Raw genomic sequence first — 115,191 nt, forward strand, 5'->3', positions numbered from 1 at the left:
TGCGCTTTTGACAGTTTTTCTTGGGGGCTCTATCTGAAGCCAAGTTCATGAAGCACTCCCCCACTCAATCTCACTCCCAGTATCCCTGTGTTCTTGCTTTCATCCCAGCGCACTGGTCCACGATCCAGAAACCCAGCCTTCATCCCTAAACCCTCAATTTTCCATCCCTCATCCCTACATTCCTCACTCTTCATCCCGTGATCATCATGCTGTCATCCCTAACCTTTCATCCATTTGTTTTTTAACCCTCATCCCCTCATCCCTTCGACCCTCATCTCTTCACCCCTCATCCATTCGACCCTCGACCCTCATCCATTCATCCCTCACCCTCCACCCCCTCATCCCTCCATCTTCATCCTTTCATCCTGCACCCTTTATCCCTCAACCCTTATCCCTTTGTCCTTCATCTCAGACCCTCATCCATTTGTCTTTCTTCTCCAACCTTCATCCCTTACCCTCATCCCCTCCTCTCCTCATCGTACATTCTACCATCCCTCCATTCCTCCAACCCTCCATCCCTCCATCCTTATCTTTTCATTCTCTAATCCCTCGATCCTCACCCTTTCATGCTTTCCTCCAAACCCATAATCCATCATATGCAATAAACCATTAATTGAGATGCCACCAAACAAAGGCTGTAAGAAGAAGTTCTGCAGAGTGTCACCACTGCCATTACTGGAAAATCAAAAAAACAGCAATGACAAAACATTTGCTGTGTCACAGCAGTGGTGTACTGTCAGTACAATCAGGAAAATATATTTAAAAAAGTTTGAAAGTTAAAGTACTCATGCAGAAAAAAAAATTCAATAAATCAAAAACAATTACTTTACACCACTTGACAAACAATTTGTGAAAACAAGATGCTTTCATCTCATCTTGATAAGCACACTCTCAACATCTCTCCATAAAATTTTCTGTTAAAGAAACAGTAGCCGCTTTTACACTGCCAGATTTTCCGCGAATGTTGGGCCAATTTGCCGGCCAGCTGCGAGCATTTATACACAGAGGCGGAAAGGCGAGTTGATCCGAGGCACCCAATTTTCCGTCTTGTAGGGTAGTCATATTGGCGGAACCCTTTCAGTTTATACAGACCGAGGCAGCTTTCTGCAACAGGAGGGGCTGTGGTTGACTTGTGGGAGGAGCTGTTGATGATGCCACATGTGCGAGCCACTTGCAGTGGATAAACAGGAAACAGCTGATAGCAGGAATTAGTGAGCAGCTAGTAGCAACAGACACTGTAAAGATGAGCAACTGGGGAGACAAAGAATTGCGCGCTTTCCTTGCCCTCGCAAACGAAGAGGCCATTAACTGTCAGATGACAGGGACAGTGAAGAACGGGCCAATTTAAGAGAGAATCCCGGCCTGACTACCGCCGCCTGACTAGCTACGGCTTCCCTCCCATGTCACTATTCACATCACACGCTGAGCTACACATTTTGTTACTTGCTCATGCCCCCCATTGCCCAGAAAAAGGCGCATTCTGTATAAACAAAAGTAGGTAGGCAGCATTTTGCCGCCCTCCCCGATTTTGTTATTATACTGCCAATGCTGAAAAAAGACTGATTGGGCTTTCGCAAATTTGCACAATTCCTATCTAAAAAGGGCTAGTGTATATGTATTATTGGCATCTAGTGGTGAGGATTGCAGATTGCAACCAGCTTTAACTTTTCTCATGTGCCCAGCATGAATTCCAGGTTAGGATTTCCTCAATGTTCATTGTTCACGAGATTTTTACCAGGAGCCGAATTCTCTGCAGCGGACTCTGAGACAGATGCAAGGTCACAGTGACCTTGCATTTGTCTCATTCTCTAAATGTGATACGTCCAGAACACCTTGAGGGAATTTCTTCAAATATGACACAAATATTCACTTGGTCTGAGAAAGTAACTGATTAGAGTTAGGTCGTTGAAGGTCAAAGGTTAAGGTCCGTGTGACCTCACAAAACATGTTTTCGGCCATAACTTAAAAATTCTCAGTTTAATTATGACAAAATTTCCAACAAATGTCTAACAGGATAAAATGATGAAGTGATGACATTTTATATCCAAAAGGTCAGAGGTCAACTTCACTGTGACATCATCATGTTCTGCATAAAACACTTTTCTTTCAATTATTCAGTGTCATATCTCAGGAACAGAAGGGGAGATATTTGGTCAGATACTGAATTGGTGACTCTAATCTTGAAACTGTGCTGATTGTATAGATCTGTGTGTAAAGCATCCAGGTTTCAATCAATCAGTCAATCAATTTTATTTATAAAGCCCAATATCACAAATCACAATTTGCCTCACAGGGCTTTACAGCATACGACATCCCTCTGTCCTTAGGACCCTGACAGCAGATAAGGAAAAACTCCCCAAAAAAACGCCTTTAACAGGGAAAAAAAATGGTAGAAACCTCATGAAGAGCAACCGAGGAGGGATCCCTCCAGGAAGGACAGACGTGCAATAGATGTCGTACAGAACAGATCAACATAATACATTAACAGTAATCCGTATTACACAATGAGACAGAAAGAGATCTTGGCATTGGATCAATGCCAAGTTTTACCACTTTATCACTATTCCCTCTAACGTGTAGCTGTTTTTCCATTATCTTTTGAATATAATATGAATTATGGAACCGTTTTTGTCAACATTTGTTTCCCCCGTTTTGTACAATAAATTATTGTTTAAAGTTTCAACAAGTTTCTTTTGGATTGCGTGACACAAGTGTGTTTTGAAAACGGCCGCGGACTGTCACCTGCTCAACGCATCAGTACCTTCGGATGCCATGACAGTAATAGCCAATAATGTCAAAATATCATTTACAGACCGATTTAAGAGATGATCACTGCTGCACGACCCGCAGGTCCATTTGTGGGTCCCACGGTTTATGGGTCGACCCGCACATCACTACTCAACTCAGTCTATAAATGCTGTACACACAACAGTAAGGCTATAGACATTATATTCTATTCAGGCCGGCAGAACCAGCAGCGCATTGGCTCTACAGTGCACGGCGCTGCTGATGAACCATTTTGTTGCAGCACAGAGTGTCTGCCAGCAACCAATTACTTGCAGAGGCTTCCTACAACTTGTTTCAACAGTTCCAATTTAATCAGAAGACAAAGTAAACAGGATGACTAGCCAATGTGAAAATCAAAAGAAAGCATAGAATAATGTACTGAGGGAGACTGTTGTGCCATCACGTTTATTTGTGGTTTGAGAGCAAAGATCTGGTCGTCGCTGTGCAAAAGGAGGTCCCCCGACAGACTAGGCCTAAGTCAGCCTAACTAGGGGCTGGTACAAGGCAAGCCTGAGCCGGCCCTAACTATAAGCTTTATCAGAGAGGACAGTCTTGGGGCGTCGGTGGCTCAGTGGTAGAGCAGGCACCCCATGTACAAGGCTGTTGCCACAGTGGCCCGGTTTCGACTCCAGCCTGTGTCCCTTTGCTGCATGTCACTCCCTCTCTCTCTCTCCCCCTTTCACATCTGTCCTATCCATTAAAAAGAAAAGAAAATACCCCAAAAAATACCTTTTAAAAAAGAGGACAGTCTTAAGTCTAGTCTTAAATGTGGAGACGGTGTCTGCCTCCCGGGCCGCAACAGGAAGATGATTCCACAGGAATGTGCAAGTAATTCGCTTCACTCGCGCCCGGTGTGAACGCAGAGTACAGCTGCGTTCACACCGGGCACGAGTGAAGCGAATTACTGGCGTGTAACACGTGAGTTTGGATGCTGGACCATTTTGTTAATTCACATTATCGCGTCATTCGCGCAAGTAGCCAGGAAGCCGGCTGTTCTAACTGGAGCTAAGCTAGTGCTAACGTTCATAGTACAACCATTTTGTAAACTAATAAAAGACACATATTTACAGAACTTACCAAGTAGACCAGTCTCCTCGGTGACTTTCACCCAAGCCTGTTCCTTTTTGTTGCGGTCAGAGTAGACGTGTACTATCATATAGCTCCGGGTAGCCGCACATTGCAATAAGTTTCTCCTCCATCTCGGCATCAACAACTGGACGTCAGGGCGTCAAGACGTCACTGACGACCATGGCTGAGATAACCACCATCGCTGCTTTGTACCTGCTCTGGAAGTCACAGATGCGTCAGAGGGCCAAACGCCGTCGTTTTTGGGTTCACTCTATCCTGCAGAAGCGCATCCAGCTCGGCGAGTTTCACCACCTCCTCCAGGAACTCCGTCTGGATGATAACTGCTTTCAGCTGTACTTCAGGCTGAGTGGTGGCCCAGTTTGAGGACCTGTGGGCGAGGGTTGGGGTCAGGATCTCCCGGCAGGACACCAACTACATGCGCTCCATTTCAGCTGCGGAGCGTCTATCCATCTTTCTCCAGTGAGTAGCAGTTTATTGTTGTGTCAACAACTGGACGTTGTTGACACACGCCAGTGACGTCGGGAGAATCTCAACGCTGATTGGCTTTCGCGGCACAGGGTCACGCGAATTCGCCTCAAAAGCGATGGACAATATTGACGCGAATTCGCAAATTTGCGCATCAAGATTACATACAAAGTCAATGCAAAGACGCGATTAGACGCGAATTTGCGCCGGGCAGTGTGATGGACACGTCTAGCGCGACGCCATCGAGACGCGGAATTCACGTCCAACACCTCATCGCTCGAGTTGAAAATATTGAACTTCTGAGGTGAATTCGTGTGAGATTCTCCCAACGTCACTGCCGTGTGCCAACGACATTGTTGACACACGGCAGTGACGTCGGGAGAATCTCACAACAATAAACTGCTACTCAAAAGTAAAAGCACTAATTAAAGCAAAAAATCTGTATTTTTCTGTTGATGTTCATAGTGGAGGGGTTGCTAACTACAGTGGCCCACATGAAAATGCAAAAACACGGATGTCCCTCTCTAGAGACAGTGTTTTGTTTGTCCATTCTGAGCTACTGAAAAAACATGGCGGTGCAACATGACCATCTTGGTGGATGAGGGCCTGCTCCTTATGTAGATATAATCGGCTCAGCCTAAGATAACAAAAAGACATCAGTTTTTGTTTGGTTTTTTTAAAGGTGTTTATACACTAAGAAAACATACTTATTATGTTATATACCATTTCTGCCAGTATATCCTACTAAATCCTACACACTGGACATTTAAATATGAAAAGAGCAAAAATAATAAAAGAGGTGAATCCCAGAAATCAGTGGATGCTAACAAAATAAGAACAAATTGTGAATATGAGCAAAAATAAGAGAAAATGTGTTGTCACGTTTTTCAGGATGCTGATCATATTTCTATTCCTTTTCTCTAAATAAGGTGCTTTGCTGAATGAAGTTCAGCAGATTGAAGGGGCTGTGGCTCAGAGGTAGAGTGGGTCATCCACCAATTGGAAGCAAGATACTGAACCCCAAATTGCTCCTGATGGCTGTTCCATTGGTGTGTGAGTGTGTTAAAAAAACTGAGTAACAGGTGGCTTTGAGGATGACTAGAAAGGCGCCATACAAATACAGGTCCATTTACCATTTACCAAAGCAATTGGTGGCTGGGAAGGGATTTGGAAGGCTGGGCACATTTGGATAATTGGGCATATTCTGATGTTCAGTCAGCAGGCTCCATCCGTGTGTTCACCATTCATGTGTTCTGCACCAGATGTTGAGAACCAACAGTACAACAACCTCACAGCTGATAATAATAAAAGCTTGCCATACACTATTAAAATATAATAGTATCTCTGACCCTGTTTCCAATGAAGTAATATAAGTCTTCTGGCTAAAAGGGTGACATAAGCAATGCAATTTGCCTGTACCTTAGGAAGATGACTGTCTTCACACTGAATACCAAAAAATGCTGTAAGGGGATTTGGATCAATTGCCGACAAATCCTCTATTTTTAACCAGTAATCTATTAACTTTTGGATTTCAGATGTGCTTGTTAACTGATATAATTCAGCATGTTATTGTCTGAGAGTGACGATCCAGTCCACTTAGTCACTCCAGCTGAACCAGCTTAATTAATCACAGAGAGGAATTTTTTAACAACAGTCTGGACTGACCTGTGACCCTCACGTGAAACATGGAATGTAAGGGACACAATGTACAAACTACTACCAACCAATATTTTTTTTTTACAGTTTCTCTTAGCCGTGAGTTTATTGGCGTGTGGTGTTGAACTTTGCCCACAACAGTGGAGCTTTTAGCCAGTGGCAGTGCTTTGTTTGTGAGTCCAGCCTGTTCTCATTGTGTGGGGAGAGGAATCAGGAGTGGCTTGTTAATATCAAAATCAAGTATCAAATATCAAATCAAGCTGTCAGCTGGTTCCACTACAGACAATCTGCTGGTCAGTGTGAAAGTGAGACCAGAGGAAAGGGAACACATTTTAATTATCTTTTCTGTCCTCACGCTTTTGCCTTGGCCATCTGTTGCTTTGGCCATTTGACGCTTTCTGATTGACTTCCATAAACTCCAGTGTTTCCCCTTGGTTTACAGCTTTTGGGGAGGGGGGGTAACGTGACAACACCTGAATGCAACACAGGCTCCACTCCAACTGAGTGTGTGTACAGTGCCATGCTACGCTGCTGTGTAAGACTGTTTGACTGTGTGTAACAACAGTCTTTAGATGGTCATTTACACACTGTCCATAACAATAACTTCCCCTCAGGAAGGAATTTCCCCTCAGGGGGATTAATAAAGTAAATAAACTTAAACTTAACTATATCAGGTAACAAACTACGTCAAGCTCGGGTCAGTCAGGAAAATGCGCCCCCCCTAATATAATGGTAGGGGAAACACTGAACTCTGCATGTATTTATGTGTGTGTGTGTGTGTGTGTGTGATGGACAAACTGAGTGTGAGTGAGTGTGTTTAATAGGACTAGTGGTGCACAGTATGCCTGGGTGCTATTGTGTTTATAATGAAATATTCTGCCTCAGTGGATTCAAGATGTTTACCCTGGACTCCTCTGTGTATGTGTGTGTGTGCACGCACTTGTGTTTGTGTGACCCAACAGTCATACAGTCTGTTGACAGTGTGTGTGTGGGTGTGTGTATATGTAACACAGCTCCACGCTTCCTCTCCCCTCAGATAAAGAGGAACTCTTTCAGAATGTACTGACGCAAGTAGCAGAGCAGTTTTCAAGGTAAGCAGCTGGCTCAGTGTGTTCTTACAGCAGCAAATCTTCACTGTTAACTTGTTTTACTGCACTAATTACTGTGGAGCTGTTACATGTGGATATTTTCTCAGTTTTGTATATTCATTAATGAAAATAATTATTTTAGCTTCCATTACTGTCTTTGCATATCTTCCAGGTTGCTAATTCTTGTGAGTTTTTTCATGTACTGTTAATTTTTGGCGTTGGGAGAAGACCTAACAAAAAAAACCTTGTTTTGTAACTTAGTGATGATGTATCTTTCATGCAAGTGAAGAGGCGGGAGCTCTGCCTCGAATTATGCAGCAGCAATCCTTCATTGTAAGAGTAACAAGGTTTTCATCCTGCAGCTACAACATATGAACATTACTGGGTGTTGTGATGCTGCTCTCTCTCTTAATCAGTTCATTTATATCTGCCTCTCAGCTTTGTCTTTGCACTTTTTACTAATCTTCCCCACTGACTCCAAATATTATTTCACTGCTCCTTCTCTTCAGTTCTCGTATCATGTTTTTTATTCACTCCAATCACACATCATGTATATGGAGTTTTGTTGGGTGACACTGTTGCTTATAGTCTCAAATTCAGTGATACATACAGTAGGAGCAGACATGCACAGGAAAGGACACTGGTGCAAAGGAAACAATGCAGAATGAATAGGCAGATATGATATGAAGTTGTGTAATATGGTCTGATAATGATAAGGTCTGATAATTTCTCGGTAGTTACAGCAACAGTGGTGGCACTGTTAGAGTAATTACATAAACTAATGAGAATCAATTGTAGGGGTGTAGTAATTATTTCCTCGTACTCGTACTCGTACTCGTACTCATACTCGTCGTCCTCCGCTTATCCGGGGCAGCAGCCTCAGCAAAGAAGTCCAGACAGTCCTCTCCCCAGCCACTTCTGTCAGCTCTTCCGTGGGAACCCCGAGGCGTTCCCAGGCCAGCTGGGTGATATAATTCCCCCAGCGTGTCCTGGGGCAGCCCCGAGGTCTCCTCCCGGTTGGACATGCCCGAAACACCTCCCAAGGGAGGCGTCCGGAAGACATCCTTACCAGATGCCCGAACCACCTCAACTGGCTCCTCTCGATGTGGAGGAGCAGCGGCTCTACTCTGAGTCCCTCCCGGATGTCTGAGCTCCTCACCCTATCCCTAAGGCTGAGCCCAGCCACCCTGCGGAGGAAACTCATTTCGGCCGCTTGTACTTGCGATCTCGTTCTTTCAGTTACTACCCAGAGCTCGTGACCATAGGTGAGGGTTGGAACGTAGATCGACCGGTAAATCGAGAGCTTCGCTTTCCTGCTATGCTCCCTTTTCACCACAACGGACCAGTTAAGCACCTGCATCACTGCTGACGCCGCCCCAATCCGCCTGTCAATCTCCCGCTCCATCCTACCCTCAGTCTTGAACAAGATCCCGAGATACTTAAACTCCTCCACCTGAGGAAGGACCTCTCCCCCGACCTGGAGTGGGCAATCCACCCTTTTCCGGCTGAGGACCATGGCCTCAGACTTGTAGGTGCTGATTCTCATCCCAGCCACTTCACACTCAGCTGTGAACCGTCCCAGCAAGAGCTGGAGGTCACTGTTCGATGGAGCTAGGAGGACCACGTCATCCGCAAAAAGCAGGGACGAGATCCTCCCGTCACCGAACCCGACACCCTCCACCACTCGGCTGCGCCTAGAAATTCTGTCCATGAAGGTTATGAACAGAACCGGTGACAAAGGGCAGCCCTGGCGGAGTCCAACCCTCACCGGGAACAGGTACGACTTACTGCCGGCCACGCGAACCAGACTCACACTTCTTTGGTACAGGGACTGGATGGCCCTTAGCAACGGGCCACCAACCCCATACTCCCGGAGCACCCCCACAGGATGCCCCTGGGGACACGGTCGTAAGCCTTCTCCAAATCCACAAAACACATGTGGACTGGTTGGGCGAACTCCCATGTCCCCTCCAGCACCCTGGCGAGGGTAAAGAGCTGGTCCACGGTTCCGCGTCCAGGATTATTTGTAATTTCAATTTATTATTTTATTTGAATAACAATTTAAAAAATGAATTCAGTTTTGAGATGCAGATTATAAATCCTGGAAAATGATTTTCATATAATTTCATAAATAACCTAAAACAATGAGCTGATTATGGAAGCTGTTGATTTTATGCTGATAGACTATAATGAATTTATCTAAGAACCACTGCAGTTCTGTTGCATATTACGTTAAGTTTTGTTTTTGCAGATACACTTAATATACAAGTTTGAGCAGAAAAGTTAAGAGAAATTTTTTTGCTGTAGAAACAGAGTGTCAGATGCAGATTTCAACTATTTTTAAATCATTTCTTCATTTCATCATTGTCCAACATGTGGGATCTCTTCACAGGGTGTTCAAGATCAATGAGCTTAAGACTGAGGTCACCAACCGCCTTGCCATGTTGGAGAAGAGAGTAGAGCGTAAGTCTGTTCCCACCACCCCACCAACATATTTACACACCTCTGTCATTAACTGTAATACTCACAAAGAAACACCTTTGCCAGAAAAAGGAATACAGTATTAGTACAGGAATTTTTATGCCTCTGTGCCAAAGGCATTGCTTTCAGGTTGTCCATTCATCTGTATGTAGCATTCTCGTAAACACAATATCTCAAGAACACCTTGAGTGAATTTCTTCAAATCTTGCACATACACTCACTTGGACTGAAGAATTAACTGACTCGACGACAAACTGAGCAGATTTTGGTGGTCGTAGGTCAGAGGTCAAGGTTAGTGTGACCTTGTCTGTCTTATACTTGTGAATGCGATATCTCAAGAATGCCTTGAGGGAATTTTGTCAAATTTGGCACATACACTGGTAGGGATGGGAATTGATAGGATTTTACTGATATGACATTATCGATTCTGCTTATCGATCCGATTCTTTATCAATTCCTCCTGTGAATTTTCTGTGTAGAAACCTTACAGGTTTTCGGTGTCAACAACACAAATTTTATTGAGTTTCTATTCTAAACAAGAGATAAGTGCTTGTGTAAGTAAACAAATATGAAATTGGTCCACCGCTATCATCTAAAATGGAACAAATGAATGAATATTTGTACAGCATTTGTTTTCACCTATGTCAAATAACGTTACACGATGACAAATGCTTCAGCATGTTCGTGCTATATTGTGATTTAAATTTTTTTTAAGGATGCATTATTTTCCACCAGATGACTTCAGTAGCTCTACTTGGTGAGAATTAATCATTCTGGAATTATTAGGCTGATATTGCTTTGAATGTAACAGCATAAAATGCGCTGAAAATAGGCACTGTACACAAAGTCTATGGAGTGGAGCCTGTGTTGCGTTCAGGCGTTGTCACATAAATAACAAAAGGATGTGAAGCATTCATGTTTTCACAGATGTGGATGTAAACTGTAAGGGAAACTTGACTGGTATGTGGAGGCATACAACCATGGGGTGGTAATTCTAGTTGTAAACTGACAACCATTTCTCTTGGTAAAAACAAAGCATTTATTTACTTTTGATTCACAGATAAGAAACAATAAATTGTAAAAACAATAAACCCTCTATACGACGGCATTGTAAGATCTGTGTGTGATTTATCCTGGCTTCATGTAAGTTAAGGAAAAGTCTGTGAGACACTAGGCTAATTTATGCAATTGGAAATGTCACTGGTTTATGCTAATAACAGTAGATTTTTAGTGGGGGCGCTATCTTGAAAGGATGCACCGCTTTGGAGGGTCAAGCAACTGTATTTGGAGAATCAGTCACTAATTACGATACCACTTGTGGTACTGCAGCAAAAAGATCCCCTGCTCCCCGAAAAGCATTTTTCCCACACCACTGACAGGACACCTCAACCTGCACACAGGGTCACTGATGACTATTTCTATTCTTAACCTTTGATCTATGAAGGTTTTGTATTTGTGAACATCTGTAATGTAAAGTCTATTGCCTGAGTGGGAACTGATGTGCAGGACCAGTGAGAGAAACACTACTGCACATATTCAGTGGGCAGCATATTGCTGAGGTAATCCCAGAACTAAGAACCTTCATTGGGCATATGTGCCAGGCAGGTCAACTTGATGGGATACACCATCTTCTACCTTTTTACAGCACTGATTCACGTCAGCTGTTCTGAAAAGCATTTTATCACTTCATTGAATGACATTGCTGTTATGTGTGAACCCAGAAGTCTACGGCCATGCTAGCAACTATTTTACCATTGTATGGAGATGGATTTGTCAATCAATCACTCAATCAATCAATTTTATTTATAAAGCCCAATATCACAAATCACAGAGCTTTACAGCATATGACATCCCTCTGTCCTTAGGATCCTCACAGCGGATAAGGAAAAACTCCCCCAAAAAAACCCTTTAACATGGGAAAAAAACGGTAGAAACCTCAGTAAGAGCAACTGAGGAGGGATCCCTCTTCCAGGACGGACAGATGTGCAATAGATGTCGTACAGAACAGATCAACATGATAAATTAACAGTAATCCGTATGTCACAATGAGACAGAAAGAGAGACAGAGAGAGAGACAGAGACAGAGACAGAGACAGAGAGAGATGCAGGACAGACGGTAATGACAGTAGCTTACAACAACATTAATGAAAGTAATAATATTATAATTCTAGTTGTTGTGGTACAATATGTTGAAAGTATATATTAATATCTGATAGTATACATATGTGACAATAATCATATGTGTATAATAACAGTAGAAGTATGACTAATGATAACAGCAGCAGCAGGAGGCATCTGGTAGGACCACGGCAGCAGCACAACCACACACGTCACACTATCCAGGCACCGCTGCAATATAAGTTAACCTGAGAGACAGTGGAGCATAAAGGCTCCGTAGAAGAAGCCGAGTTAGTGACATGCAGTATGGCCGAGTTAGCAAGATGCAGTAACAGGACACGAGAGAGAGAGAGAGAGAGGAGAGAAGGAGAGAAGGTGCCCGGTGTATTATAGGGGGTCCCCCGGCAGACTAGGCGTAAGTCAGCCTAACTAGGGGCTGGTACATGGCAAGCCTGAGCCAGCCCTAACTATAAGCTTTATCAAAGAGGAAAGTCTTAAGTCTAGTCTTAAATGTGAAGACGGTGTCTGCCTCCCGGACCGCAACAGGAAGATGATTCCACAGGAGAGGAACCTGATAGCTGAAGGCTCTGGCTCCTGATCTACTTTTGGAGACTTTAGGGACCACGAGTAACCCTGCATTCTCAGAGCGCAGTGTTCTGGTGGGATAATATGACACTATGAGCTCTCTAAGATATGATGGAGCTTGACCATTTAGAGCTTTATAAGTTAACAGTAGGATTTTAAATTCACTTCTGGATTTTACAGGGAGCCAGTGCAGAGAAGCTAAAACAGGAGAAATATGATCTCGTTTCTTAGTTCCTGTTAGTACACGTGCTGCTGCATTCGGAATTAGCTGGAGAGTTTTTAAGGACTTACTAGAGCTACCTGATAATAGAGAGTTACAGTAATCCAGCCTTGAGGTAACAAAACCGTGGACCAATTTTTCTGCATCTTTTTGGGTCAGAATAGGATAGGAATTACGCAGATGAAAAAATGCAGTCCATGAGGTCTGTTTTAAATGAGAATTAAAAGACAAATCTTGATCAAATATTACTCCGAGGTTTCTTACGGTAGCGCTAGAAGCCAGAGCAATGCCATCTAGAGAAACTATGTCATCAGATAAAGAGTCTCTGAGTTGTTTGGGGCCAAGAACAATAACGAATAACAAAATAGTTTTGTTTGAATTTAACATAAGGAAATTGGTGCTCATCCAGGTTTTTATGTCTTTAAGACAATTATGAAGTTTAGTTAATTGATTACTTTCTTCTGGCTTCATCGATAAATACAACTGTGTATCATCCGCATAACAATGGAAATTTACAGAGTGATTTCTAATGATGTTACCTAAAGGAAGCATGTATAGAGTAAATAGGATTGGTCCGAGCACAGATCCTTTCGGAACTCCAAAACAAATTGTCTCAAAATTATTTGTAAGAGAAGATTTAAAATCTGTGTGTTAATGTGTAATCTGTAAATATAAAACAACCTTCACAAATGCAAACAGATAAAACAGACCTGCAAATACACAAACAATCCCCCCCCCCCCCCCCAGAAAAAAAAGATTCAGTGTGCATAAAATACTTGAAACTTAAATTGAGATTTACAAATAAAAAACAGATTCACAAATGTCGTTTCAAATACTGTAAATGTTAGGAAAATATTCACAAATGCCTGTATTCAGATATTTTTGTATTTGTGGAATTTGTTTGTGTGTTTGGAGATCCCTTTTGTAAAAAAGAATGTTTGCAAAATAGGTTTTTGAGTTCACAAAGTTTTTGCAAGGTTCTTATTATGAGATACTATTTGCTCACATTTCTTCAAAGCTTGCTAAAAATTCTCTGTGCTTCAATCAGTTTCAGAGATAGTGGAAGTTTATTCCACTCAATTGCAGCCGTATACAAAAAGGTAATTTGGCATAAACCAAAGTCAAGGGATCACAAAAGTTGTTAGGAGGTCATTAATGCTGCCATCATTAGTCATTAGTCATACTTCTACTGTTATTATACACATGTATACTGCCAGATATTAATACATACTTTCAACATATTGTACCACAGTAGCCAGAACTATAACTATAATATTATTACTTTCAATAATGTTGTTGTAAGTTACTGTCATTACCTGCATATCTCTCTCTCTCTCTCTCTCTCTCTCTCTCTCTCTCATTGTGTTATGCGGATTACTGTTAATTTATTATGCTGATCTGTTCTGTATGACATCTATTGCACGTCCGTCCGTCCTGGAAGAGGGATCCCTCCTCAGTTGCTCTTCCTGAGGTTTCTACCATTTTTTTCCCCGTTAAAGGGGTGACAGTCCGCGGCCGTTTTCAAAACACACTTGTGTCACGCACTCCAAAAGAAACTTGTTGAAACTTTAAACAATAATTTATTGTACAAAACGGGGGAAACAAATGTTGACAAAAACGGTTCCATAATTCATATTAAATTCAAAAGATAATGGAAAAACAGCTACAAGTTAGCCACACAGCCTCAGACGGATGCGCTCAAGCGTGCCATGCGCACAAGCTCAGTTGTTAAGATATACTATATTTTTAACAATGCAATTTAAAAGTTTTGTTTTTTATTGATGACCTACATTTATCAACAACAAAAAGACTACATTTAGCACCAAAAAAATATGTAAAAAAATAAATTAAAAAAAAGAAAGAAAGAAAAAAAAAGAAAAAGTATATCGAATACCAAATTTTCAAAACGAATACCAACCCATAGAAACGAATATTCAAATATCCGAATATTTGGGTACAGCCCTAATAATTATAATATTATTACTTTCATTAATGTTGTTGTAAGCTATTATCATTACTGTCTGTCCTGCATCTCTCTCTCTCTCTCTCTCTCTCTCTCTCTCTCTCTCTCTCTCTCTCTCTCTGTCTCATTGTGTCATGTGGATTACTGTTAATTTATTATGCTGATCTGTTCTGTACGACATCTATTGCACGTCTGTCCGTCCTGGAAGAGGGATCCCTCCTCAGTTGCTCTTCATGAGGTTTCTACTGTTTTTTTTCCCTGTTAAAGGGGGTTTTTTGGGGAGTTTTTCCTTATCCGCTGTGAGGGTCATAAGGACAGACGGATGTCATATGCTGTAAAGCCCTGTGAGGCAAATTGAGATTTGTGATATTGGGCTTTATAAATAAAGTTGATTGATTGACTGATTGACAAGACCCAATGGCAATCTGTCCAAAGTGGTTGACATATTTCAGCCTGATCTGGCCAACACTGTAGTTAATTGATCCAAGCTGCTAGTGTGGCTACAAACAGGCAAAAGATTGAAGAAGAAGAGAGAAGGGAGAAAGGAAAGATAAAGAGATCATATTATAGGCCTGTTAACTTCTGTCTGAGTAGATTCAGAAGACTGCTGTGTCAATTCATTATCTACAGACCTTCACGATTCCAAAAATATAGGTTTCATTTAGAAATCCACCGTGACCATGGGGACCCCCCTCTTCCTACTAGACTACAGCATTTCATTTGTGTTCATTTCTGCATTTTGATTTCATTGTGTTCACTTGATTCAGCTTTGAATGAGCTCTTTAGAACTACAGAGAAAGGGGTATTATTAAGCAGTGTACAGTAGTGCTTACTCTGATTAGTGGAGGCTACATTAGAGATACCGTAACTGCATGCCTCCAGTGCATGTCTGAACTTCTGTTCCTCCACAGTTTATGAGGCTATGATAAGATAAGGTGGAGCTGCACAGGTAATGTGGTCTGCTAACCCACCTCCATACTGTTATTAGCGTCTACTGAACATTGATCACATTTTAACCCATTTAGAGTGGAAAGGAATGTGTCGTCTTCACACTTACACAACATCCACATTTGGGTCATGCTCTGGTGCCCTTTCGTCCTCAGCTGACCATTATCAGTTTTATTAACTGTGAGGAGGAAGTTTGTTCTCTCTATGCTGCTGCAGTATACATAGTTTTTACCTGCGTGCCTGATGGCATCTTCACACTCAGTGATTTGTCAGTTCTCTTAAGATAAAAGCCAGCAATAAAATATGATCAATAAAGGTGTTGTGATTGCCAAGCCCGCTGCCCAGTCTTGCCATTGTGTTTTTTATAATATAGGTCTCAGTGTTCTCAGCAGGCCAACTGCCATAGTAATTACCCAAAGGAACATTTTATCAGTGATCGTTTTGCAATTATTACATCCTTCTTTGTAAGGCTGTGATTAAAGATAGAGGTCAAATTGAATATGTTAGTTGTACATCAAGCCAGTGTTTTTACAATCAACAAAATCAGACAGAAATCAGCAGCCAGTCTCAGATATATGTAAGTGATCCATGTTTGCACTGCAGAGCTGCTCCACCACTGCTCAACTGGAAACCTGCCAAATGGTTTCATGTCCACCTTTAGCGTTAAATTATCATTCCTCTGATGCTTTTGCTCTTTTGTGCCACTGGGCAGAATAACTTTGTAGACATATTTTTTTTTATCTAAGTTCACATTTTAGCATACATAAAATGCGGCACATTGCATTGTGGGATTGATGGCAGAAAGTAGTGCACATACCATGGACACTACTATTTTTGTTCCATTGTGGATTTTTTGAGGGTATTACATGGTCAAGGAAATAATAAAAGAAGGAAAGGACATGACATTAGTGATGTTCAAATTTTGCATTGGAGCCAGAGTTTGGTAGCCTGGTCAGACCACCCTGATGACGTGAGCTCAACATTCTGTTTCCCTCTCTGTATAAGTCTGCACTCACTTTAAGTGGGCAGGACTGCAGTTTTTGGCACCTCGTGATGGCTTCATTTTTCAGCCTGGAGGTTGCCACTTGACTAGAATACAGAAAACCCAAGCAAACTTCAAAAACACACAGCAACAGTAACTGAGTAACACACAATGGAAGTTTTTAGCGGACTAAAAACTCATGACCACAGCCAGATGAGTGATTTGCTGAAGTTGACCACTTATCAGCAATAAACTAATAATGCTTGTTTAACTTTTAACATTCTACTGCCTTGGCCCTTGGCATTCTTAAATCAGTTTAAAGCAATTCAAGCAGGGCTCTGAGACTTAGTAACAATGCTAACATGCTAATGATAAGCGGGTTTTCCCTTTTTACCACTAACATCTGCTTATTAGCATAAAGGAAAGCTGAGGCTGACAGGACTGTCATCAGTTTTGCTGGTATTTAGGCATAAACTAAAGTGGTGATTGAATTGAATTGTTGAGCTGTGATAGTTTCAGTTGAAAAGTCAAACTTCATACAATTCAGCCTGAGGGGAACATGAATGTCTGAACCACATTTCATGGCAATCCATCCAATAATTGTTAAGATATTATTAGTAGCTGCTAGAATATCTTGTAAAAACAGAAACGTATGTTGTTGCTGGGCTTCTGTATTTGCTTGTGTTTTATGTGTTTGCAGTGTGTTGTGTTATGTTGAGTATGTGTTGTCAAATTGGTGGATATTTGTCTGACTTTTCTACATCTTTTAAAGAATGCAACATTTGTCTGTAGGGGGAAAAGGACTAAATTGTCAGTCATCACACAATCTAAACCTTAACTACAGCATACTAGAACATTAAAAAATAGCAAATATATTATTATATTAGAAGATGTATTTCCAGCTAATTAAATTCAAACCAAATTCTTCTTCCAGGGGTTCAAATTCTCACTTTTGATTTAAATTAGGATCTTCTAAAGTTCGGACTTGCGAACAGCCCTGCAGGACAGACTTCCAGCCAACAGCATAAACTGTATTTCATGAACTTGTGGACAAACGATGTCCAGTCTTGAAAATGATTTCTGTCAGTATCCCCTCTTCCTGACTGGTTGTATTGTAGTAGTAGTTGCAGATCTGATGCATAGCCACTTCACACAAGCATGACAATTGCCTGGATACCTGGTTGCTATGGCAACTGTGTGGCGCCCACACAGATCTCCAGCCTCTCATGACATTGGTCGCCATGGCCACCTATTCTAATGGGAGCTGGAGTGTAGTCGGTGGCGACCTTTCCTGTTTCAGCAAGAAGAAGTGGATTAATGAAGGAGGCAGAGAGAGGAGTCAGATAAAGATATGTGAGAGTCCAAAGAGTTGTGATAGTAGCTGCAGTCTACTGAGGTGATTGGCACACATACAGTCAGATGACAGACAGCCGTTTATATTCATGCCGGTGGACGTCAGGCTGCTGCAGGCACAGTGAGTGGGCTTTGCTGATTACACAGCATACAACTGCAGGCTCTGTTTCCCTCACTCAGTATCCACCTCCATCACCAACTTGGCCTTTCTCCAGTTCTCAGATGTTCCCCAACCTCCTCCTGCTTTCTTTCAGTCTCTCAACTTATTTTAATGGGACACTCAGTATGGTTTCATACATACATGCATCATACATCTGCTAGGGAACTGATAGGCCACTGGGCATCCAGCCTGTCAAACTAGTGCTCCAGTAGGAGAGCAATAATAATCATTAGTATGTACTAATGTAATCATTAGTTTCATCAAGATACAATATTATACCAGTTCTTTGCACAATTGCGTGATATTTACTGATATCACAAAGTCTGCCATGATACAATTTTGATTTGATGAGATTCAGGGGCCTGTGATCGATATGCAATGATATCATGTAACCATTTAACACAGTCTGTACCAGCAGAGGCTCCCATCCCTTTCTTTTTGCTTTTGGTCATAATAGAAAAAATCAACACAGAAATAATGTAATGTAAGTTGTTTAATAATTAAATTAATTAATTAAAATTAGTCAAAATAAAATTAGTTTTCTTTAAATTGGCTCCACTAACATACATAAAACAGCACTTGGAGTAAGTTAACCTTTCTGTCAAAAATGTTTTCATTTTAACCCAAACCATCATCTTTTTCCTAAAACTACAATCAGTAGTAATAAGAATTACAATCAGTGCAGATGGAGCTGAAGCAAAAACTCAATGTGGCTAAAAATAGATACAAGGAATCCACAGAGAATGACTTTAGGGCTAATAACACAAAGAAAATGTTGGCCACTATGAAATTTATTACAAATATGACTCAGAAAAGGAACCCGTTGTATACTAATGATGAAAGAAAAATGGCAATGATTTGAATACTTTTTACTTAAGTTATGATTCACATGATTTTTCCCACGAATGTGAGGGAGTACCATAGAAATACATGACAAAGTGTAGTCCCACCCCTCTGGAAAGAGGCAGTCATAATTCCTGTGCCTAAAAAACCTGCCCACCAAGAAAATAATGATTACAGACCAGTGGCCCTGACTTCCAATGTTATGAAATATCTAGAGAAGTTGATGGTGGGGAAGCTGAGGGAAGATATACATGGCCAGTTAGATGCCCATCAGTTTGCTTACAAAAGCAACCGTAGCACTAATGATGCAATTCTAACCATATAGCATCTTATTCTGCAACATCTTGAAAATCCCAAGGCCTATGCTAGATTATTACTGGTAGACTTCAGCTCTGCTTTTATTGCCCTGCAGCCACACATCCTTCTAAAAAAAACTCAGGGAGATGTCTGTCAACCCACATACCATCAGGTGGTATCGCTCATTTTTGACCGACAGGTCCCAGCGGAACTAGACACTGTCTGAGGTAAAAGTAATAAACACAGGGGGTGCCCCAAGGGTGTGTTAGCTCGCCCCTTTTATTTACATGATATACAAACGATTACACAGGTACTCAAACTAGCGACTATATAGTTAAGTTCTCAGATGATACTGCTATACTGGGTTTGATAGATACAGACACTGACATCTTGGGTTGGTTTTGGGATGGTTTTCATCTCACTGTCAGTGCAAACAACAGAAGAAATGATTTTCGACCCAGGTCCTTTGGATGATAGCTCCCCATTAATGATTCATAACGTATGTATCGCTCAGGTTAACTCATACAAGGCAAGCAAGTCCAGTTACCTACAATATAGCACTTACGATTACCATGACCTGGATGACTGAGAATCTTCACCGACAAGTTAACTCGTACAAATACTTGGGTGTACATACTGATTGTAACCTGTCTTGGAATGTCCATGTGAACTCTGTGTGTAGCAGGATCCAGCAACAATTCCATTTCTTCAGAAGGCTGTTCAGGGTGTTCAGAGTAGGACAGAAGATCTTGATGCTATTCTATACAACTGTGATAGAGAGCATATTGCGATATGGAATTACAGCTTGGCTTGGAAACTTTAATGTCTCGCTGAAAGCAGAACTAAACAGGCTGGTTCGCACAGCAGTGAAAGTGATGGGAGTGAGAGAATACCCTGCCATCCAAAAGATTTTTGAGGATAGTGTAATTAGACAAGCAAAGAGGGTTACTGCTGACCCCTCCCACATCCTGTATGCAGAGTATGATCTGCTCCCGTCAGGGAGGCGTTATAGGGCCCCCATCAAAACTCGCCTCACAGCAAGAGGGTTGCCGGTTCGATCCCGGGCGTGGGAGCCCTTCTGTGCGGAGTTTGCATGTTCTCCCTGTGTCAGCGTGGGTTCTCTCTGGGCACTCCGGCTTCCTCCCACAGTCCAAAGACATGTAGATTGGGGACTAGGTTAATTGATAACTCTAAATTGTCCGTAGGTGTGAATGTGAGCGTGAATGGTTGTTTGTCTCTATGTGTCAGCCCTGCGACCTGTCCAGGGTGTACCCTGCCTCTCGCCCGATGTCAGCGGGGATAGGCTCCAGCCCCCCCGCGACCCTCAAGAGGATGAAGCGGTTAGAAGATGAATGAATGAATGAATAATTATGTTAAATAATATGACTTAATTAACATTAAATCACCTCGTGGGGCACCATTCCTGTAAAGGGAAAAATGATAGCCAGTTAAAGATATCAGTCTCATAAAATACGTTAAACTATTAATTTGGAGTTTTGATTAATAATTAAATTAATGACAATAACCAAAATTAACAGTAACACCTGAAGGATTTCAGAGTTCTTGACGCAACAGAGGTTGACTATTCATTCACTCTTGTGCAACATTAAACAGACAACAGGTATGATTCCAAAGAATTATATTTATTCACAAACTAGCAAAGTAAACCAAAACACACAAATTCTAACTATAACTATTCTCAAGGCAATTGAATCAAACACAACTGGACTTAGTTTTGTCTTAGAAGATGTTTCACCTCTTATCCAAGAGGCTTCAACAGTTCATGCTTGTCAGACTAGGCTAGGTCTGCGACACCACCTATCCCCCACCTATAATGCTGTCCTTTCATCCTTGCCCAGAAGATTTAACAGCTTAACCGTGAACAGTGGTCACAAATGGCCTCATGTGACTCCAACGACTCCAACGAGCACCATTGCAGCAGGAGTTTCAGTGACCATTGTTGACACACCATTGGAGCACTAACAAACCAGTGACATCATTGGCCTTGTGAAGACCTCCCCAGAGGTTGAATACCTGGGTTGTTTCCAAACCAGTTTGTCAGACTTGTTCCAGCCTAGTCTGACAAGCATGAACTGATGAAGCCTCTTGGATAAGAGGTGAAACGTCTTCTAAGACAAAACTAAGTCCAGTTGCGTTCGATTCAATTGCCTTGAGATAACTATGACCTGGATAAATGAGAATATCCACAGGCATCTAACTAACTATATACAAGCTTAGCTGGTGGCTCACGGCTGTAACGCTAATGGTAGCTAGAGGCAGAGTGTCATTCAGAGGCGTTGTCACTGTCTGAAAGATTTTGACTATCTTCTGAACTGTGGTCAGAAATGTCAGAGATGCTGTGCTAATCATCTGACTGGTCAATTGTCAGGTCACAGTTCTGGGCCAGAATCTCTGAGTATGACCTTTACTTCTACAGCTTCTGTTCTGTGAATTGCCATCTCGAGGTAGCTGGGGGACACAGCGGCTACACTTCTTGTCTCCCTGCTGTCTTTTCACACACCCCTTTGAGCTGTTGTGAGGGTGGTGTTTTGGGGCAGAAGATCTGTGTGACTGTTGTTTATTAAACAGCGATGATGTGAAGGTGATGAAGGAGACTCCGATGACACCGTCTTGCTTGCATAAAGAAAAGGTTTATTACAAGAAATACAGCATCTATCAAACATCTTGAATGCTTGGAGAGGTTCGAGGCCAATGTGAACTGCTCTGAAAAACAGCTCCAAATACCCTGCTTTATATAAACTCGGTTGTTTCTGTGAAATGTGAGACAAAGTCAAACAGACAACAGAGAGTCACCCTAGTTGGACTTCACCAAACCTTGACCCTGGGCCATAAATATCTTCTTGACCCTGACCATACATGCTTTTGACCCTGGGCCCCTTACTGGTCATCTGTTCCAAATAATACACTACATGACACTGCAGGATTTGAACTGGCAGGTTCAGTTGGTATCCCTGTGGCTTTGAAAGGGACAGTAGTTTCCCAAGCTACCTGTGTCAACTTCCTGAGCTCATGCATGGATGGGATACCTTTACACGTCATGAGTACAACTTGAGTATGCAGGTTACGCAAGAACAAAGACTTGAAGCTTGGGTTCTCTTCTAAGCCTGGTACATTCTGCCCCTGAAAGTATACGTGTCTCAAACGTTTGTAATAATCTCTAGGATCCTCAAGACATGCATGTTTGGAGAGCTGCAACCATAGCATCAATCTCATCAGCAGTAGAAGAAAATTCTTCTTTCAGTGCTTGACAGAGCTTGGTGTAACTATTTCTAACACTGGGACGCTGGCACTGAATAAACTTGTGGACTGCTTTGGAGATGGTTTTCCACAAAAGTTTAATCTTCTCCCTTTCAGTTGCCTGGGGCAGGTCAACTAGACAGTTGTCAAGCTCTCTCAAATAATCATCAGCATGTTGATCACAGTTGTTTGGATCAAACAGTTCAATGTCTTTAGCTAAAAACTCAAGCACTTCAAAGCGAGAGCAGTCAGATGTCCTCTCTGGTGAAGGCGAGACTAAATTAACATTCCTAAGGAGGTGTGAATCATATGCTGCAGGTCAGGAAATTGTCAAAAATCAGTGTCTGAGGAATACATGGAACAGAATATCCTGAAGATAAACTACATGTTTCCTCAACGTCTGTGTTTGAGACATGGGAAGTCAGGTCACTACTACCTCTGTCTGTTGGTGGAGGTTGGGGTGCTGACTTGATTCCCAAAGACTTAGATCCCGATACCGACAACGACATACAACAACGATTTCAACTGAAAACGGTAAACTTTAGTTGCATTTTGGCTGATCGTTTACGAAATCGAAAAATGATAGCCAGTTAAAGATAACCTTAATACGCTAAACTATTAATGTGGAGTTTTGATTAATAATTAAATTAATGACAACAACCAAAATTAACAGTAACGCCTGAAGGATTTCGGAGTTCTTGACGCAGCAGGGATTGACTATTCATTCACTCTTGTGCAACATTAAACAGACAGCAGGTATGATTCCAAAGAATTATATTTATTCACAAACTAGCAAAACAAACCAAAACACACAAATTCTAACTATCTATATGGGGCATTCTACTGATTTTGTGCAAAGTGCTGTCCCTTAACAAAAAAACAACAAAAATGATATAATTGAGTATTCAGACATAGATATTTACAAAGATTATGTTATGACCTATTTATACCCAGGACATTAAATGAAAAAGTGATAAGCTAAATATTTACAAAATCACCATTTATAGGGTACTTTCTATTGGGAAGTAGCTGCCCCCAACCCTGACCTCTAAAATTCAATTCATGTAAATAACACTTAAAACATTTTTCATATTTTTTTCAAAAGTGTAATTTAAAACATCTTTGTGATTAAGTTTAAACACAAGTTGAAAGATTTAGATGTATTGTAGGATTAATTTTTAAATTAAGAGACTATGCTAAAAAAAATAGTGTCCCATGTTTTCATGTCACTACCGAAACACAAGAGTTTTAATGCTCTGGTTGAGTTTGGATTTTAGCCACACCCCTGAATTTTTGAGAAGGGGGGTAGTACTGCACCCCCGTCCCACATGGCTGCATGGTAAGTCGCTGACTCCCATCATTTTTTAAATAAATGTCTTCCAAAGTCTGAAAATCAGTGTGTAACTTTTAAAACCATCACTACCGAACACGATCTCTTCAATTATGTAAAAATATTATGTTTTTCTGCGTGAACAACTCGTCAGACATGTGCTTGTTAGCCATGTGACTGCTAGCATTCTTGAGTTATCCTGAAAAATAGCTAGGCTAGGAATGTCACTACCAAAACAGTCACTACCGAAACGTATGGTAAAGTTTCTGCTTTACTCTATTCTGCTCTACTCTGCTCTGTTCTACTCTACCCTACTATACTCTGCTCAGTGGCGGTTCTAGGCCAGTTTCAATGGGGGGGCCAAGCTAGGGCCAGTCCTTTTGATACAGGGGCACATACAAGTACAGTCAAATATCTAAGTCTGAACAATAAGATATATATATGTGTAAGGGGGTCCGGGGGCATGCTCCCCCGGGAGAAAATTTTGTATTTGATTTAAAGGCATCAATCTGGTGAATTCTGAGAGCAAAGTTATGATGGCAGAATATGCCTAGATTTCAACATCTTTGTGCTTTTTATGTGTGAAAAATGTTCCATTTTTACTGATAAAAACACTAGTTGTATGTTATGGTGAAGGGTTACATTCAAAATACGGCTAAGTATTAGTGGTTAAACATTTCAGTAATCAAAAGAAAAATGACTGACGTACTGATCTGCCTCTGGAGGGCTATTTTAAAATTTAAAATCATGTGCAGACAAAACATTCTTTTAAAATTCTCACACTCACAAGTACAGTTCCAGATACGCAAAACGAAAGGAAAACAAAAGGTGAGATTCAAATAAATTACACACAAACAGGCACAAATTACTACTTTCCTCCCTCCCTCTCGATTTGCAAGTACAGCACCCTGAACCAGAGCATTTCAAAAGCCTGGTAGTTGAATATCTCTGGGACAGGCCCATTTATAGCAACCCACTGGATCCGTGGTGCGCGCGATCCGGCCGAGGCGTGGGTGCTGGAGCTAATAGCAGCCATTCAAGAAGCTGCTCCACCAGCCGCGGCCTAGAAGCGGCTCGGCGCTCTGCTCCACTAAAATTACGCGCCGGGTCTATTTCTGACGGCGCGTCAATTTGCACAGACCAAATGAGTCAAACAGGAAGTCAGGCGCAGAAAAGACGAGAGTATCCAGTCGATTTTCAAAATAAAAGACCCATGAAAACTCCGGATCGTATATCACATCACTGCATAAACATGATGTGACAGGCATGAGTCAAATGAAAAGGAAAAAGTTTTCAGAGCTTACCTCAATGGTGCTGTATGTTGCTGTGCAGGCTCAGAGTTGTCTTAAATACAGCCACACAATTCTCTACTGATGTGTTCTGGGTGTTTTCAAGAATGCTCACGAAGTGGATGTCAATATTCCTCAATATTCCGCTTAGAAATGCGGTCTGCTCTATCAACTTAGGCTCACATTAGCGCTAGGAGAGCGACGTCTGTGGTGAGGCCGGGGAGGGTGAGGGGGAGGGAGGGGGGAGCCAAAGAATTCCCAGTAGGAGCTCCAGCCGGTGCGCTACCGAGTGACGTTCATTTACCGGAGGCATTTTATATCTGGCCAGTTTTTGGAGAATGTGGCAGGGCAAATTAGTCAATGTATGGGAAAACACTAGAAAACTCAGGCCCTTTTCCTTCTTGTGTGGTGTATTCTGCATGATTCACTTGGTGCGCCTCTTTAAGTGGTCCGACCGGCAACCTGTTGAGACGATTTAGTTCCGCGTTCCCCCTCCGACTCCTCGGCGGGGGGGCCAAAGGGTGGGCTGGACTCGGAGTTACGGGGGCACTGGCCCCTGCTGGCCCCCGCCTAAAACCGCCATTGACTCTGCTCTACTATACTGTACTTTGCTCTACTCTGCTCTACTCTATTCTGCTTTACTTTGCTCTACTCTGCTCCACTCTACTATACTATGCTCTGTTCTACTCTGCTCTACTCTACTATACTCTGTTCTGCTCTGCTCTACTTTGCACTACTCTGCTCTACTCTATACAAGCTTTGTGTGTGTGTGTGTGTGTGTGTGTGTGTGTGCGAGAGAGAGAGAGAGAGAGAGAGAGAGAGAAAGGCGGGTGTGGTGATCAAAAAGCCATTTGGCCTACAAAACAAAATGGCTGACAACAAAGAACTACAAGATGGCCGAATCAAAGCTGGCTTCAGGTCTGGGGAGGTGTTTGTCTGACTGTGTGGTCAGGACAAAGACAAAGGAAAAGAAGCTGGAACTTTGAGATGCCTGGTTGGGTGGAGCTCTGTTGAAAGCCTATTTGTTAATGAGTCTAAGTGAATGTGATTTGTGTTGCAAACAGTGCAGAGATTGTTTAGTTGTGTGCAAGAATCTGTTTGTGAACAGTATTAGCAAACTAAACACTTAGCTGTGATGAAGCCAACTAATCAATGACCTAACTGCAATCAATCACAGCAATAACTCAATGACAGCATTAAATCACATACAACAAGTTACACAGTCTTGCTTAGCCTGTAAAGCTGTGATGAAGCTATGCCCAGTTGTTACTTTACCGATCCTTGAGTGGATGGGAGAAAGAGTCACTTGGTGGTGTACTTGTAGGTGAGACTAAGTGGTTCAGGTGTGATAGCCGTCGCCAAGGGGTGTTGATCAGACACAGAAGAGGCAGAACTTCCTTTTACCAGTTTATTAAGAGGCTGGGCGAGTGTGTGTGGTCTACAGGAAACAACATGCAAGATCCACAGAAACAATCAAGTTACACCTTAAATGTAATGTGCAGTATGTAATGTTACATACTGCAACTGACCATGGAAATAAGACAGCAAATTCAAGGTAAATAATGGTCTGCATATAATCTATTAAGGCAAAGACTAACAGAAACAATATTAATAAACAATATTAATAAACTGGCCTTCAACATTCAATGTCAGTCTCCTTCATTGCATATATTACATATTTTAACTGGAAAGAAATGCCTTCTTATGCACTACAGGTGGCACATTCTAAGGTTGGAAAGTTTCTCATTCAAAGTTACATGTTAATAACACGAAATAGCACTAAACTGAATGTATGAACTGTCACCAAAATAACGCTAAAGAATATGCATCAGTTATCTGCACTCAGTAAACATCACTCTGTCCTGCTTCCAGACATACAGTTACAGAATAATTATGCCAGAAATAGCTGATTTAACCAGAATTATAGTGTACAGGAATGAGGTAAATGCCAGAAACCTTTATATTTTAGCTTTTTAGGTTTCTACCGTTTTTTTTTTCCCGTTAAAGTTTATAAGTTTAAGTTTATTTACTTTATTAATCCCCCTGAGGGGAAATTCAATGTTTTCACTCTTGCTTGTCAATTACACACAGGTCCGAAAGACACACACATGCACAAACAGGACCTATACTTGCACAAAGTGGAGAGATGTCAGAGTGAGGGGGCTGCCCTTGGTGAGGCGCCCTGAGCGGTTGGGGGGTTCGGTGCCTTGCTCAAGGGCACCTCGGCAGTGCCCAGGAGGTGAACTGGCACCTCTCCAGCCACCAGTCCACGCTTCATATTTTGGTCTGGACGAGGACTCGAACAGGCGACACTCCGGTTCCCAACCCAAGTCCCTATGGACTGAGCTACTGCCAGGTTTTTTTGGGGGGGAGTTTTTCCTTATCCACTGTGAGGGTCCAAAGGACAGAGGGATGTCATATGCTGTAAAGCCCTGTGAGGCAAATTGTGATTTGTGATATACTGCTTTGTTAACCAGCAGAAGAAGGGTGGGAAGAGCTGTGGTTCCAGCTGCAGTCTTTGCTGTGTCCTTGTTCCAAAGGTTCTGATCTGAGGAAGCCAGTCGCTCGGGGTCCTTGCAGAGTTAGATGCTGGGTGCTAACTCACTTAGTTCCGTGTTGCTGGAAAGCTAGTTGCAAACCTTGTGCTTGTACCTCTAACTTTCTGGTTCAGGTTAGAGAGTCTGTGATCAATTGCCCCACCTCTGATGGTTCAGGGCAAGGAGCAAGGGTCTGAGCTTCTGGGCTGGTCCAGGCCCAGCTGGAAATAGGTGTGAGCTGCTAGGGATCAACAGCAAAATTATTTAACAAAAGTACAAAATTTGGCTTAGAGCAGCTAATTTTGTTGTGTTGTTACAAGAGGTTAGCAGAGTAAGATGCCCAACCAGGCAACTACTCAGGTTTTTCTCATATCACATTATATGACAAGATGTTTTGTTTAATCTCTGCTTTAATTAGGTACTGACTGTAATCATCTCTGCTCTGAAAGGCTGGAGGACAGTTTAGACCTCATAACCCTGACCATCAGGGAACCTTTATACACTGACTATACGGGACTCACCAAAAATACATCCTGCATTATAGGAGATTGTGTGCACCATCTCCACCTTGGCATTTTCTGAGGATCCAGCCTTTCATCTTAAATGACACCTACCTATATGGCAGTATGGCTGAATATGGCTTGCCATTACGTCACAGCCAAGAAGCTCATCAGCCTCAGTTAGATCTCAGAACTAACTGTCTAAAATACTGTCTCACTGTCTGCTGGAATTCATGAACTGAATCACCTGCTGGAATAAATGCAGCCACGTCCACCTCTTGTTTTGTGGACTGACTGCTTTAATGAGCAACAAAATGAATGAACAGTGAATACCAGAAAAATACAAATTCCATTATAGGCCAAGGTAGGCCACACTACAGACCTGTTGCTCCAACCTCTCAGTCACCATTAGAGGCCAGCTAAACAAATAAAATCATTTAAGGCCCTGTTACTTTGGTTCAATGACCCACAGATGCATTTGCCAACTTGCTACTAGAACTAGTGGGGTTTTAATAAATTACTCTGTCTGTCTGCAGTGGAGGGGATGAAGGTGGTGGAGATTGAGAAATGTTGCAACGACATTAAGAAGCTCCGTGAGGAGATGGGATCCAGAAACAACAGGTGACAGCCACAACAGAAGTAATTTGTCAGGAGATCTGCTTTAGTATTTTATTACTGTAAATAAGAATATATGCAGAGCAGTTAGTATTGCATAAGTATCATTATTAGTGCAGTTATAGCAAAAAAAATGTATTTATCACTGTAGTAATGGTTGTTATTATTTTAACACTGAAACAACAAGGCCTAGTTGATAAATTAATTCGTCACTCATCAGAAAATTAATCACACACTATTCTGATATTCAGTTGATTGTTAAAATCAGTTAAAAGCAACAGCCCAAACTGTGGGAGCCCAAAGTGTTCAATATAAAATAAATAAAAATATATAAAAATGAACAAAACATTTCTGAAATTATCTGAAGAAATTATTAAAATTGAGCTTAGTATTGTGAAATGTTATTTGCATTTTCAAAATAACTAAATTTCATTGGATAACATTTTTCTTTCAGTACAGATATTTAGGGCCCTCTTGTTTTCCTGCTCGTACTTTCTTCTTCTTCTTCTTCTTCTTCTTCTTCTTCTTCTTCTTCTTCTTCTTCTTCCAAGGAAATCCTACTTCCCATGCATGAAAAATCACCAAAGTTTGCACAAAGGTCCAGTCAGATGCCAGATTTGTTCAGCTGCAAACACAAGTCAATAGTCCTGATGGTGTGTAGCGCCACCATCTAAAGTTCAAAACTTTATTTAAAATGTAGCCCCAATACTGAAAAAACTTTTGTACATTTAAACCTATTGCAAATTATGAAGTCCATCACTGTTTTTTTTTTCCAGAAACTGTAAAACTTCTTAAACCTATCTCCTCTCACAATTTTTGCTCAACTGACACCAAACTTCCAAGCATCTTTAGACTGTCTTCCACAAATTGTCCTCACAGATTTTTGATTGATCAAAAGTTGAGCCTAGAGTACATCAAGATGTTTGACTGTAAACAGTACTGTAAACATACAGTACAGGCCAAAAGTTTGGACACACCTTCTCATTCAATGCGTTTTCTTTATTTTCATGACTATTTACATTGTAGATTCTCACTGAAGGCATCAAAACTATGAATGAACACATGTGGAGTTATGTACTTAACAAAAAAAGGTGAAATAACTGAAAACATGTTTTATATTCTAGTTTCTTCAAAATAGCCACCCTTTGCTCTGATTACTGCTTTGCACACTCTTGGCATTCTCTCCATGAGCTTCAAGAGGTAGTCACCTGAAATGGTTTCCATTTCACAGGTGTGCCTTATCAGGGTTAATTAGTGGAATTTCTTGCTTTATCAATGGGGTTGGGACCATCAGTTGTGTTGTGCAGAAGTCAGGTTAATACACAGCCGACAGCCCTATTGGACAACTGTTAAAATTCATATTATGGCAAGAACCAATCAGCTTACTAAAGAAAAACGAGTGGCCATCATTACTTTAAGAAATGAAGGTCAGTCAGTCTGGAAAATTGCAAAAACTTTAAATGTGTCCCCAAGTGGAGTCGCAAAAACCATTAAGCGCTACAACGAAACTGGCACACATGAGGACCGACCCAGGAAAGGAAGACCAAGAGTCACCTCTGCTTCTGAGGATAAGTTCATCTGAGTCACCAGCCTCAGAAATCGCAAGTTAACAGCAGCTCAGATTAGAGAGCAGATGAATGCCACACAGAGTTCTAGCAGCAGACCCATCTCTAGAACAACTGTTAAGAGGAGACTGCGCCAATCAGGCCTTCATGGTCAAATAGCTGCTAGGAAACCACTGCTAAGGAGAGGCAACAAGCAGAAGAGATTTGTTTGGGCCAAGAAACACAAGGAATGGACATTAGACCAGTGGAAATATGTGCTTTGGTCTGATGAGTCCAAATTTGAGATCTTTGGTTCCAACCGCCGTGTCTTTGTGAGATGCAGAAAAGGTGAACGGATGGATTCCACATGCCTGGTTCCCACTGTGAAGCATGGAGGAGGAGGTGTGATGGTGTGGGGGTGTTTTGCTGGTGACACTGTTGGGGATTTATTCAAAATTGAAGGCACACTGAACCAGCATGGCTACCACAGCATCCTGCAGCGACATGCCATCCCATCCGGTTTGCGTTTAGTTGGACGATCATTTATTTTTCAACAGGACAATGACCCCAAACACACCTCCAGGCTGTGTAAGGGCTATTTGACCAAGAAGGAGAGTGATGGAGTGCTGTGGCAGATGACCTGGCCTCCACAGTCACCGGACCTGAACCCAATCGAGATGGTTTGGGGTGAGCTGGACCGCAGAGTGAAGGCAAAGGGGCCAACAAGTGCTAAACACCTCTGGGAACTCCTTCAAGACTGTTGGAAAACCATTTCAGGTGACTACCTCTTGAAGCTCATGGAGAGAATGCCAAGAGTGTGCAAAGCAGTAATCAGAGCAAAGGGTGGCTATTTTGAAGAAACTAGAATATAAAACATGTTTTCAGTTATTTCACCTTTTTTTGTTAAGTACATAACTCCACATGTGTTCATTCATAGTTTTGATGCCTTCAGTGAGAATCTACAATGTAAATAGTCATGAAAATAAAGAAAACGCATTGAATGAGAAGGTGTGTCCAAACTTTTGGCCTGTACTGTATACTTGCAAATTCTTGCTAAAAAAAAATAAAAATAACAACATTTTGGAATCATGGTAGATGATGTTTGGCAAATATCAGAATTTTATATCAAAAACTGAATTTTTGACAGCATTTTGAATTCTGTCCTCATGTGAACCATTGCTGTCAAAGAGCACACACATCAGTTTTTCACTTGTTTCATTAAAAACAAATCAGCAACATCTCCATGCTGTCTATATGCAAGATGGGTCTTTTCAGATTTTTGTCTTGATAACTGAATTTATGACAGCAGTTTAAAATCTGCCTTCACAGCTGCTGTCATCCTGGTGGCTGGCTTAGTCAATTTGTGAAGCCACAGACAAGTTGTCACTTGCTAATTAGCTCAGTCAGATAGAAGATATTCCTTGGTGTCAGAGGTTGTGAGTTAAAGCCTCAACTGATGCAAAATGTACATTGTAATGGCAACTTTCTTATTGTGTTCCTAGTCTGTCTCTTGTTGCTCAGAATTGCCCAGATTTGTCTAAAATTGCCTAAAATTGCCCAGCCCTGACCATTGCTGCGCAGCAGCTATAATTGTATTTGTTGTCCCGGTGACACTTTTATTTCATGTCAAGTTTTATTTCATAATGTGACTTTTTATAGTGTAATATTTTATTTCATACCCTGACTGTCAATAGTGATCATCTCACTTTTCAGCCAATCACATGCCACTCTTTGGACACAAACTCTTTACAACACTCCCTTCCAACAGGACGCTCTGGCCCATCACATATTCTCTGTACTGTGAACTTTTGCAGGTCCTCTGATCAATATTGCTTAAGATCCTGCACACAACTGCTGAAAATCTTTAATTCTAAAACATTTTGTACAGTATTTTGTTGTAATTTTTCCACTCTATTTTAATGTTTTTTTGTTCTTCTGCAGTTACTTGCCATTATCTTAATTTCCTCTAAATATGTTTATTGAATATATCAAACACCAAAGAAAATTCTTTGTAAATAAAATCCTACTTGTCAGTCAACCTTATTCTGATCATGATTTGAACAGGAACTAACTGGTAAATCTGGTAGCAGTTGTTGAGCTTGCTTGCTTGAGAGAGGAAGGGCACATGATTGGCAGAAAAATGAGAAATGACAGCACCACTGTCATGAAAAGCAACATTATGAAACAAAAAGTGTCATGAAATAAAAGTGTCACTGGGAAAATGCCATTATAAAATACAAACTTTTGAAAAAGGGCCGTTTGAAATCAGATTTTCGATTGTAGGCCAGTGTAGGCACAATACACAATTCATATGATGATTTATATTTATTTTAAACATCTTTTGTATTCATGATTGAACACTTTGGGGTCCATACCAAAGTGTGTGTTGAAGATTCGATTAATTGAAACAAGAATCTAGAGATCATCTGGTAAGGAAAATTATCAATGGTTAAAGCCTTAATCAGTGTCACTGGTAGTTCTAGCATTAGATGCAAAGAGTAAAATAACTAGTCGTAGTAGTAGTAAGTAGCAGTATAAGTAATTGATAAAGTAAAACTGGTGAGGTTCGGTGATCAAAGTTTTACACTGGAGACTGAGATTGTTTCACTGACTGGTCAATGAATATTATTGATTTTCATATTTTGTATTATTATTCTTAGTAGAATTGGTACTTGTATTATTTCTTTGTAGCTTCAAACTGTTTTTTTTTTTTTTTTCAGTAATTTTGTGGAGGACAATAAGAAGCTGACTCCTCGTAGAGATGTGCCCTCCTACCCAAAGGTAGGTTTTCCTAGAAAGTCTCTGTCACAGGGATCACTACACTGTATGTTCTGTTAGCCCGGTGAGTCTACTGATGACAGGTGTGTCAGAAACACCATGCTGTTTAGGTGTGAGTGTTGTGAAAATGTAACTGGTCGTCAGGTTTAGTCCTTGTCTATTCCCAGAAATCACTGCAGTACAATAGGTCACTCAATCATCTCATCTCTACTCTCAGAGAACACAGCAGTGAATCCATAGAATGTTTGTACAAAGGCACAAGTTGTATTTTACAAAAACATTCACCTGCAGACAGCTAGTTGCTGCTAGTCATATTTGTTGCACATTTTGTAACTGAACAGAAAGAAACATTTTTAAACACTTCCTTTTTGTGGTGAGATACAGCAGTCCAGCAAGAATTTAGGAAAATAAAGTAAAGTAGTAGGGATGACATGAGGTTATATGCATGAGCATTACAGTAAGTGTGTGTAGTGGTGTGTAGATGTGTGTGCCAGGTGGAGGCAGACAGGGTTAACTGCAAGCTCTGTTGCCTCCAGTACATGCTGTCACAACAGACCATAGACGCCCTCAAAAAACCTGCCTTTGATGTCTGGCTGTGGGAGGCCAACGAGGTAAGACTGATCAGCTGGCTTAAACGCATCTCACCTGCAATTCTCCTCTCTCTTCTCCTTTCCATGTGCCCCTGTCTCCCTGTCCTGTGGCCCTTTGTGCGTGTTTACCCTCTGTGTGTGTGTGTGTGTGTGTGTGTGTGTGTGTGTGTGTGTGTGTGTGTGTGTGTGTGTGTGTGTGTGTGTTTGTGTAGTACCATCTGTCTAAGGAGACAGTAGAAGCTCTTAGATTGCCTACATTCGATGCTTGGCAGTGGGAGCCGAATGAGGTGAGACTCATGCCCTGATTATCCACTGATTCATTTTTCATCAAGCACAGGTTTAATTTCTGTTAATTATAACTGATTAAGTAACTGGTGAAGAAATTGCAAATTAACTGTGATTTAGTATGCTATTTATGATTTCCTAAGTGTTCAGTTTTATATTGTCATTAATGATCAAAAGTCTGTGTTCAAAGTAGAAGAGAAAACGATGTGTTTTGAAGTGCCAGCTGCCTGATGTTACCGACCATACAATGACACAACAAAAACTGGACATGCAGACCAATCTTTCTAATTGCAGAGATTTTGGCTTATCAAACACATGACAAGGATAATGTTAAAGTTGTGCCCACAATGCAGCACCACCTCCACTGACAGTTTGGTCGGAGACCTGGGTGTTTTATGCTAGTAATTGCCAATAGTGTTGAGCTGTTAGCCTCAAGCACAGGTATGGGCTGGGATACAGCAGGCTACAGAGGGCTAGTAAGATCACTTGTTTGTAATTCCACATTCCCATATTGTTTTCATTATGCCTCTGTGCCAGCCATAGCCACAACTGGAGGCATGTTGTGGGGTTGTCCATCCATCCCATTCTCGTGAACGTCTTGAGGAAATTTCTTCAAATTTAGCACAAAAGTCCACTTGGACTCAGCAATGAACTGATTAGATTTTGGTGGTGAAAGGTCACAGTAACCTCACATAGCATGTAGGGCTGTCAACGAATATTCTAAATTCGAACTTAAATTCGAATTTGAAAAAAAAAATGGACCTTCGAATGTGAAAATTGATATTCGATTGTGGAGGGGGAAAAAAAACACCACCGCAGCTCTTTGCGAGTGGGAGGTGAGAGCAGCCACAAAGCTGCGCGGCGCGGCGCAGCCGGTGTGGATGACACAATTGGTTAACATGGGTGCCGAAAGGAAACTGGCTTCTCTTCTCGGCGCTTTGAGGCTATTCACAGCGCTTCTGCAGGCAGTGTGGCCACGGGTCAGAAAGGGGGGGTGAGTGAGAGGTCCGCGGTCGTTTATAACGTAATGTTATAGATAATTGTTTTATATGTTTTAATGTGTAGGTATGTAAATGTTTTCAAAGACGTTTATGTTGAAATAAAAATACCTACAAGTAGTTATATTTCCTTGTATTAATACATACAGAAGTATGGTTCCTTGTATTAGTTTGCCCTCTTGTGGACATAATGCGAAAAAAAAAATTCAAATGGTTCGAACCTATGAGTTATTTTTAGAAGGAATATTCAAACGTCATTTTTGAGCAATTTTGACAGCCCTAATAGCATGTTTTGGTCCATAACTCATTGAATCACTCATGAATTCTTGCACTATTTATGACAAAACTTCACACAAATGTGTAACAGAATATAATAATGGAGTGCTGACATTTTTATCCAAAAGGTCAAAGGTCAACTTCACAGGGACATCATAATGTATTGCATAAAACACTTTTCTGGCCGTTACTCAGTGCATAAGTCAGGAACAGAAGGGGAGACATACTGAACTGGTGACATTGATCTTGGGTGTCCACCTTGAAACTGTGTTGATTGTATAGATCTCCTGTGCTGCTGGGGGAAGGATGTGTGTGAAGCATCCATGTTTTCACAGACATGGGTGTAGACTCTAAGTGCAACTTACCTCCTGCACGGAGGCATACAATGGCAAGGCGGTAATTCTAGTTTTCAAACTTGAAGTCTTCAGCCCTAATCGATGATGGACATTTATCAGATTTCACACAACTCTTCTCTAGAGAAACAAAAGGCTTTATACTGTTTTTTTCACATATGCAGTAAAACTCTTCAAGACCTGTAAAAACACTTTGATGTGTGAAATTGGTGGTGTTCCTTCTATCCATCCATCCATTTTCTGCCACTTATGTGTGGCCTGGCCACACTGTTGTGTAACCTTCTAGGTAGTCCAGATGTCCCTCTACCCAGCATCGTCTTCTGGAGGAGCTCCTCCAGGGGGATCCCAAGGTGTACCCAAGCCAGCATGTTCTGGATCTATCCTGGTGTCTCCCACCAGTTTTAATGAGCCCGCAGAACCTCCAAAATATGTTGTGCAGGAGACATCCTGATTAGCTGGCTCCTTTCAACATTAAACAGCTCTACTATGAGCCCCTGCACATGTCTGTGCTCCTTACATTATCTCTAAGACTGAACTGAACCAAAACAGAAAATGCACCAGACTTCATTTTTCCCTTTGGGTTCAGGTGGTTTAGGTTGGTGTTTAAGCTGTTCATCGAGACCACTTAAAAAGTTGGGTCTCAGTCTGCTTCCAACAAGACACTGATGTGAAAACAAAGAAAACCAGTCACATGATTTTATGAGAGTGGATCAAAAGCTAAACTACCATCTGCCGGTCGTGAGAGCTGTCAAGAAAGTGATCTCCTAAATACGATGTTCAGTTGCAGTCTTGATAGTCCTGACACCAAAGAATATAAAAAACACAGCAGATTCAGTGCTGCATGACCTCCTGTCAGTCAAAACAATTTTCCCATGTGGCTCCGTGTAGTACTGATGACATCACCAAAATCGCCAAATAAATTAGTTCTCTCAGTTCACATTACCTCATGTTTATAGCTTTTGGATAACATGTAATAAGGCAAAGAGAACATGAAATAGATCAGAACTGTAGGACGATGAAATGGTGATTCAGTAAAACATTAAGCTTACTTGCGGTACAGTATCTCTACATAATGTAAATGATTGATTTATAATCTGGATTATTAGAGGATAATTTACAAGTGAAAAATCAACAGATGCAAAATAAATGTAAAATTGTGATTTGTATCTCATCTGTACTATATAATGAATATAGGCTTGTATATGTGCAGATACTTAATTTAAGGAGCAGTTGTGTCATTGCGCTTAATGATTGTAGGATAGAACATCACATTAAATGTGCAAATATAAACTCAAGTGTGAAACATGCACAATGCAAATGCTCTGGAAGTGAAAGATCTAAATGAAATGCAGTCATTATAAATCCCATTTGTTGCACCTGTGTTTGACAAGTGGAAATGTCTGCTGTGAAAAAGGTCCATGAAGAGAGAGAAAACTGACTTACTACAAGAAAATGGGAGAGATGATGGATTTGCTGTATCTGGTATGGATTCACCAGGATTCTATGCTACTTAGGGACTGTTCTTTATTTATCAGAGAAGCAGTGTGGCTGCAGTGTGACTTCATTTTTGTTTATTTTGTCACTCCCTGAAGCTACAAATGTTTTTTCCTGTAGCCTCCCTGAGTAATTTGAGGAAAATGCATGACCCTCCCTCAACCATGAATTCTTGATGAGATTTTTAAAAAAAAAAAAAAAAAAAAACTTACCCTTTGATGTTTGAAAATTAAAAGTTGAAAATGAAATCCTGGAATTGAAAAAAGCCTCAGTTTCTCACTCTTGTTGTGCATGCTGGTAAATTCATGCAAAGGTTAGTATTTGGCCAAATTTTCAATGAGATAGAATAAAATGATTTTGATGATATATCACCATTCTAAGTTCAGATTTGGTTGTGTTCAAGAATTGTTGGATATTTGAAAATCCAATTATATTTTCTGTTTTTACAGTTTTTGACGATGATAAATGATACAATTTTGGTCATTTTTAAAGACAACATTTGTTTTTTTTTAAAAATTATTTTTTGGGCTTTTGCCTTTAATAGGAGACAGGAGAGAGTGAAATGGGGGAGTGAGAGAGAGTGGAGGGATGACATGCAGCAAATGGTTGCGAGCCAGAGTCGAACCCGTGACCGCTGCAGCGAGGCAACACCTCTGTATATGGGGCACCGGCACAACCACTACGCTACGGATGCCCCTAAAACAACATGTTTGAATGCATGTTGTTGTTGTTGTTGTTGTTGTTGTTGTTGTTGTTGTTGTTGTTTAAATAGCATCCAATAAATACAAAATACTACCATTTAGAGTTTTATATCCATTCCCCAAGCCATAATTAAACAAACAAACAAACAAACAAACAAAAAAACACGAGTCCGTCCTTAGTGCTTACAATATTATTATTATTCTTTTCAACTCACATATACAACAATTCACATGTTGAAAATAAAACAGGGTTTGGTCTTTATGATATAAGGTTCAGAGAGCAAATTCTGTTATTTTTATAAATAATATTTTATTTAGTTTACTTTAATAATTACAACAAAACAAGGTTTATTATGCTATTCACAAAATTAAAAAAATATATATTAAGAAAAGAAATAAGCCTCAAACATACTGCTATTTTAGATTAAGTATTTCATTCAATATTCCATTTCCATTTTTCCATTTTTCTTCAGCAAGTGTTTTCTTTTCTCTTTTCTCTGTGGAACTGGAAAAGCCGATGAAGCTGCTTTTAGACTGTGGAGCTACATCATTCATTGACAACAACATATTTACTGTTGGTTTTGCTTGTAGTTTTGTTCCTTAAGAAGGGGTGTAATAGCCCATAATCTAAACCAACATGCTCCCTTAGCTTATATGCATCTTTTGATGTGCTGCTCAGTATATGATTGAAGAGGTCTGTCCAAATTCAAAAGAAAGAATGTTTTTACAAATCAAAAACTGCAAGGTGGTTCATTTTATCATTGCATTAAAAAAAAGAGAGAAAAAAGTATTTTATCATCATATCATTGATTCGTTGCATTTGTTCTTCAGATGCTGAGCTGTCTTGAACATATGTACCATGACCTAGGCTTGGTCAAAGACTTCAACATCAACCCTATCACACTCAAGAGATGGCTGGTGAGACCTGGACCTAGTACTGTTTGCAAATTCAATTAGAAACCAACCAACACCACACCACACCACAACAATATCTCTAAATACTTTACTGGCCAAAAGCTCAAAGATCTCAAGCCTCCTCTCTGTCTCTCTTTCTCTGTCGGTCTGTCTGTCTGTCTTTCTCTCTCTCTCTGCCTGTCTGTCATTTTATCTTTCTGTCTGTCTGTCTGTCTGTGTCTGTCTGTCTGTCTGTCTGTCTGTCTCTATCTGTCTGTATGTCTCTCTTTCTGTCTGTTTGTCTATCTGTCTGTCTGTCTGTCTCTCTAAAAAATAAAAAGTAAAGAGAATAATGAAAAAACAAAAACAAAATCTATCTCATAGTGAAACATGTCTTGTTGACATGTCTCTCTCTTTCTCTGTCTGTCTGTCTGTCTGTCCGTCTCTGTAGCTTTGTATTCATGACAACTACAAGAATAACCCCTTCCACAACTTTCGCCACTGTTTCTGTGTCACCCAGATGATGTACAGCATGATCTGCCTCTGCAGCCTACAGGTAAGCAGCTTCTTGGAGACCTGAATGCTGTGAGACTTGAGGCTTGGTTCAATAAAGAATTGAGCTGAGACTTGAAAGCAAAGTTTCAAGTTTTGAGCAGGTAAAATTGGAGAATGATAAAAACTAACAATGGCAGGCCTTGTATGGCCTCACCCTGCACATTATTTTTTTAAAGTCCTACATGTTGGTCCCAGTTACATAAAAAAAACCTCTGTAACACAGCACTGAAAAGCTGAGATCTTAACATGCTGAAATGTCAAGACATCAAATAGTCAGCATCTTAGCTTGTACACTGCTCTGAGACTGACACTTAGATTAAAGGGGGCATTCACCACCAAGTTTTCATGGCAAAGTCAATGTACTCATCATAAGAAGTCCCTCTCAGCCTGTGGAAACAGTTTGCAGAGTGTATTTAGTCCCCTAACTTCATGAAAATATAGGCTTATACTAAACCACTGGAGTAGCCCTTGATATGAAAAGTTAGACATTTTTGAAAATATGCTTATTTACTACTTGCCAAAAGTTAGATAATAAGATTCAGCAATAACTAGTTAGCTTAGAACAGGGGTGGCCAACCAGTCAGAGACCAAGAGCCACAAAAATTACCATGGTACTACAAAGAGCCACATCATACACACGTGTGGTTACAAACGTACTCCCTCTATCACACAAACACGAAATGACATAAAATCAAAATCAATACATTTCCAATTTTCAAAGCCAGATTTATTTATCTCACACACAAATGAATAACCATGAATAGAGATACACACAGTCTCTCCCTCTCATACTGTCTTTCTCCACCCCCCTCCACATCCACAGTCTCTCCCTCTCTCATACTCTCTCCACAGTCTCTCCCTCTCTCATACTCTCTCCTCACACAAAATCACTCTCTGACTCTGCTAAAAATGACGTTTGTTCATTTTCATACTATCACTTAGCCACGCATTTCTTCCCTGCCATTTTTTGCTATATCGATATCGCCACTGCGCTGTCCTGCATTCCTCCCGAACTCCATGCCCTCTCACCTGCCCATGTGCACTCCTCTCTCTCTTACTCGCTCCACTTACGCCTGTTACATTTCTTAAAGGGCTATAGCACTCATAACAATGAATTGATTTTTTTATGAAGGATGGAAGAGCCGCACGCCGATGGTTTTAATTAATGGATCGAAGAGCAGCACACTGATGTGCAAAGAGCCGCACCACCCCTGGCTTAGAATAAAGATTGGAAAAAGGGAAATGCCCCCCCCCATAACCACCATGAAAATAAATATATTTCCCAAAATGTTATGATTCTTTTAGCAGCTCTGCCTGTCAGTTGGAATAATCAGACTGGAGAAGACCATCCTGATGACGTGAGCTCAACATTCTGTTTTACTCTCTGTATCAGTCTGGACTTAGTGCCGCCCGCCCTTTCAGTGGGTGGGAGTACTCACCTTGACAGACAAACTTCTTTAGCCAGTTAGCCTAACATCTTCATCATCAACAATGGAGCCAGTTGATAAATCAAACTTTTGCCAAATCCAGTCAGAAGAATGGCAAAAATGTATTTCCTCTAAGAAACTCCAAGAGTACATATTCTTGTTGTTGTTTAATTGTTGTTATTGACTCTATTTCTGCAATCACTTCAGTTATAGCTGTGTTTTCTCTACTAACGTTTGAGTTAGTGCTTCGGGAGCTGCCATTACTGTTCTTCAAGCTGCGGCCTGCATTTTACATCATCAGCTACAATTTAGTCCCTGATTGGCTGCTTACATTGTCAACTACAATGTGGATTCCTGATTGGCCCACATTGGATTTTACTGTAATTTCTGAAGTGTTTGGGGTGGCAGCAAGTCTAGACTGATACAGAGAGTGAAATAGAATGTTGAGGTCATATCATCAGGATGATCTTACCAGGCTAAAGTAATGGCATCCTGAGCACAGAATGAAGACAAGCTTCCCCTGTGTGTGCTGTAACTCAAGATTCTCTGTGGTTTGTTCTGGTAGGCGGTCTGACTACCCAACCATGTTAGTGCATTGCACTGGCTAGCTAATCCTCACCACTCTGCACTGTGCTTATACAGAAGTTACAACCAGTTAGTGCTGATATATCAGAAGTGTAAAACCCACCCTATAGTTCCCCCCAGGTTAACACTGTTAGCTCTGTAGCACTGTTGCCATTGTTAGAACTGTTTTTTTGCAGCTTTTTTAGCTGCTAGGCACTGGCTCAGCCACCTCCATGTTGAGAACTGTGTGCAAACAATCCTGGCTCAGACTCATAAATATGCTCTGAACGGTTTACACAGCTCCTTTAAATAGTAATAAAATACAAACCCACCATGGCTTTTTATAATGACTCTCCTTGTGGTCTTTGATGCACTTTTCACAAGCAATACTGTTATCTTTGGTAAAAGAAATTAATTTGATACATTACTTTGAAGTAAATTTAAATTAGATATTTTGTTAGTGTGGGATAGTGGGATTTGGCGTTTGACTGTCACTGCAGTGATCATGCTTCTTCAAGATCCTGCTCTCTGAATTTTACACTTTATGTTTTAAGTAGAGGTCGACCGATATGTATTTTTTTTATGGCCGATCCAATGTTTTGCCATCAGCCTCAGCTGATGACCAATATGTACTGCCGATTTTTTTGAGCCTATATTTGGGGCTGATATTGTTATTTCTCCCTCTATTTGCATGATAGAAATGTCACAGTAATAACAATAAGGGGTACACAAATGTTAATTTTAGAAAAAATAACAAAAACTTTATTTAACAAACACACAACACACAAGTCTCTCTTTAAAAAAGAAAAAAAAAAGAAACATATATATATATATATATATATGTGTATATATATATATACATATATATGTTTTAGGGATGTAACGATATGGAAAATTTGGTATCTCGATTATAGTGACCAAATTATCACGGTAAACGATAATACCACAATATGCTGTAAAATGTTCAAAATAATAGATACATTGAAATAATTTCACTAAATCTTGTAACTTCCTTATCATACTAAAATGTTAACAGCCAAAATCTTATATTAAAATGAAACTTTCACATTAAAGGGCCAAGGGATTGGCACAGCAACAGAAAGATTTATTTCAAATGAACAAAATATGTAAACAAATTACAAGACCAAAGCTTATTTGTCTGTTGCATTTTAACAGTCAGCAAAATATGTAAACAATATAGGAACAAAACTTGTTCCTCGGGAAAATTTGTGCAAGTAATAGTGCAACTTAAAATAACTTTGAATAAAATAAACTTTAAACCTTAAATAAACATAAATGTGCAAATAAATAAACAAGAGTCGAAACACCATGCATAACTGGCCATCTATATTGATTCTAGCTCGCCATACAATAACCATAATCATAGTGATTCAGTCATAGTTGATCTCAATTAGCGATAATATAAAATGAATATGTTTCCATTACGTTATGTCGGTTTATATTCTGTCGGCTCCACTCAGTGTTTTCAGCTCCATTTCGTTTTGAAACACTTAGCAACATAGCTGCTAATACGGCTATTAGCTACTCAGCTAGTATTAGCTCCTAAGTGTCTTAAACAAAAACGGAAAATCCAGTCACTGTTTAGGAGGACAGATACGGCTCAAATGTCCCGTATACGTCAAGAGTTACACATTATGACAATCTTAGTAAAACCAAAGTCCATCACACAATAACTGACGTTTTGCATAGCATACCTTGCATTGGCTATAAAACTGTGGATGATGGTCACGGAGATGAGACAGCAGATTTGTAGTGTTGCTACCCTTCGCAGCAACTTTCTTTCGACATGTTCTGCACACAGGATAGTTGTCCTCCACCAGCTGTCCCTCAGCATTCTTCAGAAACCCAAAGTATGCCCAGACCTCAGATTTTGTGCGTTTAGTTTGGGGGGAAAATTTCCTGAGTGCCACTATCACCACCTTCTGCGATGTTTTCATTCTTTGTATTTACACAAGCTACGCATTCACACAGCGCCTGCATCGCGAGACTTGGATGAGGCTGTTATTACATATCCTGATAATCCACCGCGATAATGCAATTAATTTAAACATAAACGGTAATTCTTACTGTGTAAAAATTAACTGAGATTTACTGTAATATCGGTAATCGTTACATCCCTAATGTATATATATTAGTGCTGTCAATTGATTCAAATTTTTAATCACGATCAATCACATGATTTTCATAGTTAACTCGCAATTAATCAAAAATTAATCACACATTTTTTATCTGTTCTAAATGAAAAGGTTTTTAATCCTCATCAATATAGGAGTGGACAAATATGCTTTTTATGCAAATGCATTTTAATTGAAACATTATGCTGAAAGCACAACATGACAGTGGAGCCCAACATGGAAAAACAAATGGGCATATTGACCTGAATGTCATATAGTAGTGACCAACTTAAGTTCAACCCAAGTTCATTCCCTGGATCCTGGGGGAAAACATAGGCTCACAAAACACATCCTCTACTAAGTGGGAACAAAACAGTCATACAAAAATAAATTAAAACAAACAAATAAAGTGTACATGTAACGGTGCACATGTAGTGCAGAACTAGTACTCAGCCTATACAGTATAGTGCATTTAGGACTCAGCCTATATAGTGAAGTTAGTCAATCAGTCACTAGTCAGTCAGTCAGGTAGCCAGTCAGTGGTCAGCTACTCAGTCAATCAGTAGTCAGCTACTCAGTCAATCAGTCAGTCAGTAGTAAGCCAGTCAGTCACTACGTCAGTCAGTCAGTAATAAGCCAGTCAGTCTGTCAGTCCATCAGTCCGTCAGTCAGTCAGTCAGTCAGTCACCCAGCCAGCCATCCAGCCAGTCAGTCACATCCCTACTGTGAACAAAGCAGTCATACAAAAAAATAAACTAAAACAAGCAAAGTGCATATGTAACGGTGCACATGTAGTGCAGAACTAGGACTCAGCCTATATAGTGCAGTTAGGCATAGAAACACCACTAAGGTCCCGATTAGCCTACTTCTCTTTCTTTGCATTAAGCCAACTGGCTTAATGTCTGAAAATGTAAACAGGCTTGTCTGTTTGAGCAACTGCTCAAACAGACAAGCCTGTTTACATTTTCGGACGACAGGGCAGCTCGCTTCTTCTGAACAACATGCCCTGAGAGTGAAAATAACCTTTCACAGGGTATGGATGTGGGAGGTGTTGCCAAGTACTTGTGTGCAAGGCAGACCATCTCGCTGTGTGCCCCTTCATGTTTGGACCACTACTGCTGGGGACAGTCCTCCATGGCAATAGGGGGCTCTGCCTTGTAGCGCTCCACACATTTCTCAACACAAACCTGCTGCTGTTCGAGCTCCGCTGCGTTTGATGGGCTATGCTTGAAATGGCCCACTACCTTTCTGCATTTAGCCAATAAACTGTCATTGGCCTGTTGTGCAGAGACACTGTGATGGCTCGGTGGACGCTGTGTACGATACAGGGCATATGTTCGAATGGGAGTTGCCTGGCCGCTGCAATCATATTGCGTGCACTATCAGTGGTCAGTGTGTTCACTTTCTGTTCGATGTTCCACTCTCTGTCTACATGCACAAAGTGCAGCCAGTGGTTATACATATTACCCAGAGGGCGTTTCGGGCCATGTTGAAGGCTACTTAAAATAGCCCGTTTTATGTTCTCTTATAGCCCTTTTATTGTATTTTTGTTGTAGTTTAGACTATCTTATTGTTGTGGTTGGGGCTGGGCTAGTTTTGTGTGCAACCGTAACTAAGAGTGTCATATCGTTTAGTGACTTCCCTCAATAGCGAGAATTGGAGAGTCATCTTCATAGCTGTTTGCACCCGAAAACATTGGGTTCTGTAATGCCGTGCTGAACTGTGCCTGTATAATATAAAACAATTACGTCAGGCTATCTGGTAAAACCTCTGATCGAGGTATCCACTATAACAAATGTTAACGGGTCGGAATAGCAGCAGTCGGAAAAATAGCAAAAGTATGTTCGGATTATTGGTCAATATGTGTGGTGTCATCTGTGTCTGCGCTGAGCAGAAGGGGGAGGGGTTACAGACACACAGCACGTGAGCATACAAACAGGAGGGAGGGAGAGGAGAGAGAGTGAGAGAGAGAGAGCCGTGGGGGAGGGGAAAGCATGTGTTGCACGTGTTTTCCAGCAACACTGGGCTGCCTGCGGATATGCCTGTCTGTAAATCAGGCCCCAGACAAAAAAAAAAAAAAAAAAAAAAAAATCAGCTGAACGCTCCCGGGTGTCGGCTGATGCCGATGCCTTTAAAAAACCCAAATATGGGCCCGGCCCGATATATGCCGGATGATAAATCGGTCAATCTCTAATTTTAAGTCAAGCCCCCAACCTCTGAATCTTCTGTTTGTACACAAAGGTATTGTTTAGGCAGTGTCAGTGCCATGAATTCATACATATATGTGCAGAATGGTTGTTTAATGACAAGCTTGTTATATTTAAGAATGGAAGAAAACTAGCAGGTAAGCCAATTCAGAGGAGCGATGTTTACTTCTTCTCGGTCAGATACAAGTCCACAGTATAGTCACAATGCAGGGTTTACATAGGGTCACACTGCCACCTACTGGCATAATATATTCATGCAGGCACACACATATATATCACATATCCCTCTTTTTTAAGAATAATTCCTCTCATGAAAATGTGAACAGATAGTCAACGTTTAGCTGCGTCAACACTTCAATAGTAACCAACCTTGCATAATAGGTAATTACAAAATAAAAATAACAAACTGAAATTAGCTTCTGAATATTTCATTATCCCCTGTAATCTGTAAACAGTACTTTTAGTCCAGGGGCCAAGGCAGATTTTGGTATCACTTAAAGGGACCAAACAATTTTGGTATTTTTGACTTCCTCTATGTCTCTAGTTTACATTTTGGTATGATAGACCTGCCTATCTAGTAGCTTAATAAAATTTTTTGGATGATCTTTGGGTCCTCCCCAAAATTGAAAATAGTCAAAACTGAGGCTTCTCCAAAAGGGACAGTGTCTGCCTTATCACATGAATCTCGGGAAATAATTATCAGAATGTCACCAAATTTGGACTGAATGTTCACAGACAGTTGCTGCACACGATGCAGCAAAGATTTCATATATGTGATTGCCATTATTAATGTAAATAAGCCAATCACCCCAAAATTACATTTATATGTGCCAAAGAACGTCATCTTATCATAAAAGTAGGTTATTAGATTATTCACCTCACCATCTGATGTCACCAGCCCCTGACAGGTAACTAGTGCAGCCAGAACTTCAAACAGACAAATAGAATATTAGTCCAGGGGCTAAAGGGATCATTTTCACAACTTGGTAGGCCCCTATCACCCACAGGGACCAAACAATTTTGGCATTTTTATCTTTTTACAGATCTCTAGTTTATATTTGGTATGATAGCCCTGCCTATCTAGTAGCTTAATTATAGTTATCATTCTGTAAACAAACTTACACCCGTGGAGGTAAAACACTACAAATAGGGTGAAAAATTAACTAATAGATATGAACTAATAGAACTTGCCCAGTTGATCACTCATATTAAGACAAGTATTTTTTGTATTACAAATTTTCTGAAATACTTTATTTAAATATGCACCAATTTTGTTAATGAAGACAATCACAGGGAGGGGAAATTGATTACGCCGTTACTGTGCTAACACTCAGTGTTACTGTAGCCTACAGTAGGCCTACTAGCACTCAGAGCTGCCCAGCTGCTATTTGACCCATAACTAGGAGGCAAAGAGAGTGCTACCACTTGCCTAAGGCGGACTCCCAGGCTAGCAGAGGAAGGAAGTGCCTTATTTCTCGATTGTTGGCCATCCTAAAATAGGGGGAGCCACCTGCTGCCCTCATCCTTGATCAGTACTTCCTAAGAAGTCATTCAAGTCAGTCAGATGAAGTCCAGAGACAGGTAGAAGGATATCAGTAACACTGCCACTGAGGAGGAGGAGGAGGAGGAGGAGGAGGAGGAGGAGGTGGTAAGAGAGGATGCAGGTGACATTGAGGTCAGTATGCCAGTCAGAGAGAGAACCATGGAGCAAAAGGGTTGGAGTTAGATGGCCTAGGGTAAATGACAGTAAAGAATGGGAGATAGTTAATAGAGATTTGTCAGTAATCTTAAGCAGGCTTAGAGGAAATGCAATAGAAAGGTTAGAAAAGATGGGAGATATAATGTACTCATATGGTGCAGAGAGGTTTGGCGTGCATGAGATAAAGAGGAGTGAGAGGGTACAGTCAGGTAAGTCTAGGTGGCAAAGAGAAATAGAGAAGTTAGTTAAGGAAAGGAGACAGTTAAGAAAGCAGTGGAAAAAGACTACAGAAGAAGAAAGGGAGGGAATTAATGTGTTGCAAGAGGAGTTTAGAAGCAGGCTAGCAGTTCTTAGAAGGGCAGAGCATCTCAGGAAAAAGAGGAGGAAGAAGGAACATGTAAGGACAGGTTTTTTCAGGGACCCTTTTAAGTTTGTTAAAGGATTGTTTAGTCAGGAAAAGGGGGGGCAGCTCAAAGCAGAAAGGCTAGAGGTTGAAGAATATTTGAGAAATACATATTCAGATTTAGAGAAGAATAGGATAGTAGGTTTTCCACCGGATATCCCTCCATAAGGAGGGACAGAGCATGAGATGGATGTCAGGCCACCTAGGTGGAAGGAAGTTCAGGAGGTGGTCAGGCATGCAAAGGCTTCTTCGGCCCCAGGGCCTAATGGAGTCCCCTACCGGGTTTATAAAAGTGCACCTGATATCCTTAAATTTTTGTGGAAAAAACTAAGAATAGTTTGGGAGAAACAAATTATCCCAAGAGCATGGCGTAGGGCAGGGGGTGTCCTCATCCCTAAAGAGAAGGAGTCTGTGGACCTTAGCCAATTGTGGATGATATCTCTCTTGAACGTAGAGGGGAAAATTTTCTTTAGTGTAGTAGCACAGAGATTAGCTAGCTACTTAGAAAGGAATAGCTTAATAGATACTATGGTGCAGAAGGCAGGAATACCAGGTTTTGCAGGGTGTTTAGAGCATACTAGCATGATCATGGCACCAGATTCAGGCAACGAAGATTAAGAAAAGGGACCTGCATTTAATATTTTTAGATCTTGCAAAGGCGTTTGGTTCAGTACCGCATAGCCTCATTTGGAGTGCGTTTGACTACTTCAAAGTGCCCCAGGTAGTTGTTAACTTAGTGAAAGCATATTTTTGGGATATTAAGTTGTGTTTAAGTACGGCAGGTTTCACAACAGGTTGGCAGAGGCTAGAAATAGGCATCGTGGCAGGGTGTACAGTTTCTCCATTAGCATTTACTATGGCGATGGAAGTAATCATCAGGGCTTCTAAGTGGGTGGTAGGTGGGGAGAGACGGCAGAACGGGTTGCATCTTCCACCAGTTAGGGCTTACATGGATGACATGACACTGATGACCACAACAATGCCATGTACAAAGAGGCTCCTAGAGAAGGTAAATAAGAACCTCAAGTGGGCCAGCATGAAGATCAAGCCTAGTAAGTCTAGGTTAGCTCTTATATTAGGAAGTGATTGGGCGCTCCTAGGTGCCTAAGTAGTGATGCATTGTATGGAAAAGGGATACTTAAGCTGCCAGTATCTAGTTTAACAGAGGAATTTAAATGTACCAAGGTCAGGACAGAGCTCTTGTTATCTGGGAGTAAGGACGTAGTAGTTAGGAGTGTAGTTCCAAATCCAACCAAGGGGAGGAAGTGGAACCCAAGATCGGCAGTTCAGGAGACAGAGGCAGCTCTTAGGCATGCAGAGATTGTAACTAATGTTCAGTTTGGCTGGGGAGGCCTGGGGCTTGGCTCAGGCAAACCGGTATGGAATAAAGCAGGTCTCAAAGATAAAAGAAAGCTGGTTGTGGAACAGATACGTAGACAGGAGGAGATATTAAGGGGTGCAAAGGTAGTGGCCTGGGCTAAGCAGGGACAGTGGTTGAATTGGGAAAGTGTAGAGAAAAGGAAGCTTAGTTGGAGGGACCTGTGGAGTATGGAGGAGAATCGTATTAGATTCCTAGTAGGGGCTACATACGATGTGTTACCAACCCCCCAGAACCTAAAACTGTGGGTAAATGGGGACCCATCATGCCCATTGTGTTCAGGTACCGCAACCTTAAAGCATATTTTGTCACGCTGTAAAGTTAGCTTTTCATAAGGCCAATATACATGGTGACATAACCAGGTTTTGAAAACTTTAGCTACAGGCATCAAAGGGAAACGAAGACAAGTAAATTCAGAGGGTTTTAAGGATAGGAGTTTAGCAGTGCAGTTTGTCTGTGAGGGGGAGAAATACAGAAGGGATAAGTTAGTAAGGAGGCAATGGTGTGGCCACCTAGCAGGTGCTTGTGATTGGGAAATGCAAGTAGATTTAGGGGGAAAGCTTGTTGTTCACCAGGAAATAGTTTGTACCAAGCAGAGGCCTGACATAGTGTTGTGGTCAGTGAGTCAACGGATAGTTTATTTCATTGAACTGACAGTTCCTTGGGAAGACTCAGTGGAAGAAGCCTATGAAAGAAAAAAGCTTAGGTATGCAGACTTAGGAGCAGAAGCTGAGCAGCGAGGATGGAAAACTAGGATTTGTCCAGTGATAGTGAGGTGTAGGGTATTCATAGCAAGATCAGCTGTCTTGCTCCTGGGGGAACTCGGAGTGCGGGGACAGAGTTTGAGGAAGACAGTGAAGGAAATGTCAGATGAAGCAGCCAGAGCTAGTCAGTGGATTTGGATGAGGAGGGATAATGTCAGTTGGGGGCCAGCAGGGGGACCTACTAAGCAGGGTACATAACTCCTTGAGATCAGGTGGAGAGATCCATCAATCAGTCCTCCCAGGAGAAAATCCAGGAAGAGGAGGGTTATTTAAGTGTGGGAGTGGCCTATTTGAATCCCTTTTGAGACCATGCTGCAAGGTGAGTGTGTTTGCTGATCCTGTGAGTTTATCTATCTCCTTTAACTTTAGCTTATATTGGAGTTATGATATGTAGCATGTGAAACAGAGTATGGTGAATGTGTTAGGAAAGGTAGTATCAGCACAGTCACTACCTGGAGCTCGCATGTACGGAGCCTGGGTTTGTTGAAGGTGGCAGTGCTGTTTGAGCTGAGAAAGCCATGTGTAAGTAAGGTAAAGGAGGTTGTTGGGTTGGTGCAGGGAGCAATCCAAGTGTACCAAATCCAAAGGATCATGGATGGAAGATCCATGATGGGGATCTGGCCATTGAGTGGATACGAGGTACGCCTGCACCTGTGATTGTCTTCATTAACAAAATTGGTGCATATTTAAATAAAGTATTTCAGAAAATTTGTAATACAAAAATACTTGTCTTAATATGAGTGATCAACTGGGCAAGTTCTATTAGTTCATATCTATTAGTTAATTTTTCACCCTATTTGTAGTGTTTTGCCTACACTGGTGTAAGTTTGTTTACAGAATTATAACTATAATTAAGCTACTAGATAGGCAGGGCTATCATACCAAATATAAACTAGAGATCTGTAAAAAGATAAAAATGCCAAAATTGTTTGGTCCCTGTGGGTGATAGGGGCCTACCAAGTTGTGAAAATGATCCCTTTAGCCCCTGGACTAATAGGGCCCCATTCTATTTGTCTGTTTGAAGTTCTGGCTGCACTAGTTACCTGTCAGGGGCTGGTGACATCAGATGGTGAGGTGAATAATCTAATAACCTACTTTTATGATAAGATGACGTTCTTTGGCACATATAAATGCAATTTTGGGGTGATTGGCTTACTTACATTAATAATAGCAAACACATATATACATGCCTTTTGGATTTTTTTATTCTTTATTCCATGTCCGCCTATAATTCATGTGTGTTTAGGTGTATACATTTTTTAAAAGGAGCAAGGTACTGATGAAATCTTTGCTGCATTGTGTGCAGCAACTGTCTGTGAACATTCAGTCCAAATTTGGTGATATTCTGATAATTATTTCCCAGAGATGGGAGACTCGAGTCACATGACTTGACTCGAGTCACAAATATGTTGACTTGAGACTTGCTTGACTAACGCTGATAAAAGACTCGACTTGACTTTGACTTGAGACACTAAGCACCATTGGGCATCACTTCTATTTACGTTCAACAATGTTATCAAACACAACGGAGCTAGCTCGCCCCTCCCCCCCTCGTCCTCCGTGACTCTGTCTTGAACCAGCGATAGCTGCTAGTTACCCTGGATTTACACACCTGTTCGAGGGATAGTGCACCCAACATGAAAATTCACCCATTATCTACTCACCCTCATGCCAATGCAGGATCAGGTGAAGTTTTACAGTCCTCACAATATTTGCGGAGATCAAAGAGGAGAGGAGGTAGCAACAAAACTCCACCTAATGGAGGCTCATGGCGCCCCAGATTCAAAGGTCCAAAAACACATAATTGAAACCACAAAATATCTCCATGCTGCTCGTCCGTAGTGATCTAAGTGTCCTGAAGCCCTGACATAAAAAGTTGTTTGGGAAAACATCATTTGAACTCTGTTTTTAGCCTCATTGTAGCCTGTAGCTCTAACTGCCTCTCTGGGCACTGCGTTCACGTGTGCGCGCTTGCGCGAGACCGTGAGACATGGGCACCACGTTGATGTGTGTGTGCTTGCTTTCGCTGGTCTCGCGCTGGCTGGTTGGTGCAGCCTGGACCCAAATGTTTGTGTTGCCATTTGAGGAGCCTGGGCTGCCTACACAGACCAGACTTTTTCACAGCATATTCAGAGGACATGTAGCTAGCAGACTGTGAGGAGATGTTTGCTGTATGTGACATATGACTTGACTTGTGACTTGCTTGACCTGAGAAATGACTCCACTTGACTTGAGAGTTGCTTGTGACTTGCACATGTATGACTTTCCCCCATGTCTGTTATTTCCCGAAATTCATGTGATAAGGCAGACACTGTCCCTTTTGGAGAAGCCTCAGTTTTGACTATTTTCAATTTAGGGGAGGACCCAGAGATCATCCAAAATTTTTTATTAAGCTACTAGATAGGCAGGTCTATCATACCAAAATGTAAACTAGAGACATAGAGGAAGTGAAAAATACCAAAATTGTTTGGTCCATTTAAGTGATACCAATTTCTGAAAATTAGCCCCTTGGCCCCTGGACGATTTTTGCGAAACACTTATACATCACAAAACAGTGAAACATTTGCACATAGATAAATTTCCAATTTTCTGTAATCTTGTGCTGACTGTAAAGAGCTTCACATGGGAAAATATGTCAATGAGAATTGTCCATAGCATCATAAATTGTAAACGTGTAACAGTCCATAAACAAATTGGACACATGTAACAGTTCATAATCACACCACATTCTGCCCCTTTTTTAAAAAGACAGAGTTCAGGTGCAAAAATCTCTCAGGCATGCAGGCGGCTGAATCTGCCTGCAACTGCGCTGGGGCATGAGAGGTGGTTGAGCAGGAGGGGAGATCTGAGGGGGCACATAAACATCCTCAGGCTGTACACAGGTACTGGGTGTGTGCACATCAGGGAAGGGGAAACTTGCAGGGGACAGGTGTATGGCGTTCCATACTTTACCATCAGAAAGTTCGTAGGTTGCAGGGCCTTTCTGAGCAACAACCCGGAGGGGCTGTGTGAACTTGGAGTGTCCTTTCTTTATGATTCTTGGCTTCAGTTCAGCAGGGGAGACTTGAGTCAATGCATGGGGAATGGCTTGATAAGTGAGGAGGAAGTTTGTGACAGAGGGCTTCCATGGCTGACCTCAATGTCAGCTGTTTGTAGACAGTCCTTTAATACTCTGTTCCATCTCTCAACTTCTCCATTGCTTTGGGGATAGTAGATGGAGCTGCGGCAGTGCATAACGTCCTGAGCTGCTAAGCAGGCCTCAAACTCAGCAGACACAAATGAAGGGCCGTTGTCAGTCACAAGTTCAAGGGGGTTGCCTTCATGGCTGAAAACAGCAGACAGGAATGCAATGACACTAGCGGATCTGAGGTAAATGCTACTTCAGGTCATTTACTGTAATAGTCCACCAACGTGATGACAAAACGGCAGTCGGGTGGAGCAGAGTGGAATGGGCCCACAATATCCATGGCAAGTTTTTCCCAGGTTGCATTGGGAAGGGGCACCAGTTGAAGTGGGGCGGCTCTGGTTATGGCAGTTTTGTCATGCTGGGAGCAGGTGGTGCATGACTTAATGGCAGCTTCAACATCAGAGTCCATACCAGGCCACCAATAGAGCTCTCTCAGTCTCTGTTTAGTCCTCACCATACCTTGGTGAGTGTCATGGGCAAGCTGTATGAGTTGTGGCTGAAGAGCCGGGGGAATCACGACTGGGTGAGTACCTCTAACCAAAACCTCATCAAGTTCAGCCAGCTCAGTCTGTACAAGGTAGAAGGGCAGAAGGGCAGGATCAAGGCCTTTAGCTGTATGGGGCCAATTATTTCTCAGATAAGAAATAACCTGCTGCAGCACTGGGCAATCTTAGTAAGCAGTATGTAGCTGCTCTATAGTAACAGCTTGAAGGTCCACAGACACCATTGCTATCATGTCCTCATCCAGCTCCTGTGGGTCAGAAGACGGCAGGAGCATGCGTGACAAACAGTCTGCTATGATGTTATCACAACCTGGCTTGTGTTCCACAGTATGGTTAAAATACATGAGGCAAGCAGACCATCTTGAAATCCTCATATCTGCTCTTCCGAAGCCTTTGGTGGACAGCAGGGCTGTAAGTGGGCTATGGTCTGTGCGCAGGGTGAAGTGCCTTCCCCACAGGTACGTGCGCCAACGCTCAGCTGCCCACACACGATCAAGAGCCTCTTTCTCTATGATAGAGTATTTCCTCTCAGTATGGGACCTGGATGTGAATGCAACAGTCTTTTCAGTGTCTCCGTGTAGCTGAGTGAGCACTGCACCTATGCCATAGTCACAGGCATCTGTAGTGACAAGAGTAGGGAGAGCAGGGTTGAACAGTGTAAGCGCTGGGCTTGTAGCAATCAGTCCTTTAATGCGAGAAAAAGCCTCTTGTGCAGCATCAGTACATTTAAATTCTGCATTTTTCCTCAGCAGAGCACGAAGAGGTTTCACAACAGAGGCGTAGCAGGGGATGAACTTTGAATACCACCGCGTGAGGCCCAGGAAGGACTGTAGGGCCGTGGCATCACGAGGGGGAGGAGCCTCTGTAATAGCAGTGACATGGTCTGGGTTGGGACGGATGCCCAAAGCAGAAACGACATTGCCCAAAAATGAAAGTTCATTTTTTTCTGAACAGGCACTTTTCCAAATTTAATTTCAGTCCACTGTTGTTCAGTCGGTGCAGTACAGCTTTGAGTCGTGTCTCATGCAGCGTAGGAGTGTCAGCATACACGATAATATCGTCTAAGTAACACTGCACTAGGGCTGACCCAAAAAATTTGAAGCTTCGAAGCTTTGTTCGATGACACGGGATTTGATTGTGAAAAAAAAAATTGAAGCTTCGGCGCTTTTTTTTCGTTTTTTGGGGGGAGGCCTTAAACGCAACACTAACCCCCACCAGTCCGATACTTACAAGTGCACTCAGAGCTGGTAGACATGTCCAAGAGGTCATCAGATGTGTGGTTGCCCTTTAAAATATGCCCCGACAACCCCCAGAAAGCAAAGTGCCAGATTTGCCAAAAGCAATTGGCATATCACAACTCAACAACAAATTTGGGAAATCACTTGAAAAACGTAAGTAGTAACTAGTAGGCCTAATAGTATGATTGTGGAGTCATCCGGTCTGATTTTTGCATGAATTGCCTAAAAATGTTTCACAGTAAATTGGAGAACAGGGATATTATTGCCACTGGTTATTTGAAATGGATAAAGGTATTTTTTCATTGGTGAGTTAAGGGAGAACAGCCTATATATCATGTAATTAAAAAAGAAAAAATCTCCGACAAGGAAATAGAAAGCCCCAGGCACAATGGAGACCTGCTATTATCCTGCTTGAACACAGACGACGAAATTCTTTCAACAGTGTGACTCAAAATAATGATAAAACAGATTTCATTGATGTAAAATATGCATTTTCCAGTTCCACCAGTCCGCTCTGCGTCTGGTGTCAGAGACACTTCTGATGCTCTGAGTTGCACATCTGTTTGATTGTGCTGCAGTGTGCGCCGAGGGTTTTAATTTAGTGTTCAATCAAAAGTTAAACACTACTTATCACCAACCATTAGTGTTTTTTCGTTTGTGAATATTTTTATCTTAATTCTAGTGTTGAAAGAAACCCACCATCCTTTTCCAGTCTCTGTAGCTCCTGGGACACTGCATCATGTATGGCGAAAGGCAGACAACGTAGCTTTTGCTGCACAGGCTGTATTTCAGGTCTCACAGTGACTTTGTGGTCAAATCCAGTAACTGTTCCAGTATCTGAAGCGTCAGTTTCAGCAGCTGTGTACTGTACAGGGACAGCAGGAGATGTGTTAGTAGTGACATGACCATCTCTGATCTCAAGTTGCAGGGCATTGAAGAGATCCATGCCTAAAATGGGTGTACCTGCTGGGACAATATAAATGTGCTTGGATGTGCATTTTGTCATGTATGTCACCATCAGTTCCAAACAGCCTAGCACGGTATGGGTTTCTTTGTGTACGTGGTCAGTGTTTTTCTGGACTTTAGGAGAGGGGTGTGTCTGAAGTGACTCTTGTACATGTGCTCTGGGAGAATAGAGGCACCAGACCCGGTATCCACAATCAGATCAGCAGTAATTGTAGGGCCACCTGAAGCCTTCATGGAGACACTGCACATTAATTTACTGCTCCGTGTAATTTCATCATCCTCATCAACTAATAGCACTGTGACACTGTCACTAACTAATAGCACTGTGACGCTGTCACTAGAAACTTCTCCCACATTGCATGAAGCAGTCCTGCTCCTGCACACTCTGGCAAAATGTCCAAGCTTATTACACTGTCTGCATGTGACTGATCTGGCTGGGCATTTGGGGTAAGTTGCAATGTGTGTTGAAGAGCCACATCTGTAGCATGTCTTACCAGCAGCCGTTAAGCCGTTTGAGACAGCAGTCTTTGGAGGTGGTCTGGGACCAGAGTTGGAGTGTTTTTGCTGTCTTTGTTTCCCGCCACGAAAAGTGGTCCCACGCACCATGCCTACTTGGCTGCTCCTCCTGATGAAGCTATTGTTTTAGCTTCAACAGCTGCATTTTCAATCTGAGCAGAAATTGTCAAAGTCCTTTCAAGTGTAAGCTTATCCTCAAGCAGCAAGCACTCTCTGATCTGTGCATTGGACGTTTTCTCCACAATTTGGTCTCTTATCATATTGTCAGATAATGTTCCAAACTCACATGTAACAATTAGCTCCCGCAGAACAGCTACATACTGAGCTGTGGACTCACCAGCTCATTGAGCTCTCTGATGAAACTTGTTCCTCTACGCGACGATATTCAGTTTGGGTACAAAAAATGTCTTTAACACCTTTAGTGCATCTTTATAGGAATCTCCAATCGCTGGCAGCATGTAGAAGATCCGCTGACCCTCCGCGCCGACTGTGTGTATTAGCACAGCACGCTTCCTCTTATCCTCCACTTCGTCGGCCAGAGCAAGCATGTAGTTATCAAAAATGTGAATCCATGCTTCGAAAGGCACCGTAGGCTCACCTGGGCTTTGTAAAAATGCCAGAGGTGGCGAAATCCCAAGCAGAGCCATCCTCGTCACCAATTGGCGGCAGTAGCTCAGTTCATAGGGACTTGGGTTGGGAACCGGAGGGTCGCCTGTTCGAGTCCCCGTCCGGACCAAATATGGAGCGTGGACTGGTGGCTGGAGAGGTGCCAGTCCTCCTCCTGGCACTGCCGACGTGCCCTTGAGCAAGGCACCGAACCCCCCAACCACTCGGGGTGCCTGACCAAAGGGCAGCCCCCTCACTCTCCACTTCGTGCATGTATAGGTCCTGTTTGTGCATGTGTGTGTCTTTCAGACCTGTGTGTAATTGACAAGCAAGAGTGAAAATACTGAATTTCTCCACAGGGGGATTAATAAAGTAAATAAACTTAAACTTAAATATGTTGTATTGTAAGAATGGAAGAAAACTAGCAGGCAAGCTAATTCAGAGGAGCGGTGTTTACGTCTTCTCGGTCAGATACAAGTGCACAGTATAGTCACAATGCAGGGTTTACATAGGGTCGCACTGCCACCTACTGGCATGATATATTTATGCAGGCACACATGTATATATCACAAAGCATTACATCAGCTCGTAGAGACATGCTGCCACTACAGTTGCAAATGTGAAACTTTTTTATGGTGCAATAACCATCTCAAAAATATCACCTTTTTACGGTATATGGTATTACATGATTATTATCATTGTTATTATTATTATTATTACTTTTATTATCAGTTTTTTGAGGAATTGAGCAAACACTATTATAATTCGCACTTGAAACCATTTTTCATATCAAAGTATATGTAAAAAGTCTGACAGGGAAGGAGAATGGACTATAGATACTGTGGATAATGAAATGTACATGGCATGATAACCATCAGTGTTTATACTACGGTATACAGTGGAAGTGGTATACTACTTCAACCTTAACCCTACCTACTCAGGGCATCCACTTCACTTTATGATCATCTGAAGGTGTTTATTAACAGTGTGCTTTAGGGTGGACTTCCTCATGAAAGAGTTTTGTTTCTACTGGTAAGTCTCTTTCTACTGCGTTGGCTATCAAGTCAATTTTGAATGCATGTATTTAAAAACAATACATGAAATCATGCTGTAGTTGTCATTGGACAGGTGGAGGCAACAAGTAGTGGTGTGAAAATAAGAGATGTCAGGGGATTAGGAAAGCTCCAAGGAGAAAGAATGAGAGGAGGAGGAGGGACGGGTGTGATAAAGAGAAGACACACCCTAAAAAAGAACAAAAAAGGACGAGGAGCTTCTTCTTCACGGAGAGTCTTCCTCTGTTGTTGACTACTACGTTTATAATCTACACCAGTGATGTGCCAAACGAGGTCACACACACTCCTAACACTCATTCACAAACTATGTGGCAATCTGTGATCAGAAGATGGGATCACAACACATATAGACATGATCTTCTATTGTAAAAGACTTCCTACATTAATTAATATAAATGTGTGAATGTCTGGATTTGTGTGTGTGTGTGTGTGTGTGTGTGTGTGTGTGTGTGTGTGTGTTAACTTTCTAGGAGAAGTTTACTCAGGTCGACGTTTTGATTCTCATGACAGCTGCTGTGTGTCATGATCTCGATCACCCCGGATTTAACAACACGTAAGATAAACCAAACACACACAGACAAATCCTGCAATACATTGTAATATTTTTCTTTGTTTCCATCTGACCCTGGTTTGCATACTTCCTAACTTCCCTCTGACTCCTCTCCTTCCCTCTCTTTTTCCATCTCTTCCACTTTCTGTTTTTAAACCATCTCATCCTATCCATCCTTCTCTCCATCCATCCTGGGCTTTTCTTAATTTTATCCCTGTTTCCTTTCATGTGTCCTTCTGTCTCCGTTCTTTCTTTTGTGTTTTTATTTTTTCACTTCCTCCAACTTTCACTCCCTCCAACCCCTCTCTCTGTCTCCTTCCATCCTTCTTTGCACCTTGTTTCTCTGTTTCCTCACTCGCCTCCTCCTATTTTGCCTTTGTCCTTGTCCCCTGCGTCTTTCTCACCTCTCCACCTTCTCAATGCTTCCTTCCTCTCTGCATCCTCATCTCTGCCATGTCTCTGTCTCTGCTCTTTTCTCTCGCTATATTCCAGGTACCAGATAAACGCCAGAACAGAGTTAGCAGTTCGCTACAACGACATCTCCCCTCTGGAGAACCACCACTGTGCTGTGGCTTTCCAGATTTTCTCTCAGCCTGACTGTAACATCTTCTCCAATTTTGACCCTGAGGCCTTCAAACAGATACAACAAGTAGGAGGGCTGTGTGTGTGTGTGTGTGTGTGTGTGTGTGTGTGTGTGTGTGTGTGTGTGTATTTGAATATGAATACATATAATATTGTCAGACAGTGTGGAATAAGACGATTGTAACAACTTTATAGCTACTTGAAAACAAATGGGTAGTCTGAAAAGACAACAAAAAGAGTGCCACCTAAATAACTCCAACCAGATCAACAGAAAATCCAAGGAACTGCTGCTCAGAGGAAGACATGTTGAGTCCTCTGTGAGTGTGTGTGTCAGGACACCAATGTTCATGGAAACAGTTTTCCAGGCCTAGAAATGGTTTGGAAAAGTTTTGAATATACATTGTTTTGGCTATTGTCTAAAATATGTTAATAAATGTCAAAACATGTCCAAGGTTACATTAAATATGTTCCTTCTACACATATCTGTGGTGGACGGCGCCTCTCTCTTCGATGCAAGACACAGAGATACAGAAGATCCTATATACCAACAGCCATCAGGCTTGATAATCTCTGCCATATAATAGATGAGCTGACAGATAATTGAATTTCCCCTTGGGGATGAATAAAGTTATTCTTATTCTTATTCTTATTCTTAATTTAACATCTAGTATCACATGATACACTCGACTAGAACGGCATAATATCATTGCCAAGGCCATGCCCCCTTCTGGGGGAAAGAAACATGCTGTCACATCAATCAATCACAATCAATCAATCATGTTTTATTTATAAAGCCCAATATCACAAATCACAAGTTGCCTCAGAGGGCTTTACAGTATACGATATCCCTCTGTCCTTAGGAAATTTAACATCTAGTGCTGCAGTGAGTGACCTTTAAAATGTCACTTGTATCACATGATACACTCAACTAGAATGGCATCATATCATTACCAAGGCCATGCCCCCTTTTGGGGGAAAGAAACATGCTGTCACATCAATCAATCATTTTTTATTTATAAAGCCCAATATCACAAATCACAAGTTGCCTCAGAGGGCTTTACAGCATACGATATCCCTCTGTCCTTAGGAAATTTAACATCTAGTGCTGCAGTGAGTGACCTTTAAAATGTCACTTGTATCACATGATACACTCGACTAGAATGGCATCATATCATTGCCAAGGCCATGCCCCCTTTTGGGGGAAAGAAACATGCTGTCACATCAATCAATCACAATCAAACAATCATTTTTTATTTATAAAGCCCAATATCACAAATCACAAGTTGCCTCAGAGGGCTTTACAGCATACGATATCCCTCTGTCCTTAGGACCATCAAAGCGGATAAGGAAAAACTCTCCAAAAAAAACCCCCTTTAACAGGGGAAAAAAAATTGGTAGAAACCTCAGGAAGATAACAGCAGCAGGAGGCATCAGGCAGGACCACGGCAGCAACGCAACCACACACGTCGCACTATCCCGCCACTGCTGCGATATAAATTAACCTGCGAGACAGTGGAGCACAAAGGCTACGGAGAGGAAGCCAAGTTAGTGCAGGACATGAGTGTTAGCAAAGGAGAGAGAGAGAGAGAGAGAGAGAGAGAGAGAGAGAAGGAGAGAAGGTGCTCGGTGTATTATAGGAGGTCCCCCTGGCAGACTAGGCCTAAGTCAGCCTAACTAGGGGCTGGTACAAGGCAAGCCTGAGCCAGCCCTAACTATAAGCTTTATCAAAAAGGAAAGTCATAAGTCTAGTCTTAAATGTGGAGACGGTGTCTGCCTCCCGGACCGCAACAGGAAGGTGAGTCCACAGGAGAGGAGCCAGATAGCTGAAGGCTCTGGCTCCTGATCTACTTTTGGAGACTTTAGGGACCACGAGTAACCCTGCATTCTCAGAGCACAGTGTTCTGGTGGGATAATAGGGCATTATGAGCTCTCTAAGATATGATGGAGCCTGACCATTTAAAGCTTTGTAAGTTAAGGGGCAACAGATAGGATTAGTTTTTTTTTTTTTAGCTTGGTGCCACCTAGCGTCAGTGGTGTTTTGACCATAGGGATCAGAGATAATCAATAAAATGTAGGCTGTAAAGCCACCGGTATACCTCTATATATATATATATACGTAGAATGAGAGGGTGTGTGGACACTACTAAATAAATGAGTAAAGAAACCAAGCAACAATTATCAGATTTATCTGAAGAAAAAACAAATAGTAATGCAAATAATTATACCAGAATGTACAGTACCAGTACAAACAACTCACAGTAAATTATACCAATATGTACAGTATCAGTACATCAACAGTAGACACAGTGGAATTATACCAATATGCACATGTAAACAGTCCTGATTCTAGAATAAACGGTACCGTATGGAAATGATGCAGCCAGTTGGAGCTCAAATTGATTTTTAAACAAAGTTCAGTGTTCATTTAGCTGGGCGTAACTTAGCTGGGCGATGTCCATTGATAGCTGCCTCCGTGAGAAGAGAACAGAAGGGAGGGAGGAGGGTATCACTGTCCGATGGCTGCCGTAGAATGGCAACGAGGATGTCAACTGACCAACACTCGCTACCCGGTCCCTGGTTGCTGCAATTTGCGATGCTGGCCAGCTAGGAATTAACTAGCAGCCAGTACAGTACAGTCCTCTCTCGTCTAGCTAACATTTAGGCTGACTTAGGCCTAGTCTGCCGGGGGACCTCCAAGAATACACTGGGCACCTTCTCTCTCTCTCTCTCTCTCTCTCTCTCTCTCTCTCTCTCTCTCTCTCTCTTCTTTCTTTCATGCCCTGTTACTGCATCTTGCTAACTCGGCCGTACTGTATGTCACTAACTCAGTTTCTTCTCCGGAGCCTTTGTGCTCCACTGTCTCGCAGGTTAACTTATATCGCAGTGGTGCCTGGATAGTGTGACGTGTGTAGTTGTGCTGCTGCCATGGTCCTGCCAGATGCCTTGTGCTGCTGCTGTTATCATTAGTCATACTTCTACTGTTATTATACACATATGATTATTGTCACATATGTACACTATCAGATATTAATATATACTTTTAACATATTGTACCACAACAACCAGAATTATAATTATAATATCATCACTTTCATTAATGTTGTAAGCTATTACCGTTACCATCTGTCCTGCATCTCTCTCTGTCTCTGTCTCTGTCTCTCTCTCTGTCTCATTATGTCATACGGATTACTGTTAATTTATTATGTTGATCTGTTCTGTACGACATCTATTGCACGTCTGTCCGTCCTGGAAGAGGGATCCCTCCTCAGTTGCTCTTCATGAGGTTTCTACTGTTTTTTTTCGCCTGTTAAAGGTTTTTTTGGGGGGAGTTTTTCCTTATCTGCTGCGAGGGTCCTAAGGATGGATGTCATATACTGTAAAGCCCTGTGAGGCAAATTGTGATTTGTGATATTGGGCTTTATAAATAAAATTGATTGATTGATGGATTGATTTATCCATGTTACTTACTGATCCATTAGAAAGAAAGCTAGCTGGACAACGGTTTTGAAGCCTCTTTGGTCACAGAGCTCCCTCCATCTCTTGAACGCCTGACTGAGGTTTACTCTTGTTTTTCCTCTTCTTTTATCACTCTCCTTTTTGCTCTTCTTTGTCTCCTCAGACAGAGGAGCTTGTTTTCTTTTGCTAGGCCGTTTTTCACTTGTCTCCAAACTTTGTTCGTCTGCCATTGTGCTCGTGACTCAACTATCTCATGCCTGACTCCTCTTAACGACTCCAGTCCCTGATTGGCTGACCGACCAATTTCGCAATACATGACACGTTTCCTGTCGTACAGCAGATTTTTTCTGCAAAATTTCGGCACCAGTAGCAGAAGCTTATTGCACAGCCACTAAGTAACCTATGTAAACACTGATAGTCTGATTTTACTGTGGCCACTACCCTGTGCAACCCACATTATTTTCATAATGATATAAAATATGCTATCTGTTGCCTCTTTAAAGCTATAGTGCGTAACTTCTGTCGCCTCCCAGCGGATAATGCGTTATTACAACTAATAAGCCGGCGGCACTTCCATGTAGCCTACACAGAGTAACACTCGCCACACACCGTGTACACAGAGTAACACTCGCTACACACCGTGTACACAGAGTAACACTCACTTCACACCGTGTACACAATGCTACACAATGTGGCGAACACCAGGCTGCTAACATTACATTACGTTCATAGCACCATTTCCAAGAAAATAATAAAGTACTAGGTCCAGTACATGTAACAGCAACACATACTACTCATAATATAATTATAAACCAAGTCACAGTCAACAGCAGCAAGGCAACATCCTTGTCTGCCCTCAGCCCAATTTCTTCCTTCAGGGCTCTCCACCGAGGAAAAGCGACGCCAATACAAATCCTTGTTTGCATTCTCCGTCGGTCACTTTCCTTCTTTGCTAATAGACCTTCAGCCGAACGTCCAGGCTTTATCTTTGTGGTAGGATCCACTTCTGAACCGTGTCTCAGCCGCTTCTCCACCATGTTGCTTTCACTTTCTACCTGCGCTCTACCTCTTGCTGTGACACTCTCCGCTAGTCCTCCCCCTCCCTTCTTGTTGTGAGGAAGCATTTCCTGTGCGCCAGTGCGGGAATGTCGCCCGTCGACACGCATACTAAAAATGATATATATTGAAAAATACTGCAAGATGTTAGAGGAGCCAATCGGCTTAATCAGCATTGTGTCATCTCTTCTAGTAGTGTCTTGGGTGAAACGAACATTTACGGACCTGTAGAAGTTACGCACTATAGCTTTAACAGTGGGATTTTAAATTCAATTCTGGATCTTTACAGGGAGCCAGTGCGGTGAAGCTAAAACAGGAGAAATTTGATGTTGTTTCTTAGTTCCTGTTAGTACACGTGCCGCTGTGTTCTGAATTAGCTGGAGAATTTTTAAAGATTCATTAGAGCTACCTGATAATAGGGAGTTACAGTAATCCAGCCTAGGGGTAACAAAAGCGTGGACCAATTTTTCTGCATCTTTTTGGGTCAGGATAGGCCTTATTTTCGCAATATCATGCAGATGGAAAAACACAGTCCGTGAGGTTTGTTTTAAATGGGAATGAAAATGGGAATTAAAAGACAAATCTTGGTTAAATATTACATCAGGAGTGAAATGCTGAAAAGCCGTCATGTAGCAGGTTAACCAAGGCTTGATATACATACATATTCACTGTCAGTGTGCTAAATGGCTAAATGATGCTGGGGGCAGTACTGATGGATAGGTGGTGCAGTTAACCCTATTCATGCTACAGTACAGTCATACAGTATAGCAGCATGACTGTTGTCTCCAACTAAATCTCAGCCTGTAGATCAAACAGTTGGCCGTTAACAGGTTGGTTATTTACAGACAACATTTTGCCTGACCCTAGAGATAGAGTGAGGAGCTCAGACATCCGCAGGGAGCTCTGAGTAGAGCCACTGCTCCTCCCCTGACCTCATCAGGGGTGAGCTTACTTTTCCCACCCAGCGTAGTAACGCAATCACGCCTGATGAAGGTCATCACAACATTGCCATACCTGCTACGGAGAAAATGCAACAGTGTGTAGCAGTGATGACTTGGGTCTGTCACAACCCTCTGTCAACAGAGTGGTCAGACCATTAGGCTATGGCGCTTAACAGCCTCGTATTGCTGCAATCTCCGCTCTCGCTGTGGATTGCAGCACGTAGGAGCGCTTCTCACACTCATCGCTTGTGCGTAAAAGGAGAGGGAACAACGCATTGATTTGTCGGGCAATGCGCTCCCAGGTCTGCCTCTTCCCTTGTGCCGTGATCCCGGGACCGAATTTCCCTCTTAAAACTCATTTGTTCTCCTCCACGAGCTGTGCCAACAGCAGGCACTGCTCTTCTGTCCAGTTCAGCTTTCTCGTTCTTTTTTTCTCCATTTCGTTCGTTGTTTTGGTCATTCTGCCAAATCAAACCGCTTTTTACAAGGAGGCCAGCAATCACAGTAATTGCTGACAGCTGAGTCTGCGTCCACCATTAATATCAAATAGATTAAGTAGTAAAATTACCAGCATGGCGAGTAAACATAACAATAAGCAAATCAATAGGCTATAAAAATCAGAGCCTATGTTCAATCATTTTGAAGTTGTGTAACAATTAATTTAATTTTGCTGAGTTTCATCATCATGACATAAAATTATTTTCATGATTACACATCTCTTAATAGCCTACAGTCTAAGTTCTATGATCGGTTGATTTCACTGTCCATTCATTACTAGGAGCGCTTTTTTTTTTTTTTTTTTTTGTAACAACCAATCACAGCTTTTAGAAGACTGCGTCATACCTAGCAACGGGGTCAACCACACCTCCTCACTAAGATAAACGTTTCTGTCCCCTCCTTGCTCAGTTGCTCTCAGAAACTTCCTGAATCACTCTTAAGCTAAGATTCCTTGCTAGGAATTTTTAGACTAAGTTAGGAGCTCTCTGAGAATCTTTGTGAATACGGGCCCAGGGGCCGTATTTATCAAGCGTCTTAGAGTGCCATTTTAGTCTTAAGTGCTGAGAATTTGTGAAATTTAGTCCTACTCTCAAACTTAAGAATAAAAGCTATTTATCAACCTTCTCAAGTCTAAGAATCACTCCTACTCCCCCAGATATTTAAGAGACCTCCAGAGGTGTCCTAAGTGGTTAGGAGTTGCCAGTAGAGGATGGCACTGAGGCGAGAGAGACGTGCGCGAACGTTCCGGGAGCGGAAGGATGTCCTGGCTTTGTTTGATGACGAGCAGCTGATCAAACGGTATCGTTTGGACAAAGCCGGTATTATTATTGTCACAGATTTAATAAGGGACGTCATCTCATCAGTAACATCACGCAGCAGAGCTTTCACGGCAGAATTAAAGGTCATCACAATGCTTCTATATCTTGCCACTGGAAAAATGCAACAGTGTAATGCTGATTATTTGGGGCCATCACAACCATCAATTAGCAGAATTGTTATGGAAACAATAATGGCCTTTAATGCTCCTCACCTCGTCATGCATTTCATTGACTTCCCAACTACACCGATGAGGGAGGAGATGGAAATGTGAGCATCCCTAGCAACATCCATCCATCTGATAGTATCTCTTCTTCTCTCCAGTTTGGTTTTCTTTTTGATTCCATGTTGGTTTCAGCTTGGTGGACTGTGGCTGCAGTATATAGAGCCACTCAATTAACCGCACACAAGTTAGTTGCCTAATTAATGAATTGGAAAGATAAGGAAACATTTATTTTTGATTCATTGCCAATGCATATTTTATGTTTTGTATTATTTGTAGATTATTGTTAAAATATACGCTCCCATTGTCCATTTAACTATTCACTGAGATATTTCTAAGATATTTATATATTCTTAGATAAGGGATTCCCTTCAGTGATTGGTCATTTCTATGGACTTGGAAGTGACGTCACCTAAAATTCCATTTAAGGCACATAGTACTGTCGTGATTCAGCTCTGAGACCGACACTTAAGATTCAGTCCTACACTTCACTAAAAGTATGAGTAGGATGCTTAGCAGTGCTCTTAGGAGTAATTCTAAGAAGCTTGATAAATACGGGCCCTGGTCGTCTTCTTACTGGTAGATCATCAGTTCAGTGCCAGGCTCCTCTAGTCCTTATGTCAAAGTATCCTTGGGCAAACCCCAAATTGCTCCCAATGGTCGTACCATTGGTGTGTGAATGTCTAAAAACTGAGTAGTAGGTGGCACCTTGTAAGTTAGCCCTGGCCACCAGTGTGTGAATGCATGTGTGCATGGGTGAATGTTACTCGTGGTACAAGTACTCAGGTGTCGTGATCTAGACATCCATGCATGTATAGATGTCCACATTATCAATATCTGTCCACCGTGTTGGGTCATTCATCCACTTGGACTGGGTAAGACTGAGGGGACATGATGGTGATCAACCCTCATTTATTTAGGTATCAGGCAGGCAAGGTTGTGAAACAATTATTAGAAATGTCTATAAAACAAAAGTTTGTTTAATAACAAATAAATGCATCCAGATGTGTCAAAATTATAATCCAAATACACATCAGATTGCACTGACATTTACAGGATCTTTGGTTTTCTATCTCCCAAAAAAAGGGCCACAGCCTTGACTTTTTGCAAAGTACCTGTGTGTGCTGGTTTGGTCTTCTAGCATATGCAGCAAGTAAAGTTACCAAGCGCTAACAGTTAGCTTGTTTGGGAAGTGTGTGTTTAATAATGCATGGCTGTATCATTATGTGGGCCACTCATTTTAAACTACATTAATAAAGCCATGGCATTGGGGCAAGATATTATGGAAAAGCTATGGAAGGGTTTTGAAAATTAATTGGTATAAATGTGTGTATTTGTGCTGTTTTTCAGGGAACCATCACACTGATCCTGGCTACAGACATGGCACGACACGGTGAGATCCTGGACTCTTTCAAGCAGAAAGTCGACAATTTTGACTACACAGATGAGGAGCATGTCACCTGTGTAAGAACACTTTGATTTAAAAACAAGTCTCAGCGTGCTTCTCACTCCTGCAGTTCTGTTCAGTTGATCTGGACCAAATATTGTGACATTTTAGTTGTTTTAATTCATTTTCTTTTGACTTTCTAAAATGAACCAAGAAAAGTAAATATTATACAGACTGTAGGTAAACTCAGTCATCGGACAGTTTCGTGATGTCATCCAGCACAGACAACCATGAGGAAATCAAATTACACTACACGGCAGGTGTTACTAGATTTTGAAAACTTATCCTTTGATATTTGAGAGTTACAAGTTAAGAGTTGAAAACATAATCCTGGAGTTGAAAAAAGTCTTGGTTTTTCACTGTAGTTATCCATGCAGAAGCATAGAACTGAATGGGGGTTTTTTTCCCACAGGATCTGCGTGCAAACAGTATTTTTGTCTAAATTTTAAATAAGACATAAAATAATGTGATTATGATGAAATATGACTTAAAAGTTTAGATGTGGTTATGTTACATGACAGAATCCTTACCCACACTTGATGTGTTCAAGGACTGCTGACAATGACTGCCGTTCCTCTGTTTTTGCAGTTTCTGGCTATGATGAATTATGTGATTTCTGTGATTTTTTGCCTTTGGAAATGGCATGGGGGTTTCTGGGTTCAGATGGTATTTAAAATAAGTACAAAATACAACCACTTAAAGCTACTCTTACCTTTCTTGCATTTCACACATGACTTAGAAAAAATGTGAACATCCACAACTCCCGTCTCCCTCCAAAGTCCCATCCCCCTCCTCCTGCAACTCCACCTCCCCCAAAGGCCTACTCCCCCCTCCTCCATTTGTCCTCATTATGTCTATGATAGACTAGGCGTTGGCAAAGTAGCGTTCGATACACAGAAGAGGAGAGCGAGTTTAACATGCCAAGAGAAGAGCAGAAGAGAATGCAACCCCGGAGTTTTAAAACTCAACCGGAGTCAGTGATGACTGATGAGTTTTAGAATAAGGGTTAAGTGTTAAGTGTTAATAAGCGGTTACGTCAGTCGGAGGCCTCCACGTGACAGACAGACCGAATGCAATGATTGGTCACAGTTTATTTATTTATCAGAAACACGTCTTAATGGTCAGTCATTAATCAGAATGATCTAATTGCAGTAATAATCAGGATGCTGGAGAGGGAGCTGGGCTCTCTAACCTCCTGGGTTAAAATAAAATAAATTGAATAATGTACAATTTGTTGACAGCGTTTCTATCGTGTGCGCGCACTCTCTCTTTCTCTCTCGCAGTCTCACTCTGTTTCTTTTTTTTTTTTGCTTTTCTAAGATGACAGATGCTGAATATATACTCCCTATCTGATGCTGTGGCTGTTTGTGGCTGGCTGAGAGGGATGTGAACTTATTAGTTTGCAGCTGTGTTAATCAAATCAGGTTGGGTTTCCATTAGGTGTGCCAAACGTGCCAAACAGTGCCAATCCCCTTTGATATGACATCAGATGTGACGGGACAGTCGATATAGAGATACATTTATCGTCTCCTCAGCTGTAAAACGCTCACTCTTTCCAGTTGGTAAGTCCGCCATCTAACTAGCTCTCCGCCGTGCGCTCCAATCACGCCTCTTTTAAAGGGAATGAGAGGTGACACTCTGATTGGTTTATTGAATGATACGCCCAAAACACACCCATGACTAATTCACAGAGTAAGTCCAACCCTTTTAAACTCTCCGCCATGACGCACAGTCTGAAAACGTGCTGTCTAAGTGACTTGCTGACTTGCAAGTGACTGGGACACGCCCATGTGCTGCACGCCTGGCGCTTTGCGTTTTAGACCATCTAAATAGGGCCCTTAGTGTGCCATCAGCTTATTAATAGCATTTTCACCTAAACAAAGAAAAGCATAAAATTTCCAGAAAGGTAAGTGTCGCTTTAAATTTGTATCAGTCAAAGTCATTGCATTTAATGTAAACTGGCTTTATAATATGTGCCTGTACTGACAGTGGGCCTGTGCTCTGTGCAGCTGAAGATGGTGCTCATCAAGTGTTGCGACATCTCCAACGAGGTGCGGCCCATGGAGGTGGCTGAGCCCTGGGTCGACTGCCTGCTGGAGGAATACTTCATGCAGGTGGGTCCACCAGAGTAGGGGAATATTTTCAAATGAAGCCATTTTGATGCAAACACAAGCAGACAACATTTCTGGCTCTTGCTTATATTGTTTCTAGGCTGAAAACCTCACAAACCGTATAAAGACCAAACCTCACAATAAAGTAAAATGATTTTTGGGTGTGGAGTTATTATAGGCAGGGCCATCTTCTCTTCTAGGTATAGTCAGATGCCAGTTTTTTTTCTCCACTTTTAGTACAAACATCCACTTGGACTTAGCAATGAACTAATTAGTTTTTGATGGTCAAAGATTCACTGTGACCTTGCACCCATTTCATTCTCACTGAACATGATATCTCAAAAATGCCCTAAAAGAATTCTGTCAAATTTGGCACAAACGTCCGTCCACTTGGACTTAATGATGAACTGATTTTGGTGGTCTAAAGTCAAAGGTCAAGGTCAGTGTGCCCTTACACAGTGTTTTTAGCCATAAACTGTGCTACAGATATTCTGTGCTGCCGGGGGGGAAGATGTGTGTGAAGCATCCATGTTTGTACAGACATAGATGTTAACTGTAACTGCATCTGCATTTTGACTGGTTTCGTGGAGGCATACAACCGTGAGGCAGTAATTCTGGTTTTAATGCAAGACAAAATGCAGAACACTAACAAAACAACACCAGAAAGACAAGAACAGTGAAGGAGATAAGAGGATGAGAGGATGTTGGTTGTTTTGAATCGTGTTGGTTTGATGTTGGTGTATGCATGTGCAAACAAAAGGATCTTTTTTTTATTCAACAATGATTATATTAATAATAACAATCTTATTAAATAGAATAATAACCATGATAACAATATATTAGAAATTAAAATAATATGTAAGTAAGTAGTAAGTTGACATGATGATAATGATAATAGTTTGCAGTGTTGAGGATAAGAGAGTGAGGAAAGTGGGCACAGGGGGGTTGAATGTGTGTGTTTGTTGAGTATATGTGTGATACTTGTAGCCAGGCTCCACTATCTGATGTTTGATATTTGATGAAAGATCAATATGACAACAGAAAAAGGAAACCATACGACCATGAGTATTAAAGAATCATTGGAAGAAAAATTATTTTGTTCTCTTCATTTTTAAGATATGAATTCCCCCTTAAAGCTGTATATGTCACATGAAGTGTCATGAACGACCAAAGACTGTCATTAAAAAACATTTCTCCCCCTGCTGTTATTGATGGGAACCTTCTGTCTATCTGTGCCTCTCAGAGCGACAGGGAGAAGGCTGAAGGGCTTCCTGTGGCTCCCTTCATGGACAGAGAAAAGGTCACCAAGCCGACGGCTCAGATTGGCTTCATTAAGTTCGTCCTCATCCCCATGTTTGAGACTGTGATGAAGGTGAATATGCAGGTTACCAATGACAGTCATGATGATGGTCAAAGTGATAGAGTTACAAAGTGGGAGATGGTTCTGGAGGTATTTTTCTCAAATGTAAAGTAGCTAGTGCTGTACCCAACTCAGAATTTCGTCAGTCAAATCAGATTTGGCAGTTGGTTTAATGCTGAACGATTCGGGTTGTTTTTTTCCCCATGTCCGCTTTTAAAGTTTGAACGAGCTCAGCAGGACATTCAGTGTGACAGCACCATTCATGTAATCTGGTAAACAAGTTAACGACGCTAAAGGCGGAACAGAAATGTGCAACATTTTTTTTCAGAGACTACATTATCAAACAAAAGCCTGAGACTGAAAACTGCTTGACTTGAAGCAATCTCAGTCAACTGAGGGGTCTCTGACTGATGATTTGAATCTACAACTTTCAAGGGGCAGCCCTAGAAGTTTCAGTGTTGATCAGCACAGCAGCATGTGGGTCTTGTGGATAATTGGTGATCAGTTATTTCAACTTTATTGCTAAGATAAAATGTTTTCCTGTTAGTTTGGTACAGCTCAAAATACTACATTACCCATGAGCCTTAGCTGCAACTGCTTGAGGCATCAGGTCAAATGGGTTAATGCCCCCACCTAGTGGCAGCAGTGTGTTTTAGTGATAACTCCTCATCACATACAAAGCCCTCAATAACCTTGCCCCATCTTATCTCACCGACCCCCTCCACCGCCATTCCCCCACCCACCGATTTCGCTCCACTGACTCCAACCTCCTGACCCCCATCACTAGAACCAAGCACTGAACCTTGGGGGACCGAGCCTTCGTGCCGCTGCCCCAACCCTCTGGAACTCCCTCCCACTCAACATCAGAAATGCAGACTCCCTACAGACTTTCAAAACACTGTTAAAAACCCATCTGTTCAAACTGGCTTTCCACCAGTCATTTTTCTTTTATTATCATTGACATTTTCAGCATTGTAAAGCATCTTTAAGTGTCCTGAAAAGCGCTATATAAATCTGATGCATTATCATTATCATTATTATTATTATTATTACTTAAAAATGAATGTAATTCTGGATTAATGATATAAAACATCTATAGAACATCATTATTCTACAATTTAGGGCTGATTTAATCATTTTTAACTGCGCTTACATAGAGAGGCCACCATGTGGAGATAGCTCCACACAGTTTCAAGTGTACAGAGTGTGGGAAAACAACAATAAATACCACAACTGAAATGAATCCATGGACCGCAGGAAGAGAAAGAATTGCATCAATAAGAGTACGAGGTGGTTTGTGGGAGAAGTTGGGTAAATTACAGTGAACAAAATCGTAAATAAGTGAGCTTGTGGAAGGGCAAATTTAGTTTGGAAGTTATCAAAGGAGATAAAAATGTCCTTATCAAAAAGTTGCTCAAAATTCACCAGCCCTTTCTCTTTCCACAGAGCGTAAGTTGAGTCAAGTGCGTGGGGTAGAAATAAATGGTTATCACAGATGGGCATTAGTTGGAGAAAGAGAAGTGATTTTGAAGTGCCATTTAAACCGTTTCAAGATTTTTATAGTAAACAGGACAATTGGGTTGGAGGTGACTTTAGTGGGATGTGCATCTACCTAAAAGCGACAATGGGGGGGCATTCCAGCGTAGTAGATCTGACTTAACCCTTTTAACCAGTTCCACAATGTTATGTTTATACAGTAAAGGGAGACTATTCACGATATTAATGCCTAAATATTGAAAACTAGAAGAGGCTAAGTGGAATGGTAGTGTTTGAGCCGGGATCTGTTTTGCTGCATTATTAAGAGGGAAGCACTCACTTTTGTTAATGTTCAATTTGTAACCAGAAAAGGAACCAAATGTGTGTAATATGTCCGGAATCTTGTCGGTGCAGACAGTGGGGTTTGAGACATAGAGTAAGAGGTCATCACCATAAAGTGATACTCTGTGCTCAGTCCCATTCCTATAGATACCGGTAAAAAGCGGTGAGCTCCTAAGGGCAATGGAAAGCAGTTCAATCGCAGTGGCGAACAGCAATGGTGATAGCAGACATCCTTGACGGCAGCCACATGTTAAAGGGAAGAAATTGGACTGTGTTGAGTTTTAACACTGATGAATCAATTGTCACAGACACAGACAGAAATACGTATTCCTTTCAAACACTGAGCATAGTGCTCCGCAGCACGGCTTACCCGGCGACCGAGAAGCCCGACTTCAGGTCCAAGAAGTCTTCGTTGGTGTCATGACTGCCCAGAAATACCAGCCGAGCTGGCAGCACACAGGTATGTGACGTGTCAGAGGAGAAACGAGCCGTTCATATTTCCACAAACCTCACTGCACTTTAGGGACTGTTCTTTACTTGTCAAGGGAGGAGGGTGGCTGGTTGATTTTTATTTTATTTATTTATTTTATTTTGATTCCCCCTATGTAAATCACTTATTGATGCTGTTTTTGAAGTATGAATAAGTCATTAATTAATTTATTCCATTGAAATATCATTGATGTATTATAGAAAAGTGATTTATCTTTTTATAAATGACAAACACAGAGTGTAGCAAACACAGAGAAATAGTCTGACATGCTGTCAGTGATAAGCTGCTAGTCATCACAGTCCATGATATCAACTAACAGGAAATGTCAGATTCTGCCCTTACATTGCATGTTATCATTTTATTCTGCTTTATGTTTATATTGTACAGCGTTATGATAAACTTTATTCCAGACTCAAGTCCATATAAGATACATACAAAAACACAGACAATACAATAAAAACAACACAACAAGTAGGTTTAAAACACTTAAATTTTACTTAAAGTTCACTTCACTTAAAGTTTAAAACTTCTTCTCATTTTAATATTGATCCCATCCAACAAAATGATTTTTATTCAGCAAGTCTTTTTTTTGGTCCTTGTCTAAAAATAAATACATTTGACATGTGATTTTGTTGTTGTATGTTGTTATATTTTATTTTTGCCAGTGCCATACAGCAACAATGCTTGGGGATGTGGTCTTTTACAAATTTGAAAATACTGTAAGAATGTCACTTCTATAGAATTGGCTTCTTTATTTTATAATGTATGGTTAATGTCTACATCAACAAATGTTAACCGTAGAGTTGAATCGTATCGAATCGTATCGCTCCTACACTGTATTGAATCATATCGAATCGTTCTGTATTAAAAATATATCGTTTTTGAATCGTATCGTAACCCGTCAATCAATCAATCAATTTTATTTATAAAGCCCAATATCACAAATCACAATTTGCCTCACAGGGCTTTACAACATACGACATCCCTCTGTCCTTATGGCCCTCGCAGCAGATAAGGAAAAACTCCCCCAAAAAACCCCTTTAACGGGGAGAAGGAAAAAAAACGGTAGAAACCTCAGGAAGAGCAACTGAGGAGGGATCCCTCTTCCAGGACGGACAGACGTGCAATAGATGTCGTACAGAACAGATCAGCATAACAAATTAACAGTAATCCACATGACACAATGAGACAGAGAGAGAGAGAGAGAGATGCAGGTAATGACAGTAGCTTACAACAACATTACTGTGGTACTTATAACTGTGGTACAATATGTTGAAAGTATGTATTAATATCTGGCAGTATACATGTGTGACAATAGTCATATGTGTATAATAACAGTGAAAGTATGACTAATGACTAATGATGGCAGCAGCAGCAGGAGGCATCTGGCAGGACCACGGCAGCAGCACAACCACACACGTCACGCTGTCCAGGCACCGCTGCGATATGAGTTAATCTGAGAGACAGTAAAGCACAAAGGCTCCGGAGAAGAAGCCGAGTTAGTGACATCCAGAATGGCCGAGTTAGCAAGATGCAGTAATAGAATACGAGAGAGAGAGAGAGAGAGAGAGAGAGAGAGAGAGGATTCCATGAGCATGAAGATGAGCATGAACATGAGCTCCTGAATATTTTTACTTTTTTGGATGTTTTAAAGTGAGATAAACTACTATTCTTCTAAGAGCTGGAAGAAAACAGAAGAGAAAACCGTTGTTTTTAAAAAAAAAATCTACCAAGAAGGAAAAAAAAACAGCAAAAACCTCAGAAAACAGTGATAGACTGGAAAACAACGGAACCAACTGCCAAACTGACAGTTAGCCTAACTGTCCAACCAGCAACAAAAAAAAGGTCAAGCAAAGAGGAGGAAAACAGCTGAAGACGCAAGTGAGTGAAACCATCAGAAAGAAAATATAACATTTAAAAAGAGGAAACAAAAAATTGCTGAACACTAAATAAACTTAAGCTAGCATAACACAGCTAGCTGTAAACAAGACCCTTAGCAACTGTTGCCAAGGAATTTAAATAGCAGCAGTTCAACAGCAGCAGAGCCTGATGGAGTCCACCAAAGGCTGTACAGAGGCTGTTCCTCTCCTCTATCCTCCTGATGTAACCAATGAGACTGCCAGGAAGGCATTTAAACAAAACTGCTAAAAGAAAGACCAGAAACCCTGTTTTCTGATCTTTACAAGACCGGGGAGGTCAGCAACCTGATCCTCTTCACAGACCAGCCGCTAGCATGGCACTCTGCCATCAGTGCCCACTACCCCTCTGTCAAAAAAGAGGGGATCTGTAACGGCTGGAAAATAAAAATAAAAAGAAGCAGAGGATTCAGATACTTTCATGATGACAGTAAACTTATACAAGAATGGGACTATCATAGTGCAGGGGAACCTCAAACTGTTTGAGATGGACTTCCTCCTTATAAAGGAAAGAGCCCAGCAGGAGAGATCTAGCTCCACTCACAGTTCCCAGGTCCCAGCTCCCAGCTGCCTAACTACTGAGCAGCCCCCTGAAGAGAAGGAGCCCACCAGCCCAGAGCAGTCCCAGGACCCCCAGCTGAACCGCACCATCACCGAACTGAAGGTGAAATTCACAGAGCTGGAGAGAGAACTTGTACAACTGAGAGAGCTGATCAGCCAACAGCCATGCCAGCCCACCATAGCTCAGCCTGATCCCTGTACCATCAGCACAGAGCTGGGCATGCTGAGGCAGGACAGGGACAGCTGCAGGAGAGAGCTGAGCCTGCTCAGGACTGAGATCAGAGAGCTGCATCAGGACAGAGAGCAGCATCTAGCAGCACTGACAGCTCTGACAGAGGAGGCGAAGGAGCTCAGAGGAGAGAGAGAGGAGCACAGGAGAGAACTTACCTCTCTCTCAAAGGAGGTGGAGGAGCTCAGAGGAGAGAGAGAGGAGCACAGCAGAGCACTCACCACTCTGTCAGAACAGCCTCAGGAGAGAGGTGGAGCTACACAGGACCTGGATGAAAAACTAGACCACAACCAGGACCCTGTGAGCAGCCAGGACCCACCAATCCAAGAACCTACCTCCACCCCCAGCTCCACATCCAGCCCACAGACCAGCACCTCCCCTCATTCCACCAGACCAGCACAACAGAGAGAGAGAAGACAGACATTGTCCTCCTCATCGACTCCAATGGAAAATTCCTTAATGAAAAGGAACTTTTCCCCACCCACAAAGTGGCTAAAATCTGGTGTCCAAACACCCACCAAGCCATAGACCTGCTGTCAGAGGAGCGGCTTGGATCTCCGAGTCACATCATCATCCACACTGGCACCAATGATCTGGAGCCAGCAGGAGAGGGTGTCAGAGTCACTCAAGAGAGTGACAGAGAAAGCCTCCACCACCTTCCCCAACAGCAGAGTGGTCATATCCACGCTGCTCCCAAGGAAAGACTTCCACCCTGACACCATCCACAGGATCAACAGCAGCCTGTCCAGAGACTGTGCACAGAGACCCAATGTCCACCTAGCCCACCACCCCACCCTGGACATCAGCTGTTTCTACGACCACGTCCATCTGTTTAAAAGCACAGTCCCCATCTTCGCCCAAACACTGAAAAGCGTCGCTCTCAACAGAGACCAATCCACGGCCCGCAGAAGGAGCACATCAGCCCACAACTCCCACAGAACACCAAGACATCCTCAACCAACATCCAGACCAACACAATGGAGACAAGACCACCCTCTGCCCCACCCACATCATGTCCAAATCAGACCCCACAAAGGCAACCATGATCCCCCTCAAGCCAGACCACAGTCACTCCTGTCCCTAGGGGCCCCACCCCAACCACAGCGACAAGAGCCACACCCTGGCCCACTGAGTTATGCCCAGGTGGTGCGGAGAGCAGCAGAACCAACCTTAACCACCCCCCCACACAATGAACTGAGGGACATTCAGCAGATGCTCAGCCTGCTTTGCTCTCATCTGATTGGACAGGTACCACAATAGACACTGTTTGAATTATTATTAGAGTATTTCTTGTGCTCATACAGTTTAAAAAAAAAAAAAAAAAGGACATTTACACTGTACATAAGTATTGATTATTTAATATACCAGTTATTGATTTGTTACCTTTTATAATATGTCATGTAGATACTCTTAAATTATTTTCTTTGACTTAGTAGTTTATCTCATTTTGATCACCAAATGCAGCCTTTTGAGTTTTAAATGAAATCTAAATCTTTTGTCATCTCTTGTTTGAATGTTCAGAGTCTGAGATCTTCTGCTCTTGGCCTTAAGAGCAGGACCTCAGACTTTATTAGAGAGTTAGAAAATGCAGATGTGTTTATATTGCAAGAGACTTGGTGTAGAGGAGATGTCTCCACTGGTTGTCCCTCAGGCTACATAGAGATAATGTCCCTGTCCACCAAGCTAAAGGGAGTAACACAAGGAAGGGATTCAGGGGGAATGCTGATCTGGTACAAGGCAAACCTTGTACAATACATTGAATTAATCAAAAAAGGAGAATTTTCAATTTGGCTCAAAATCAAAAAAGACCTTATCACCACAGATAAAGATGTATTCCTGTGTGCAGCATATATCCCCCCATCACAGTCCCCTTATTTTAATGAAGACAGTTTCTCCATTCTCGAAGATGAGATTAGTTACTTCCAGGCCCAGGGAAGTGTACTGATCTGTGGAGACCTGAATGCCAGGACTGGTACAGAACCAGACTTTATCAGCACACAGGGAGACAAACATATACCTGGTCAAGTCAGCATCCCCCTCCCTTCACAACCCCGCAGAAACAACTTTGACAAAACTGTCAATAAAAGTGGGCAGCAACTGTTACAGCTCTGCCGAACATTGGGTCTGTACATGGTTAACGGTCGGCTTCGAGGGGACTCATCTCGGTCTTTACACTCATAGCTCTCCTCTTGGCAACAGAACAGTAGACTATGGCATCACCGACCTAGACCCATTCTACCTGAGAGCATTTACAGTCAGCCCCTTAACCCCCTTATCAGACCATAGTAAAATCACACTCTACATTAAAACGACAGCAAACGACCCTCACACAGTAGAACCCTGCAATCTGACCTACAGAAAACAACCTTATAAATGGACAAACAAAAGCAAAGACGAATACCAGACAGCAATCAAAAATCCAATCTTTCAATCCCATTTAGACTGTTTTCTTTCCACCTCGTATCCCCTCAATCAGGACAGCCTCAGACAGGCTGTACAGGACATCTACAACATATTTGACCATGTGGCAGACTTATCCAGTCTGAAAAAGCGCCAGCACCACAGACCAAAAGACCCGACCAATGACGAGTGGTTTGACACAGAATGCAGACAACTGAGAAAAACTCTCAGGAATGTGTCAAATCAAAAACACAGACAACCTGACAACCCTGAGCTCTGCCTCCAGTACTGGGAAACACTGAGAGTATACAGAAAAACACTCAGAACTAAAAAAGAACAGCATGTGAGGCATCAGTTACAAATAATTGAAGAGTCCATTGACTCCAATGACTTCTGGAAGAAATGGCACTCTTTCAGCAAACCAGAAAAAGAAGAATTGGCTATTCAAAATGGTGACATCTGGAAAAATCACTTTGAAAGTCTGTATACTGCTGTTCCTGAATTCGCCCAAAACAATCTCCTCAACAAATTACAAATTTTAGAATCAGTCATTAAAGACAACCAGAACCCCCTAGACTACCAAATTACTGAAGCAGAGCTGCTGGCTAAAATCCAGGCACTGCAGCCAAAGAAAGCCAGCGGTCCTGATGGCATTTTAAATGAAATGCTAAAATTTGATGACCATAAATTTAACATTGCCATATTAAAATTATTTAACCTTATTCTGGGTGTCGGACATTTCCTGACCTCTGGAGTGAAGGAATCATCACACCAATCTTTAAAAGTGGAAACAAATTCGACCCAAACAATTACCGAGGCATCTGTGTCAGCAGCAACCTGGGGAAGTTGTTCTGCAGCATCCTAAACAGCCGACTGCAAGACTTCCTCAGAGAACATGATGTCCTGAGCAAGAGCCAGATAGGATTCACACCCAAACATAGAACAACAGACCATATCTACACCCTTCACACCCTCATTAATAAAGACGGCCAGCAAAACAAGAGGAAAATCTTCTCTTGTTTTGTAGACTTCAAAAAAGCATTCGACTCAATTTGGCATGATGGACTGTTCTTAAAATTAATTGAGAAGGGTGTAGGGGGGAAGGTCTATGACATCATCAAAACCATGTACAGTCATATGAAATGTGCTGTTAAAATTAACAACATGGAAACAGATTTCTTCCCCCAGAGTAGAGGAGTAAAACAGGGCTGCAGTCTCAGTCCCACCCTCTTCAACATCTATATCGATGAATTGGCCAAATCACTAGAACTATCTGACATCCCTGGTCTCACTCTGTCTGACACACAGGTTAAATGCCTACTGTTTGCAGATGATCTCATATTGCTGGCTCCATCACATGAAGCACTACAACAGCAACTGGATCATCTGCAAACCTTCTGTCAGACCTGGGCCCTGACAGTTAATCTGGACAAAACCAAAATTATGATATTCCAGAAACGACCCAGGGTCAGGAGACCAAACCAGGTTTTTCCTGGGCTCTCATGAGGTGGAGCACACACACGACTACACATACTTAGGACTACACATCACGCCCACGGAAACTTTAACCTGGCTGTTGATGATCTCAGAGAGAAGGGAAGAAGGGCTTTCTATGCTATAAAGAAATCTTCAAACATTAATATGCCCATTAGAATCTGGCTCAAAATATTCAAATCTATAATTGAACCAATTATTCTGTATGGTAGTGAGGTGTGGGGTCCTCTTGCAAATCAAGATTTTGAAAAATGGGACAAACACCCCATCGAAATCCTGCATACAGAGATTTGCAAGAGCATCCTCAGAGTGCACAGGAACACCCCCAACAACGGGTGCCGAGCTGAGCTAGGCCAATTCCCCCTTTTAATTAGAATTCAAAAAGAGCCATCAAATTTTATAAACACCTTAAAACAAGTGACCCCAACTCCTACCACTACAAAGCTCTGCAATGCCAAGAGGAGAACATGGAGAAGAGCTACCTCAGCCAGCTAGTCCTGAGGCTCAGCTCCTCTAACAACACAAGACCTCAGCACAGCCCTCACACAATCTGGACCCACCAAATTATAGAGAAACAAAAGAACATTACATTAACTATTGGACATCGACCACAAAACGCAAAGCAAACTTCAGTGTTATTTGGCTCTAAATAGACAGTACACGGTGGCAGAATATCTGAGCACCGTGACTGATGAGAAACTGAGGAAGACTTTGACCATGTACAGACTCAGTGACCACAGCTTGGCCATAGAGACGGGCAGACACAGGCAGACCTGGCTGCCCAGAGAGGACAGGTTGTGTGAGCTCTATCCACACAGACAAGTGGAGACAGAGACACACTTCCTGTTGCACTGCAGCAAGTATGAACACATCAGAACCGACTTCCTCTCAAAAATAAAACATAAAGTCACTGACTTTGATTCTCTGCCTGATCAAACTAAAATGCAACACATCCTTGGAGAGAACAGAGTCAGCAGCTTAGCAGCAGCAACATATGTCAGGTTATGCCACAGCCTGAGGGACAACCATCACAACACCTGACACACCTGTCTATATTTACAGTCCTTGTAACTCACAATCTACATTTTTCTTTATTCATTTTTTTTTCTATATTATATATTGGTGTATTGTATTGTAGATTGGTGTATTTTGTATTATATATCATATATTTAATCTTTTTTTTATAGTTTTCTGACTTACTTTTATTATTGTACTTGTACTTTGTAAATTTTAATGTCTTTGGCAATATTGTTAATCTACAGTCATGCCAATAAAGCTTATTGAATTGAGAGAAGGAGAGAAGGAGAGAAGGTGCCCAGTGTATTATAGGGGGGTCCTCCAGCAGACTAGGCCTAAGTTAGCCTAACTAGGGGCTGGTACAGGGCAAGCCTGAGCCAGCCCTAACTATAAGCTTTATCAAAGAGGAAAGTCTAAAGTTTAGTCTTAAATGTGGTGTCTGCCTCCCGGACCGTAACAGGAAGATGATTCCACAGGAGAGGAGCCTGATAGCTGAAGGCTCTGGCTCCTGATCTACTTTTGGAGACTTTAGGGACCACGAGGTGGGATAATAAGGCACTATGAGCTCTCTAAGATATGATGGAGCTTGACCATTTAGAGCTTTATAAGTTAACAGGATTTTAAATTCAATTCTGGATTTTACAGGGAGCCAGTGCAGAGAAGTTAAAACAGGAGAAATATGATCACGTTTCTTAGTTCCTGTTAGTACACGTGCTGCTGCATTCTGAATTAGCTGGAGAGTTTTTAAGGACTTACTAGAGCTACCTGATAATAGAGAGTTACAGTAATCCAGCCTAGAGGGAACAAAAGCGTGGACCAATTTTTCTGCATCTTTTTGGGTCAGGATGGGCCTAATTTTCGCAATATTACGCAGATGAAAAAATGCAGTTCGTGAGCTTTGTTTTAAATGAGAATTAAAAGACAAATCTTGATCAAATATTATTCCTAGGTTTCTTACGGTAGTGCTAGAGGCCAGAGCAATGCCATCTAGAGAAACTATGTCATCAGATAAAGAGTCTCTGAGTTGTTTGGGGCCAAGAACAATAACTTCAGTTTTGTCTGAATTTAACATCAGGAAATTGGTGCTCATCCAAGTTTTTATGTCTTTAAGGCAGTTATGGAGTTTAGTTAATTGATTACTTTCTTCTGGCTTCATCGATAAATACAACTGAGTATCATCCGCATAACAATGGAAATTTATAGAGTGATTTCTAATGATGTTACCTAAAGGAAGCATATATAGAGTAAATAGGATTGGTCCGAGCACAGAACCTTGCAGAACTCCAAAACAAACTTTGGTACATAAGGATGATTCATTATGAACGTCAACAAACTGAAAACGATCAGATAAATAAGATTTAAACCAGCTCAGTGCAGAAACTTTTAGGCCAATTAAGTGATCCAGTCTCTGCAGTAGAATTTGATGGTCAATTGTGTCAAACGCCGCACTAAGATCTAATAAAACAAGTACAGAGACAAGTCCTTTGTCTGAAGCAATCAGAAGGTCATTTGTAATTTTAACTAGTGCTGTCTCAGTGCTATGATGCACTCTAAATCCTGACTGAAATTCCTCAAATAAATTATTATCATGGAGAAAATCACACAGCTGGTCTGCGACTACTTTCTCAAGGATCTTTGACATGAAGGGAAGATTAGATATTGATCTATAGTTGGCTAACACCTCTGGATCCAGGGTGGGCTTTTTTAGTAGAGGTTTAATTACAGCTACCTTAAAAGACTGTGGTACATAGCCTGTTAATAAGGATATATTGATCATATCTAATATATGAGTGTTAACTAAAGGAAAGACCTCCTTAAGTAGCCTAGTTGGGATGGGGTCTAAGAGACACGTTGCTGTGTTTGAGGTTAGATAGGTACTATCTGAGGACAGGAGGTCATGAATTTTGCCTCTAATAGTTAGAATTTTGTCATTAAAAAAGCTCATAAAATCATTACTGCTAAGAGCTAATGGAATACAAGGCTCAATAGAGCTTTGACTCTCAGTCAGCCTGGCTACAGTGCTGAAAAGAAACCTGGGGTTGTTCTTATTATCTTCTATTAATGCTGAGTAATAGTTTGCTCTGGCATTGCGGAGGCCCCTCTTATAAGTTTTGAGACTGTCTGTCCAGATTAAACGAGATTCTTCCAGTTTGGTTAATCACCAGTTCCTTTCAAATTTTCGCAATATTTGTTTTAACTTACGGGTTTGAGAGTTATACCAAGGAGCGAACTTTCTTTGCTTTTTTAACTTCTTTTTAAGAGGAGCTACAGAGTCAAGTGTTGTTCGCAGCGAGCCTACGGCGCTATCGACAAAATGATCAAAGTCGGTACAGGAAACCTCTGTTACTGAGGGACTTGGTATTGAATTTAACGACGGAGTAATCTTTTCCTTAAATTTTGCGACAGCACTATCTGATAAACATCTAGTATAGTAACTGTTGCTGAGTGGCATGTAATCGAGTAAAAAGAAATCAAAAGTAATCAGATAATGATCCGATAGCGAGGGATTCTGTGGAAAGACTTTTAGGTTATCAATTTCAATTCCATACGTGAGAACTAGATCGAGGGTATAGTTAAAACAATGAGTGGGTTCATGTACACCCTGACTGAAGCCAATGGAGTCTAATAATGAGATAAACGCAGTAGCCAGGGAGTCATTATCAACGTCGACATGAATGTTAAAATCGCCTACAATAATAACTTTATCTGATTTAAGAACTAAACTGGATAAAAACTCTGAGAATTCAGATACAAATTCAGAATACGGGCCAGGAGCACGGTACACTATAACAAATAAAAGTGGCTGCGAGGTTTTCCAGGTCGGATGTAAAAGACTAAGAACGAGGCTTTCAAATGAATTATAATCTAGTTTAGGTTTAGGGCTGATTAACAGACTAGAGTTAAAAATGGCTGCAACTCCCCCTCCTCGGCCGCTGCCTCGAGGAATGTGGGTATTATTATGACTGGGAGGAGTGGATTCATTAAGACTAACATATTCACCTGGACACAGCCAGGTTTCAGTGAGACTGAGTAAATCAATATGATTATCTTAGCCTGGTTCCAGACCATAGACCCCGCCCACTCAACTGAGTAGGCTTGCATCTCTGGTCTGGCATACTTCAATGAATTTGCGATTTATCTTGTCCAAACGCTGGACGGACCAATGAACGCCGGGGGTCTAGCGATTAGCCAATCAGCGCCACGCTGATGTCAAGCTGTACGCCGGTGGGTAACTGGTGAGGATAGCAACAATGGCGACCGCTACAGATCCTACAGACCACATTGACGATGCTATCGAGGTATTTCGCCACTACTCGGGTTAATGGAGGACCAAATTAAGGAACCTGCTAAACTGGATTTAACAGCGATGCAGCTGGGCGTGCACGACGACGGAGACATTTTAAACGGGCAATGCTCGCTTGTTTTCGGCACCCCCGAGGCATGGATACTAATGACATCAGATTCTGGGTGAGTCGTTGATCTCTACTGATTGGTTAGGGAAAAAATCAAGTTCCCTCCCCCTTGTAAATCGCCTTCAATGGAAGCCATGTCAGACTGAAGGTTCTGGGAGCTTCAGTCTGACACTCAGGCTATGATTATCTGATATTAATTCGTTTACTAACACTGCTTTAGACGATAGAGACCTGATATTTAACAGTCTGCGTTTAATTCTCCTGTTTTGTCTTTCTGCCACAGAAGAGGTTTTAATTTTTATGAGGTTGTTATGCACAACTCCTCTTTGTTTAATTTTAGATTTAAATAATTTAGGTGGTCGGGGGACAGACACCGTTTGTATAAAACTATGAAAACTATGGCTGGGTAACTGAACTAGAAGCTCAGAGAGGCGTATAGGACTGCGTCTCCGAGTCCTGGTCTCAACTCTGGGTTGTCAGGGATTTAAATTACTAATAAAGTTTGCCAGGTTCCTAGAAATGAGAGCAGCTCCATCCAAAGTGGGATGAATGCCGTCTCTCCTAATAAGACCAGGTTTTCCCCAGAAAGTTTGCCAATTAATAACGAAACTCACATCGTTTGCTGGACACCACCTGGACAGCCAGCGATTAAATGATGACATGCGGCTAAACATGTCATCACTGGTCAGATTTGGGAGGGGTCCAGAGAAAACTACGGAGTCCGACATCGTTTTGGCATATTCACACTGAGGCAATATTAATTTTAGTGACCTCCGATTGGCGTAACCGGGTGTCATTGCCGCCGACATGAATAACAATCTTACTGAATCTACGTTTAGCTTTAGCCAGCAGTTTTAAATTTGATTCAATGTCGCCCGCTCTGCCCCCCCGGGATACATTTGACTATGGCCGCTGGTGATGCTAACTTCACGTTCCTCAGAATAGAGCTGCCAATAACCAGAGTTTTATCCTCAGCGGGTGTGTCGCTGAGTGGGGAAAAGCGGTTGGAAACGTGTATCTAGATACGTATCGAATCGTCTATCACAGAGAGATTCCCAACCCAGTGGAGCATCTAGAATATTTTTATAATCAACTGAAGAAAAAACTAAGTTATCTAAGAATTTGTTTATTGAAGTGGTATCTGATGAGACTTCTGATTTATATAAATTGAAATACTATGAAGCAAAAATATTATTTATCTCAGTTGGGTCTGTAACTAAAGTTTGTGGGGTTTTTTTTACAATAACAACAATAACAATAACGTTTATGTATTTACGTTACGAATTTGTGCGATGAATTGGGAAGAAAATTGACGTTTTAGTTGCATTGCTAGCAGCCGGCTGGCCTTGTTTTCATATTCATAATACAGTAAGCGCCCTTTGTATGCCTTAAAAGAAACTCTGCTTTGTTTGTGGAAATGAGGTCAAATTCAGTCTGTAATTTAAGTCTCTCCATCTGGAGTGTGGGATTGGCTGAAGTGGAGTGTTGTCTGTCAATTTGAAGAATTGCTTCCATCAGTTCGAGTTGTCTTTGTTGTCTTTGTTTTTCACCCTTTCGTATCGTGGCGTATTACTGCTTTGAGTGTTTCCCACACGAGAGAAGAAGATGTAGAGTCAGATTTGTTATTGTCAATAAAGTGTGAAATCTTTTCAGAGATAAATTCACAAAATTTGTCGGATGATAATAGTCCAGTGTTTAATCTCCAGTTTGAGTGGCTTTTGGTTTTAGGGACTAGTTCTAAGTCTAATAAGAGGGGGGCATGGTCTGAAATGACCATCGATGAGTATTCACATTGTTTCACTGAGGACAATAAAATTTTATCAAGAAAAAGTAGTCAATTCAAGAGTATGTTTGATGAACCTGGGAATAAAATGAAAACTCTTTTGTTGTTGGGTGGTAAAAACGCCACACATCCACACTGCCAATTTGATCTGTGAATACAGACAAACATTTAGTTGCTTTGTATTGAGTTCATTTTCTTGAACACGATCTGTCGAGTGTGGGATTGACAGATAGGTTAAGATCCCCTCCAAATGGGGCGTCAGTGGCGTAGTGGATGGTGCTGGTGCCCCATGTACAGAGGCATTGCCTCGCTGCAGCGGCCGTGCGTTTGAATCCGGCTCGTGGCCCTTTGCTGCATGTCAGTCCCCACTCTCTCTCTGTCTCCCCGTTTCACCTTCTGTCCTGTCAATAAAAGCAAAAAGCCCAAAAAAATAATCTTTAAGAAAAAAAAAAAAAAAAAAAAAAAAGATCCCCTCCAAAGATAAGGTGATGTTAGGCACGGAATGGATGAGAATAGGGAAGTCATAAAATTAGGGCAGTCCCAGTTGGGGGCATAAATACAAACCATAGTAACAGGAGTTTGGAACAGCACACCAACAACAATAATATAACAGCCATTGGGATCAGATATGACCTGTTCTGATGAGAACTGTACTCACTTGTGCAGTAATATAGCTGTACCTCTTGAACAACTATTGAAGTTGGAGTGGAAAACCTGTCCAACCCAGGGTTTTCGCAGTGTGGTGTGGTCGCATAAACGAAGGTGGGTTTCTAGGAGCAATCTTAAGATGTGAAAGTACTTTTGTTCTTTTAATAGGTCCACCAAGTCCCCTGACATTTCAGCTTGTGAACCTGATGGGTCGTAGCATGTCTCGCTGGCTTATGTCAGCCATAGAATCAGTGCCAAAATATCAGTCTTCTAAGTGCTCTGGTGAGATGGTGCCTTAGCCAAGTCAACTTATTAACAAGGTAGCAACAACACATACAATGCCATCATGAGAGTGTAAGGAAAAAAAAACACTCCTCTAACAAAGATAGACAAAAGAAAAGAAAAAGTCCCAAACACAACAAAAGCAGATGTCCTAGATGACACCTTCAGGTTCAAAAGATACTTACATATTTGTCCTAACCTCATCTTTAACACTGATGAGCATGCAGGTATGGGGTGCTGTTTGTAAAGTGTCTCACGCTGAAAATAACATCAACATTTTGCCACATTTAGCTTCAAACAATGTTTAAAAAAGTGTTGTGAATTTTTTAACGTCACCTTTTACCACATTTACAGCAATATTTGTTAACTTAGAAATATATTAAATAGTTAAATCTAAATATTAAATGTGGCACCTAAATGTTAAATGTTAAATCTAAAAATCTAAATCTAAATGTTAAATCTAAATGCTAAATATAAATATAAATGCTAAATCTAAATCTAAATCTAAATGTTAAATGTTAAATCTAAATGTTCTGGGTGAAACTAAATATTTAGCTAATATGCAAATTCACACTGCCAGTTACTGGAAGTACCAAAATAAAAGCTCGAGATGGTCAGACTGTGTTTATAGAATCAAATAGCGAATTAAAACCAACTTATTGGGGGAAATGGACACTTGAACATACATTAGCGTGATAATAACTACCTAAAATAACAAGAAACATGTTTGGAGAAATTTTATTTGACGTGTACTTTGAGTTGTTAGTGTCCCTTCGGAGGGACTAACAACCTAAGCTAAGCTAACAACCGTTAGCTCTTAGCCCCGTTAGCAGTGTCTGTAATGACTCATTAACTCTTAATGTCCGTGAAAAAAATATTTTTTTCCAGCGGATGTCTTAGTTACAACATGATTGAGCTAGCAAAGCAGTTTTGTGTTGTGATGTGTGGTATTTATTCAGTTTTGGGAAATCACGATGTCTAGAAAGCATCAGTGGCTGCCAAGCCTCCCATTGTTGGATATGACATGAAACTACTCCAGTTAGCTCAATCATGTTGTAACTAAGACATCCACTGGAAAAAAACTATTTTTTTTTTTTATGGACCGTTTAGAGTTAATGAATGACACCGCTAACGGGGCTAACAGCTAACGGTTAGCCCCGCTAATCTACGATAACCATGTTATTAATTTCAGAATGTGATAGTAATGTTTGTTCAGTCATTGTGTTTATAGACTTTACAAACACCAGATTAGTCTAAACGGAGATATAGTGACATGAAAAATGTGAGATATATCTGTAGCTAAACTCCGCTGGTTTTCTACCCAGAAGTATTTGTAAACAACAAGGTGATTCCCTCCGGAGGGACACCAACAACTCAAAGTACACATCAAATAAAATTTCTCCAAACACGTTTCTTGTTATTTTAGGTAGTTATTATCACGTTAATGTATGTTCAAGTGTCCATATCCCCCGATAAGTTGGTTTTAATTCGCTATTTGATTCTATAAACACAGTCTGACCATCATAAACATTAAAAAAATTCACAACACTTTTTTAAACATTGTTTGAAGCTAAATGCGGCAAAATGTTGATGTTATTTTCAGCTTGAGCCACTTTACAAACGGCACCCCATATGCAGGAACTACTACTTTGCACAACCGATTGACTAATAGGAATTTGCTTCCTTTTCAAATGTAAAAATGTGTACACCTCTGATGTTTACCATTTGACTGCGTAGAAACCTTAGAAACCCCAGTTTTCCATACTTAACAAAAAAACAATTGTGCTCTTAATAGAGGAAACTTTTGGTCAAATGTTTGACAGCACAATCAAATCTGTCCATCACAAATTAGAGAGAAAAGAAAGAAAAAGAAAAAAAAGAAAAAAAAAATCAGATATTTTCTCTGTTCCAAAACTATTCTAATTTTTCACATTTTAAACCAATAAGTACAGACCAATGCTGATTCATAAAAAAATATTAAGTCTAATGTATAGCTTAGTTGTAAGTTTTGTAGGTAATCTTAGCAGGAAAAGAGGGGTACAATGCCTGTGTACCTTTAATATCAGCAAGCTGTATGAATTTCACACAGACATCTCTTTAACAAAAATCAGCTGCGTTCTCAACAAGGATGAATTACAGTGAAACGCCGTACAGGGCGTTCCGGTCTGCATATGACTTCAGTCCAGTTTTCAGAGAACACGATAAAAATTAGAAGAGATGTGCAAACAGAAATCGTACTTTTCACTTACTGCTGAGATCACGGTAGAAACACTCCGCGGAGTCAAATATGTGAGTCTGTCCGTGACCCGCAGCCGTGCAGGGTAGATCAGACCGAAGCATATCCCATCCTTGTAGAGGAGAGACTTCACTTTATTGAATGATGCCCGTTTCTTGGCGAGTGAGGCGCTAAAATCCTCAAAGATCCTTATGGGATGACCCTGGTATGAGATGCTCCGTGTTTTCTTCGCCCATAGCAGCACTTGCTCCCTCTGGGTGTACCTGTGAAAGCGAACAAGAAAGGGACGGGATCCCTGTGCCAGTTTCGGCCCCAGATTGCAGTGAGCTCGGTCCAGTTCAAAGCTAGTATCCAGTAAAGCATCTCCGGGCACCTCCTTAAACAGTGTAGTCATGAAGAGTCGGACATCGTTCCCCTCCATTCCCTTTGGGATGCCAATCACGCGGAGATTCTGCTGTTTGGATCGTGAAACCAAGTCCTCGACTGCAGTTTTTCGTTCATCTGGGTGGTGGTCTCCACCTTGGACATAAATGTGCTCACTTTGCCCTCCAGAGTTGCAAGGTCATCTGAGTGGGAAGTGAGGGCCGCTTCAATTGCGGAGATGCTAGCAGTGTGTGAGGCTACGGTATCAGTGATTTTTTGGAGAGATGGTGAGTTCACCTGTTACATCTTTGCGGAGTTTCTCGAGTTCACCAATGAGCATGTCCAGCGTTAGCGGTTGGGCTCCACCTGTTGCTGCACTGCTGGGGTCCGCCTTACTAGTATCTGCCTTGCTAGCATCTTTATCGTGCGGGCTGAAGTGTTGAGTCAGCTGAGGCTGCTTTTTGCTGCGGTTTCCGTGGGCTTTACTCATTTCAGCTCCAAAAATGTTACGCTGAGAAAAATAATTCCAAAAATCTGGGTGTAGATGCTTTAAAGTTACAAATGGTCAGGGAGCAAACGCCACGTGTGTGATCACTCTGTCGGCATTACCAGAAGTCATCGGTGCTCTGGAATATGTTTTTTACAGAGACCAGTTATTTTCACATTGTCATTAATATATTAAAACACGAATCACGTTTTAAGTGATATTGATTTTGAAGGATTCAACAGTATTTCATTTAAAGGGCCAGTGTGTAAAATGGGTTGAAAACAGTGACATCAGTGGTCAAATTCTAGATTGCAGGGCTCTATCGCTCACCCCTCCCGTCGGGTAAATGACGGCGGCCTCATAGGGACAAAAAGCCTTGCGCACAAGTTTTTCAGGAGTAGGTCTATCTAGCGACGAGGTGAATATTTATTTAGAAATCTAAACCATGTTACGATATTGTAATGAATCCCTCACGCGCAGGAGACCAGAGAAGCTTTCGGGAAAAAGGCCAGTTTATTTGAGCGCTCCAAAAACTCTGGTAACACTCCAGGGGGTAAAAGACTCTGTCCCAAACGCTGACTCTTGTAGCGTAACAGACACACTTCATACACACATACTCGTTTACCATGCCGAGTGGGGACCCCCTCCCCTCTCTGCTCCACCAATCTCCAGCCTGCACACTGACTGACAGCCTAGCTGGTAAACAGAGCTCAGCTGTTTATTTAGCCTAGCAATATCTCCGGGCTATAGTAGCTGCAATGGGCAACTTTGAACGTGATTTGGAAGAGTTTCTTGTAGCAGACACAGACCCAGAGCCATACCTGTTTGAGCCGGAGCATACAGATGAGGAACTCCATATGTTTGATGCTGAGCGGGCGAAAAGAGAGGCTGAATGCACAGAATGGGATTCAGTGCTACTGCTACCATCGTTGGGGAGATATATCATCAGGAGGAAAAGCGCAGCAGAGAGTGCATCACAAGGAGTGAAGTTGCGTCTTCTTTTCCTCGCAGATGATGGTTCGGGTTCATTCTCTCCTGTTGCGTGGTAAGTGTGGTCCATTCGCAAACTTTATAACTAAAAAAACTTTTCACTACTCTCCATCGATGAACTACTAACACTCTCTGCTGTTTCCTCCTTCTTCTTCCTTCCGCTGTCTTCGTTGGTTCATTTATACACGCAAAACGCATTCTCTGGCTGGCTAGATCGTCCGCTTGGTCTGCCGTACATACATGGTGGCGCAAGATGGCGACCTCTCTAAAGCAAGGCCCTTGCTATATATATATATATATATATATATATATATATATAAAAGCATAATTATAAGGCTACGAAAACCAAACGAATTTTATTTTATAGCGATTATACACTTATATAAACATATTAATGGGTAGAATATTCAGATTCAGATTCAGATTGACAGTAAACCAAATACTACACACTGGCCATTTAACATAGGGACCAATATTAAAAAGGTTTTTGCGGCAGCTGAACATGACCATACAAACTCATCACATATGAAAGGCCTTATTTTCACAGTAAAAGAGGTAACCAGTTTCATCATAGTATGACTGTTAGCTGAATAATACTCACCTGATGACCTTTAAAAATGTTTTATAAGGCTAACTTTTAAAGACAGTAAAATTAGATTAAATGCGTATTTATGTCATCCCTGTTACTGACATATCCAATCCTGTTACTCTGGAAAAGTAACAGGATTGACAGTAACAGGGTTGAAAATTTCAAGATAATTTGTTCATTGCTATGTAAAACAAATGCTGCGCACATGCAGTGTGCTTTGAAAGGCAATTACCGCTGGGGCGGCTGTGGCTCGGAGGTAGAGCGGGGTCGTCCACCAATCAGAACATCAGCAGCTTGATCCCCAGCTCCTCCTGTCTGCATGCTAAAGTATCCTTGAGCAAGATACTGAACCCCAAATTGCCCCCGATGGCTGTTCCATCGGTGTGTGAGTGACTTAAAAAAAGAATGAGTAGCAGGTGGCACCTTGCATGGTAGTCTCGGCCACTAGTGTATGAATGTGTGTGTCAATGGGTGAATGTGACTCGTAGTGTAAGAAGCGCTTTGAGTGGTCTGATGACTAGTAAAGCACTATACAAATGCAGGTCCATTTTAACATTTACCTGTAGATACTGATTGTATTATGAGAATTAAATAAGATTAGATTAGATTTATATGTTAAAAAACAGTAACAGGATTGATGTTTATGATTGTCCCCCCTGGTCAAACCTTAATAAAACATCAAAAATAGCATATCAGAGATGAGAGAAACTTACTTGTCATTAAGCTGTTAGTATCCAAATTCAGAGATGATGCAACTTCCTGTAAATCATGTAAAATCTGGAATGTACTATTATTTTACAAAGGTTTTTCGGTTAGGGTAACAGGGTTGACATAAAAGACATAAAATTAGGGGACACCAATATATTGATAAATACTTATTATTATTATTATCATTATTATTTTTTTTTTTACTGTAACAATAAGATCAGACCTAAAACAACATGTAAATGTGAACATTTTAACATTTTGCCTACATTTTACAATGTAAAAGTCCTGCTGGAGTACAGTCATAGGGAGGAACAGGCCAAAAACCTCACCCTCATCAGCATAAGTAATTTTAATTATTTAAAATGCTATTTAACTGACTTTAATTTGATGTCATATTGAGGACAAAAGGCATCTGTGAAAGATACATCCTTGGATGCGCTGGGACACATCATCAGTGATGTTTCTGAGATCCTCGGGTGTTTCGGGTCTTTCAACATCATACACCCTCCCTCAGGTGACGCAGCCAGGGTTGATCAGACCCTGGCTTGTGTCCCAGTTCATCCTGATCCAAAGCCGTCTGGAGGCTTGCTCTGCTGCTTCCATGGTGGACTTGATGGCTTTCCTTTTTGCGGCACCAACAATGCCAAGTAGCGTGTAGACCCTGCACAGTGAATGGCCCATGAAGCCTCTGCACCCCACTTCAATGGGCTCACAGCGCACCCTCCAGCCACTTCTCTGACACTGTGCTCCACCAGCTCCTGGTATTTGGACCGCTTCCACTCTTACGCTTCCTCCATGCAATCCTCCCAGGGAACTGTCAGTTCAGTGAGAAGCACCTGCCGCGAAGACACTGGTGAGAGACAAAATCTGGCCTCAGGCACCTTGTTGTGATGTAGTCTGGGAACTTGAGTTGTCTCCCCAAGTTGACCTGCAGCTCCAGGTCCAGCGCTGTGGTGAGAAGGCTGGTTATGGACTTGGATTGTGTTGGTGGCTGCTCCCCAGCCCTGATTAAGGTGATGGTGTTCTTGGCATGTTGTTGCTTATTGTTGTTCTTGGCCACAGACCAGGTCACCTTCCTTTCCATAGGCATAGAAATGTAATGTTATACTATTAAATTACATAATTGTTTGTTGTTATAGTAATTTTATGACTGATTATTTCTTGGGGACACAAAAGGCACCAATTCCATGGAATGACCCCCTCACTGATTCAATAGAAGATGCAATTTGTCCCATATTTTTGTGTACACCCTACTCTAGTGCATAAACTATATTTTCACATGCTTGGAATGACACGAGAAATATTAAACTAAAAAAGTTTCACGAGACATAGCACATAAATATCAAATCAGAATTTGCTTCTTGTATCTTTCACTCAGCGTCATCGTTGCCATGGTTATGTAGACACCAGTAGTGGCTGCTGGTCTTTCAAGGAGGGGAAGCTCATTTTCGGCCTACATCATAAAATGTGTCTGTTTATTTATACGTAAATTCTGCCCTCTGGGGCTGCTGCGCGAGGCTAGTGTGACCGCCTGTGAGTGCTTTGGGACAGTGGAGGGGCTCACAGCAGCACCCGCTGCTCGTTGGGGACAGCAACTGCAGAGTGACAGAAGTCAGAGTCTCCTAACACGAGTACAGTCTCCAATAACACCAGAAAAAGATGCTAGATTTGTCGCTAGTCGTTTTTAACAAAGAAAAAGTCACTAAGAGGATTGGAAAAGTCTCCAGATCAACTCGGAACAACGGAATGGAACTTGAAAAATGCTCCGGTGCTGGTTTATATCGCTGATTCGCTCATTTCGCTGTCAATCAAAAAGGGATTCAGCCTCAGACAGATCATTCAATCATCATGCAGAAGCCCAGCGTCCAGGCCAGACCCCCAGAGACGCTGAGCGTCCGATGGACGGGACAAAACCAAGCATTTATCCAATGACTGTCTAGTTTCGCTGCAGTGGAACAACCCACTCTATGCTTCCCCACTGAAGTCTTTGGACGCTGAGCTTCCACTGTTTAATGCACTGTGACGCTATGGGAATGAATGAGAAGAAAGTCACGTCAGTGACCTGTGATAAGTAGCTGATTCTGAACAAAAGTTGAACGCGTTCTAGCGCATATTTAGTCAGTGAAATGTAAACACAACAGTACATATTTGACCACTTATTTTTTGACATTTTAGGGGAAGCTGAGCTTCCCTTGCAGTCTTAGAGCAATTGCCACAAGTGGCAACCTCTAGGGCTGACAACTGAGGGCAATGTGGAAGCGCCAAAAACTGCAATTCATTGACTGGCTGAGGGTTAATTATTTTTTTATTTTTTTTAAAGTGGAAGCCAGGATGGCGGTGCTATGAGGAGACCGATGTGAACTTCTCTGTTGGACAAATTTGAGGTTTTGTAATGTGACAACTTGAATGTTTGAACTTTGGACTGAAATAGTGACCAAGTAAGTGACATAGTATCTTTACAACAAGTACCAGGCACTGTTGTGAGTGGACAAACACAACATTTAGAAAAAAACAAGGTGGTAAAAGTTTGAGTCATGGCTAATTGTTAGCTAGAATGTCTACTGATACCACCCAGTGACCAGCCTACAACAATGCTGTCAGAAACCTCTATGGAGCTGAACGTACCAGGCAAGGAAAAATTAGGATAAGTAACCCAGAGGGCAAGGCAGATTTACTTTCTCCCCCACCTGCCGACTCTCTTCAAACCTGTCAACAAAAGGAAGAAGTGAGAGGGTAACAGCAATGGTGACAGTAGTAACAGCAGCGCAGACATCTTGACAGCAATCCAAGAGCTCTCCAACAAACAAACAGATGAGACAACTTCTAAACACATTGAAAAACTGTCCTCTAAAGTGAACAACTTGGGTTGGATATAAACAGACATGAAAAAATTCTGAAACACATGGAGTCAGCAATTGAAGATTTGAAAAAAGAAAACCGCATGTTAAGGGCACGTGGAGCTGATTGTAAACACTACAGCTGGAGATGGGCTTTGAAACTACATGGCCTGGAAGAGGAGGCCAACAAAGACATCAGAAAAAAATTGTGATTGATATTGTTGGAAAAGCTGCTCCCAGTCTTCAGGAATATCTTGAGGAGGGGATGACATTGCCCATCGACTTGGCCCAAGAAGATGGGATGGATCCCCCAGGTTGATTTTTATGCTATTTGCTCCCCGTCATCTCCACGATGATGTGTGGAAAATGTCAAAGGGTGCCAATATCTGCGGGAACATAATCTGCGATTCACCGAGGCACTGAGTCCTGAAGACAACGATGCAAGAGAGAAACTCTGGCCCCCTTTGAAAAAAGCAAGAGAAGAAGGGAAAAAAAGCTTCCTTCCTTGGCCCCTTTGCTCTGATTGACGGAAAACAATTGACCACATGGACATTTAATGACTTTTCACACACCATGGATGTTTAGGCTCACGCACTTGAGATGCTCACATTTTAACATCACGGTTGAGCAATATGGACCATTCTCTGGACTGGAGAATTAATTTAAGTGCACTTACTGTAAACAGTGTCTACATTCCATACTGCGAACTACAATTGGATGTTATCTAATGTCATTTTCATGATACAACATAATACATTTTCTGTTTTCGTTTTCAGAAAACAAAAGAAATGAGTGATCTTACTAATATTACTGTGACCAATAGGCTATGGATATGTTAATTAAATCTTTTGGATGTTTTAACTGCAGATGCAGATTTTGTGTCTAAGTTGAATAATAACTTTAGTTGATATGCGTATGATTTTCACTAAATAACGAAATTTTAAAAAGGCGTCAGTTACTGATATTTATTTGCTGTAAGAGTTATCCTTGTTGAGTCATTATGTGGTGCCACATACCTTATTTCTTGTCACTATTTGTTCATTATATTCTATTGGTCATCTATTACTCTTTTTCTTTCAAAGGAGACTTAAAACACACACACACACACACACACACACACACACACACACACACACCTTAAAGTTCTAGTCTTCTTTTTACTTGAGAGCTTGTAAGTTTTATTTACTGTTTTACTATTTTTTATTTTTCATTTTCAGAAATCTTTTTTTAATGGATTTTAAGTTAAATTCTCTATCTGTTATGTCATTGAATGGGGTATTCGTGAGGCAGTGAAGAGGAAAGCCACCTTTTTATTTTGTAAAAGAAGTGAGGCTGACTTAATACTTCTTCAGGGAACATATTCTTGTGAGTCAGTTGTAAAATTTTGGAAGGGACAGTGGGGCAGTGGAATTTAAAGACACTTTTTTGGGGAGTTTTTTCTTATCCGCTGCAAGGGTCCAAAGGACAGAGGGATGTCATATGCTGTAAAGCCCTGTGAGGCAAATTGTGATTTGTGATATTGGGCTTTATAAATAAAATTTTAAAAAAAATTTGAATTTATTGTAGTCATGGTACTAACCATTCTGCTGGGGTCTCAATTTTCTTCATAAATTTAAAGGGGATATTTTAGAAGTAATTCAAATGACAGCAGGTGGATTACAATCACACTAAAGCAAGATAATTCAATTTTCATTGTGTGTAATATTTACGGTCACAATTCTCATGCCTCCATGAAGATACCTTTTTTGTGAGATAACTTCAAAACTTAATGAGCTCTTATATACTGTATTTCTGTTACCCTCCTGCAGAGTACATCAGGTTACCTCTTGTGAGTATCTGGCAAAGTCCTTATCAGACCATGCAGCCTTGTTAGTTACAATCCCTGCATCCACACAAGGTGCCAGACGTAATAGATGGAGATTTACATCACATCTGCTTAATGATTCGGAAGTATGATTAATAGGGAAATCAGCTCATTTCTGGACATAAACCAAAATACAGCAAATCCTAACATTGTATGGGACGCCATGAAAGCTTGCCTCAGAGGACAAACAATAGCATACACCTCAGGTAAATGTAAAAAATATAAAGAAAAAATCCAATCCCTGGAAAATAAGATAAAGGATTTAGAAAAACAGCATGTTCAGTCGCAGGATAGTAATGTTCTCCAACAACTCAAATCTAAACAGCTGGAATATAATATGCTTAACACACACACAAGACAGAAAATGCAATAAAAAGAATGAAACATAAATACTATGAACAAGGAGACAAAGCGGTGAAACTTTTATCTGGGCAGATTAAAAAGGAGGAGACGAACATGACAATATACACAAATAAAAAAGATGATACATTCACTAGTATTCCTAGTGAGATTAATGAGGCTTTCCTGAGCTATTATAAATCCCTATACACATCACAAGGATGTAATCATACAAACACTGAGCATTTCTTAGACAAGCTTGACCTCCCTGCACATCAGACTGTAATAAAGAAACACTAGAAGGCAGTATTACAAAAGAGGAGGTGACAAAAGCCTTGTCACTACTGGCATCTGGAAAATCACCAGGTCATGACGGATTCCCCATGGAATTCTTCAAGGTATTTTGTCCCAAATTATTAGAACCCATGCTTGCCATGTTTAATTATGCCATAGAGACAGGTAACATCCCAGAGTCGTTAGAACAGGCACTGATTATTGTATTGCCCAAGCCAGGCAAAGATCCCAAACTGTGCAGCTCATACAGGCCTATTTCAATTCTACCCAGTGACTATAAAATGTTCTCTAAAATCCTTGCTCTGCGACTTGAAAAGATTCTTCCTGATATCATAAACATGGACCAAACAGGATTTATTTAGAACAGATCATCAACTGACAATGTAAGAAGATTTTTTCATATAATCCATGGCTCCAGATCTGACCTAAACCCATGTGTTGCTGTGTCACTCGGCGTGGAAAAAGCTTTTGACCGCGTCGAGTGGCAATATTTGTTTGAGACCATGGAAAAATTCAGTTTAGGTCCCAAATTTATTAGCCTGGTCAAGCTGCTCTATAGACACCCTACAGCACAGATACAAACCAATAAGGACATTTCAAACAGATTTGTTTTATCACGCAGTACTAGACAGGGCTGTTGCCTTTCGCCTCTATTATTCGCTGTCGCTATCGAGCCGTTGGCAGCAGCTATAAGATCTAACCCGGCTATTCATGGTATACAAAGTGGTGACTGTGTCCACACTTTATCTCTTTATGCAGATGATATTTTAGCATACCTCTCGAAACCAGATGAATCTATCCCAGCTCTGGTAAACATATTAAAACACACTGAATTTGGCACGATCTCAGGCTGCAAGATTAATGTAAATAAAAGTGCAGTTATGCCTCTTAACGCCGGTGCTAACGCTCGCCCTCCTGGTACTCTGTTTCAATGGTGCCCTAATCACAACACCTAAGTAGGACTTAAAGTTTCAAATGGGGTGCAAAATACATTCTCTCTTAACTACACAACATTACTGAAAAAGACAAAAGAGGATTGTAAAAGATGGAATGATTTGCCTTTGTCTTTAATCGGACAAATTAATTGGACAAACCCCAGTCCCTACATCATTTTTCAAACAACTTAACACTAGTCTTACACAGTTTATCTGGAGAAATAAACCACCCAGGATAAAGCTGACAGTATTACAAAGCCCTCTAGAAAAAGGTGGATTGAAAGCCCCTAACTTTGAGTACTTCTACTGGGCAGCACACATTAGAGCAATTTGGATGTGGCAAAGAGAGCAAGCACATCCACCTATGTGGAAACAAATTGAACAACATCATCTAAACAATTTGAAATTGGAGTCAGTACCATATATCAGCTCTTTAAATTCCCTTCTGACTACAACAACAAACCCAATCATTATTCATACATTTAAGATCTGGCAACAACTTCGGAAAAAAACAGGCTGTATTCAAGCTATATATGACAAATCTCCTTTTCACATAAACCCTTCGTTGCCTAAAGCTCTTAGAGATGGTATCATAAAATAGTGGTTCACAAAGGGTATCAAAACTTTTGGTGGTCTGTTCAAAGATGGGACACTTCAGACTTTTGAAGATCTCTCTTTACAGTATGGGCTACCCGGCACTCACTTTTTTAAATACCTCCAGGTTAGGCACTTTATCATCTCAGAACAGGGTGGTCACCTACAATCACTAGGAGAGCTGGCTCTAGATAAACTTGTGTGGGATAAACGGGGTGAGAGGGTTTATATCTTATACTCAGGAATCTTTCAACTCATTGGTTGGAAAGTGTTAGGAGTGAAACGCAAATGGGAAGAAGATCTTGAGTGTAATTTTGAAGAAGCAGACTGGGAAGACCTGTGTACCGGGAGCCAGAACTTCTCTTTTAATACCTGACATAAAATTACACAATACAATCTTAGAATATATTATACTCCTGACAGGCTGCACAGAATTAAGCCTCAGTACTCCCAGTTCTGCCCCAGGTGTAAAACTGAAGTAGGGACATTGATGCACATGTTTTGGGCCTGTTCATGTCTAAACTCCTATTGGGCCTCAATACTCTCATGCTTAACGGCATTACAGGAGTGACCATCCCTGCAGAGCCAAGAGTAACCTTACTGGGTGACACGTCCACGATAAAAATCAATAATAACAAAATTAAATTTATTAGGATTGCCCTTATTTGTTTATTTTGTTTATTTTATTTGGATCCCCATTAGCAGCTGCACAGCTGCTAATCTTACAGCCAATAAGTGTGTAGCCATGCAATGGAAAGATGTACAACCACCTACACTGGCTAGATGGTCTAGGGAACTAGCGTTGTGTATTCCAAATGAAAAGATCAGGAGGGAGGGAGGGATGGGCTGATCTGGTACTTATGTTTATGTTGTTGTTTTTTTTACACCGTGGCATTTTTCAGCTCATGCACTGTTATGTTTAAAAAATACAATAAAGACAATGTTGAAAAAAACAAAAGACAATTTCCTAACCTAAACTCCTACCTTTCAAAACAGAAGAAAATAACTTGGCAATGCCAAATAAAAAGGGCTTCTCACTCCTACTAATACTGCTTTTGTGCTGTATTTACAGTGCTCCACAAAAATGACACAAGAGAAACCTACTAATAATACTGTAACAGACAGGGTGATGTGATGTTATGGGAATGGTTCTGTTACTGTTAAGAATGTGTTCAGCTACAGCAAAAAGTCTGTAGTTACTGAGTTTCCGTAATGTCTGTGAACGTCTCACTCCCAGCAGAGTTATGTGTTTTAGAGGCTGTGAAGCCTGTCAATTAATACTGGCACCTATGTGACCTATGTGAGATACCAACTTGTAATTGGCAGAGGCTTGAGAAGAGCGTCATTGTTAAGGGTTGTTACGTCGCAATTATGCTGCATTTCCGAGCATTGGGAGGTGGGATGTTAACTAGATCCCACCTCAAAGCATTCCAGACGATTGATGTTCAACGTAAACAACAAACATGGAGGACCGCAGACCCAATTACTTACAGTACAGGCCAAAAGTTTGGACACACCTTCTCATTCAATGCGTTTTCTTTATTTTCATGACTATTTACATTGTAGATTCTCACTGAAGGCATCAAAACTATGAATGAACACATGTGGAGTTATGTACTTAACAAAAAAAGGTGAAATAACTGAAAACATGTTTTATATTCTAGTTTCTTCAAAATAGCCACCCTTTGCTCTGATTACTGCTTTGCACACTCTTGGCATTCTCTCCATGAGCTTCAAGAGGTAGTCACCTGAAATGGTTTCCACTTCACAGGTGTGCCTTATCAGGGTTAATTAGTGGAATTTCTTGCTTTATCAATGGGGTTGGGACCATCAGTTGTGTTGTGCAGAAGTCAGGTTAATACACAGCCGACAGCCCGATTGGACAACTGTTAAAATTCATATTATGGCAAGAACCAATCAGCTAACTAAAGAAAAATGAGTGGCCATCATTACTTTAAAAAATGAAGGTCAGTCAGTCCCGAAAATTGCAAAAACTTTAAATGTGTCCCCAAGTGGAGTCGCAAAAACCATCAAGCGCTACAACGAAACTGGCACACATGAGGACCGACCCAGGAAAGGAAGACCAAGAGTCACCTCTGCTTCTGAGGATAAGTTCATCCGAGTCACCAGCCTCAGAAATCGCAAGTTAACGGCAGCTCAGATCAGAGAGCAGATGAATGCCACACAGAGTTCTAGCAGCAGACCCATCTCTAGAACAACTGTTAAGAGGAGACTGCGCCAATCAGGCCTTCATGGTCAAATAGCTGCTAGGAAACCACTGCTAAGGAGAGGCAACAAGCAGAAGAGATTTGTTTGGGCCAAGAAACACAAGGAATGGACATTAGACCAGTGGAAATCTGTGCTTTGGTCTGATGAGTCCAAATTTGAGATCTTTGGTTCTAACCGCCGTGTCTTTGTGAGACGCAGAAAAGGTGAATGGATGGATTCCACATGCCTGGTTCCCACTGTGAAGCATGGAGGAGGAGGTGTGATGGTGTGGGGGTGTTTTGCTGGTGACACTGTTGGGGATTTATTCAAAATTGAAGGCACACTGAACCAGCATGCCTACCACAGCATCCTGCAGCGACATGCCATCCCATCCGGTTTGCGTTTAGTTGGACGATCATTTATTTTTCAACAGGACAATGACCCCAAACACACCTCCAGGCTGTGTAAGGGATATCTGACCAAGAAGGAGAGTGATGGAGTGCTGCGGCAGATGACCTGGCCTGACCGGACCTGAACCCAATCGAGATGGTTTGGGGTGAGCTGGACCGCAGAGTGAAGGCAAAGGGGCCAACAAGTGCTAAACACCTGTGGGAACTCCTTCAAGACTGTTGGAAAACCATTTCAGGTGACTACCTCTTGAAGCTCATAGAGAGAATGCCAAGAGTGTGCAAAGCAGTAATCAGAGCAAAGGGTGGCTATTTTGAAGAAACTAGAATATAAAACATGTTTTCAGTTATTTCACCTTTTTTTGTTAAGTACATAACTCCACGTGTTCATTCATAGTTTTGATGCCTTCAGTGAGAATCTACAATGTAAATAGTCAAGAAAATAAAGAAAACGCATTGAATGAGAAGGTGTATCCAAACTTTTGGCCTGTACTGTACATAGCGATAACCAGGTTCAACTAGATATCGCTATGTAAAGTAATTGGGCATTTACATTTCACCACATATCATCATGGAAAGACACTATAGCAACATATTTTCACACGAACAGCGTGCAGAACGAGTTGTGTTAACATTACAGTGTGTAATGTAACCACATACATGCAGAGAATTATAGTTTCTTGTAGTTGCCCCCCCGGCATAAATGTGCTTTTACGTAGCATGCAGGTGTTCTGGATTCAGAAGTGTGACAGGGATCAGACTGATCAGAGCTTTAAACTCTGCCATGAGGGAGTACAAAAACGTTACTAGGACGAGGGGAGGACATTTCTCCTCAGTTGATAACACGATGATGAGTCAGGCAACTGACTCATTATAAAGAAGACGAGAGAAAAAAAGAGAGAGAGAGAGAGAGAGAGAGAAGCGAGCAGCTGTGGTGGAGTAAGTGAAGAGAGGGAGCGCTGGTAGCGAGAAAGCTGATGAATCAGATCAATAAAACATTATTTTGTGATTTTTTCACAGTGGTTATGTTCTAAAGCACAAACACACCCACACCCCCACACACCTCCGCTCAACACTGAGGCTGTACTACGCACCACCTGATTTGGTCTGAATATTGTCGCCGTCTGGCTGCGTCGCTGCGTTTCTGCTGTCTGCGGGGCTGAGTGTGTGCAGCGCAGCAAAGACAGACAACGGAGTTACGCCGGATTTCCACTGGATGCGTGTCCGTTGCGGAACGGCAGCGCTGGTTATCCGCTGCGTGCTCCGCCGTCCGTCAATACCCACCGGCTGCGTTTGCTGTGCGGTGCGGTGCAGCTCCGCCGGAGCTGCCATGATTAATATCTCCTCGTCCATGGTGTTCACGGGGTGAAATGACGTCTGAAAACCTCTGACCTGTTGACTTCAGGCCTGCCTCTGCCCATTATGTAGTTTTTAAGGTGTAGTGCAGGGAAATATGATCCGCCGTGAACACTGTATTTTATTTTGAAAATTAACCGGATGTTTTAATGTGTTTCTGTGCACGACTTCCTGCCCCGCATGATCTGCTCTGTGCTGAATTGCTGCGTTGTGCTCTGGCGTCTGGCGTCTGCGTATCTGTTGCGGAGGGCTTCGGAGTGCCGGAGCTGTGACGGAGCTGGAACGCAGCACATCCGCAGCCGGTGGAAACACACACATTGACTAGAATTGAATCCTAACGGCTCCGCTGCCGTGCCGGAGCGGAGACGCAACCAACACGCATCTGGTGGAAATTGGTCTTTAGCCTATATAAGTGCCGTAAAAGCTTTGCGAATTAAAAAGCCAAGAAGAGTAATTTATCAATGAGATCAGTGCAAAAGGTGGACAGTATCCAAATGACGAAAAATATTGCCATAAAAATTGTAATTTGCATCACAACGACATAAACAATAGAGCAAAATATGAAACGACAGACATTTTTCTCTCATCACAGGATATGTATCGTCATATCGCACAGCCCTAGTTTCAACATTAAATACGGATCCGGATACAGACGGAGCCTTCTGTCTGTGCTCCGTGTTCATTTCGTCCGTATTTCCGCACGTTTCCATAAAGCTTACGGATACGGGCCAAACAGAGCAGTACCATCAGAAACCGTGGGGGCAGTGTTGCTGTCACTATCTGATATGTAGCTCTAGTGAGACACGAAGAAGAAATAACAATGGCGGAACTATTTCGCCTGAAACGCTGAAAATAAAATAAAAGAGGGAGAAAGGTTTTTCCTACTTTATCTTATGTTGTTATATTTCTCCCTCTCCCCTCGCTGGAAGCTTCGGACCTCCTGCCGCCCACCTCCGCCTTGATTAAACACTGAAAATAAAATAAAAGAGGGAGACAGGTTTTTCCTATTTCATCTTATGTTGTTATATTTCTCCCTCTCCCCTCTCTGGGAGTGTCCGACCTCCCGCCACCCGCTCCGGTCTCAAACACGGAGGCCTCCCTTTCCGCGGAGCCCGCCCGCCCTCCCAGCCCCGCATATGCCCCTGAGGTTCGGGTCTCCCTCTCTGCGGAGCCCGTCCGCCCTCCTGGCTCCGCTCTGCTCCCAGGGCCGACCCTCGTGCCCTCCGACTGGAGTCCCTCTGTTTTTGTCTTTTATGCAAGAGGTACATTATCAATATCTCCTCCACAGTCGCCATGTTTGTTTTTGAGTTTGTTGTTGTTATAAACTTTTGACTCTGGGCTGCCCCCGGTGGATATATTGGTTAACATCCATGCCAACGTAAAGGACACATGGAAGTATGTGGGCAGTGACGGTAACATACGTACGTAAATGGGCCTTTACCTCTCATAATGTGCATCTCTGTGTGCACCACCATTGTTGTGTTAAAGTCACGTTGTTGATTTGCGGTGAGGTCGGGGTAGCTCCACTAGGACCTCCAGCCTCGACGGGCATTTCAATGCATTTTTCCTAGTTGGAGGTCTGAAACTTCCTACCTCCCAGTAGTTAGGAACGCACCATTAAACATTATGCTGCAAAAAACTCCACTCACCTACCCAACATCAATCAAATATCTTCGCTACTTAACAGAGTTATCAAAATACACACACTTATTTACCTGAATCGGGATTTCTTTTTTGCCTGCAGTTACTTACGAACAAAAAAAGTGTAAGTACTGGCTTTGTTTGTGGTAGAAAGGGTGAAAGGAGGGAAGAGCTTCTCTCTGTTGGTGGTTTAAAAACCCTCTATCTTGCAGTAGGCTAATCCAGCAATAGGAATCTTCTTCCGACGGCCCAATCAGCACTCGCCACCTGCTTTGCAACAACCAATCACGCTTCAATACATGCACACACTCTGACAGGAGGAGGGAGCACATCTTAAAGGTCACTGCAGATCAACACAAGGACAATACCAAAAAATAATGACCTGGGTCATAACAAATATTACAAAAAAATATGAAATCCCTAATTTGAAACGAACTGCTTTTTTTCCTTCTAATTTCCATTCTTACTTTATCTATTATTTGTGTTCATCTTTCATTGCAATTTGTTTCAGCTCTCATGTATTGTTGTGTTTGTTTTATATCTTACAGGTTTTTTGTACATTATATTGGTGAATAAAGTTTTTAATTTAAAAAATTATCTTTTTTTTTAAAATAATGATCCCATTTAAATGTTATTAAGGCTTAAGGTTCTGCATAATTAAGGGTGTAGTCATTTTGACTGACAGCCTGTCTGCTCTGCCCAGGACCACCGTTCACTGACCGCTTGATTAAGTTATAATAGGGTCCTATTACGCCTTGGTGTTAAACTTTCGGAGCGTATGGAGTTATAAAGCTTCATGTGCGCTTGATTCTTTTGTGGAGCTTTGTTTACATCCCACAGTAAGACATACATTGATGCAGAAACACCTTCAGCCAGTTTGCATATCGATATTTGTGGCTGCTCCACCACTCATTAGACCTGTCAGTTACAAATATGGCAGAGAAGAAGTGCAATTTTACAGACTGTCTCACACCGACTTGGTTCTCTAACAGAGCAGCTGTCATTACATGCGACAATTACGCACGGCTGTGGCTATTAATAGCGCCCGTGCCAATAATTCATCACATGTAGGCCTACCTGCAAACCATCATCGCGATTGTCATTACGATTACGATATGATAAATTTATAGCTCTTATATTAAAACAGACCTTACAAATTGCTGCCCAATTTAGGATGAAATCAAGATTAAGAACATGGAAATAATGTCTCAAGCGCAAGCTAATTTAAAAGAATGATAATAAATTCCATAAGGTATAGGCCAAATAATTAAGTAGGCTAAGCCTAATTAAGCCTACAAGAAATATTTTAGACAACACAGTGAAGACTGCGAAATGTAACATTATTAACTAATATTGGCAAACCTACAAATAAGGCCTAACTCTAAATCTCATTGTATATTTCATGTCGACCATATCCCATTATTTTCACCCAGTCTATCCGAAGTATTTTGCATCACAGTGGTCCAAGGAGTTATTAGAAACTACTTTTTAGACTCTTGAGTTGTGCTATCTTACTGTCAGTGTCCTATAGTAAATATGAATTTAAGTATATCTCTGATGTAACCAGTTAGAACTGGAAGTGGCAATGAGGTCTGAAAATATAGGCTATTAAAAGTTTCTTGAAAAAGTTCTCACAAGATTTAACTCAAGAATTCCTCCACATAGCCTCCCTGTCTTGCTTCTTCCAAATTTACCAAATAGTTTATTTTGACAGACCAAACATTTTGCCCATGACCGTGATCTGATCTTTTAATCCTTAATAAAAACAGATGCAACTGTTAACTATAATTTACTCTTTTTTTCCATTACATTCATGTTGACAGTAGTGCTGACTTTAAACATGATAAATAAATAAAAAGCACAAATTGGTGCATAAAAATAGCCTGAATGCAGAAAATGAAGTGTCTAACACTCAAAATCTCATGGGGAGGACCCGCTGATCCCCTCTTGATTTTTGTCCCTCAGGGATGGAGCCACTACGAAGGTGTTCTTTATTTCTACACACTGATGGTGGCAACCCAAGTAGACAAGGGAAGCATTTTCGCATGACATCACATACTAATCCTTCAGTTTATTCTGCTTGCTGCATTTGCCATTGGCTGTTCTTGACAAGACCCGCCCTACTCTGCCTCTGATTGGCTACATTGCACTCCTTTACGCGTCTCTCACTTGTTTTGCCCTTTACGATAAACAGTTCAACTGAAAAAATTTTTGCCTACCTGTTTAATGGTTGGCAGTTTTTCTTGTCACTGAGATAACTCTGATTTGACATTAAGTAAAAAAAAATAAATAAATAAAAGTAGCTTTGCAAGTAGCAAGCTGCTTTCGCCATTTTCTCGTAGCTCAGCCGGCTACATTTCTCTGGGGATAGCTTCAATATAGGCTAGTGAAACTTCATTTTGATGTGGAGTAAATGGCAGCTTAGCTCACAACATTGTCCAAGTAGCTTGCCCAACACTGATGTCAACACAGTGCTCGTTGTGGAGTAAACTACTGCGTGTGTTGTTACAGAGGGAGTAGAGATAGAGAGATTATGTAGGGGAGTGATGTCAGACAGGAAACCATAGAGATTTGAGATTTGTCTCAATATTATTTGTGTAAACAGATCGACAATCTGTGTCATCTGTAAATATAATACACCCTCGACAAAAACAAAAATTGTTTTTTTAGGCAAAACTACTTTTCTAATAAAAATGGGTGTGCAAATACACACATTCTGCAAATGTAAAAAATATCAGTGAATCTATTTCATTATTTTACAAATAAATAAAACCCATTCGTGAATACCTTCCTAACATTTGAACAGGTATTTGTGAATCCAGTTTTTATTTGTGAATCTCAATGATACACTTGCAGAGTTGCATTTTATGCCCACTGAATCTTTTCATTTTTTAATTTTTGGAATTTGCTTGTGTGTTTGCAGATTTGTTTCATATTTGTAAAACAGTCTTTTTTGAGTTTACATATATTTTTAAAATTTGTGGAAGGTGTTTCGTATTTACAGATTACACATTACCGCATGGATTGTATATCTTCTCACACCAATAATACTGAGACAAATCTATCTTCATAGGAAACTATCACATGGAGCAGTCCTACAGGGGGACGGCAGAAACATACCCACTGCTGCTTAAACCTGACAGTTACAGTTATATTGATACAAAGTAATGAGGTGTTTGCAGTAATGATGCTGGCACTTAGACCTTGTGTGTGTGTGTGTGTGTGTGTGTGTGTGTGTGTCTGTGTCTGTGTCTGTGTGTGTACTAGCTGTTCCCACAGATTGAGGAAGCCATGGTGCTGCCACTCAGGGAGTCAAGAGACCGATACGAAGAGCTCAAACAGATTGATGATGCCATGAATAAGGTGAGAGGATTTATAGGATTAATTTGCTTTGCCCTCTATGCAGACTGTGACTCGTAACAAGTAATGTTCTCTTCAGGTGCAGAAAAAGAAAAGTGAGAACTTGACCATGGGAGGGAAGAAGAAATAAGACATTTCTGAAGAGGTAGGAAAGAAGAGAACCTGAAGTGCACGGCCAGGCCTCTAACTGGGACAAACACAGATTGTTTTTATAATTCTAATCTGTGTATTTCAGCATCAGCGAGTGTAGAGCACCGGTGTGAAGCAGTGTGACATAAAGTAAATGGAGTCGTCAGACACACTGGTCCATTATGGGCTGAAGGCTTTCCATCACTGTGTCCTCTCCTCCCTTGTTGTTGTTGAGGAGCAGAGGAGCAACAGGATGTATGATGAGGGAAGATCATGGGAATTTCCATTCAGTCACAGAAATGTGATGGATGTGAGATGCGTTACAAACTACTGATGGACTCAAGGACCAGATGGACTATCCAAAGCCTTTTTTAGGGAAATGTCAACATTTGTACTGCACAGCCTACTTCAGTGAACAATATTTAGATACATATATTTTATTGTTTTTTATTTTAGATGTGTTGTTTTTTTATAGATTGTACAGATTTTTAGTGACCTTTACTCATTCCTACAAAATAAATAAATAAAAGGATTACTTTAATTACAGGCATCTGTCTGGACTGTTTGTGTCTCTGCTTATTATTGTTGAACTAAATACTTATTTCATTTCTTATCTGCGACACAGCCTTTTGACAATGGTTTAAGGAATCCAAACCTTTTCTATATTCCATAATACATACACTGTATGAACATGTAATGTTTATGTATCATATTCTGCATATTTATGGCCCATTTACAAGGCTGGATAACTGAACCAACAAAGTCTGCAACTGCTAAAAAACCCTACTCATTCACACAGTCTGTGGTCATTTGATTACATTCAGGAATATACTCCCGTAAACACAGTACTCACTGAAATGAAAAGGGCATCACTAATCACTATTTTATGTTGACAAAGTATTAAGGACTGTGTGTAGAGTCAAAGGGATTGCTCTTTGTGATGACCTCATAGAGATTTTCTCCCCAGCTCTGTAGAGCATTTTAGCAACTTTCAGCTCACTGTTTTGGTTTTATGACCTGAAGCTTTAATGATTTGTATGTTTCAGCCTCAGCGCTCTCGCTAACCTTGTTTCCAGCAGCAGCAGGCAGCTGTGTTCACTGAAAAATTCTGACAAGCTCTGCACTACCTGGTCAGCTGCAAACAACAGACAGACAGTTAGAGACTAGCTGATGAACATAGTGGAACATTAACAGCCAAAAAGACCAATGTAATAATAATAATATAATATAATAATAATATAACTGGTGGAGACCAATGCAGACCTAAACTAGAGACCATCTTGCAATGTGTCACTGCAGCCACAATGCAGTTATCAGTGACTTAAACAAATGTGGGCCAGGGGTCAATCGTACATTCCCTAGTTCCAACCCCCCTGTTTCAGCCCCTTGCTCAGACCGTACCCATCTTCAAACTCAACCTTCATTTTGATTTTAACTACAGGAATGCATCTTACACAGCTGTGATATTATCCCGTTGACAAATCTGTCTATAAACAGAGGCCTGTTTAGACCTGGTATTAACATGCATTTTGAGTGATCCAATCACAAATGGTTTCTGCCGAGACACAGCGCTATTTGCATCAGTGCTATCATGTGTCTCCAGCTGACCACTTGTGCTCAGATTTCCTTATTGCCCAGTGCAGTTAAAACATACACCTTTTTGCTAGCTGCTCTGTAGCATGCTTGCCAGTCATGTTGGAGGTTGTGTTAGTAAATGGACCTGCATTTGTATAGCGCCTTTCTAGTCATCTAGTGACCACTCAAAACGCTTTTTACACTACGAGTCACGTTCACCCATTCACACACACACATTCATACACTGGTGGCTGAGGCTACCATACAAGGTGCCACCTGCTACTCAGTTTTAACACACTCACACACCGATGGAACAGCCATCGGGAGCAATTTAGGGTTCAGTACCTTGCTCAAGGATACTTCAACATGCAGCCTGGAGGAGCCTGGGATGGAACCGCTGATCTTTCGATTGGTGGATGACCCGCTCTACCTCTGAGCCACAGCAGCCCCCTGGGCGTACAGCTGGAAATATTGCTGTCAGCAGAATTTAACATGTCTCCTTCCATAGGCCAACTTGACATAAAATGGTCAAGTTATGGAGCTTTTAGTGCACTGTCACCAAAACAACCACCACATCCTGCACGCCCTTGTCACGAATGCATCAAGATGCATTAGTGTTTACACTATAAAAGACATGTGGTCAAATATGTCCCGGGCCACCTCAGCAAGTGGTTAGAGTGATCGGATCACATTGCTTCTTGGTGGTTGTTTACACTTGTATTTAGCGCTGTCCGCTTGAGATTGGATCAGCCAGAATGTATGTTAATACCTGGTTAATACCAGGTGTCCATATACTTTGTTTGCTGTGGTATTCTTGATAATTTGGACAATTTAGCATGAAAGAGGTTGATTTAAAGGTCCCATATTGTCTTGTTTATAATAAAGCAGCTATAGGTGCTATATAAAAACTGTCAAGAGTATCAAAATGCTCAGTCAGAAACTGTCTGCCTTGAAATGAGCCATCAGGACTTGTGAAGTTGTGATGTCACAACAATAATAATAAGTGCCTGGTCCAGTCTCGTCTCCGCCCAGCAGTAGGCCCTTCAATGGACCCGCTGCAGTTTGCCTACCAGCCTGGCATTGGGATGGACGACGCCGTCATCTTCCTCCTGCATAGAGCTCTTTTCCACCTGGAGAAGCCCGGAAGCTCTGTGAGAATCATGTTCTTTGATTTCTCCAGCGCCAACACCATACAGCCTGCGCTTCTGAAGGACAAACTGGAGCACATAGGGGTGGCCAATCACCTCACATCCTGGATCCAGGACTACCTCACGGACCGGCCACAGTATGTCAGGACCCAGGATTGTGTATCAGACTTGGTTGTCTGCAGTACAGGGGCCACGCAGGGGACAGTGCTGGCACCATTCCTCTTCACCCTCTACACTGCAGACTTTTCATACGACACCCCCACCTGTCATCTGCAGAAGTTCTCTGACGACTCTGCCATTGTCGGCCTCATCACAGATGGGGACGACAGGAAGTACAGAGAACTGAATCAGGACTTTGTGGACTGGTGCCTGAGGAGCCACCTTCAGATCAACACGGGTAAAACCAAAGAGCTGGTGGTGGATTTCCGCAGGCGCAGACTCCTCCCCCCAACACCAGTGAACATTCAGGGAAAGGACATTGAGATGGTGACATCTTATAAGTACCTGGGTGTTCATCTTAACAATAAACTGGACTGGACTAATCACACAACAGCACTATACAGGAAAGGCCAAAGCAGACTACCTGCTGAGGCGGCTCAGGTCTTTTGGAGTGCAGGGGGCACTCCTGAGGACCTTCTTTGACACTGTGGTGGCATCAGCCATCTTTTACGGAGTGGTCTGCTGGGGCAGCAGCGTCTCGGCTGCAGATAGGAAGAGACTGGACAAGGTGATCAAGAAGGCCAGCTCTGTCCTGGGATGCTCTCTGGACTGCAGGTGGTGGGAGAAAGGAGGATGACAGCCAAGCTGTCATCTCTGAGGACTAATGACTCCCATCCTCTGCAGGAGGAGATAAAAGCTCTGGAGAGCTCCTTCAGCGATAGACTGATTCACCCAAAGTGTGTGAAGGAACGCTATCGCAGGTCCTTCCTGCCTGCTGCTGTCAGGCTACATAACCAGCACTGCTCACAGTAAACTGCACCATGGACACTTCAGGGACACTATGGACATTTTACGGTCACCACTATAAGCATTGTTGTCCCCCATGTCGTTGTTTATTTGCACATTCAATATTCACTTTGCACTAAATACACTGAACAAAAATATAAACTCCATGTGGACATTCCTGCAGTCAGCATGCCAATTGCATGCTCCCTCAAAACTTGCGACATCTGTGGCATTGTGCTGTGTGATAAAACTTACAGTTGCAATCAAATTTATTCAACCCCCATTGCATATTAGGCTTATTGGCAAAATATACAATTTCTCAGCTGTTTTCAATAAACAAATTACACAAGAACTGTTTAAGTAGTTCAATGAAACTAATATTACAAGGGTTTTGATCCAAATTCAACACAAAATGCTACTTTTAATGACTACTGCAGTCTCAAAATTATTCAACCCCTTCATGACAAGCATTGTCAGTACTTAGTAGAGCACCCTTTTGCTGTTATGACCTGCTGCAAACGTGATGCATAGCCAGACACCAGCTTCAGACAGCGTTCCTGAGGAATCTTAGCCCATTCCTCATGGGCAATGGCTTCCAGTTCAGTAATATTCTTGGGTGTACGTTTTCCAACCGCCTTCTTCAAATCCCACCAGAGATTTTCTATGGGGTTCAAGTCAGGCGACTGCGACGGCCACTCTAGAATCTTCCATTTCTTCTTCTGAAACCAAGCCTTGGTGGACTCTGAGGTATGCTTGGGATCATTATCCTGTTGGAAGGTCCAATGACGCCCAAGCTTCAGCTTCCTCACAGACAGCATGACGTTTTTACCTAAGATTTCCTGATATTTGACTAAATCCATCGTGCCCTCCACACGCTGCAGGTTTCCAGTGCCAGAGGCAGCAAAGCAGCCCCAGAGCATCACTGAGCCACCGCCATGCTTCACTGTAGGCAGGGTGTTCTTTTCAGCATATGCTTCATTCTTCTTCCTCCAGACATACCGCTGTTCCATAGGCCCGAAAAGTTTCAGTTTTGTTTCATCACTCCACAGAACAGAATTCCAAAACTTCTGTGGCTTATTTATATGGTTTTGAGCATAATGGAGCCGACTTTTCTTGTGCTTTTGGGTCAGTAGTGGTGTACGTCTTGGAGTCCGGGCATGGAGCCCTTCGGTGTTTAGTATGCGCCTTATTGTACAAACTGAAACCTCAGTGCCTGCTGCCACCAAGTCTTGCTGCAGGTGTTTTGCAGTCACTCGAGGGTTTTTGACCACTTGCCTCCTCAGGAATCTGGTGGCAGCCGCTGATAGTTTCCTCTTTCTGCCACGTCCAGGTAGTGTAGCCACTGTTCCTTTAACTTTGAACTTGCGAACTATGCTTCCAACTGTATCTCTAGGAACATTCAGAGCTTTTGCTATTGTTTTGTATCCTTTTCCTTGTTTGTACAAGGCAATGATTTCTTCTCTGAACTTTCTGGACAATTCTTTTGACTTAGCCATATTTCTAACATGCAATCAAACGTCACTCTCAACAAAACCCTAGCCAGTCCAGGTATTTATGTGTTCTGTCTCAAGCACCCCTGAACTAATATGCAATGGGGCTTGAATAATTTTGATTGCAACTATAACATTTTAGAGTGGCCTTTTATTGTGGCCAGCCTAAGGCACACCTGTGCAATAATCATGCTGTCTAATCAGCATCTTGATATGCCACACCTGAGGTGGGATGGATTATCTTGGCAAAGGAGAAGTGCTCACTAACACAGATTTAGACAGATTTGTGTACAATATTTGAGGGAAATGGTCTTTTATGTGTATAGATGTTTTAGATCTTTGAGTTCAGCTCATGAAAAATGGGAGCAAAAACAAGTGTTGCGTTTATATTTTTGTTCAGTGTATGTTCACTTTAATCCATTGCTCACTTTTTAATCCACTGCTCATCATTATTATTTATTGCTGTTTCTTGTATTTTTTGTACTTTTTTCTGCATGCCTAGTTTTTTAAGTTTTTAAATATTGAAATCTTTAATTTGACTCTTTACCCTTGACTGCTGTAACACTGGAATTTCTCAATTGTGGGATCAATAAAGGTGTATCTTATCTTATCTTAATACATAAAGGTAGCTGCTGCGACAGTGCCATTACAGTCATTGCCCAGCTGCAGAGAACTCGAGAGCCCAGATGCGGGCTGAATCCAAATGTCCACCCTCTGGACTTGTGGACTGAGTCCTTGAGGACTGATGTACGTACTGTGACGTGTTCACTGTCATCACCTAGAGTCTGTGAAGGGCAGAGACAAGTTGCAAGTTGCTGATAAACAGGCCTCAAATCTGATTCACCTGTTGCAATAGAAATGTTCAAATGGTAACTAGTCATGTACAAGGTGTTTGCTACTGTTATGTTCTTCAAGCAAGCTGATGAATAGTATGTGCTCCTCTGTCACTGCAGAGAACAGGTTATAAATCCCATGTACAGGCTTTTTCGTGACTGAACAAAATGATGTTTGTACATGTCTACCTTGAACATAGGCTACACACTCAAACAGAAATGTTTGTAAATAAGGATCAGACTATGAACAAATAAATTACTTACATTAGATGACCTTTAGTTGTTTCTCTGCCAATTTTCTAGCCTATTATACTACGCAGGCTTGTTTGGCTGCAGTAGTACAATGAATTTTGATTTCTCTATCATGATGTGATTGAGTTTCTGGCCAAGACAATTCAAGTAGCATTTTAATAGGCCTAACTATCAATAACTATTTTACACAGTCATAAGTTTTGTTTTTTAAGTTGGCAATTGAAAAAAAACTACACCACCACATCTGTATTGCAATGAATTGTGGGAAGTTGCTGACCCAGATGACACCCAAGCCAGTATGACACTCATTTTTGCAGTTTCACTCATCCTGAGGTAACTTGTAAGAGCTAACTGCATATATTGCAGATTCTAAAAAACTACATTCACAACAAGAAGAACATTATTGTCAGTTACACCCCTTCGGTTGTTTATGATTATTTTGTTCATCTTAACAATTGTTATTTCTACAGTAACTTTCTATTCCGCTGGTTATCAGTAAATTAAATTAGACGTCATGTGTCATTAGGCTTCTTTCAGCTGTCAGCATGCTGTCATTTGTTTGGAGCCCAGTCAAAGTGACACATATTCTGCTGTGCAGAGGATTGTGGGTCAGAATAGCCAGAAAAGCATGCTGGCTTTCATACTGCAAAATGTGACTGGATGGACATCCTGGTATTTTTGGCATTCTGCATTTGACACAGTGTATTGGGACATGCTAAATCTTTTTCTGGCATACTATACAGTTTGGTAGTTTTGGTATTGGAACACACAGATGGTTTCCACTCTACTCTTCGTCTGCCCTCTCCTAGGCAGCTACTTTAC

At 41.5% G+C, this 115,191-nt stretch overlaps 1 protein-coding gene across 2 annotated transcripts; it reads left to right on the top strand.

The window, feature by feature from the left end:
* The first annotated feature begins 7,046 nt into the window (after nt 1-7,046).
* pde9aa (phosphodiesterase 9aa) lies at nt 7,047-108,650 on the top strand. 2 transcript variants are annotated; one of them, XM_049594870.1, is made up of 14 exons: nt 7,047-7,088; nt 9,478-9,548; nt 28,486-28,570; nt 32,829-32,889; nt 33,423-33,497; nt 38,415-38,501; nt 38,929-39,033; nt 58,169-58,251; nt 58,741-58,897; nt 67,171-67,284; nt 69,277-69,381; nt 70,622-70,750; nt 107,905-108,000; nt 108,077-108,650. In XM_049594870.1, exons 2-14 carry the CDS (start codon nt 9,527-9,529, stop codon nt 108,125-108,127), a joined length of 1,170 nt encoding a protein of 389 aa, XP_049450827.1. In that variant the 5' UTR covers nt 7,047-7,088; nt 9,478-9,526; the 3' UTR covers nt 108,128-108,650. The 2 variants fall into 2 exon arrangements, with proteins under 2 accessions (XP_049450827.1, XP_049450829.1); XM_049594872.1 differs by lacking the exons at nt 7,047-7,088; nt 28,486-28,570 and having other exon boundaries at nt 9,500-9,548; nt 108,077-108,142; nt 108,233-108,650.
* Nucleotides 108,651-115,191: the final 6,541 nt, after the last annotated feature.

Source organism: Epinephelus fuscoguttatus, linkage group LG13 (genome assembly GCF_011397635.1).
Source record: "Epinephelus fuscoguttatus linkage group LG13, E.fuscoguttatus.final_Chr_v1".
In the NCBI taxonomy this organism is placed as follows: domain Eukaryota; kingdom Metazoa; phylum Chordata; class Actinopteri; order Perciformes; family Serranidae; genus Epinephelus; species Epinephelus fuscoguttatus.

What these genes read in the sequence shown, in the direction of transcription:
- pde9aa (XM_049594870.1), top strand. Translation starts at nt 9,527, where the DNA reads ATGTTGGAGAAGAGAGTAGAGC. An exon ending in GTTGGAGAAGAGAGTAGAGC is followed by an intron (nt 9,549 to 28,485) that starts GTAAGTCTGTTC and finishes GTCTGTCTGCAG; the next exon opens with TGGAGGGGATGAAGGTGGTG. An exon ending in ATGAGGAGCATGTCACCTGT is followed by an intron (nt 67,285 to 69,276) that starts GTAAGAACACTT and finishes TGCTCTGTGCAG; the next exon opens with CTGAAGATGGTGCTCATCAA.